The 115,785-nt window shown below is 41.0% G+C and overlaps 9 protein-coding genes and 5 non-coding genes across 20 annotated transcripts; 11 read left to right on the top strand and 3 right to left on the bottom strand.

Moving 5' to 3' along the window:
• Positions 1 to 16,548: 16,548 nt before the first annotated feature.
• On the bottom strand, positions 16,549 to 23,660 carry mtfr1l (mitochondrial fission regulator 1-like). 4 transcript variants are annotated; one of them, XM_069661627.1, is made up of 8 exons: positions 23,566 to 23,660; positions 22,443 to 22,605; positions 22,172 to 22,275; positions 21,948 to 22,057; positions 20,751 to 20,962; positions 19,636 to 20,023; positions 18,474 to 18,629; positions 16,549 to 18,343 (listed from the first exon to the last, which is right to left on the bottom strand). In XM_069661627.1, exons 2-7 carry the CDS (start codon positions 22,477 to 22,479, stop codon positions 18,512 to 18,514), a joined length of 969 nt encoding a protein of 322 aa, XP_069517728.1. In that variant the 5' UTR covers positions 22,480 to 22,605; positions 23,566 to 23,660; the 3' UTR covers positions 16,549 to 18,343; positions 18,474 to 18,511. The 4 variants fall into 4 exon arrangements, with proteins under 4 accessions (XP_069517728.1, XP_069517729.1, XP_069517726.1 ...); XM_069661628.1 differs by having other exon boundaries at positions 16,549 to 18,629; positions 22,172 to 22,279; XM_069661625.1 differs by having other exon boundaries at positions 16,549 to 18,629.
• A 955-nt stretch (positions 23,661 to 24,615) lies between these two features.
• On the top strand, positions 24,616 to 37,517 carry LOC138591062 (oxidation resistance protein 1). 4 transcript variants are annotated; one of them, XM_069661571.1, is made up of 16 exons: positions 24,616 to 24,683; positions 25,316 to 25,537; positions 27,363 to 27,562; positions 27,728 to 27,798; positions 29,413 to 29,550; positions 29,965 to 30,126; positions 31,729 to 31,860; positions 31,940 to 32,124; positions 32,228 to 32,613; positions 32,699 to 32,858; positions 33,911 to 34,121; positions 34,252 to 34,368; positions 35,759 to 35,911; positions 36,017 to 36,112; positions 36,335 to 36,408; positions 36,524 to 37,517. In XM_069661571.1, the coding sequence occupies exons 2-16, from the start codon at positions 25,437 to 25,439 to the stop codon at positions 36,657 to 36,659; spliced, it is 2,322 nt and encodes a 773-aa protein (XP_069517672.1). In that variant the 5' UTR covers positions 24,616 to 24,683; positions 25,316 to 25,436; the 3' UTR covers positions 36,660 to 37,517. The 4 variants fall into 4 exon arrangements, with proteins under 4 accessions (XP_069517672.1, XP_069517670.1, XP_069517671.1 ...); XM_069661569.1 differs by having other exon boundaries at positions 29,962 to 30,126; XM_069661570.1 differs by lacking the exon at positions 24,616 to 24,683 and adding an exon at positions 24,765 to 24,823 and having other exon boundaries at positions 29,962 to 30,126.
• A 37-nt stretch (positions 37,518 to 37,554) lies between these two features.
• selenon (selenoprotein N) lies at positions 37,555 to 43,650 on the bottom strand. Its single transcript, XM_069661573.1, has 12 exons — positions 43,252 to 43,650; positions 42,371 to 42,488; positions 42,129 to 42,259; positions 41,811 to 42,023; positions 41,610 to 41,734; positions 41,034 to 41,171; positions 40,872 to 40,953; positions 40,524 to 40,712; positions 40,335 to 40,440; positions 39,747 to 39,859; positions 39,553 to 39,654; positions 37,555 to 39,441 (listed from the first exon to the last, which is right to left on the bottom strand). Exons 1-12 carry the CDS (start codon positions 43,438 to 43,440, stop codon positions 39,274 to 39,276), a joined length of 1,674 nt encoding a protein of 557 aa, XP_069517674.1. The 5' UTR covers positions 43,441 to 43,650; the 3' UTR covers positions 37,555 to 39,273.
• Positions 43,651 to 44,805: 1,155 nt separating this feature from the next.
• znf593 (zinc finger protein 593) lies at positions 44,806 to 46,845 on the bottom strand. Its single transcript, XM_069662254.1, has 4 exons — positions 46,824 to 46,845; positions 46,367 to 46,574; positions 45,315 to 45,377; positions 44,806 to 45,169 (listed from the first exon to the last, which is right to left on the bottom strand). Exons 2-4 carry the CDS (start codon positions 46,564 to 46,566, stop codon positions 45,043 to 45,045), a joined length of 390 nt encoding a protein of 129 aa, XP_069518355.1. The 5' UTR covers positions 46,567 to 46,574; positions 46,824 to 46,845; the 3' UTR covers positions 44,806 to 45,042.
• Positions 46,846 to 48,057: 1,212 nt separating this feature from the next.
• rlf (RLF zinc finger) lies at positions 48,058 to 64,115 on the top strand. Its single transcript, XM_069662225.1, has 8 exons — positions 48,058 to 48,242; positions 50,740 to 50,894; positions 52,967 to 53,048; positions 54,717 to 54,852; positions 54,969 to 55,171; positions 57,249 to 57,385; positions 57,569 to 57,710; positions 58,756 to 64,115. The coding sequence occupies exons 1-8, from the start codon at positions 48,063 to 48,065 to the stop codon at positions 63,388 to 63,390; spliced, it is 5,670 nt and encodes a 1,889-aa protein (XP_069518326.1). The 5' UTR covers positions 48,058 to 48,062; the 3' UTR covers positions 63,391 to 64,115.
• A 1,104-nt stretch (positions 64,116 to 65,219) lies between these two features.
• zmpste24 (zinc metallopeptidase, STE24 homolog) lies at positions 65,220 to 70,213 on the top strand. Its single transcript, XM_069661675.1, has 9 exons — positions 65,220 to 65,611; positions 66,116 to 66,262; positions 66,497 to 66,700; positions 66,865 to 67,017; positions 67,118 to 67,259; positions 67,405 to 67,580; positions 68,088 to 68,192; positions 68,300 to 68,443; positions 68,529 to 70,213. Exons 1-9 carry the CDS (start codon positions 65,504 to 65,506, stop codon positions 68,751 to 68,753), a joined length of 1,404 nt encoding a protein of 467 aa, XP_069517776.1. The 5' UTR covers positions 65,220 to 65,503; the 3' UTR covers positions 68,754 to 70,213.
• Positions 70,214 to 70,756: 543 nt separating this feature from the next.
• atp5if1b (ATP synthase inhibitory factor subunit 1b) lies at positions 70,757 to 72,371 on the top strand. Its single transcript, XM_069661960.1, has 3 exons — positions 70,757 to 70,910; positions 71,560 to 71,672; positions 71,869 to 72,371. Exons 1-3 carry the CDS (start codon positions 70,842 to 70,844, stop codon positions 72,008 to 72,010), a joined length of 324 nt encoding a protein of 107 aa, XP_069518061.1. The 5' UTR covers positions 70,757 to 70,841; the 3' UTR covers positions 72,011 to 72,371.
• A 1,085-nt stretch (positions 72,372 to 73,456) lies between these two features.
• rpl13a (ribosomal protein L13a) lies at positions 73,457 to 76,460 on the top strand. Its single transcript, XM_069662078.1, has 7 exons — positions 73,457 to 73,505; positions 74,165 to 74,237; positions 74,494 to 74,559; positions 74,763 to 74,864; positions 75,448 to 75,533; positions 75,744 to 75,803; positions 76,206 to 76,460. The coding sequence occupies exons 1-7, from the start codon at positions 73,485 to 73,487 to the stop codon at positions 76,413 to 76,415; spliced, it is 618 nt and encodes a 205-aa protein (XP_069518179.1). The 5' UTR covers positions 73,457 to 73,484; the 3' UTR covers positions 76,416 to 76,460.
• LOC138591889 (small nucleolar RNA Z195/SNORD33/SNORD32 family) lies at positions 74,339 to 74,423 on the top strand. The gene has a single exon (XR_011308128.1). It is a non-coding gene; the product is annotated as a small nucleolar RNA Z195/SNORD33/SNORD32 family (small nucleolar RNA).
• Positions 74,603 to 74,683, top strand: LOC138591891 (small nucleolar RNA Z195/SNORD33/SNORD32 family). Its single transcript, XR_011308130.1, has one exon. It is a non-coding gene; the product is annotated as a small nucleolar RNA Z195/SNORD33/SNORD32 family (small nucleolar RNA).
• Positions 75,263 to 75,338, top strand: LOC138591894 (small nucleolar RNA SNORD50). Its single transcript, XR_011308133.1, has one exon. It is a non-coding gene; the product is annotated as a small nucleolar RNA SNORD50 (small nucleolar RNA).
• LOC138591893 (small nucleolar RNA SNORD34) lies at positions 75,599 to 75,679 on the top strand. The gene has a single exon (XR_011308132.1). It is a non-coding gene; the product is annotated as a small nucleolar RNA SNORD34 (small nucleolar RNA).
• LOC138591895 (small nucleolar RNA SNORD50) lies at positions 75,929 to 76,004 on the top strand. The gene has a single exon (XR_011308134.1). It is a non-coding gene; the product is annotated as a small nucleolar RNA SNORD50 (small nucleolar RNA).
• A 20,954-nt stretch (positions 76,461 to 97,414) lies between the features above and the next one.
• LOC138591210 (putative nuclease HARBI1) lies at positions 97,415 to 98,494 on the top strand. The gene has a single exon (XM_069661730.1). The coding sequence runs from the start codon at positions 97,415 to 97,417 to the stop codon at positions 98,492 to 98,494; it is 1,080 nt and encodes a 359-aa protein (XP_069517831.1).
• The last annotated feature ends 17,291 nt before the right edge of the window (positions 98,495 to 115,785 follow it).

Raw genomic sequence — 115,785 nt, 5'->3', positions numbered from 1 at the left:
AATGCTATCATTACTCTCCTCATGAAGTCCTCTTTACAGTGGCCCAAGTGGCACCAAACAAAAGCCCTTTAGGATGTCATTACACTGCTGAAGATGCTGAAGTGACCTCTGTGGTGCAGCTTTAGTGGGGAAAACGTGCCCTCTAGTTGAAGCCCTTAAAGTTGAGAAAACAATGCAGTGCCATGTAGGCTGCTCCAAAATGAGTTAGCCTGTATGTGATTCTACATGGTTAAAGAGTTGTAAGTTCCTTGTGTGTAACAGAAGTGTACTACTTCAAATCTGAGTCACACAATGAAATAATTTGAATCTTAGCCGGGTTTTTAACTGTTTCAACATAAATGCATCCCTATCTAGTAATAGCCAGTCCCCATGTTTAGTCTTCTCCCCTAAGAAAGTCCATCACTGTGAACAACTGAGATAACTCACTCAAGAGTCAACCAAGAAATCAATGACAGTATCATTGATAATTACACATCAATAAGCCATCTTTCGGGAAATAAACAACATTATGACACAAGTGAATAATTAGGCATCTCACCTGCCTCAGATGGGATGTGTGTGATGCTGGCTGTAGTGATACATCACCCTGCTTCCCTCCAGGCTCCCCTGCGATGTGATGTCCTTGAAGTGATATCGGTGGGACGAAGGAGGCAGGCACCAGACTGCAGCCTCCCTCACTCTGAGAGGAATGCAAACACCAGCACCGTCCCGCGCAGTCAGTCCACACATACAGCTCAGCTTAAAGAGAGCAGGCGGGAATCCCCTCCCCAAAAACTAGCCTACAACCTGAAATGAGATATAGAAATAGCTGGTTTAATGAGCGTTTCTATTATTTTGCCAGACTAGAGTTTGCAAAAACTGTGGAGGTGTCATTTTGACACTCCTCAGCCACTTGTGATAAACAAGCTCTCTACAATTGAAATGTTCAAAAAGCATCATCTGAATGACGAGTGTTCGGAGGCTGAGAATGCGTTTGGTTTTAAAGAGCCACACAAAAGAGAAAGCAGAATAACTGAAGTGCATTGATGCATGAACGTGTGGCTTAAATCTGTTACGGAGTTTAAGCTACAGGTTGTTTATCCTTGGCTCAAAAGATGTGAAAAGAGTGTTAGCAATCCACAGTAGTCACATTTTGGATTGTCGCTACCATGAAATGGAGATAGCAAAATACTCATGCATTGAAATTTATTTTTAAAGAGATAAACCACTTATGACAAAGTTGGTACCTCCCGTTCTTTCACTTTTGAACTAGGCCGGTTAAACAGGCTCTGGATCAGCTAAATTAGGCAATCAAAAGCAGAGAAAAGGGTGACCCAGAAGACGGATAAGCTGAATCTCTGACTTAGGAAATTATGCTTCTGATATCTATAAACACGTGGAACTGCAAATTGTTAAAAATATACTGTATAGCAATTTGACAACTCAAGTTCATCTTACTCTATTCTTCTGCTGCTCATACTGTAACTCTGTAGCTTTTGTCCAACTCCTGACTTGAATATTCATGCTTTTATTAAAGTTGTAATCTTGAAGATCTCAGTTTCTTCTCTTTGGCGGCACCTATGGCAATAAATGGTAATTACAGGAGCACACTTTCCAGATATCCAGACAGTGTTGCATGTGTGACGTCCACGGTTGGCTCCGGTTGTAACTCTTGATTTTCCTCCTTGTTTGCCTTCATCTGAGCGTCAAATTTGTTGACGCTTTGGATTTTCACTTATTTTTGAAGTTGTATCTGTAGTCATCCATCTTTTCTTTGTTTGTTCAGCCATAGTAGATTACTGTTTACTCGCTACGCTCACAGAGACTGGAAAAGCAGCCGCTTAGCTCCGCCTACCCTCTCTGGCAGACCAACCACTGCTGGGTGACGGAAAACGTGTCACTAACTGGGCGCCGCTTGTGATTTTTTCCATGAAAGTCGCCTCAGACACCCAGTCTGTAATACTGCAAATGCAAAGGCTTTCATTAGTGGGCCATCGGCTTAATCACCATTGTGTTACCTGATTCGGCGATAGATAGTGACTTAACAGACATTTATTTAAATGAAAATCTTATTCCATTTCGATTATTACTCTACTAGCTTGACATATTTTGAATAGAAGCTTATTCACATACCCCTATATCTCTGGCGTAAACATGTAGCTGGAGTCATTAGCCTGTTAGCACAAAAGCTAGAAACATGGGGAAACAGCTAACCCTATTCTGTCCGGTAACAACCACCTACCAACCCCTTTGAAGCTTATACATTAATATGTTATAATATTGTTTGAATATTGAAGTGTACAAATGGCATATTATGGTTTTACATTAGGCTCTGTACAACTCGCTAGCTGTGTCTGCCTGTTTCCAGTCTAATGCTAATCTAAGCTAGTAGGCTGCTAACTCTAACTTTATATTCCACAAATAGAAATTAAAGTGGTGTACATTTTTTCATCTAACTCTCAGCAAGAGACCAACCAAGTATATTTCTGAAACTGTCAAAATATGTCTTTCACTTATTAGCAATTAACATAGCCTAGCTTAAAACCTTTAATAGGGTGAAGGCTAACTTTTACCTTATGTCCTGTCCGTGGACTAGGCTAAGCTAACAGGCTTTGATAAGCAAAACAGCGTGGTCTCAAATCTTTTTTGTATAGTAAGGATGGAAGACTGGTAGTACGTTTTCATACGCAAGCCCAGCAGCTAGAGAGCAGTGCAAAAGACAATCTTTCGAGCTAGTCAGAAACCCAGACAACCAGAGCATGATTCGATGTTGCGCTTGTGCCTGTATGGCCATCATGTTGTGTGTGTTAGTGTGAATCATGTCAGCAGAAAAAGCATCACCAACATAAGACGAGAGAAACTCAATGATAGAGGAGGACAGTACAGAGGATCGGAGCAGAAGGGGTTAATTATTCCAAATGAAAGAGCAAAGTTGTACAATTTCATGGCTCAGTGTCCCCGCTTCTTTTTAAAGGCTCTCTTTCCTCATTTATTACAATTATTAGTTATTTATCAGCAATGTAAGAGCTCTCCTCTTAAATAAAATCTGCCTCTCCATGTTTTCTTACATTGAGTTATTCCCTCTCGTTTACCTGCCACCAGATACGACAGCCTGTAAAAATATATTGTTTGGCAGATCATGTTAAGACGTACATTCCTACTCGGCAGATATTTCCGTTTGGAGGCCTGTGGTCAGACTTTCCAGAAACAATTTTCAGATTTGTTTTTATAACCTGCTCCAGTCATTTTCACCCATTCCCTGTAAATAAATCATGTAATAGAAAATATGATTTAACACGTAAATAGGTGCAGAGCTGTTTTAAAGTCACAGGATTTGTTTCAGAATAATGTTCAGAGCCTATTGTGTCATCTGAATCTTGTTTTAGTTTAATGCAGCAGCTTAGATTGATCAAAACCACACAAACGGATGTTAAAATACAATTAAAACCCATTATCTCCTGCAATAGAAAAAAATTAACTTCGTCAGGATGTGATTTAATGCTTCTGGCAGACTCGTTAATGAGTCTGTTTATTTTAGGATGTGTTGAAATGTGTGTTTTGCTCTGAAATAACTGCGCTTCACTAGCTGTTCGCATGTTTCCACCACAGAGTTGTAAACGGTTGTTATGCTGTTTGAGTACCTGCCTCACTGCATACGTAATGATTTCACACTTTAATGTGTTAAAAAACATGTCAGTGCAGCTCATTTCTGCCTCTGGAAGATGAGCTAGATCTCCAGCTGTGTGAGATGTTGCTCATGGACCTAAATAAAATGGATTCAGCACAGCGTGCAACATCGAAGCAAGACTAACTTATTCTGTTACATTGCTACTTTTCTTTTTTCTTTTTTTTATTTTATTATAATTATTTTATTATTTTTTGGGCCTTTGTCTTTATTTATAGGACAGCTGAAGATAGACAGGAAATGCTGGGAGTAGAGAGTGGGGGGGATGACATGCACCAAATGATCAGCAGACCGGGAGTTGAACCTGTGATCAGTGCGACGAAGATTGCTGCCTCTGTACACGGGGCGCCTGCTCTACCAACTGAGCTAAACAGCACCTCTACATTGCTATTTTTTAAAAGTAGCATTAGCGCATTGTACAGGGCTAAAGCCAGGGTCTAAGAAATACATTACATTGTAGTCATTTGGCCCAAAAGGTTACTTATCTATGCCTACAGCTAACGTATAAAACCCTGGCACTTTTACCACAGCCATGCCAGCAGCTCTGTGAGGCTTTGAGCTAAATGCTAACGCTAGCATGCGTACATGCTCTCAACGTCAACGCTAACATACTGATGTTTAGCATTTTCCCCATATTAATTTAATGTTAAAGCATGCTAACATTAGCTCATTAGCCTTTCACATAGAGTTAGGCTGATTGTATTGTTGTTTTGAATGAATTAGTTTATAAATCAAAGTATCAGACAGATTAAAATGACCTGAAAATAATGATAATACTTTTATTTGTATAGCACTTTTCAATACAGGTAACAAAGTGCTTCACAACAGACAATAAAAGCAGACAGACAATTAATGATTGAAAAATGAAAATAAAATGAAATAACATCACAGAGTAAAAGCTTTTTTTGTCAGGTTGTTCCCAAGTCGGGTGGCTCTGACAGCAAAAGCCCTGTCACCTTTTGTTTTCAGCCTAGACCTTGTCAGTGGATCACCAAAGTCAATATTCATTCTCTGAGAGTCAGGCATGTCTGCAGAAAACACAATCAGAACCAGAATCAGGGTTTATTGTGAAGTAGGTAAACACATATAAGGTATTGTTCTTGGTGTTTTTGGTGCACAACAGAAAACAACTTCTGAAAGGGGACAGCAGTTCTAATACTGTCAAGAAACTTAAATAAGACTAACTAACTAAGTAAATATGAAAGAATATTATTTAAATATGTACAGTTGATCTATTTGGTGTATGGAAAGAGCTCTTGGCAACTCAGCCCCAAGGTGGTGGACTAACCAAAAGGACTAAAGGCCCCTTAAGGTGAATAACAAGGTTGAGTTACTTATGTATTGTTTACTAAGCATGATTTATGTGACCATTTTCATAATCACTGATCATATATATATAATAAAAATAGTTCACAGTATTCACCAAAACTAAAACTTACTGTCTGCATAACACGTCATAAAAACCCTTCATCACCTAAAATAAAGGTTATGACCTTTGTGGTAAAACCCAAACAGGAGTATAACTGATGACAGTGGCAGTACCGATGTTTTATTGTAAATTCACAATGATTTCTGTGAAATTCAAGACATATATTTCTCAAAGTTGAACTAAGATTCACGTTGCTGAATCTCCCTGTGAACAAATCACAACATGCGGGTTAGAAAACCTTCCTTCCAGAGCCCGATCCACCAGTGCTGATTCTCCTCATCGTGTCTCGAGCACCATGAGGTTATAAAATCCCCTCTCGAGCTTTCTCACACTTTCATGAGCCAAACTCAACATTTTGCATATTTCTGGAGGGTTCTCGGAGACGCCGGGAGACTCAACATGTCAGGGGGGCTATTCTTGGAGCGTAGTTTCCTGCTCATGCACACATGGTGTTTGCGTGGTGCCAAGAAGACGCGCTCAGTGCTGAACCCCGTCATCACAATTATCACATTCAGCGAAGGACTAACGTATGGTGTCGTTATCATAAATAATGATCCATACACTTTATCATTGTTGCTCTTTTAAGATCTATTACAGCGGTGCAGAAATGTGATGAGAAGGTGACTTTTGGAGGAAAGGTGATGTTTATTGTATCTGTGCAGCCTCTGTACCATGAATGCTTTCTAATTTAACACTGCAGCAGTTCTAAAATGTATATGGATCATAAGACAGTGCTAATTATTACAGCAGAGGTCTGTAAATTGAATAGTTTCAGAGCAAACAGCAAACATGTGAAGCATAATGATACAGTTTTTAATTTGATCACATTTGCCGCAAATGCATGGAGGCATAAAGAGAATAAAATGATATCAAACGGGTGAAGTGGCCTTTTAACGCCTGTCATCTAAGAGTGTGCACCATCAATTTATTCTCTTTGTCCTCGGCTCAAAGAAAAAGTGAAAATGTTAGCAATTATCAGTGACCAAGCCTGACATTATACACACACATGCACACACACACCTACAGATATGTCTCAGCATGTGTTACAGTAATGGGCAAATTGATTCCCTCAGAACCAAGCCTAATTAGCCCATCTTATTATGAGCCATCCCAGGAATAGTCGCTGCAGGTTCACCGCAAAGTAATGAGAGGCAGGAGAATATGAGTGAGGGAGAGATTTCACTTTAAAGAAATGTATCTGTCTGAGATAAAGAGTGATGATGTTAAAATAAATGACAATGAGAAATTATGGAGCGTCTATTAGCTGACATACCCATTTTCATTCCAGCTCGAGACCTTTGGAGGATGATGAACCCCTCTTCATGCCAATGTTTCATGTCCTCATCACCACCTGTCCAACAGAGACAAAACAGACAAAAATGATCCAGGAAATGGGAAATTAATCCTGACTGATTTTCTAATTAAGAAAAGACAGCGTGCCTTTGATTAAACTTTGACTGAATTAGTTCTATGATAGGTTTTATATTTTTAAAAAGGTATGGTTCAACATTTTCCAAAATACCTACCTAACGCCTAAATAATTTCTTTTTCTCGTGTTTTTCTTTCGTGTCTTTATTTTAGAAATAATTCTACAGCCAGTTAGCTTAGCTTAGCATAATGACGACAAGGGAAAACAACAGAGCAGTCACTGCATCGTCCAAGAAATAATCCAGATTGCATTATCCTTCATAACTTGCCGTTTCTACATTTCCATTTTATAAAGGATAAAAATTGATGTGAATATGGCCCAATGCCAATCTCCACCCTAAAGCCTAAGCACTGAACCCTCATGGACTTTAATGGCGTCAGGCGTGCAGTGCGTGAGTCCGTGTGGGTTTGAGAATGGCATAAAAATGAGGAAGGGGACATGGGATCATGGCATCACACGTTGCCCAGAAACCAGACAGGCCATTAAATCTAATGAGAAAAAAAGCCGACCTCCAGCATGTATGTGTGTGTCTTTCAGTGTTTACATATTTTAACAAACAAACAAAATCCCAGGCTGTGACGTTGCAAGACCAGCCGTGCTTTCCACATTATTTTCTCTTTCTGGCTGACCGCCGGATCTGTATGTGACTGAGTGAGTGACGGTACGTTCAGAGACCTAGAGAGAGAGAGTTGTGACATCGCAATGGCAGATCATGGAGCATATTGGACCTCCACTGATGCGACTCTCTGTCTATACGGCTCTGGATACTTTGAGTAGGCGGGGCTGCTCCCCGGCTGCTCGTCCGCTGTCCTCACCTACGTCCACAGCGCACACCTGCTTTCAAACTCGTTGTCATCAGCCTCATACGGACAGTGCCTCCACTTCACTCATCCCCTTTTAAAGGTTTTTCACGCCAAGAACAGATATCTAACGTTTTGTGGATAATACAGCTCAAGACCAGATATTTTGCTGCCTACAGCTGCAGAGTTTGTGACTGCTCAGCGACTCTCTGTCTATACGGCTCTGGATACTTTGTTCAGGGACTAGGCGAGGCTGCTCCTCGGCTGCTCGTCCGCTGTCTTCACCTACACCAACACATTGTCATTGGCCTCATAAGGACAGTCCTTGTAACACAGTGCCCACAAAAGAGCACATTGACCTGATGCGGTCTGCCACATACTAGGTTTTAACCTAGTCTTGTTACAGCAGTGCTAGCTACAGCTTCCTACTATACTACTTCATCATCACATTGGGCCTTGAACTTTGACCCTCTTGCTTATACATTTATTGGTGTCTGTAGCACTTCTGACTGTGCTAGATCTGCGGCTCAGTAGATATAACGTTACTTCTGCTCCTGTTTATTAATTAATTTTGCAGACGGCATTTAACATCCAAGTATTGTTACATGCTCTTTTTCTGGCGTACTAAAAAGTAAGGAAGTATTAACATCTTAACGGACCCCATCAGCCCTCACGCAAAAAGCCTCCCTTCAGATTAGCATAGGAGTTTTTAAGCACTTCACTCCCAGGCCAGGTGCAACTCATTGAGCAATCAGATATAGCACACCTGGGCAGAGCTGACGAGGGTCGTTAATTATGCGTTAATGAAAGAGCTTAAGAGGTGCTTAATGTCTGTACCTGTACGTCACAGGCCAGAGCAGCTACGATTAGCTTAGTTTAGCATGAAGACGGGAAACTGGAGAATTATTCCTTTAACCACCGACTCTGTGTGTGTTTGTGTGCTAACAAGCACGGATGCACACTTGCTAGCACATATTTTTGTGAGCATGGCAGGTTGATATGAACACGTTAAAATGCTAACTTCCTCTCAGTACGTGTCTACTGATTCATGGATGTTCAGCACCTCTCAGGATCTCACACTTCAAAGGTGTCAAACTGAGATGTTGAACATTTTGTCCGTTTCTTCTCTCTGGACTCGGATTGAAGTGAAAGTGCTGCTGATCAGATTTGAGAGTCTTTCTTTCACCACTGTATATGACCCAGTGACGCACCGCAGACCCCCCATGACCATGTACCTGGTCTCCAGCTGGTCATTTCTAAGTCTCTGTGTGTGCGCAGGCAGAGCAAATGAGACAGCGGAGGCTAAAAACAGCACGGAACAGCAGCTGATCCTCGCATCGCGTCTCTGAGAGGAAGTGCGAGGCAGGTTTGACCCACTGTCACAGAAGCAAAGGTTCTGCTTTCATTAGTATTTTGAACAGGCTGTATATTTCACATTTGCTGGGTATTATACAGAATAATTATATATTGGGTTAAAAACAGCTGTTGCAGTTTAAACATATTTCACTACTAGTCTGTAAAAGCAATTGTTCCTTAATCAACTGATAAATCAAATAATTAAGGGCAGAAGCATGACTAAAGGCCCCCGGACAAAACTGTCCATATTTTAATGTCGTCACAGATTGTTAACAAAACCCATCAAAGCACCAAAGCCAACAATGGGTCAGCCTGTCTCTCATTACTTCCTGAAGCCCATTGGTTTCTTCTGAGGACATAAACCTTTAAAAACAGCCAACAAATGCAAAGTTAAATTTATTAAATTGACTAAGACCGCTCCATTATTTTGAAAAGTTAAGGATTTTATGTTCTTGTAGCATTCAGTTAATCTTGCATGTCGCTTTTGCTGTTTTATTTTGAAGGCAAACATCTTATTTAATTTCAGTTCCTGCCCTCGTGTCTCTCTGGGTCCCTTGATTACCAGCACCTGTGCTCATTACACACCTGCCTCTGATTATGTCGTTAGCCGCCCGGTTCATTTACTCCTTTGTTCCCCCTCCTCATTGACCGGATTGTCTTTGTTCGTATTGTGACTACATCAGTTTACTGCTTCTTCATGGTTTCGTGTCAGATGGTTTTGACCACTTGGCTTTGTTTCTTCTGGAGATATATTATTATACGAAAAACATAAAGTAGGAAAAAGTAAATGTGTCCATTTTTGTGGTTAACACACTTGGATAAATGTAACTTTCCAACTGTCTTAAATTTCAAAAGTCTAAAACCGGACCAGTTTCATTTTCTGACTTCTTGAACGCCTCAAGAGCCTCTTGTGACTCTTGTGACTCTTGTGTTTAAACTAGAATTTAATCATGGGCTGTGAACTTCATCAAGCATGCATTAAATGTGGAATCACCAGTATTTTCTTCACACAGTTGGCCTGAAGTGAGATCTTTTATTTATGCCACGAGTCAGTTCAGCCAAGCAATCTGATTTATTAAAGACGGGTTCCAACCGTGCTGTTAATCCCCATAAAACATGGCTACATAAGCTTTCCCGCTCGCCATGCCAGTTCCCGTGCTAACAGGGGAGCTAGTTAGCAGTCTCTGTTTCTCTTCTGTCTTTGATTCATACGTATTTACAGTTTTCTGAAGATACTTAAAACATGCTTGAGGACACTCATTAGTTTATTTATAAGCACTCTGGCGCTGCCAGTTGAATGCAACAGTGATGCAATATATTTCTTAAAGTTAAATGCGCAAATGATGACGATATAGCCTTCTCTACATCCCCCAACACTTTTTATTTCTTAGTTTTATATTACATATTGTATCATCATAAAAGAAACATATTGTCATTGTACAAATTGTCATTGTGGTTATTTGATTAATCAGTTTATTTAGTAATTTGCACAATGAAATGAAATGGTTAATGGCTCCAGAGATGATCCTGATGTCCTGTTTGGTTGACACATCAAATATAGTAGAGAAATATGAACAGTGTTTTAAAATCTATCATGTAATTCCGCTACTATAAATATAAATACATAGTAAAACAAAGGCATGTTCAGTACTTGTAGAACACTTTCCCTTCTGTTTCCTAGAAAAACTGCATTATTTATGAACGACTGCAACATACGCCATGATACTAGGGTACCATCTGGGACTCACAAACAGCCTCTTATCAATTTCTTATCAAAACGAGACTCTGAGCTGAGGGAGAACAGAGTGAGGAGAAAAGAAAAATGTACATCTTTACTTCGCCTTGATATCTCGCCTGGAATTTCTTTAAAGATTCATGAAGATGGGGTCATTTTCCTTTCCTTGATTTACCATATATTCTTTTAAAGACCATTTTTTGAAGTCTTTTGAGATATTTTTCCTACTAAGGTAGCTAATGAAAGCCAGTTGGCAGAGCTAGCAGGCTAAAACAAGGCCATGATGACGACTTGCTCCAGTTAACGGTGTAAAATGATGGATATGAACACGCCACTGTGCTGTGCTGTCCTAATAAGGGTCCAATCAGCCTCGTCTCTAATCCCTTCTCATTATAATGTCTGCTTTCTGTCACCTCTTTATTCTAAGTAGCACTTCCTTTATCCTACTTGCACATTTTGAAAGTTACACTTGAAGGATTATATCGTCAATTTTGCAAATATGCCGGCTAGCCTAGCTAATGCACCATATTCACACAGCAGCCATTTTCTTCTGATGTCACGCTCAGTGTTGGAAGCTGTTATAATGTGGTAGTGTTGTGTGTAGAGAATCTTACAAGTCCTTATCATTTTACTGCTTCACGATTGAATAATGACTTAACAGACAATGGAAAGTGAAAATCAGGGAGGGACATCGGGCGATATTTCAAGGTAAAAAATATATCTTAGCTATATATTAGCTAACATTAGCCAACAGTTAATGTTGGCATTCAATCACTTCCTGGATAATATTCAAATGTTATCTATTACAAGAGTGTGGAAACAGGATTTAAGAATGAATTTGCCACTTTCCTATTATATCACGTAAAACTATCAAACAGCATTATCAGCTAGCAAGTGGCTGAATGCTAACGTTAGCTGCTTTCTAATGGGCGCACGTGTGTCGCACAATATAAACATGATTAAACGTCCTCAAGACGTCACATAAACGTCCCAATTATAATGTCATGGGGGGACCATAACGGGACGTCCTCAATATGTTTTGGATTGACCAAATGAGAATGTTATCCGGGGGAACTAATAGGAATGTCGCGCCTGGACCAAACGAGAACTCATTACCGACGTCCCCGTACCATCGCTGTTATAAAGTGTGCAAACCCGCAAAATGATTTGTTTTGATTAAGAGGAAGTTGTACATTCCTCTCAAACATAATTGTACATAATAATTGTTAAATATGTATGTTATTTTATTTTCTGTTTGAATTTATGATAAAATGGGGTGTTTTCATTATTTATTCCTTTAAAATGGCCGCTTGTGCTTTGAGTTCAGTATTTTTCCTTTGTTCACTTATGCTTAAGTGTAATCAACACCTGGAGAGGTGAGATTAAGTTCACCTGTGGTCAAGATGGCACTGATTACAGAGGTCACCTGTGATTGGCCTAAAAGCAAAGTATAAAAGGTGTGTGAAATCAACTGTTGGGTTGATGTGTGTCAGTTTGGAGGTGAGGGCTCTGAGGAGAGCCTGTGTTTTCTGTTTGAATAACCTCCATTTCTTTTGTCTCTACAGAGGACACTTAATGATGATGTTTGATATTTGATTGATAATGATTTTTTTTGCTTGTCTGGATGGCCTGAATAAATCTACACCTCAACTGTTAAATCGTCAACCTGGTTTTGAATCCTTTTTTTTGTCTCACTCACACTGCCTGTCATCCTGAAGCGTAACAATCACCTAGAGAACGTTGTGATGGGGACCAATGGGGGACGTTACAAACGTCCCCTAAAAGTCCGGGGAACGTCCCCTGTTTGTTGGATGATTGGGCTACCTTATCCCACTGGTGATTGTAACTCCACTGCATATATTAGAACATGCAGCCTATTATCGCATCATAAATGAAACAAACCTTAAAACATAAAAGTTGTGGATTTATTGCTACCTGTCAGCTGTAGCTTACTCTTTTCTGTAGGCTACGTTTGAGTTGTATCTTATTATCTATCTCAGGACGAGAAGGTGAATTAGTGTATTTCCACAGAAGTCAAATGAATATTTTTTTAAGCACATTGGTACAGAGGAATTTAGCAACAAATACAAATAGAATTACAGCTATTTAATATGTTTGGCAGCAGTTGTCAAGCTCTAACACACCACTGAAAAGGCAGCAACAGGCTCACCACAGTGTTACAGTGAGAGGCAGCACAACACCACACTTAAGTGCCGTCAACAGATCCACTTATGGACGCAATTTACTTTGCATCACAAAGCAATCATGCTTAGAGGGCAGACCCACTAATAAGGCAGAGACACTACAAAGGCCCAAAAATAGAAACAGTGCAGTAAATTCAATGGAGCTGCAGCCGCTCATGTAGCGCTGTTCCTGTTGTGAGTCATAAGTGTTAGTTTTGTGTCTTGATGACGCAGGCGGATGCGTGGGTGACACTGGGGGAGGGTGGGCGTGTGGGAGCAGCAGATGCAACGTTCGTGTTCCCCAGACCCTTGTCATCCACTCAGTCTCGGCTTCATTCAGCTGGTCGTTGCTACGATACAACATGGGAGATGACACTCGAACCCAACATGCAGACAAACGCACAAAAAGCTGTTACGTTCTTACACATTCTGGGAAATCTTTTCTATTTCTGAATCAATTGCCCACCAACAACAAGGTGGCTTGGAGTTAAACCAGGATCATTGAGCTGTGACCACTGAACATATTGCAGCAGCGGTAGACATAAATCACGCGTTAACTATGTTTGACATGTTTTAAACAGCGGCTTTTCCTGTCAAATGGAGAGGATCATGAGACGTTGACAGTATTTAGTTGATCAGGTTTACTTCTTCTGATGTGGAAAAAGAGGACAGAGTTTGGGAGCTGTTTTTATCATCATGAAGCTCAGTGCTCTCTACCTCTGGTATTTCCTCTGATATTTCCAAAGTTGAGGGCCATTCAGTCTACAAACTATACAAACAACTATGAAACAAACAACAATTACATAACCAGACCGAGGAAAGTGTTTTCTAAACTCACTTGTGTCTGATTGCTGTGAAAAATGTACTCTGAATAAACCATAGACATCGACAGTCACAGTTTGAAATGTTGGAATTAAAATCTATTGTATCTGACGTTCAAGGACAAACTAAACTAACCAACAATAAATCCACATCGTTTTAATACTGCCAACCTTCTCGCCATAGTAACCTTTAGCGTGAGTGATTACTGCCATAAACAAGTGTGGTTAGTTCAGTTGTTGCTCCTGCTGCAGCGGTACTCGACACATTTGACTGACACATTTATCAAAACCAAAAAGCCTGACTACTTTTCTGTCCAGGGTAAAATTTCATCTCTCTACAAGACAATTCTCTCTCAAGAAAGGAAACCAAAAAGCAATTCCTTCGATCGTACCGCTTCCAGCAACACAAGGAGACATTGATAAAAAGCTCTGGGACTCGGGGAGACTGAAGAGCCATTTGGACCAGTCAGTATGAGAGATCCTCTACCTGGTGGCGTGTTTCCTGCCTCACTGCCACTTATCACTGAGCAGGAACTTGGCTGAAGCTGCTGCCCCATGTGGTGGGATTAGCTTGCCAAACTTCGCAGGCCCTGCTGAAGAAGCACATCTGCAGACGGGACAAAGTTTTCGTCCTGATGTTCACAAAGAAAGTCTCAAATGTTGCTGAGTCACGGCCCAAGTCAAATCCAAGTCCTTAGGCTTATGTATGGAGTCCTTAACCACTTGTTATGTGCCCCTGACCAAATGTAATGCCATTTCAAACACAGTAAAAGTCATGGTTACTTTATACAGTAGAATTAATGGATTTTAGCTGTGCTAGCAGCATAGCTATATGAAGATTTGTCCCCATATTTGGACTCTTAATGACACTGGTGAACCTCCAGCCTCTCTTAGATCAAATATCATCATGTTGTGGGGATCACATTCTTGGATTTGAGTGAAATGTTCCAGCTACTATTAGATGTATTGCCATGAAACCTGGTTCAGAAATGCTTTTCTCCCTCTGGAAGCACATTCATAATATTTGTGTTCGTGTTAAGTTAAATCATCCAACACCATCGTGATACCAACACTTTTATTTTTGCCAATACTTTAAGACCAAATACCTGAAAGATAAGGACACCTCAGCTGCATCCTTGTGTAGATATTAACTTGCAAAACCAGGATAGGAAACACATTCAACACTATATCTGCTAACATATGGCTATCATCATTGTATGGGGCTCGTCCAAATGTTCCTAAGGTGCTCCCAGGTACAGGCTAGCTTTACAACAATTAACAAAAAAACATTGACCAAGGGAAACTCAAAATCCTTTCAAAGGTCTTTCTAATGTGCCATACCAAGAGGATATTGAGCTACAGAGCACACCCTGGGCCTGGGACATAAATGAGCTCCCATTGTGGGCATGTTAGCATGCTAATGTTTAGCTAACAGCTCTTCTGTTTATGCTAGCAAGACTGTTGGCTGGTAAACGTTGCAACAGATAATGTCATTTCTTAAAAATTAACTCTCTAATAAGCTTCATAATATGTGTGCCTTGATATTATAATTACACATATTTAGTAGTTTCTTAGGCTCCTAGCTAAATATTTGGCATGTTAGCTTTTGTTTTGTTTGTTTTTTGTCCCAGAAAAGATTTTCATTACAAACATTTGATCCCAAGTTATCATCTGTTTGGTTAGTGGCTTAATTTATTCAAAATACATTTGATATTTAAGGAGTTGATTCGTTGCACACAGGTGTGTATAAAATGATGTTTTGGCTCAGTCTTAGTCATTCAAAGTTAAAAGGCTAAGTTAAGTGAATGGTATTAAAGTAAAAGTGGAAGTCTGTTTTTTGATGGGTGTAAAATCATCTCATCAACTCAAATTCCCTCTTTAACACATCACACATTTTGCTCATATTTCACCACAACAATAAAATCACCTGGTTGTTTGAGGGCTTTCAACAGCTTCAGGGAACCTCTAGCAGCACCCATTCTTGAACCAGCTTCGAGCGTCTGTTCATAACCCTCACAGTGATGAAAATGTGTCAATGTCACTTTGAACTAAAGGCCTGTATTTATAGGTTTAACAGAGCCTCATTTTGACACTGAGCTCTATTAATTGAGCTCTCCACAGACATCTCCCTGTATCTAAAATAAGTAGGAAGTCCAACGTGGAGGTGAAGAGGGACTAAGTAGGCCAAGGACTCTCACAGAAAATAGACTGTGGCTCACTGAGGGGCCGGATCGTCTTGGGAGAGAACAGGAAATGGGTTAACAATCATCTTTGAAATTAAAGGCCCATGAGCACAGGCCTCTTGAGGTTTGATGAAGTAAAGAGGTACTACTTGTTATGACGGGTACGACTCAGGTTTCATGCACCTGAAAAAGAGGTGATGGGATTCTATTCCTGTAACATAAACTCTATTGATCTATATGGTGAAATGTATTGGTGGAAGTGTTTTATTTATAAAATTGGCACAATACTAAATGACTTCCATTTATGCTACTTCCTCTTCTAAACAATATTTCAGATACATTTTATTTCTCCTTTAATGTTTCTATGTTGATGTGGACTTCACATCACATGCTGAGTAATACATATATCTACAGATTAAATTACTCATTATTAAAGAGGTTTAAATTAGCCCCATCTAGACAGCTATTATGACTCAGCCTGAATGAATACATAATAATAGAGTAATAATACGCCAATTATAAATAATATGACAGTCTGAATGGTGCCATCCTAAATACAGAGAACTTTATTTTTGATACTTTGAATCTTTTCTTAATAATTTTTTAATATTTTTACTTGAATAACATTTTAAATGCATGATTTTAACTTTTTTTTTTTACTAGTGTTTCTACCTGTATTTCAATCCAAGATGTTAAGACTTCTTCAAACATTGAACATATAAGTACACCAGGTATAAACCATTTTGTATCTGTATAGTAATTGTGTTAAATCTGTGTGTTAAATTTAAGAGTTTTATTGTGAGAAATCTGTCCCTCAGTGCTCTATATAGCATAAATAAAACAATCATTAATTTCGTTTGCCTGCACTGCCCCCATCTGGTGAAAATTAGCACTGCACCATGATGTCTGAAACAAACTGAACTGTTCCCACATACAAAACACACTCGGTTTCAAAACATCAGCAAATCTTTATTTACAAGTCCTTACATGACAAAACATACAGAAGGTGGTGTTGGGCTCAAACATACACAGGGGTACACATGTGAGAAACGTTTGAACTAGAAGGAAAAAAAACAACATTGTGTTCTCCCGTTAACTCATTATCAGGACTAGTGATGCAGTTGGCAGACTTCGCTGTATTAGGGTCAACATCTCAAGTACAAACTCACATTGAATACATTTAAACTCGCATATAGTTATTTTCTCCGATATTCTGGTTCATCCCTTTGACCAATGAGGAAATTAACTATCCAGGAGATCTAGCAAGACAAAACATACTTTAACTGCACTGCAGACAGCGACACACACATGGGCACATTCTTGTTCAATCCAAACTTAGCAGTAACTTTTCACTCTGCAAAATGACAATAAAGGATTCCCAGTCATGTTGGCATAAGCACGACGAGGTGTAAAACAGAGCAGGAGTGATGAGGTAAGAGTGACACAACGGCAAGCCATTATTTCTAACAAACGTTCAGTTAAACCACACATAGACTAGACTCGCTCACTGTATGTTTGAGAGATGAAAACACAGGAAAGTAAAGATGAGGATGGAGCACATACTCAGGAAAGGACAGGCAGGAGGGGTTGAAAGAAAACATGGCACATGAACTAAAAAGGGAATAAAATCAGACATAGGACCAGGCATTAGATCTGTGGTAAGGCGTCAACAAGAATATGCACTGTTATCTTCATGACTCACATAAGCAAATTACCCATTACCAGTCAAAACACATAAAGCATTCTTACACATATCAAAGCTTTTTCTGCCCAAACTAACAACACATCTTTAACGTCATAAAGGTGGTGTCATCTGACAATATGCACTATCTGCACACTGGAAATTGACCTGTACATGCTTCTGTTGCATTTGCTGGAACAGCTGCAAACAACAAGGGATGCAGCTTTCACTAACACTTCATAAAAAAAAAATCCTTGGATTATTCCTTGGACAGTTCTTGTTCCAAAATCAGTGCCCTGTGGTTAAGTGATTATTGATCTATATGTAAATCACAAACAAGAGGACAGGCGTAAGAGGTGCAGTGGAGCAAGCAAAATATAGTGTAAGATGCTGTGCATATATGCAGATACTAACAGCAAAAGTTATTTTCTCCCAAAACACACCGCAATGAGGTACAGTACATCTCTGCATGTCCGCTTGATCTGTTTCATTTGTACACAAAATGTTTTCAAGTATGTTAGAAGAGTTCTTTACATATCTGGAAAAACAAAAGGTTTATTTGCATCCCTTCTGTGGCAAACTCAAAAGGAAAACTGACTCTTCATGCAAGATGGATAAATGGATTATTAAAGGGACATTCTTCAATTTAAGTCCAAAAACTGCTCTAATAGTTTGGATTTCTTAGCCGCTATAACAAACATAAAAAAATGCATCTAAAATCAAAAACAGCCCACACACATAGCAAGTGTCTGGAGAGCAGTGGAAACAGTCTGTTGACTCCTCAATCAACGTCAATGTCAAAATAAAAGCCTTTTAGCAGAGAGAGAAATCAAGTGGATGCAATATGTGATGCAGTGCTGAAACGTCACTGCAGCAACATGATCATATTATTGAGACTCGGCTGCCCCCTCCCCTCACACTGCACCAGCACTGTGAAGTTCACATTTGGTTCTGAATGTCTGGGACAAAGTGTTTCGTGTTCTAAGTCTGGCAGACGGCTATTGCCTCGGGTCTGAGGAGCAAGGTTGTGGATCCGTGGGTACATATTCCACAGGCTTAGGCCTAAAATAATGAGAAGGAGAAAATAAAACAGCTAAAACACACTGAATGCTGATAACCTCCTACATGCCTTCAATGGTTGATTATATAAAGTATAAAAACAAATACGATCTACCCTCCTGTCCTGACTTACATGGAGCAGCAGGATCATTATTGATGAGAAATATGATATCACTTCCGTTTCACAGCAGCAGAATCTTCTTCCTTCAAGACAAACTTTTTCCTCAGAGCTTCTGAAATCAGACTGGCTGAGTCCTCCTCTCTGAGGGACGTACAGCCTCTGTTGTACCTGCAATGACAGCAAACCAAAGAATGAAGCGACTGTAGCTGGTCTTTGAAATACTATAATTATCAAATGAAGTGTTCAATTGATATAGAAATGTTAGCATGTTAATTCTGAATCATATATAAAGGAGTAGAAGCTTGGGATGTAAACATGTATTCACTTCCTTGTTGTGTGTTAGACGAGAGCAGTCTCATGTCTGCACTGTAAATATTATAAAATAGACAGCAGCTGGTTAGCTTAAAGGAGACATTCTCCCCTGGAAAAGGAGCCACTGTCAGTCAAAGCTGGTGTTCTCCGTAATCGATTGAAGCAATAATATTTGAAATTGGCGCCATAGCTGCGGAGAAAGTTGTACAAACAGCTCGTGATTTCGCCCATTCTACATTCCTACAACACCCAGCGTGCATTGCGGCCCTCCCTCTGAAATGAACGGCCCAGCAAGAGATGGTGAAGTGACATACTACTGTTTTCCAGTCAAGGACATTGATCGCTGCAGGCAACGGCTCAGAGCGGTACAGAATCCGAAATACGACGAGAATATACCGGTGGATCGTCTAAAGAAATCATCAGGTCTGCAGTCTACATTTCAAACCTGACGATTTTGAGCGGATAGCGTCCTCCAAAGGCACAGAGCCAAAATGCTTTTTTTCCCTACCATAATGGCATTAGCTCCCCATAATAGCATGACAGGACTGAGGTTGAAAATCAGCTGACTGGCCCTTTAACATACAGACCAACACAGCCTTCCTGGCTCTGTCCAAAGGTTAAAAATGTTCACCTACTAGCACCTGTAAAACCAGTTATTCAACACGTTATATCTCAAGGAAAACAAAAGTGAGGAGTTTATGTGCTGGACTGTGTTACTTCCTGGAGTCAACAAAACAAAACCCCCTAATACCCAAGAAGCGCGAGTGAGCTGTAGAGGTGACTTTAATTGTTTCCCTATATATTTGAAAAACGTGAGAAACAAACTCATAATGAAGTTTGTGTTTGCCCACTGAAACCTCACCTGTCTTTGCTCATCTTCATGCGGTTCATGTCCTTCAGAATGTCCATCACATCAGCGAAGCTGGTCGACTTTGATAGCGACACCGTATCCTCCTCCGCCTCCCGGAAGTCCATGCTCGGTCTGTCCAGGTCAAAGGTCGCCGATGCAGTCATGGAAACAGGAGGCAGAGGGTCGGGGATGAGCTCTGACACTACAGAGACGACATCTTTTTCATCATCTTCCTCCTCCTGCTCCTCTTCTTCTTCCTCCTCCTCCGTGACATCGCTAATGACAAAGGAGGCAGCAGCTGTGGCTGCCGGCTGATAGGGGGCCGTCTCAAAGGGCGCCATGGAGAAGCTCATGCTTGTGTCGTCAGGGGAGAGAAGGTCAGGGGTCAGCGGGTTGGAGCCTGAAAGAAAGTAGGGAAGAGAAAGTTAAATACACTTTGAGCTGGACAGTGTTGAGGGAAACATACAGAGCAACTTGAATCATCCAAAGTTCAGAGTCTAAATGCCATTTCTATTTTCATCTGCTGTTTCTAATGAAGCTTGGGTAGGCAGGTATTCCATTGTGGTTGTTTTTAGGTCTCCTCCGTGACACAGTGAGGTCCTTCACCTGTTCACAGATCATCTTGCAGCACATAATTTACAGAATTTAGGGCACTGGCTAGCTTTAGAATAATGCATAAATCTTATCATAGTTTTTTTGTGCCTCTTTTATACATAATCAGAAAGTATGTTTCATAACACTGCAAAACATGTGAATACAGAACACTTTCTAAAGATATAACTGTTGAAATTTTAAGAGACAGACACCCAACAGCCACTGAACCGCACAGATTATCTTTTGTCACTGACCTACAAACTGATGCCAAGACATGTTAATACCAAAGAGCTTTAGGAGAATCAGGGCAGCTGACTTGGCCACAAAAGGATCACAGTCACATGAAGACAGTAACTCAAATGATAAAACATTGGCTCAATAAACCAATCTTAAAACTACAGAGCTCTAAGTGGCTTTATGATTCATAGTCTGAAGTATCAAAAGTGTAAAGGTCAATATTTCACCAATCTTTATCCCTATTCAAATCTACAGTTTACAATAGGTACCCTGCAGTTCTTGCTTTGGTTACCTACCAGAATCACTTGCCACAATCTTGGCGATCTGTGCGCGCAGTCTGCTGAGTTCATCCTGCAGGGCGGTGGTGCGGTTCAGCGCCGTCACCCCGGGCTTCCTGAGCCCCTCCACCCTTTTGCCCTCACGGCGGAAGTTGGGCACGGATGAGTTCCTGTGGAGCACCAGGAGAGGCGTGGGCCGCCACTCGTGTTTCAGAGGACGAGAGTCGCTCCTGAAAACAGAAGAGTGGGAGATCGGCGTTACCGAACAGCAATCTTAATTATATCAAGTCAAGCTTCAAAGTTGTGCTGTCATGTCATTTGATGGACTTTTTACCCTTACTTACCCATTAGAAAATGTCCTCGCACTAATCAATATTTTACCTGAAGTAACTTACAGGTGCAGACAAATCCAATAGCACTGCAATAAATTCCATCATTAATTTTTTAATGTTCTTTTCTACCATTACCTAAGGCTGCAATAATCAGCACAGAGCTAAAATCAAGGTCTCTGTGACAAAGATAGAAAACAGGACATTAAAAACTTTTAGCAACACAGTATTTGTAAGTTGGAATATCAAAGGCCTTGGTTAAACTTGCTGCCCAAATTAGTTTTTTGAGCATATCAAGATCCTATCCTAGGACTGATTTTTGAAGGTACAGACAGCAAAGAAACCCCACATGACATGCAATGTTTGCAAAGAGATTCAAGCAACTTCTGAACATGGTCTGAAATATGAATCCCATCGGGTTTCTAACGATGCGACTCGGATGCTTTGGCTGCTCACACTGGAAATCAAAGTGTCTGTTTAGTCCCTCGCAATGCACCAGACTTCTCGCAGCACAGTGAAGCCTACCGTGACAGTGGCAGGGAACATCACAATATATACCAGCCTTCTGCACCCGGACCTGACAGCGCAATTGTTGAAGGGTGAAATAATAGATCTCCTTTTCTTGTGCTTTCCACTGGAAAGACACATCTACAGAGTATGCAAAAAAACTGATGCTTATTTTGTTACCAAAGCATCCCGTGCAGGTGGGTTACTGACACCCACATAAATCAGACCTGATCATTTGCAAATAACCTCACAGAAAGGCTTTGATTTGCCTGCAGTCTGAACGAAGCCAGAGAATCTGGGATAATGCAGTTGTGGAGTTGAGACTTGGCACTACTCCACAACCTTAGTGGTCATCTGTTAGGGCTTGATGGATACTTACCGCACTCTGGCATATGTCTCCTCCTCATCTGCAACAATCCACGCTATGTCTGCCAAGGTAGGAACGATAGGACCATCCATAGGCCGAAGAGAGGGCAGGCCTGGTAGTTCCTAATACACAAGTACACAAATTAATGTTGTATATACGTTAATTTTATTGCAATGAGTGAAAATTATATATAGATAAAAAGGTAACTTGGAGGACTTATAGGATTTGATACATACCTGGAAACATGCCCTCTGTGGAGGTTTGAGAGGAAGAGTGGAGCCTATTCTTCTCACAACACTTCGGGTGGATCCATGAGGCTTATTCTGCCAGATAGGAATAACTTCCTGTGAAACACAGATTACAACATCTCCACATAAAAGTATTATTCTTTAACATAGGTGCTTAGCTTTTTCTTTTGCATTCCTCCACAGTTGCGATGGAGAAAGAAAGTGTTTAGTTAAACATTGTTAAGTTAAGACACCACTGACAGGCTGAAAACAAACTCACTGTTTCTGTCTCCATTGTGATATTGGGTCAGTCTCATTCGCTGGGGAGTTGCACACCAATGCTTGGTGCTAGCAGTGGCTGAGGACGAGCAGTTCAGTAACCAGATGTCATGTCAGCACGACTGCCAACTCTTAGGATATAAAGTAGTGATTAGTTAGAGCATCTGTTGAGAGAACAGGAGGGAGAACATGACATGATTTCTCCAAGGAACATAAAAACAAGTAGTCTAGAAATAATTTAAGTGGCACAAGAAAAATAATCACAAGTTTGATTATTAAATACCCACGCTTTTTAAAGTATTCTTTTAAGTAATGATTGTGCAGCTCTTGAGTTGGTAATGTGTTTAACTTTCAGTATTTTCACAAGAAATATGTAATGCTTCTTTGAGTGATCAAAGTGATTATCCGAGTAATACTATTGCTGTTTGCACAGCTAGATTGAATATAATGTTTCTATATTTGAAGATGTCACTGGTATTGATATCTCGCTTAAAGAAACCTGAGTGCTGAAGAAGAAATAGAAAGGCTTCACAACAAACAGCCTGACACACACGAGGCCTAAACTACAAACAAAAAGAAAAGATAATGCTGCAAAAGTATAACTTGAAAGAATAAGCAATCAGCGCTCCGGATTTTCGACTTAAAAGCTATATAATTTTAATATTAAAGTAAGAAATTTGGGAATAACTTATTCTAGCTCAACGATGAACGAAGACCTAACTCTGGCTAACGTTTAACTATAATCTCACCGTGAGCAGATCAAGACATAAAGGAGCTGGGTAAAAAAACACACATTAGGGCTATCACAGCTAGCGTAATACGGCTTAAATTCAAAACAGCCTTACATTTTAATGGTACCTTCACAGGCTGCTTCGTTTAACGACAGATCACTGAGAAGCGACATGATTAACATCAAAAAGATAGCATTGGTGCAGTGGTTTGTAAATAGCTTTGCTCAGCTAATCATTAGCCGGTAGCTACGGGTATAAAAACAGCCGTCAGTTAGCTTTAGCAGCACCAACGACCCCCTGGTTGACCCCCAACTGTACACCAACACCGCCGTTTTTTACTTTGTTTAACGTATCTTCATAAAATGCAATCACCTCTGCAGAAGCACAACTTACAGTAGATAACGGCCGTATCAGGGAGAGCTAACCCGTTATATTGTTATTGTGAAGCAGCTTCTTTTCTTCGTCTTTCAGACTGGAGTTCTGTTGTCGTTCATTAGGCCGGAAACCTGTGCCTCCCGTTCCTGTGATTTGATTGGCTGCTGGAACACCACGAGCTTCCTCTTTCAGAGCTGGCTCAAGAGCGCCCCTAGGAGGTGGAGGTGAACAGTGCTGAAAACAGGTTACCGAGCTAAAACATGATAAATACACTACAAAGCAACTGTGGAGTTAAATGTAAATGTGACCCATTGAATTTGACACGAATTCTTGTACTCAGTTCAACTTATTTTTGTTATTTAGACATAATGTCATTCCCATGGGTAACAATTTACAAGCTTAAAGACAAACTTTGCTGAGCTAAAAATTATGTAAAATTATATCATAATTATATTATAAGCTGGCCAACAGAGATAACACTTTCTTGAAGGTATGGCAAATGGATAAATGGTCGACCACCTCCAATACTACCACCACCTCATTATGCACTTGAATTTACTACTGTTTTGTAGTTATTGGTTCTTCAAATACACTTTCTGTAGGAATATAGCTGTCTTTAACCTCACCTTGCAATATGCTGATGTATACTATTTGATATTGTTATTATTATTATTATTGTTATTATAACAACTTCATATTAACTCTTTTGTCTCACTTGAATGACTCTTTTATATTTGCTGTCCTTGATACATCTGTTCTACTTTTCAGTATTGAATTATTCTCAGTTTTATTTTGTTTTTATCTATTTATTTATTTTATTTATCCTTATGTCACATGTCCATGATATTTATATGTCATGTTCTTTCTGTTTTGTTTAAAACTAGTAAAAAGAAAAGGAAGACAACTGAATACAGATGTATGAAAACACAAGCGTATCACAACCACCTACTTCCGCCTTCGCTGTGTTTTTGCCGGCTACAGGGAACTATCTTGACCGTGTCTCGGTGTCCATTTAGGCAGTGGGCGGAGCTTGAATATTGAACTTGTTACCGTTGTCTGCAGTGATATCATAACACTGCAATATGAAGACGCGCTCATATGACCGCCACCCGTCTCCATCCCTGGGATAGACACAGGTCAGTTAAGACCCTGCTCAGTTATCTGATACTGCTGTGACCTCTCCATCTCTCTTGGGCTGCTGATGTAATATTTTTTCTGCCATAGCAGCAGTCTCGATCATTCTGTAATGTCGTCTGAAATGCTTACTTCCTTCACGGTAATTGTTGCACCCTTAAGCAATTACAGGAAGCGAATTGTGATCATTCTTTAATCATATGACTGAATGATGTGACGAACTCTTCAGGAATGCATGACGAAGCTAGGCTAATCCTGTTGCTGCTGTTAATTCAGAGATGACAAGCTAATCACCACCCATTGGGAAGGGAAATTAGGTTTTTGCAGGATTTAGCCAGATGCATTCCTATGCTATGATAGAAACAAAGCTTTAGGTCATATTTAATCACAGCTTTGCACTGCTAGAGCAAGCAAATACAGCGTCTGATGCATGTTAGAACCACAATATTGATATATAATAATATGCTACTTTGCTTTTTAAAACCTTAAGATATGCAAAAGTGCAAACTGTACCTCAGAAAGTTTTTATTGTTATATGTCCTGCTCACTGCCTTATGGGGTCATGTGGATGCGGGTTGAACTCACACCCCTTTGTAAAATCAGCCCTCGTCTTACAACTTCCTGTTTTTTCCAGGTGCTGTGACCAGGGAAAAGGTTAAGCATGGGGAATAAACGCAGGAGGAAGGATGCCAGCTGAACCCGTCATCCCACTAATACCACTTCCAGAGTCAAACTAAAGATATAAAAGAAAGAAAATGGCTCAGTCTGTGAGGAGGCCGGAGACTCTGGGAGCTATGGACCACGAGCCCCAGAGGGACAAGACCAGGACCAGCTACTTTGGCAACGTCAAGACCAGGTCAGGCCTCTAAATACGTGGATTAGTGGAAATAAAACAAAGCTTTATCCGGACATGTGACGAGTTTGGCTGCAATTTGTCTATCAGATTTAAGCACACGCACAATTCAGTCTTTCATTATTAAAGGTAACATGTCCAGATTACCAGTAAGCATGTGTCAAACCAGACTACCATACAAACAGGAAGGGTATTTTAGCACAAAATGCACGTTTTCATCAGCCTGCGTCAGTGAAGGACTCCACGCTGCATCATGTGGGTGAAAGAGCTACAGGATGTTTCCAGGAACTCACACCCCCTGCCCATCACACAGACAACTCCCACTCCCCTATAAATAACTCGGATCAGACTGTGAAGGCTGATCAACACAGTTATTAATTCAAATGAAATTTGAACTGAATCCCTGCCTTTAAAGGAAAAAATCCACACTAAAGTAAGATTTATATTTGAGGCTTCATTCTTGACCTTAGGGAGCAGCAGTGTATGACCAGAAATAATCTAAGCCAACAGAATTAAGCTCGAATGAAGACCGAAAGAGCTAGAAAAGCTCATGAATTGACCCTCAAATTTAGTTGCATTTGTTATTATTTGGTTAAATTAAAAAATTAGTTGATTGCAGAAAGTTGTTTCTCCATAAAAATGCCCAGAATTCCCTTGTTCATAGTTTTAAAATGTGTGCATTTGCTGATTTCTCTGGATTCCCTGAATTTATATTTCAGTAATTAATATAGAATAAAATTATATTCATGATTTTTAAGTTATGTTCTTAATTAAAGTGAAATCAATCATCTTAAAAAAATCTTAGTCGTTAACTAAATCAATCTCAGTGAGCTATAACTACAAATTGTCACCTGATGATATTAAACGCATTAGCATTAGAATGGCTTTAAAAAATACGCAATAAAAACAGAGCAAACTCAAAAAGGATCATTGAAATGATAAAATTGAGAAAGAATAAAATACAAATACAAACGTTGCAGTAATAAGTTAAGATAGAGATAATTCTTTATTGATCCCCAGAGGGGAAATTTGAGTGTTGCAACAGCACAAGACAAAGTTGCAGGAAGGTAAATACAAATAGAAATAAGAATAGATAAAATAAATAAGAAATAAAATAAGAGGTATATACAACTGGTATACAAAACAGGACATGTATGGTTAATAGCAGCAGCATTTAGAGGTATGAAATGAGATATAAGATATAGTTCTTACATAGTTGTAACTTGCCCCAAATACAACAAAGGAAATCAAGGTGCTGGAGGGAAAACAAGACCAGCTGGGATGAAATAAAAGCGTGAATAATCATCTCCGTCTCAGTTTGAATACTGATGGCCTAAGTTTAGAAAAATTCAAAGAAAACAAGAACAAACAAACATTTTATTAAGGATACTTCCTGGTATGTCATGCCTAAACTTCTGAGTGTGAGCAGAAGGTACCAAGACCATCCTGCACCCCCAACATTTAGCTTAACAAATGAAAGGTTTGAGGGTTAAAACAGAAACATAGATTTAAATTTTCTGATTTCCAGCCTGGGGAGATGCTTGCTTCTGCTGGTGTCCACAATCATTGCTGTAACAGTTTAAATTGGTGCTGACACAATACTAACATGCAGCTGCTTTTATAAGCAATTAATAGAGTCATGTAATCTAGATTTTATATTTGGTATTTGAAGTTTCTTAAGTGTGCAGATGGGGTTCTGTTTTTGAGGATAAAACAAGAAATTAAAGAAATCAATTTTAACCAGTTAGACGATATCTGTGTGGAGATGTGAGTTAAATATAGCCGTATGGTGAAGAAATCATCTGTTGTGTTTCTCCCTCTCTTTCAGGCTGGGCTCTAAGCTCCCTCCTGGCGTCTCTCAGCCTCCACAGTTCACTAAGCGGCCCTGGGAGACTCAACCTCAGGCCCGGGCGATGCAGGAACCCGCAGCCAGCAGCAGTCAGCATCAGCACCAGCCTCTTGTGGGCCGGCCGCTCGACCACATCCCACACATCAGAAACCCCAGACTGCGGCAGTACTACCTGCAAGGTGCCACTGCAGCGCGTGCATTTCCATATGTTTGCATAAAGTTATTTTCATACGGAGAGGAGTGGCTGCAATGTGTTAATCCTGTCAGGAAGTGGTGATGCTTCCTTGTAGCTCTGCGGAGGATGTTGATGTTGTGAAAGAGCTGGATTTTTTTTCCCCTCACAGGGACTTCGCTGGATCTAAACAATGCTGCAGTGAAGCAGGAGCACATGGCTGGGCCGTCAGATGACAGCAGGGTGAGTCACATGTGTGTGACTTTTCAGACTTTCTGCTGCCTGTTGTTTGTATTTTGGAGCCCAGCTGTGGGAACAGAAGGTAAGAGAGAAATTGGGAAGTTGGGAGGACAGGGTATGGATTTATTGCTGCATCTTTATGAGATCTAATTAGTTATGTAATGACAAGCCAATTTATAGCTAGTGACTGGTTTCATAATTTATGATGTTGAAAGAGTTTGATAAAGAGCGACCAAGGTGCAGGATGAGCTGTCAGAGCTGTCAGAGCTGTTCTTTAACGCCATGGGAAAGCAGAGTCTGTTTCATAGCCTCTACAACAAATACAGCCAGAGGAATGTATTTTCAGATTCAAAGGTTTGTCAGCTTGTTTTTTGGTCCTGCTGCTGAGCTGTGAGACTCTCTGCATATTATGAATGTGGAAGGAGCGTTAGTGCTCATTTCTAGGAGCTTTAGTCTGATTTGTTTGACCTTTGTTTGGAAACTTTTAATTTATCGTTCTATGAGGAAAAAAGGTCACATTTATTTACATTGTTAGGCTGAGGAGGAAGCACATCTCTTCAGCTGCAGCACTAACATAACTGTCCTGCAATAAATCTTAATATCTTTTGTTGATGCTGTGACTTCATGTATATTTGAGTGCTTTTGAACTGTATTACTTTACACTGAGAGGTTCTCTTGCATTTTGAGGGTCGATTAAATATCGAAAACAAAGTGTAAGTGGGGATTTGTAGTTGTTTGTTGTCTCAGGAGTGCGTGTTTTACAAAAAAAAATGGTCATCCATCATCAGTATAATATACACATGGTGTGTAGTATACGAAACATAGACCAGCACACATGCCCACATACAGCTGCAGACAGGTCGACACACACAGACAGTTTTTCTGTGGTGACAGAATCTGTCAGGCGTCACGAATCCAAACGAGGTCAGTCAATCCGCCTGTCAGAGGATGACAGTCGTGGAACTACGTTTTCAATAACAAGTCTTCAACTGGGGAATCTTGTTCTATATATTTTATTCAAATGCAGTCGGATCTGATATTTCAAGTGTTGATGCTGATTAGGAATGGAAACATGTAGTTAGTTTTGCATGAATAGCAGATAGTAGTTAAGTCCGTAATTATATTAGTTAAGTGACACTAAAGTTAGTAGAGACATTTTTTTAAATTGAACCTTTATTTAACCAGGTTTGTCCCATTGACATTTTTTACAAGAGTGACCTGGACGAAACAGCAGCAACACATAGTTTTAACAATAAAATAGCAAACACATACAGTAGGTTAGTAGATTTCAACAAGATTTAGTGTAGATTGTTAAATGCAGTTGGAGCAGAAAACATAAAAGCTTTCTTTCCCAATTCCACTCCCACTTTGGGAACAACAAATTGCGCGATGTCGTTAAGACAAGTGTTGATTTCTGTCCTTTAAGATTGAGAGAGATGTTGCATTTAATGTCCTTTCATACACTTACAAAGATCTAATGTGCTAGAGTGCAGGAAAGGATGGATGCTAGATAGTTTTTTCACACCAAACTCAGTTATCTTGCATGCATAAAAAAGAAAATCTAATTGGGATCCGATTCAAACGTTTGCTGAGAATCCTCTCGTGTTTGTGTTTCAGGTTCCCCCCGGGGACACGGTGTTCAGCATCTCGTCTCAGTTCAACAGTAATGGTACATTGTCAACAGAAGAGGGCAAAATGGGTCATAGTTCCTCTTTAAATGTGCACTTCTCTTCTGCTACACTCATCCCTAGAGAGGTAAGAGCAAACTGTAGGCACATGTGTGTGGTTAAAAATGGAAATTGCCTGGATTGTTGCCTGCTCTTGTCTAGACTTGACATGCAAAACAGCTCCTGTCCCCTGCCTGTGCCATGACTGTGCTGCACACACTTGTGGTTGTGTTGCTTACTCCTACTCCTCTTCCAAAAAGCTCCTAGTGAGCAAACATAGATGACTAAAATGCAGTGCAATCAATTTGTATATTCTAGCTGTGAAATCGTGCCTCCAGCCCCTCAGTCACACCCCTCATGTGTCACATGGAGCTGAGCTGTGACTACAAACAAAGTGAAGTGGGGAAATGCAGGCTTGTTAAAAGAGGAAGTAGTCACACGGTCACCAGTGTCTATTTTCAATGTCAGAGCTAATCTTATCATGGCTTCCATTCTGAAGCAGCTGGTCGTGCCGAAGGGAAAAAACACTTCTATCGGAGGGGGATCGCCTCAGCCGGAGCCGGACTCTGATCCTCGCCCGAAGCCTGACGTAGAGGCTGATCCGGAGACGCTCGCTGCTCAACCTCAGTCCCCCTCACCGGAGGCAGAGTATGACAAACTACTGGTGAGCAGGAAAATAATTGCCTAACTGAAAGTTTAAAAATTTAGAAAGCACAAGCTTTGCATTATTTTTTAAACAAACATTAAGACAGTACAGTACTAAAACACAGTTCAGAGTTACTTTTATTCACTTTTTATTTTAGATTTATGCTACTTTATACTTTAAGTTCACTACATTCCAGAGGGAAATATTGCATTTTTTTTCTATATTTATTTGACCACTTTAGTCACTGGTTAATCTTTATATTAAGATCTTAAGATTTAGATTTTATAACAATGATAAGGACTAAATCCGTTGACTAAATATTGTGACTCATGAAAGTTGTTAGCAGTCGCCAAGGGCGTAGATTTGGGTATATACAGAAATATGCAATAAACAATATACAGAAATTTTGTCCAAAAATGAGTATATGATGCGTGTAACTGTTAGGCGTATCTGCACTTTCAGCCTGCGGAGGAGTTGTGCATGTGAGACAGCCATCACTCTGTCTGTCACTGTAAACAAGGACTCCCGTCTACAGTTCAGTTCATACACTTCACTAAACTGAAAATTATACAGCGGAACAACATGTCTCAGGTTACCATGCTCAAATGACCACTCCACTCAATGACCTTCGCCTTTATTATATAGGACAGTGGATAGAGTGGGAGATTAGGGAAGAGAGAGCGGGGATGACATGAAGCAAAGGGCTGAGGGTGCGTCGAGGGCTGTGCCTCTGTATATTAGCGAAACCGGTACCCCAGGAAAGGTTAAAACTAGCTCCATCTCCAATTGACAAAGCTTACATGTTGATAGTACAGCCACAGGCTACATTGTGTTGCATAATAAGTCATATAATGTTGATAGCTGAGGCAGTGGTAGTTTTAGGATTTTGAAATTGTGGTGTTAGTGCTTTTACTTGTGTACTTATTTCCCCATTGTTGTGGTTTTGAGTTCAATAACATATTGACTTTTTAAAGCAACAGGTCAAAGTACAAACAGCCATTATAAGACCTCATGTAACAAACTGCACAGAGAGAAGTTATGGTTACATTTAGGTTTCAGGTTTACATGAATTTTAACAGTGATATTTGAACTTTCTCCAGGATTAACTGTGAATGTATGACTATAGTATTTCCTGTCAATCTAAAAAAGCTGTAGTAGAGCATCCAGAGGTTGTGAAAGCCAATCACATTGTCTCACAGTAGTGTCTGTTCATCTTGAGATCACTGCAGTTCTTCCAGCTATTAGACAGTCATTAGTCGTAGTGGTGAAATATGATGTGGATGGTTTTATAATGGATCAAATGAGCAGAACATGTTGCCTTGGAAACAAGCACCAAAACAAGACGTAGTCATCAAAACATTGCAGTGTTGACTGCAGAATAAATTTATAAACTCATAGCTCTGTGGTTTTTGTGGGTGTACAGACATAAAATGAGCTTTACTTAAGTTTGACATACTTCTACATTATTATTGGAGTTTAATGGAAAAAGGTGTTGACAGAAAAATAAGGATTTGGTTGATTTGCTTTGAAAATTAATGAAACTGTTTGTCATTTGTCAAAACTGTTAATCGACGGATTGTTTCAGCTTTTATTTTGTTAACGCTGTTGTGGCACTGACAGGATGTGGAGGCGGTGCCGATGCCTGATGGACAGCTCTGCTTGTTGGCTCTGCCACCTGAGTGCTGTCAGGGGGAGGGACCGGAGCCCATGCAGTACCTCAAACTGGTCTGCCGCTACATCACAGACCGAAAGGTGGGTGTGAACAGCACTTTACGTCTACTCTCAGTTACCTTCACTGCTCGGAGGCTAACTTTTCCTGCCTGTGTGTCAGGGTGTGGTTTCGGGTATCCTGCTGGTGACGTCTAATAAGATCTTCTTTGACCCGTGTAAGACGCATCCTCTGGTGAAGGAACACGGCTGTGAGGAATACCTCCTCTCCTGCTCTGTCGACAATCTGGCGTCTGTCTCCTTCTTCTCTGACATCTCACATGTTCACTTCAGCAAGTCCCAGCAGAGGTCAGCAAAGACTCACTGTTCCCAAGCAACGCAAACACACACAATACACACACTCAGATTACATGAAAAGTCAATACAAGAGGCTTTTGTTCATTTTTTTTAGGAGAAAAGGAAAGAAAATTTTCCAGAAGTTGAAATCTGCCAGGAGGCGAGCAGGCGGCCTCCCAAACCAAAAGGGGGAGTCGACCCCGGCTCCGGTGTCTGTGGCTCTGTCAGATATGTCCAGTCTGGCTCTGAGCCTGACCAAGGAGGTTTCTGTGGAGGAGGAGGAGGAGGCAGAGAGCAGAGACATGGCAGAGGCTGAGGGGGAGTTGGATAGCAGCCCGTTGGAGGGGCTGTCAGAGGCGTCTGCAGGCGTCCTCGGAGTGGCTGTCCTGAGCAGTGCTGCCACCTTCTGCTGTGGAGGTCAAGAGGTGCCGAGTAAAGTGAAGACAGAGCAGCTGAGCACAGATGAAACACAGAAGTCATCTGTAAAGAGTCAGACTGCAGGTACCAATGTGGATTCTGATCTGCCTGAATGATGGTGTATTTTATTGTTTTTGTTTAACCATTTCTGTTCTCCGTTTACTTTCAGTTCCTCGCAGGTCGTCAGCAGGAAGTCCTGGGAGTCTGATGTTTGTGCGGCTGCGGGTTCAGCTGACTGCAGGGAAGAAGAAGGGCGTAGGAGGCCTTCAGCTGGGGGCGACTAAAACATTACCCAGAATGGAAGCCTGGCTCGCCCTTTCACAAGAAAGGTACAGTAACTGATGGCAGAGATTTAAAGAGAGTTGTGTTTCAAATCTGTAGGTTAAAGCATGTTGGAGGAATCCCCAGGCTTCTCAGCTCAGTCTGCAGGCTGCTGTGAACGCCAGGTTTCACACTGTTTTTTCAGCAGGCTTCGGAGAGCTGGCCAATCAGAAGAAAGCAGGCTTGTCGGGGCGGGGTTTCTTAAAGTGACAGAGCTGACTGAGTCATTTCAGGCAGAGGCTGTATGAGGGCCTCATAGAGTTTTTTTTTTAACTGTAAATTATGCTAAGCTACTTCACAGGTATCACAGAGTAAAATATGAAGCTTGAAATTAGCATAATACCCTCCCTTTAAAACATGTTTTAAAGGGGCGGGGCCAGAGGTGAGCTGACCAGAGACAGAAGTTGATGGATGGCTTTAGACTATAAATTAATGTTGAATATTCAGCACGACGAGAACTAGCCAAACTTGAGGCTGGACACAGAATCCTACAACTCCCATAATGCAACTCTGTACAAATAACTAGACTTTATACCTAAATGCCAAATTCATTCAAACCCTAAACAAAGGCTGTGAAGAACTGAGCTGAGCTGCCTGTTTACATGAGTCGAGGAGTAACACATTTCATCACCTTGTGATGCTCAAACAGGTCTCTCTGGTTGAATATTTACTATCTGTGTCTCCTTAACTCTCACAATTCAGTGACTATCAAAACAAAAACACAACATTGGCTGCAGTAAAAGTACAAAGGTGGCTCTTTTGGAAATAAATCCAAACAGTCAGTTATATTTAATCATTGTGAAAGAAGCTGGTATGAGCTTGAGGTTACCTAAATACAATTATATTTAAATAATACTTAATTAAAAATATAAAAAGAACCAAAACTTGACCAAAAACTCTCTCAGCTGAAGTAGAGCTACTAATGAGACAATAAATTAATTGAAAGCATGTGTTTGGTACGAAAGCTAATTGTCCTCCTCCTGTTATTGTCTCTATTGTCTCCTCTCCTCATGTTGACTCAGCTGTTGACTTTTGTTTGTCCTTTCTTCTCCCCCTGCAGCTCCGATGAGCTGTACGCCTACCTTACACACTGTCGACCAGACTTGTGTATACTCGAGGGGGGAGAGGACGCTGGGGAGGCGGACCGAGACGAAGAGGGGTTTGTGCTCGTCGAGGACAAAGAGGGAAAAGTGGAGGAGGAGGAGGAAGAGGAGGAGGAGGAGGAGGGAGAGGTGTTCCAGAGGCACCGCAGCTCAGGAGACGACTGGGAGGTGAGCCTCACACAACAGAAATTAGCTACTTTAACATTCATGCAGGTTCAGAGTGGACTAAAACTACTTTATGTTCTAGAACAAACTGTTTAAATGTGTTCTGATTTTAATGCAGAGTGTTTTCTTGCAGATGGTGTTGATGGAAGAGAGCGGGGACAAGCCGACCCTGGTCATCGACAGGGACCCTGAAGGACTCATCCATATTGTGGAGAGCAGCGATATTTTAGAGGCTTCACATGTCAGAGAGGTGAGCATACATACACAAACTGTGCACCAGCTTCCTGAGTTCATTGTAACTGCTAGCTAGTTTTAAATCAAGCATTTAAATATGGAATATGTGGAATAAATAAAGGTTGATCTACGTCCCAACCCTCACCTATGATCATGAGCTTTGAGTAGTGACCGAAAGAACGAAATCGCGGATACAAGTGGCCGAAATGAGTTTCCTCTGGAGGGCGTCTGGGCTCAGCCTTGGAGTTAGGGTAAGGAGCTCAGACATCCAGAGGGAGCTCGGAGTAGAGCCGCTACTCCTTTGCATCGAAAGGAGCCAGTTGAGGTGGTTCGGGTATCTGATTAGGATGCCTCCTGGGCGCCTCCCTTCGGAGGTTTTCCGGGGCATGTCCAACTGGGAGGAGACCCCGGGGCAGACCCAGAGCTTGCTGGAGGGATTATATATCCCGTCTGGCCTGGGGAAGCGGAAGATAATAGATGGATGGAGAAAAATGTTGACCGAATTTTTAATTGCAAAACAGATTGCTAATTGTGATTGCTGTATGGACTTTGAGACTTGAATAATGTATAAATCAGTTGCTAGGAAACGACTATAGCCATGAAGTCACTGTAACATCTGCTATAGCATAAATATAACAGTTGGGGATTAAGCCATATCTTAAAATTTACTACAAATTGTTTGTGTATGTAGGCCTGACTTTTTAAAATGTTAATTTGCCTTCATGGGGGCGATATTTGTGTTTCTGAAATATTTGTAAGTCTATTTACCAACTTTATTTTCTTCTAATTGTTAGATTTATTTGTGTTTCTTTTTAATAGATTCTAAGTAACGGTATAACTCAAACATTATTGTCAAATCTATGTTACAATCTGTGATGATGTTGTTTAATTAAGATTATTTTTGACACTATTTTATAAGAGAGTAATCAAGCAAAACTCACATGATCATTGGTGAGATCATTCATCTTATTACCATTACTGCTTTATTTATCAGAACAGAGGGTCTTAATATAAAGAGTATTTGCCGTAGAGATTATTAAACCCTTCAAGGGAAATTTCTATTATCTATATTTATAAAACTGACTTGCAAATGACCTGTTACAGTCTTCACTCTGTGCAGCTTAAAGGTTAGCAGGCTAGTTTTGTCTGTTAGTTCAGTCAGCTATTCACCAGTTAGCTGCACCTGCTGCTCAGGAGATGTAAATATTTAACTCATTTCAATATGAGAACTAGCTTGCGTTGATGCGGCCTTGCTGTAAACAATTGTTCTGAAGATACACTGAGTTACCCTCAGGGGAGCTGGTGTTAGCCTGAGGAGACCACAATGATTGGATTAGATCATCTCGCTCTGTTTGTATTTGTTTTCCTTTTTGCCTGCATCAATGTTCCTTTCCTCGGTCCCTCAGCTCTGTAAGGAGCTTCCCCCCAGGACGATTGGTCACACCTGGCAGCTGACTTACAGTACGTCCCGTCACGGCGCCAGCCTCAAATGCCTCTACAGAAAACTCAGCTCCACAGACTCCCCCGTGCTTATCGTCATCAAGGATGCGCTCGATGAGGTATAACTCACTTTGCATCGGCCCTTATATTAATTATAGCTGTTGTGATATCTTGAATTTGATTTAATTTTTTTGTTATTTGTCTTTGCGGCATTTCCTCATTAGATATTCGGAGCCTTCCTCTCTCACCCTCTGAGGCTCAGTGAGACATTCTACGGCACGGGAGAAACCTTCCTCTTCATGCTGCATCCTCGCTTCAAGGTAAACCACCAGACAACCGTCTCCAGAGTGTTACTGCGGTTCTGTTAGAGTAGCCGGTTTGTGAAATATCTGCTAAACATCATAAATTCAGCATTTTAAGAGGGCAAAAGTGCTTTAATTAAACCCCTGGGGTATTGAAGCTGCTTGTTTAGAATAAAAGTTTTAATTTTGTGAAGAGGCAATATCAGTTTTGTGGAGATTTAATTAACCTTTCTGCTGCAGTGCTTTAGGTGGACTGGAGAGAACTCCTTTTTTATTAAAGGAGACTTGGACTCCTTTGCTATCGGTGGGGGCAGGTAATGCTTTTTAAACACCTTTCTCTTTTGTTCATGTGCTCTATTCACCACATGTGTGAAAGCCCACATCCTTTCTGTGTTTCTCTTCAATGATCTGTTTCTCTCTGTCCCGCAGCGGTCACTTTGGTTTGTGGGTGGATGAGAATCTGTACCTTGGTCGCAGCAGCCCCTGCTACACCTTCAATAACTGCTGCCTGGCCGAGACCGACGACTTCCGAGTCATGGAGCTGGAGGTGTGGACGTTCGGCTGAAGGCGCCGAGTGATCGCTGTTCGACTCACCTAGTCTTTATCAAGACCGCATTTATCACTGAGCAAAATCCAACACAGCCGCTCATTCATTTCATGGTGACATCCATGTAAAAAAATAACACTACCTGATGGATTTATCTGTGTGACAGACTGCTGTGGATTTTAGTGAACTGAAATGAACTGAACATAGCTCACTGTCCCTGAGTGGTGGGGTTTAATGGTGGACCGTTTCATGGTTGACTCATTCCTGCGTGTTTGGCAGCCAAACGGAGGTCTGCTGAGCCGAGCGGAGCCGAACTGTTATGACACTGAATTCTTTCAATCCTGACTTTTGAATGAAGTAGGTTACAACTCTGTGAGACTGCACTTTGCTCTTAATGTGAATCAGTAACTCCATGATAACTCATCATTTATCATGTGAACACGATGGTACACCTTTCCTCCTGCATGTCCCCTCATTCACATAACTGTGTTCATTTGAATCTTTAAAGTTTGATACTTCTTATGAGTAGATTTCGCACATACACACCTACAAAAACAAGCTCCCCTCATCTTCAGATGGCAATCATTTTATGTGTTCTCATCGTGTAGCGTCACAGAAAGCAGAAATTAATCCTGTAATTGGTCATGTAAGAACACTCCGAGCTTCTCAGTTGAGTCGTATTCACTGCTATTAAGAACTCTTTCATTTCAAGTGCTGACTCATACACCACTGTGGTTTCTGAATATCTGTATCAAATTAACTCTACCAGTAACACGCTGTCGCTCTGAAAGCCTGATCTGCTTTGTGGAACAGTCTTGTAGATAAGTTAATAAAATCAGCACAATGTGACAATGTCAACTTTAAACTCTTTTGTGTGACTGATTGTTAAACTTGCAAAAACGAGACAGTTCAGTTAAAAAACAAAAAACACTTTTATTTCTTCTTTGTGGAAAAATGGCACTCAGGTTAAAGAATAACAGTGTTTCCCTCCTCGAGGCTCGAAACAGTCAGATACAAGCAGCTGACCTTGAAACGCTGTTTTACAAAGTCATTTTTTCCAGTTGCTATGGAAGTTCAGAGAGGGAGGTAAAAAAAGACATTCTGGTGATACATTTTCTAGGTCTGATTTAAAACAAAATGTCTTTTTATGACTTAAGAATAGACTTAAAAAGCCTTTGCCAGTCATTTTTCAAAGTTCCTTTATTTTTTTTAACTTGTGAAAACAGATGAAAAACCTTTCAGCTAGGGTATTATTTCTAAATTAGTTCTTTTAGTTAGTTCTTTCTTTTTTTTTTTTAATATGTGACAGCTCCTAAAGAAGAGGTTTTAAAGAATACTTTTTTTCCATCTGTGAAAACACTGTGTAACACTTTGATTTTTTCCTATTTTAACGGACAAAAAAAACTTAAACTTCTTACAGGTAAGAAAATGTTTTCCAGGGAATTATTAAGATAATCATGAAAATCATTTTTTTTTAACCCTGTTCTTAAGCAGAAGAAAACACACTTTAGATCAAACTTCTGAAACATCAGAATCCTTTTGTTCACTGACCTCTCTGGGCTTCCGTACATTTCACTGTCACTATCTAACAACTTGTGTTTGAGATACCTGTGTGCTTCCGTTTAACACTAAAAACAGAGACAGTGACGTGAAGAGCTAAACTATCTTTTTGTATGACTGGAAAATGTGAAAAAAAAGAAAGTAATGGTAGACCCAGATTTCCTCTCGTCTAGCTTAAAACACAAAGAGATGACCTTATACTGACTGGAGCCTAAAAGAGTATAACAACAGTACACAGTGCCTTTCAGTTCAACAATCAAACGTTGAACAAACAGAAAGCCATTTGGTTCTATTGAGTAAATATAAAGCAAGTGGTAAGCAACCTATTGGCTGTGCTCGCTGCACGCCAGCTACTGCACAGATTAAAAAATGATGTTCTTTGGTGTGGTCACGTAATCCTCTAAACAGAAACATCTGCAAAATATTCAACATTTGGTTTCAAACTCACAAAAACAAAATGATTCCTCTACTGTGCGACAGTCCACCCGAGTGTTCCCTGCTGCGTTTGTCCCCCCCGAGTCAGAGAGGGGTGTTCCCTCCAGCAGCCTCTGCAATGACATCAGACATCGCCCGGCCCTGAGGGAGCTTTCAGGCGACGTCTTCACAAACTGCTGAAGCACAACTGGAGGCAACAAATCCTCCAGCTCCGTCTCTGGGTACGCTCCGCAGCAGGAAAACTCACTCTGCTATTAAATATTGCACATGCAACACCAGGATGTTTACGATTTGTCTTAGGAAAAGCACTGTCTATATTTTAAATCAACATTAATCAGCAGCTACAAGCAGATCTACATGTGGCCTTTGTAACTGATTAAAAACACTATACTGACAGTACCACTTACATCAGGTTTGATTATTTCCCTGTACTGTTTGTCCCATTACAAATACTGTGTAGAAAACATTCTGATCAAGACAGACGCCTAAATAAATAGTAACAAAGAGGACAGAAGGCAAAAATGTTTTTTCAGCTGCCAACACTGATGAGAAAGTTTCCCTACACGATAGCTGGAGAGGTTTTCCTTATCTTGGATCAAAACCCAGAGGAATGATCGCCATTTCCTGCACACACAAATTACTGTGCCAGGTACTCCTTGGCTCTCTCCAGTCCCTCCTTCAGGAAGCTGATATAAGTGGATGTGGAGGGGTCCTCGAAGCCGCCAGAGAAGCTGAAAGTGGCTCCTTCCTCCTCTGGTTTCATGGCCGTCTGGTCCAGGAAGAAGTTGGCGTTGATGTGGTGGACCTTAAGACAAACACAGGAGGTGGATGAAAGCTTTTAGTCTGAGATTTTTGATGTGAGTGGAGCCGAATTTCCCAGCTCAACTATAGGCTGATAAAAGAGTAGAATATTTACAATAGTTCCATTTGGCAGTGCCACCATCATCTCTACGGGGAAGTTGTACTTCTCCAGGTGTAATTTGGCCTTTTCACTTAACACACCGTTCTGCTCATCTGCCTGTTTCAGAGGAGACACATTAACTACAGCACTCTTATGATTCAAAAAATGTAATACAACATTTTCTGCTGCTTTATATACTGACTGCTTACCTGCATGTTCTCCAGCTCTCTGACCAGAGACCAGCTGCTAATGAAGCTCTGGTTGAGCAGGGCCAGGACGGGCGAACTTTCCAGGACTGTCTCCCGGAGAGTTCGCCCCGAACCTACAGAGGTGTGAGAGAGGAGGCAGACATGTTCAAGACAGTTTTACAGGAAGACAAACACCAGAATATACCAATCAAATTGTTTATTAAAAGGGCTAAATGATGGGTTTCCTATTGTTAGTACCAGACCTAATAAGAATGTAGCTTCAAAAACAAGTGTTGGGATTCATAGCTAATGAGTTTGATTCTAAGAATATGTTACTTCTTTTAAAAGTTATGTTATCTAATTTTAGTACCTATGCTCTGATACAAACAAAGCCAGAGCACCAAAATGATACTATATTAAGTAGGGCTCAACTTTTTGAGATGCTGTGAGTGATATTAAGATGTTTTCGCTGAGTGAAAACAAAACTAAATCAATGTTTCTCCATCAGACTGAAAGCTTTCATAGCATCTGTTTTATACGCAGCCAAGTTTTAGCCTGTTTTTTTTCTCTCAGATATCAGTGAATTCATCCACATGGTTCTGATCTCACCTCAGCAGGACTGGTCGTCTAAAGCTCCCCAAAGCAGAATGGAATGCACCAGTTTCTTCTCTGCTTCAGCTCGCTCAAAGGCCTCTGAGAACGGCAGGTAGGACACCTGGGAAGATGCAAAAAGAGCTAAAAAAACCCAGTTGCGTTTAAGCTAACAGTGTGTCAAATAGACCTTTGGTGGATGTTTACCTTCTTGAAGGGGTAGAGGGTGACGTCCAGGCGTCGAGCGGCTTCCTGCCGATTGATCTCCGAGGTCCAGTGGATGTCTTCAAAGACGAACTGGATGGGATCGCTGGTGCCATCGCGCCTGTCGATGATGTTGCCCTGCTCGTCCATGATGACAGAGGGAGTGGACGGGCCTGTGGACTGCAGCTCTAGCTGTGGACACATTAATAGCTTTTTATTCAATGCAGAATCTCAGTAATTTAACTAAATTGATTAATACAAAGGAAACTCCACCCTAAGGTAAGAACAGGAAGTGCTTGGATACCATATGAATAAATATATGAGACACTACTGCTTTCACTGTAGCTGTACCTGCGGCAGGTATCCGATGTCCACCTCCATGTTGCTGCTCTCACTGGCGCCGTACAGCCACTCCATGTCCACGTTCAGAGACCTGGGACACAACAACACATATCAGGCTAATGCTACAGTGGCTGACAACATCATACTGAGTAGGGAGTATAACAGGACTACCTGTCACTGGGGACGTAGAGGTGAAAGTGGCGGACATGTGATGCATCTTTAGACAGAACGATGTTCCCGGTGAACTGTCCCGGGGTGAACCAGAAGGGAAAGTCTGGAACATCGTTGAGCTGGAACTCTGCATGAATCCTGCAGAGGTGAGCAGAATGTAAGATGTTGTTAAATGTGTTGCATTATATTACGACAGCATGATGACCGAAATATGAGCAGCCAGGTCAGTATTATTGCAGCATCCTCCGGAAGAAATACTTATTTGTCAAATTTCAGCCACATTTCTGTTTCCACTCCAACACATAGTTTTAAACACAGATACTATGGTACTTGTAACTGCATTAGAGCGCAATAATAAAGTAACATTGACAGAGTAGTTAAGTGGGCTCATGGGATTTATCCCTGCATGCTGAATTTCAGCTGAAACCAATGGCTGCCTGCCAGAGAGGACATTAGCATTAAAATTCATGGTATGTGCTGTATACTTGTCAGCACTAATGTAAAGTATGCATAATTTAGTAGTTAATGGGCCAAAAGGAGGAAAGGGCACCACGATGGTCTTTTATGTCTCCTTACCTGAAGACAATGTCATAATAAAAGTCGTTGCTGGCACGGATGCAGGCGACGGCGCCCTGAGGAGCGAAACGTGACTTAATGAAGGGCCGAGGGTGGAACATGCTCAGCAGGGAGTGGATGAGAACCTGCAGCAGGACGAGAACAGCCATTAAAACACGGCCTGATTATCACAATCAACTCAATCTGGAGTCTTTAGGTTACCTCTTTGCCCTTTGGTGAGGGAGGGTGGTAACGGTTGTTAGGCAGGTACCCGGTGAAGATGTTCAGCTCGCTAGGAATCACCCACCACGTGTCGCCCACTGCAGCTTTGTTCTTCGGGGGCAGGAAGACCCTGAACTGGCCAGCAGAGAAGGAGGAAGAAGGCACTGCTGGGCTCTTCCACGAGCGCAGCCCGCTCAGAGAGCTGTGAGACACCTGCAGGAGCAGAATGAAATGTTTTAATACATTTTCGTGGCAAAGCATGCTTCCTTTATGAAAGCGCTCCCCTATATTGCCTGCTGTTGTTTGGTCTGTCCTTACCCCAAGGAAACCATCCTTGCTTTTTGTCATTGAGTCGAGCAGCAGTGGCTGCATTTTTGCCTCCAGGGTCAAAATCTCTCCATTGGGGTCATGGGCCACTTCCTCCTCATAATCCGCTGGGGGTGTAATTCCTGCAAGGAAGCCACAGAGATCCCACTCAATGTTTGGTTATATGAAACAAGAAGGACAGAGGGGTTTATCAGTGCGAGAGGAGAAGACGATGATTAAATAAAGTGTTGTACCTGTGAGTTTCTCAGCGATAGGTTTAAACTCTTCCGGACTGAGATAGAGGTCGTGGTTTGTGTCTAAGGAGGAGAAGAGGAACAGCCCCTCGGCACCCAGCGTCCGGACACTCTCTTCCTGTTGGAGGGGCACGTGCGTTAGACTGATCCTTATTATCATTTGGCATGCCTCAGAGATTTCGAATGCAGCATCAGAACTGGGACACTGAGACGTCTCCTCACATAAAACACTTCAGAAAATGACTAACTGTGATGATAAACACACTCTCTTGCATTAAGGAATAATATGCATGTTGCAGTTTTTAGTCCCTGGTGTCAGAGCCTTCATTCAACCTCAGCAGTGCTGTTTGGATAAAGATCAGCCCAGAGGCCACAGATTCCTGGCATGTGTTAAAGTCAGACCACCCTTCCTCAGACAGATGCGTGCCTACTAGCGCCTGTACAATGGAGGGAGACGGGGGGGAGGGAGGTACTAAAGCAACTTGAGAGACCTTCTGTAGCTAAACAAGAGGGGATTTTAACAAGAGAGGTTGAGTTTTACCAGCTGTGGTACAGACCCACCCACCTAATAAAACACTAAGTGTTGGAAAAACTGCCGATGTGGTGTTTTGTGGCGACTAATGTCTGACAAATAATTAACTCTGAACACACCTTTTTTGGAGGAACAGTGTTGTGATGGAAAATAAAATGTACGTACAGTAATGTTACATTAATAACAGGTCCAGAGGGTCAATGCAAACTTTCTATTAACACAGACAGGCATTTTCTGTGTATGGATTTTCTTTAAAATGTGTCTTTCTTTGGTTGTTTTTCAAGATTAAAAAAGACCACCAAGTTTAGATCACTGCTAAATTATAAATGTGTACAGATGTGGATCTCACATGACGTCTGAGGAGCTGGGTGTCCTGGTAATACTTGATCCCAAAGGCGAAAACGGGGACAGCACCGACTAAGAGCAGAGTCCACAGCGCCCTGGAGATCCAGGACCCAGAGCCCGGACTCTGGTGCCCATTCTTCGGCGATTTTTTGCTCTCATCCTCCGGGATCGTTTTATCCACGTCTGCGGCCATCCTCGACCTCCACCTCAGCTATTTAGACGAGGACATGGTGGTCAGATAGCGTCACAAAATCGCTCAGCGTGAACCTTCTCCTTAAAAGTCTCCTTAAAGTGTTGATAATCTACTGACAGTCCTGTTTTCCTGTAGCCGGGTACCGCGCGCTCTTTTCGGCCGTCACCCTCGCTGGCAACAGCTGCAAGCTAGCAGCACAGATTTCTTATTTCCCACATCTAATCTAGAAACATAAGGATGTTGTTCAAATGCGTCAAGTGAGAAAGTGAAAGGAAGGATTAAACCGGATGTATGGCGGCTTTTGTTTCAAAATAAAAGCACTCGTATACCACATCCCAGCACTACCTTACATTTGTTATTGATGTCCAAATCACAAAACTTGGAAAAGGGCCGGTATTTCTTACCGGTTATCTGTGTCTTAAACGTATTTTTGATATCTCAGAGGCAAAAAGCACAATGTATCGCTCTGCTCAGCTCTTGGCATCACAGTACGTTGTTTGCTATAAAAAATATGTTTAGACGATGTTTTCCACCCACGAACTAGTTACATTTTCATTTACAGCCAATATTAAGGTTTTGTTGATCCCTAAGGTTCTCTTATGGGACGTGTTATGACCGAGCAACATTCAGCTTTTATGGATGTGGCTAATCGTTTAACCGCCGAATGCTTTATTTTGAAAGCGTACACCGGAAGTGTCATTGAATTCGCTCTAACTCGGCAGAAGTTATGTGCTGGCACAGAAGCGACATTTAAAGGGGCAGGGTCCTCTGCCTCTTCCCAGGAATGTCTGCTAACACGCTTCAATTATAGGTTCTTCTGCCAAGGCAGACTATCATTACATTTTTTATAACCTCAATTCAGCTCTGGAAGTCAATCTTTGGTTTCTGCTGAAATACCCTTTAGTTTAGACTACTTTAACATTTCTACAAGGTAGCTTTGTTGAAATATTTTGGTCACATTAATTTAACTTGGACATTTTTAAGATATTTTCTTTCTGCAAAGAGGCATAATCTGCAGAAATGAGTCCAAGTCAGTGTGGGCGTTTATATAATTGTTATTTCCTTTGGAGATTGTTTCATTTTAAAACTTTGTGCTGGGCACTCTCAAACTTCTTCAACATATTGAGTTTCCTCAAAAACATTAAAAACTGTGGAAAGGATTTGACAGTCCAGCCTTATCCTCATGAAAGGTGAAAGGGTACAGTATTTCAAATGGATAAACCCAAACAACACAACAACTGAGGAAGAGACAGGGGAAAAAACGAATGATGTCTGTTCCCCAGATTTATCTCAGGTTGATGAATGTTGTTTTAACCCCACCATGTAGCCTATAATAAAAACTATCTGGCTAAATCTATTCTGCGTTATAGTTTATTAGCATTCCACAAAGTTCTACACATACTCAATATTTACATAGGTACATGTTGCATAACACTTGCTATAAGGAAAGGCCTTTCCTGACAGGCTTAAACAGTTTCACCAAAAAAAGCATTTGACAAAGCACTGAACACTTGTGACAGCACAGAACAACAGAAGCATTATCTGTTTTGTGAATTCTTCTGTTATTGAGTTTATCAGTCCATGAGTAAAACTGTTCAGCTCTCAGTCCATGTCCTCTTCCACAGACTGTGTCTTCACTTCGACCACTTTTGGAGGGATGTAGGAGCCCATTCCTGCTGCTCTCTCTGCCTCTGCCTGGGTGTAGGGCTCCTCTCTGAGCTGCTTCAACCTGGGTGGGGAAAGGAGAGATTAACTTAAAAGGCATACTTGGCAATTGCACAGTTATGGGGACAAATAGTCCACTTGGGTTTACTTTTTCAGTCATGAAATGTGATTGAAAACATATTCTATATAGGTGGGATATGAAGCCTTACCGCTTTTTGTGCACTTTGGTTTTGAAATGCTCTTTCAACGATCTCAAGTCCACAAAATATCTCCTGAAAGACACAACGTGACACAATGTTAAAAGCTAACTGCAAAAAACTGTTTTGTTATTATATTATTATATCCTTTCTTTAATCAGGAAGTTATGGTGAGATCAAAATATCGTACGAAAGACAGGCTTGAACATGGAAGAAGACAACAAAACATAACAAGTCACACAAAAGCAAATACAAAATGAACCATGACAGACATCTCATATGAACAGTTTGAATTTATCCAAATAATGAGACTTTCAGGGTCTGCATAGATCGTTGTATTTCTTTCAACACATGCCTCTGTCAAACGGCACTAAAGAATTTACAAACATGTCATGACAACTAGCCTTTAGTCACATATCTCCCCTGTTTTTGCATCCCAACACTGGTTTTCTTTAAAATTCATAATGAACTACAAGATCCTGTTGATTAAATATGAGTCACTGCAGGGCCTTGGCCCCCAGTTTCATTTCCAATCTTCTTGTTCCTTATTCCATCAGATCTGCTGAAACCATCTTTATGGACAAGCCTTCTTATAAATCTCTATCCCCGTCTTATTTTTTTAGTTTGTTCTGTCTCTTATAAAGCTGTTTTTTAGATTGTGATTATTTTTTGTTTATCTATTGTTCATATATTTGTGTGTGAGAAGCAATAAAGAAGAAGAAGAAGAAGAAATAAAATTCTACTAAGCCTACTTAATTACCTACTATACATTTGTGCCCTTTTCTTGAAACTGTACTGCTTGTACTGCACTTGTTCAGTTTTCATAATAAAGCGACCTTAACTTCGCCAAGTGCATGAGGAGGAAAGCTCCCCAAAAATTGTATGATGCAGCCAGTTCAGCCCATCCATAATATGTAATAATTACAATTGCCAACATAAAGACACATGATGGTCATTTGTTGTTGCTTCTCGTCCAGACAACAACTGCATTTATAAACGATGTTAAACCTAACTTCAGTTAAGAAACAACCCTCTGGTCCTTCAGCTCTTTAAAGACAACTCACGCGCAGTGTAAGCAGTAGTGTTGTGCACATCCCGTCACATCGTAGTCCACCTCCTGATGCAGCAGCTTGGCAGCTGTCTCAGGCTTCATGTCTGAGTGGATCTGGTCCAGGTCCTTGGTCTTGCGCTTTGTCTTCCATGTTTTTGAAATGTTCTTTTTCTTGTCACTCTTGTGGTTTCCTGTTTGTTTGGACTTTCCCATGGTGGATCCTACAGTTATGGATGAAAATAAACCTGTCAGAGAGCAAGCACTGATCAAAGCGGCTGACTACTTTTTACTTGACTATCGAGTTGAAAACAGAAAATCAAAATATCAGCCGACGTTTCAGCTTTAAAACGGAAGCATCTATTTTGAGCCATCAAACCTGGTCTTATGTAGTAATTTTCAGCTAATGACGATCATTGATATAACAGATTTGCTTCTTACAAAACTCGCGTATCAATTCTAGCTTTGCTTACCTTTTACACGTGTGGCTGAACGGGATGAATTTTACTTCCGGGTCAAGAAAAGTTAATGACATACCAATACACCTCTAGAGGGCGCCAAATACCACCATTGGACAAAAAACAGGACAAAATGATAAGAAAATGATGTCATGCTTTAATAACGATTAAAAAAAAAAAAGTTATTAGATTTGTGTTTATTTCCCTCATACAACATTAAGACACAGATTTCACCATAGAATCGTTGCAAAAACTGCTTCAGTGACTGTTATTGTTACACTACCCGGTGAAGGAAGTGAAGGAAGCTGGTAAATTATCAATCTAGGTGTCTTTATAGCTTCCTCTCTCTTCTTCACTTTCCTAAGTCAATGTCACCTCGATGGACTTCTTTTGATTACAATTAATAATGGTTCCTTGAGGAAATAACTAAACGAAACGTCTAACGATAGAGAGAAGGGAGAAAAAAAGAATAAGCATGCAATTCATAAATCTTCAGAAGTTTCATTTAATTGATGTTCAAACCAGAGTTTTTATAGTTTTGAAAATTTTTATTTTTATTTAGTCTTTCATATCGTGTTTTGATTTCAGTTTAGTTGTAGTTCTTTTTACGAGTTCATAAGTCGTTTTATTTTTATTTTGAGGAATTGACTAGTCTTAGTTTAGTTTTTATTTAGTTTTCATGTTAGTTTTTGTTTGTCAGGTATTAAGAGGAAAGCCTTTATTTAAAGAAGCTAAAAAGGGTAGGATGAAAGAATGCATGACATCAAATTTGATTTTCATTAGGGATTTTCATGAGGCCAGTGTCACTCGAGAAGTCAAACAGAGCAGGACAAAGTGGTAGCTACAGTGTGAATCGAGGGGGGAAACGAAAACTAAGTTGATTTTACCTGCAATTCTATTTAGTTTTAGTCCGTGTTGCATTGTTTATTGTAGTTATTAATTAAGTGTTTTTTGGTTGTTTTTTTTTAGTTAATTATTTTTTATTATCACTGCTAGTTTTAGTTTTAGTCTTAATTTTCGTTAACTATAATAACCCAGGTTCACATTAATTTGTGGGACTTGTTTTGCGTTAAATAAAGAATAGATTTATTAAACTAATGTCCCAATATCCTAACATGACAGTCCTAGCAGCCGCCCCCTTTGCCACACAGCTCTCGGGTTAAGAAAAAGTTCAACTGACATATTTAAATATTCCAACGGCACCTGAAGGCAGCGTCAGACTGCACTGCATACGCGCCGTGGCGGTGAGGGAAGATGGCGGAGAATAATGTCGAACCAGAGCACCAGTGGAGCGACCGGGCCCTGGACACGGCTGAGGACACTCTGGTTGCAATGGAAACCTTGCTGGCCACGCTGAGAGCTTTTGAAGACGTACTCAGGCAACAAGATATATCCACAGCATCCTCCACGGAGTACTGCGACAACTTCTGTCAGGTAATGTGTACATGCAACATCAGAGCTAATCTTAGCCTAGCGTTAGCATTAGCTCACCCAGGAATGTTTTTCTCGCAGCCCGCAAGCTAGCTTATCTTTGACGGCTGCTGGCCCGCGAGTTTAGGGCTCGTGCGTAGCCAGGGAGCAATTGCACAGGGTGTAATTTCGATCCTATTTGCTCATGCACATTTTTTCATGCTTAAACAATTTAGCGGACTATTATTGGCTAATGGTGATATAACGTTATATTGGTAGATGAGTGATGTGTAGCTTGCCTTCTTGACACTGAAATAACTCATTTGCTGCGTCTTATTTCAAAGCATACCTGCAAAAAAGAAAACCTAACATATATTTGCATGCACATGACATTGCCACAATTTGCACATAATGCATTCTTGCATGTGTGTGGGGCGGGGCAGCATCGCTATTTGTTTATCCAAATTATCTACCCTTTAAGGGGCGTTTAAAGACTGCAAAATGGCATTTTGTTTCAAATCAGACTGTCCTGCACCAGTCTTACATTTTATTTTCTTTAGCTTTAGTTTTTGTATCATACGCACTTATATTGTTTATGAGTTCAAATGGACTGACATTGCAGTGTATCTGCCATGTTGTATTTTTTTCTCTCATCCATGATTGAGACACACTTGTCTGAATTTCCCCGTTCCCAGTATCATATATGCAGTGGTGGACAAAGTCCACAACTTCATTATTTGAGTCATAGATACTCCAGGTGAAATATGACTCCAATACAAGTGAAAGTTGCTCAGTCAAGTTATTACTTGAGTTAAAGAACTGGAGTAAATGCTAAAAGTATTCAAATTACTTATTAACAAAATCTCAAAACGTTGTATTTTCATGATGCATGAGGGCAGTCAAGAATACATGGATGTATATTCTGCTGTGTTATGCTTATTTAGAAAACATTATTTACATTTTTAAACTCACATGCTACAGATTTCCTGATTTGCAGCCCCAAAATAATAGAACCATAATATGAATAACCAAAAATACCTGATGACCAGGGGAAATGTCAGCCATAGCCATCATTACCACCACTAAATGATCTGCCTGGTCTGAGTGCCGTTTGCTCTGCGTTTTGCTCTACGTTCAACCATGGAACAAGGTACAGGTACGGCAACACCACTGAGACAATCCACACGCAGAACTACACGAACACAGTTTATTGTCTTTTGGATTTTAGAAAAGAAAATTCATCAGATAACTTCGGAGCAAAAGTAGCGAGTAACAAGAACATTCATAGAAATCTGGTGGAGTCAAAAGTATGATATTTGTCTTTCAAATGTAGTGGAGTAAAAGTAATACGTTTCCCCCAAAAATAATACTCAAGTAAATTTACTTTGTTACTGTCCACCCCTGCATGTGTGAGTACATTTTAAAAGACAAACGCGTAGATGTGTTTGCATTAGGGAAACGACATGGGAAACTACCCTGAGATTCTCATTGAAAGACCTGAAACCAAATATCACTTTCCTTTTGACAGCTTAAGCCAAAACTCGAAATGAAATGTCTTTCAACCGGAGAGGAGCTTCAAGTGAAACTTACTTAATATCCTTAAAACGACAGGAGAAATGAGTAATTCATTAGCCAGCTAACTGATAGTTGTTTAAATAGTGTTGTTTAAGTTTATGTTCACATTCTCTAAAGAGTTTTCTATGAAGCAACAGACCTGCCCATGTGTAAATTGACTAGAAACAATGTAATATCCTTAATTTCTTTAAATGAGTTTATTGGGACATTTAGAAACGATAAAAATCAACAATAAAAAACGTGAACTTGTTTATATTTCTTCTGAAGTCGGAAGCATTTTGGATGTAATTAGCACACGGAAATAGGTCTCTGGAGGTTGAGACCGTTTTCTTTTCTCCCTTTGAGAGGGTGGAGTATATTTAGACTGAGGGGAATTAATTTGGTGTCTCTAGAGACACAAGCACCAACCAGCGAGGTTCCTGGCAAATGGGCCTCCTGGGAGCATGATAGTGATGATGTTTTAATGTGTGTAGCTAAATGCAGGTGACACACTAGAGTTGAGCCCTCTGTGATTGTTAAGACAATATTTACCCAAAGCGACAATGTGCTCTCTGTTTAAAGAGGTTAGAGAAGAAAACAGATACATTTTCTGTATCCCTATTTTTTATTTAATGTTATAATTCAGGAAAAACATGTCAGAGAATTTGTTTCTTTCCTTAAAGTCAATTTTTTTCTGGTGCCAGTTGGCTCACTTTTGAAGGGTTGTCATATGCTGTACAGGTAAGTCCCCTCAGACCCAATCAGGAGTGTCTCACTACAGACAGAGTGTCAGCTGGGATCAATCAGGTACAGACACGGATCTCCCCCAGGTGGAAAACCCCTTTTCATCCAAACAAAAGTGTCGCTCAAAAGATCTCTTATTCTGATAACTTTTTTTTAAAGCTTTTACAGTCATTTTAAATCATGTTTGTCCTCAGTAATCGTTTACATTTCTGTGTGTTAACAGGCACTGATGCACTATGCTGGGAGCAGGAACTCCATGGAGCATGGTCTACCTCTTCTCGAGGTCTACTGTCTGTCCATAAACTGTTTTGCTGCGGCCCGATCCCACCTCACGGCAGAGTCCGACAGAGTGGCCCTTGTTTTGAAGAGACTAGCTTTGTGAGTACAGAGAAAAAGCATTTGCTCCATACAGCACACTCTTATCATCTGCAAACAGAAGCAGGAGAGCAGAGGGGAAAAAAAGGAGCAATTTGAATGTTCCTGTGCTCAGTGCTTTAGTTTGAGCTCTTGTGTATCTTCTGTGCACATCTAGCAGTTTGTGTTACGGAGCACTTTTCTTGGTCACTACTTAGATTTAGGTTGAAACGGTCGACTTGTTCAATTATGTATTAAGAACGTAAAAGCCTGGCAACAATAGCCCACAATTCCTGGTTTGCCTTATGTAGTCATAATTTAGTGACTTGCTACATGTCAGTCAGCCTGTATATTAGAAAACTGTGTCAATATGCATTCAACCTCACTGGATGAATGCTCCACTGTGTCTTAGTATTATTTCCTTTTAAGTGCCAGGCATCTCCCAAACTATCTCCCCCTAACTATGCCATACATTTGCAAAATCAGACCTCATTATTTATTAAAAAGAAATGGTTGACATGGTTGTTATGAAAGGTTTGAGAGGATGTGACCTTTGTGGTTTCTTTGCTGGTATTTTTTTATGTAGGAGGTCGTGCTTAATTGCTTCTCCGTGGATGTTTTGCAGGCTTGAATCTGAACAAAAACGTAACTTAAAGAATGCATTAAGGTTTTGTGAGGAAATTCCAGTAATGGTGTCATATTGCATTTCACATTAAAGATACTTTCATAATTGTCATTTATGTTTGTTTTAAGTTTTTTTTCTATGGTCGGCTCTATTTTCCGTTAAAAGTCCTCACTTGATAGTGGTGATTAATTACGGTAATATCATGCTTACCTCAAACTTAGATCCATGATTCATAAAAGCCTCTTAGAATAAATTCAATTTTCAAGAACACTTATCGACGGATGTTCACTAAAAATAAAGGTGTCAACAGTCTTTCGCATGTAGGTAGATTTTGTTTACAGTGAGAGAAACGGCCTCCTTTTACACACACACACACACACACACACACACACGCACACGCACACGCGCACGCACACACACACACACACACACACACAATAGACAGCACTTGTAAAACAAAACAGACTTGTAAAACATGATACATAAAGTGACAACAGTGCAGACTAGAAGTGAAAACAAGATACAAAATAAAAAGATGCCATCAGTAAAAACAAGGTAAATAAAACCAGATAAAAGATAAAACTGAAATTTCCCATCGGTACAAACAAGATCAATGACAACAAGATAAAATATGCAGATATCCACACAGTGGATCAATAATACAGGATTTAGCTAAAACTTGTTGATCTCACTGATGGCTGCTGGGACAAAGCTCTTTCTGTGCTGCTTGGTTTTACAGGCTGGTACCATATACCTTCGTCCATGTGCAAAATAAGCAGTATTTTAAAGAAAAACTTTGACCGTTTGAAAGGACCCAAAAAGTAAAACCTTATTACAAGAAACAACCTCAGTCAGGTGTATACTTTTCTGTCCCTGCTTTTCTGTCTTGGCCAAGCACATAACTGAGATGTGTAAAACCCATTGCTTGCATTTCCTCTCAAAGCTGTAACTTCAGTGTTTTAACAGTAACAATACCAGTAACAATTCCACCCAAACCAAACCTGATCACAGACATTTACCCACACGAAGGACACCAGCTCACACTGACTGACAGAGATTGGATGTTACTTTGGATTACACGGGATTCATGGCGTGCTTTAAGATGCATTAAAAGGTTCATGCTGCAAATGACAGCCCGTCTTAGGGAATTTACTGAACACTTACTGATGCAACTTAAATTAGGTCGGGTAGAGAGCCCACGTGAGGGATGGGGGATGTTTCAACTGAATAAAAAGTCTTACATGAAGGATCTTTTAATAGATATCGTGTAATAGTTAAATTTAACCACTTGTACGTTTAAGAAGTCTTTGTGGTAAAAACATCTCTTCAAACAAGCCTCTCTGACATGTTTAATGTACGAAGATGCGAGACTATTCTGAAACGGTAATGCAGAGCTAGACTTCAGACTTGCAGCCGTCCAGAATCATCATCATATACAAAAATCTTTGATCTTTTTTCACTTTGTTTTCAGGAGCTGTTTTGAACTGTTGCTGTCAGTGCCTGAGAATGAAATCCCGTATGAAGCCTGGGTTCAATTCCACCACTCGGTTCAGGTAGAGGGTCTTGTTTCAATATATTGTTTGCTGATAGGAGACTATTAAAGTGTCTACTATCAGAAATGTTCCATTAAACTGTTTCATTTACAGCACTCGGGCTGAGGTTCACATGGTTAAAGGTTACATTGCATTAGTATCAGAATAATCGGACATAATGAAAGTTGAACCTTATTACATATGCTGTGACATACGTATAATAAACATAGACATTCAAACTGTATTACCTATTTGGTTTTGCTTACAATTAGGGATGCACGATATTATCGGCGCGTTATCGGTATCGGCCGATATTGGCTTAAAAATGAAATATCGGATATCGGCCAACACGCCGATACTGCATACTTGCCCGACCTCGGCGCAATGTCCCTGGCGCGAAGAAGACCTGCACGGCGCAGCGTGTTGACGTCACGTGTGTCTACCTGCAGCATGAGAGAGTTAGAAGCCAAAGTGTCCGTGGTGTGGAAGTTTTTCAAAGTGTCCGAAATAGATGGCAAAACTGCTATTTGCATTGACTGCTCAGCTTCGGTGATGCGAGGAGGAGCCAAGGCAAAGTCTTTCAACACTACAAACTTGATTAACCATCTCAACACCCGTCACCCCGACCGTTGTAACAAATGTGATAAGAGTATCACCATTATACTGTACGCTAATTCCAATACAGAAGAGAGTGGATGATCTCTGCAATTAGGTGTGCGGGAAAGAAATATCGGTATCGGTGTGTGTAATCGGCTAAATGAGTTGTAAAATATCGGCATATCGGATATCAGCAAAAAATCCAATATCGTGCATCCCTACTTACAATCCACCCTTTTGATTTTTCTCAATAAACAAAAATTGTGAACACTCAAAGATCCAGGGAACCTCGATCTGTCAGGGGTTTGACTAAGCAAGGTCACTTCAGCACAGAGGCCTGAGAAAAAATGCTCCAGATGTCCGAGTTGAGTCTAAACGTAGCTGTTTATTAGCTGTGCTGTTGCTCTTTACCAGTTTTATAGCTAAAATTTACACAAATGTCTTATGAATGCTTGAAATTGTCTTTTAAAGTTTTCACCCTTTTTGTTAACTTTGTTTCGAGGTAATGAGCGTTTCGTTCTCCTCTGGGGGCTTGGTAGACTTTGGTTTTTGGGACTTGTGCTAATTTTGAACTGAAGGGTTTGCAGCACACTGTTACATTAGTTCAACATGTCAGAGCTGAACAAAACTGATAAAGAGTCGAGGTAAGTCATTATCGCAGTAACATGAAGCTGGTCAGCAATCTCAAAGCCAAGGAAAAAAACGGCTTTTTCTTGAGTCACTGTATCTATTTAAGCAATGTGCATAATATTTGACTGGTTTCTTCATAAGACTGACATTGTTTGATGTTATTTCAAGTATAAAAATGTCACATTTAGTCAGCATCACTGACAACAAAGGAAAAGTCATTTTAAAAGCGGGCAGCTTTAATTGTGGCTGATGAGATATGAATTAGTTTCATTTAATCCAGACATGAACGTTGGTGTTTAAAAGACAAGTTTCTTTGTTTAAAGCAAATTAATTCTTTAGGCCTCTTTTGTAAATGTCACCAAACTACAGTACTGGACGGGCCCTGCTGCCGACTTTGTGTCAGAGTTGGTTCTTTATAATTCTTGTTCTCCAAATGTAACTTTTTGTGTGTGTTTATTGCAGATTGCCCATGACAACTTGTTACAGTATGGCAGCACCGACCTTCAAGCTTTACTGCAGATTACAGGAGAAGGAGGAGCGTGGAGCAACCCTGTCCTCACCTCCCTCCTCACCGGCCAGCCCACCATCACAGAAGAAGGTTTGAATCAAGTTAACGTATCTAGAGTCTAGATGTCAACCTTTTTGGTGCTTTCAGTCAGATCGCACTTGTTGTGATAGTTTGATAATCATGTTTTCTTGCACTTCTGTCACTAGTTGATGCGTACATAAGCTTGGAAGGCGAGGGCTTCATGGAGATGCGCGTGAAGCACCTGGAGAAGATGGGTGAAGTGGCCAAAGCAGTGGTGCTGGCCAAAGCTTGTACGGAATGCAGCTTCATCTCCAACCAAGCTACCTTCCGTCAAACTTACGTCTCCCTGCTGTGTCACCTGCTGCCCAATGAAGAAGCCATTATGGAGGTAATACAACACTTTAAATGTTTGGTGGGTAAATCATCCAAACACCCAGCTGTAGCTCAACATGCTGTCGCTGTATTATAGAAGATGTGGCAGACGTGTCGAGGGGCCACAGCAGGCTGATGAAACTGCTTCTATCATCCACATTCAGCCACGCAAAAACGCTCGCAGAGGAACAGCAATTCCCTCGCTTCTGTTGCTATAAATCAATGTTTTTAAAATGATGAATAAAAATGTGGACACATTTGCAAATCAAACGTTTTTCATAATAAATATGAGAAGGTCTATTTTTAGAGACGTTCAAGATAAACTTAGAAATAGAGCTCCAAATTCATGCAAATTTAGCATCCTGGTGTCAGTTTGAAGAACCCTCAGGGATTCAGACACTTTGAATTAATTGATTTTTTTATTATTGATTTCAGCAGTTTGAAAAGGCAGCATGTCTTTAGATCGAGGCACTGAGTAGTTTCAGTTTCTCTACAGTCTTTCCGTTGCGGGACGACTTTTTTAGCAGGACTGCCTTTGTAGTGCAGCTGGCTCCCCTTCACAACCTTTCCTTAGTATGCTGTTGAAAACCTTGTGTGTCCAGTTGTCTTGCACTAAGAACAGATTCATACACCCTGCTTTAGTTTTGCACCCTTTTCTAACACACTGACCTTAAAGTTGTAATCTTGAAGATTTCAGTTTTATTCTGTTTGGCGGCACCTATGACGATAAACGGTAATTGCAGGAGCACACTTCCCAGATATCCAGACAGTGTTGCATGTGTGACGTCCACGGTTAGCTCTGGTTGTTGTTACTCTTGATTTTCCTTGCTGACGGTCGCTTTCCTTTTTAGACTGTTTGCTTCATCTGAGCGTCAAATTTGTTTCTTTTTCTTTGGATTTTCACTTATTTTTGAAGTTGTATCTGTAGTCATCGATCTTTTCTTTGTTTGTTCAGCCATAGTAGATTACTGTTTACTCGCAACACTTGCAGAGACCGTAAAAGCAGCCACTTAGCTCCGCCTACCCTCTCTGGAAGACCAACCACTGCTGGGTGATGGAAAACGCGTCACTAACTGGTCACCGCTCGTGATTTTTTCCTGCGAAAGTCACCACAGACACCCAGTCTGTAATACTGCAAATGCAAAGGCTTTCATCAGTGGGCCATAGGCTCAATCACCATTGTGATACCTCATTCGGCGATAGATAGTAACTTAACAGACATGGTTATGACAGGCCTGACGAGTAAATATTACTATATAATAGAGCTGTCAATCGATTAAAATATTTAATCACAATTAATCGCATGGTTGTCCATATTAACTTGCAATTAATCACACATTTTTACCTGTTGTAAATGTACCTTAAAGATATATTTTTCAAGTTTTTAATACTCACATCAACATGTGAATGGACAAATATGCTTCCTTTATGCAAATGATGTTTATTATTGTTGCAACATTACAAAACAATGACTGAAACCCAACAAGCAACAACAGACGGCATATTGACCTGAATGTAACATTTCTAAGTAATAAGTAATTGAGTCTGCAGAGGAGATAAAAATCACTTGATTTTAGTCAAAGTTTAACCACTTAAAGACATTTTCACAACCGGGGGCTCTCTGCATCAGCTGTGTGCTTGGCCAGCAAGTGGTATTTAAGACTTGATGTGCTCCGGTGGTAACTCCGTTCACATCGACGGTAAATACAAATAACTATTGTCTTGTCGGGGGAACCATCTAGCGGGGCTTTGAGGCTGAACTTGCCATTTAAAAGACCCTTTTCTTTATCCATTTCTGCTCACAGAAGTTTGTTTCTGCTTGCTGTCCACAACATTATGGCTGCAACGCTTCCTGATTTCCCAAACTACGGGGCGGGTGGAGGGTCATAAAAGAGCGCTTGTATGTTAATTGCGCGTCAAAATAGTGGCGTTAAAGGAGAATGTATGTTAACATGTTACTATCACGTTAACTTTGACGGCCCTAATATATACACATATTTGATTTCTAACCGAAAATTAAATACAGCCTGGAGTTGTGCTGTCTGTCATGTGGTTTTCAAAGCACTCAGCATTGTATTTACTCCCTAAAACAGATATCAAGACTTGACTGTAAGGACGTGCTGGAGATCACGTGTAATCTGGAGACGGAGGGGGAGGAGAACACAGCCTTCATCTTGTGCACAACTTTCCTGACACAGCAGCTCCAGCAGCAGAGCCTTTACTGCTCGTGGTGAGTAGCCCAAGTTTGGACTGTAATGTGCATTATGTATTTATGACTACAATCAGATGAGTCTGCATGTCTCCATCATTGTGGTCATGTTAGAGTTACAATGGTACAATTTCATTTAGTTGATCAAGTGTGTCTATATTTTCAGAAATCACTGATTTTTTTGTCTTTATTTTTCATCCAAAGGGAGTTGACTCTGTTGTGGAGTAAACTTCAGAGGAGGATCGACCCCTCGTTGACGTCTCTTCTTGAACGATGCCTTCAGCTAGGTGCCATTGCCAAAACCGTCTCACATTTGCTTTACCTGGTCCGCGTCATCCAGACAGAGGTAAGCCCAACAGTTTAACATACGGTCTGTTTTTACTACAACTTGGTCGGTGCCCTGGTTCTACAAGAACCTTCCTTTAAAGGAGACACAGAAACTAAACTGAAAAACTAAAAGCGTTCTTACCTTGTGTTTGCTTTTCTACCACATCAGGTAAACCCTGGAAATAAAGACAAATAATAATAATAAATATAATGACACAGGAAGAAAGAGAACAGAGTCCTTGTGATTTGTGACTTTGATGTTTGAATGATAGATAGAGGAACTCAAACCTAAGAGGCCCTGTCTTCAAAAGAGACCATCTGCTTTAGAGGCGTTACAATGTTTGAAACTGCATATAACTTTGTTTCACCATCAGTAAGCATTCATGAAATATACACCTCTTGTGCTGTTTCTGATATTTAAGATGCAGATTCTTTCTCTGCTTACTGTGTGAATGAATATTAACGTTGTAGAAGCCTGAGGTTTGAGTTTGCTGCAGTTTCTGCTTCTCTGGTAATCACAGAGCCCTGCCCTCTCAAGAATGTAACAAAGAAAAGAAAAGCAACATTACTTGGTTTTTTTTGTCCTGCAATGAACTAAAATTAGGATATATAATATGGAGCAGCAGATGGCTTGAAAATGCAGACAATATGGTCCATCTGTTCTGCTGGGGGGTTCAGCTTTACATCAAAGCAGGCTCAGGGCTCCAGTTTTAGCCTTATAATGTAAAAAACGAATCTTATATTAGAAATAAACTCACTACAGTTCATAGCTGATAATTTGACAGCCGCTGGAAAATCAGACCATAAAACTGCTCAAATTAAAGATTTGTGGTGTGACAGAAAGTTTGGTCAGATGTCTGAGCGCTACATGGTTGCTCTTTCAGGCATAGTGACTCTTCTCAAACTGCGTGTGGAACGACAACTGATCCGGCAGAAATCACTAAACATCCATACTGTGTCTCCTCGGACTTTAACATTTGTTACAGTTACGAGTTGTTATACGTTTATTTATTTTTTGTCAAGGACAGGTCAGAGTTACAGAACTTTTCTCATTCTCTTTTCAGGCGGAGGACGTGGGCGTTCCTGCCTCGGTTGAACTGTGCGTCAAAGCGCTTCAGCTTCCAAAGCAGGACGACTCAGAAACGAGGATCTCCATCTGTAAGATGGTGTCCAGCCTACTTTCGGGTGACCTTGAAGTGTTGCGTGCCTGCCAACTCACAGAATTCCTACTCGGCCCCAACCAGGAGGCCTTTGGGTGCCTTGAGGAGCTTTACCTACGCCCAGACCAAAAGTATGACGAGGAAAGCGAGGTTATTCCGAACTCTCTACGTTGCGAGCTACTACTAGCACTTAAAGCATACTGGCCTTTTGACCCTGAATTCTGGGACTGGAAAACTCTTAAGTATCACTGCAGCTCCCTTCTGGGGTTGACGCCGGAGTCGGAAGGGGAAGAGGAGGAGGCTGTGGACAAACCAGAGCAAGGGAAACAACAGGAGCCACAAGCACCTGCTGTGAAAGTTGAATCTTGTTATGAAAAGATCAATGGAAGTCTCGATGGTCATGAGCAGAGTGATAAAAAGCAGGCTTCTACCTTACCAGAAAGAAAAGGAGAATCAGAGACTAAGAAACTCAAGTTCCGCTGTCAGATTTGTCGGAGGTCTGTCACTGACACCCAAATCATTCACCACTCCAAAAGACATGCAGCAGACCACTGCCACCCCTGCCCGGTGTGCTTGGAAAAGTTTAAGAGCAGAAAGGAGCTCGTTCCTCACCTTAAACAACATGTGCAGAGCAAAACACATCCAAACAAAAGCAATGTAAAGAAGGAGGACGTGCAGAAAAAGATGGAAGAGGATGATGATGTCGAACCAGGGGAGATCACTATTGACCCCTCTTTAATGATGTACTACAAATCCACACATGATCCGGACGTGCTGCATCACATCGTTGAACAAGCAAAAACTGTGAAAGAAAAGCAAGTGGACGATGATGAGCACGTAACGTTCGAATACATTGAGCAGCACTTCAATCTGCAGAACCGGGATGAGTACCAGTGTCCAGGAAGCGGCTGTACTCGGGTTTTTAAGCATTCCAAGTACTTATATGTTCATTTAAAGTCGGAGCACAAAGGTGATGACAATGTGAAATACTTTCATCAGACGAGGGACAAGAGGGAGAAGTGTGTCTTTTGTAGGCGCCATTTTGTCTCCGCTTTCCATCACCGCAAACATCGAAGAGTTCACTACGGTGATCAGCCTTACACGTGTGTGGTCATAGGCTGCGGTGCTAAGTTTGGTACTTCCAATGAACTCGTCATGCACAAACAGACTCACGGCTATCACCTCAACTACCAGTGTGAGCTCAAAGGCTGTTATGTGACGTACTCCGACTTGGGACAAATCTATCACCATGAAGCGCAGCATTTCAGGGATGCTGCGTTTACTTGCGTTAACGCTGAATGTAAAAAATACTATTTGTCCAAAAAGGACTTCATAAAGCATTTGTCCACGCACAACATCACCTTCTCTGAGGACGACTTCGAGGCGCAGAGGAAGGCAAGGCGGAAACTTCTAAAGAGGGCTACCGAAGCAGCAGCCCAAGTCAATAAGTCAGTCACTAAAGAAGAGGTTGTAAATGGAGATGTCCAGAACTCCTCATCAGTAAGTTGTGCCTCCTCTTTGCCGGCACCTGAGACCAAGGAGCCCAAAGCAACAATGACTTTGGTGGCAGTGTGTTTCGATGGCAGTAAGTTTACGTGTGGTTTTGAGAAGTGTGGCATGACTTTCTCCAGAGCCAGAGACGTCCAGAGGCATCTGAAATGTGCCCACCCAGAACACCTTAAACTAGAGAACAAAGAACACAAGCATGACAAAGAGCGGGGCTCAAAGTCCAAAGGGATAAAGACTGAAACTGAACCAGTCAGTGAGGAAAGGGACAAAACTGAGCTCCCAGCCCCGGTACAACATGTGGAGGGTGGCCAAGGAAGAAAAGCATCCACTCACAAAAAAAGCAACGACACAAACTCTTCAAGCCCTCAAACAAAAAGTGATGCTCTGAAAGAAGTTCTGATTGGGCTCACGAAACTTGACCTAAACGCTACATCACCTCACAGTGACCAAAGTGAACCCCCTCAGTTCACCCCCGAGCCTAACGCAGCACAAATATCTCTTCATGAGGCGATCATGGCCAAACCTCCTGTTGAATGGCTTCAGAGAGGAGCCTCGACCCTGTCTGAGGAGAAGGTACAAGTGAAAACTGAACCGTTATCAGCTGATGAACAAGGCATAGTTGAATCATTAGCCACTGCTAAGCCGTATATCTGTGAGGTGAAGAGTTGTGGCTTCAGGACGGCTCAGAGTTACAGCTTACTACGACACTATAACACCAGACATGGCCGTACAGTCGAACAGGCCAAACGGTTGACTTCTTTGAAAACAACATCTTTTAAGCCTTACGTGTGCCATCTTTGTTCCAAGAGTCACAGAGAAAAACAAGTGTTGAGGGCCCACTATATTCAGGCGCATTCCCTGAGTGAGACTTTTGTTAACAAAATAAGCTGTGCCGCTTCACGGAATGAAGCAAACAAAGACACTTCAAAGCAAACATCTCAGCACTTGACGAATTCAGCACTTGTAAAAGACAGGAAGAAAGAGATGCCTAAGTTGCAACGCCAACAAGAGCCAAAAAACTCCACCATGATGAGGGAAAATGGACAAAATGACAATCATTCTCCATCTGAAGAGGAAGGAGAGGATGAAGCGGAGAGTAGAGAGGAGGGCGGTGAACAGAAGGAGGAAAGTGGGGACAGGAACAAACAAGTCAGATCTACAAGACGATTGGTGGCCAAAAGTAATCTCTGCTACATATTGGATAAATTCAGCAAACCTTTTCATTGTGTAGCAAAAAACTGTGATGCAGCTTTTTCCACGCAGGGAGGCCTCGTGCGCCACCTTCAGTTGATACATCATTACAATCGCTCTCAGCTCTTGTTGGAGAAAGATTTCGATGTGCAGCAGAGTCCAGAAGTCAGAAAAGAGCCGGCCAAGAAAAGGTCTCTCTCAAACTTGGATGAACCTCAACCCCAGTACAAATGTCACTTTGCCAACTGTAGCGCTTCCTACCACCTTAAAAGCAGCTTGGTGCGCCACACCCGGGACTGCCACTCGCAACCATCAGAGCTAATACGGTGCAAGTATGAGGGCTGTACGAAAGTGTTCAGCCATGACAATGCCCTTAAAAAACACACACTTTATAGCCACTATGAGTACTACGATTCCCTGGTGGTACGTCTACAGAGCACTCACAAAAAGTCAATAACTGGATGTCAAAAGAAGCTTATTGTCGCGCCCCAGAGTCCTCAGAAAGAAGAGTCTGCTTCAACCACCGGACAGGCCGAGACGTCAAGTCCCAAGCCTGAAGTGACAAACCAATCAGAGGACACAGCAGAGGAGGATGTGAAGGAGAAGGAACTTCTGAAAGAAAGAAAGCCGAGAAGATATTCTTACCACCACTTTGTCTACAGATCTCATGAAGAAGCACTTCAGATGTGCCAAGACCGATGTTTGCGGGTGGCCTACCCATGCATGATTCAGGACTGTGACTCTGTCGTCACCTACATGGGAAGCTTGCACCGTCACTACCGGAGGGTTCACCGCATGCGTCAAATTGATTATGTGACGAATGAAGAGAAACTTGTTTTTAATGCTGAGCAGCTCGAGGAACTGATTCAGAGGAAGTCTGCAAGGCCGACAGGGGCAGCAGAATGTGCCCCTAATGGGGTTCACAAAATGGAGTATGAGGCGGAGCCAGAAAACGAGGTGCAGCCTGCACCCATGAACTTACACTCCATCAAGCCAGACGACCAGGAGGAGGATAATCATGATCCGCTGGGATTGCCAGAGGAGGAAAGTGAGGAGCCACCACCTGCTGAGAGAAATGACATCCTTGTTAGTGCAGATGAGGTGCTTCCCGTTGAGCTGAGCACCGAGGAGCGTGACGAAGACTCTGCTGCAGCAATGCCAAAAGGTCAGAAAGAAGAAGAGAGATTAAGCTTGGATCAAATCAAACCTCTCCTTCGTCCTGTAACTGTGGACCTCTCGCCACCATGCTCACTGCGCTTTACCACCGAGAAGGGGTTCCAAGACGTGTCGAGCGCCAAGGATGGTGGTAAAATGTTGAACGGGTCGGCTCCGTCACCCACTCCTCCTGTCCGCCAGCCTCTCAAAAGGAAAAACGAACTGTCTGAACAGCCTGCAAACTTGAAAGATACCCTGCCTCTTGGCCCCTCTCCACGCCCTTTTGACATCGCCGCCTATAAGCCTATGGGCTTTGAGTCCTCTTTCCTGAGGTTCATACAAGAGACAACTCCAACAGACAAAAACGAGGGGGCAGTGAAACGGCGGGAGTCTTTCAAACGCAGTTGTTCTGTGAAGGAGAACAACCAGCTGGGAATTTCTCACAGCCGCAGCAGACGCTCTCATTCCCCACTGCTGAAGGCCCACAGTATGACTGGAGACTTCACATCGATCCAAAACTTGAAGTCCATCTTGGACAAAGCTCTGGCAGGGTGTGGGGACCTGGCCATTAAGCAGCTTCAGTACCTCAGACCTGTGGTGGTCCTGGGGAGACCTGTGTGCACCACCACCCTGCCGGACCTCTTCCCATCAGAGACTAACAGCAAACTGCTTCTTGGGAGTTAGTTTACCTGAGCACCTTTTTAACATAGCTATGACAAGTTACTTTGTTTTTCACAAGCTGTGTATCAGTATTTTCCTTTTCTTCCAAAATTATAGTATTATGTTTTTTGGATGTTTGTTTTTAAGTTGCCAAACTAAACAATAAAATTAATTAGCATTAAGAGAAAAAACAAGCTTCAACAGTGCACATGAAATCAGAAAGGATTGGGGTTTTTTTTAGACTTGTTATGAAACCATTCAGATGACATTTGTTGTGTTAACTCATGATTACAAGTGTAAATAATGTAGTTCTCAAAGATAAATGTACAGATTTCCAGATTGTTAGAAATGGTCAGTAGCTTATTGCAAGGCCTTTACAGTACAGTGAAAATGTGACTGAAACACGTTTCCTTGCTTAAAAAATTGTCGAGGAATATGTTTGGTTATTTTTCACCTCGGTTTATAATCAGTGTTGGGATGCAGTGGACAGATGTTGGCAGACATGTATGTAACACTTTCTAAAAAAAATAAATGTGGAAACGAAAAATATAAAGCGCTCTACTTTCCAAATTGTGTATGGGACTTCTTTTTGTACCATGTTTGTTAAAATCACATTGAAGGAGCTGAAGTTGATAGTACACATTATTTACTAGTTTAATCGCAAGGGGTTGTGTTTATAGAATCACAAGCCAGAAATATGGTATTGAAGATTAATGGTACAGAAAAAAATACTTCTATCAAAAGCCAAATTCTGCAAAATGTTACGTTGGTGTATGAGTTAGATACCATCCTTATAAGTTTTTATTAAATGTATTATTCCTGGTGTGGTTTTATTGTCTTGGATTTCAGTCTTATATCTCAGAAGTAGGATTTTCCTTTTAGGGATCTTGTAATTTGAAGATAATGCTGGTTTACCTACCTAGGAATTTGAATGTATTTATTTTAGAATATGTGCACTTCAGAGGATAATCATAAATTGACATGTTTCTGGCCTTTATGTAGGTTGCTAGTTAAAAGTCTTAAGATAATATCTTATGGTTTCATCTGATACGTTCACTGCATTGTGCTTTTTATTTTAACAAATGTGTTGAATTTCATTAGCACAAAGAACCATAATCAGTGCAGTATTCTAGGATAAGAATACTGTACCCATTGCACAGGGATTTAATCCAACAGTGGGCTAACATGGAGTAGTGACTGTAACTGCTATTGCATATGTAGTGCTTTATAAACTGGATAATGTTTGCACATATGGTGAATATGAACATACTTGAAAGGTATTCTGCATGAATTGGGTGTGGCACAGTTTCTCGAGAGCTGTCACGTCCCTAGTGCACCTTAAAGGCTTACATTTTTTGTAGAAATTGCAACTTTGGGTTTTCTATATTTTTGCAAAAGGATGATGAGGTGTAACAAATGTACGAGTTAAAGCTCCTGTAAGGAACTTTCAGTTTGTGTTGATTTTGGTGACCCCTGTGGACATAGCCATGAATCTCATCCTTCTTTCTCTTAACAGTTATATGTATCACTCACTTTATATTTCTGCCCTGTAATATGTAAACCAAGGCAGCGTACAGTAGACCACTATGTCTGACACCTACCCCCACCAGCAGTTTCAGGCATTAAAAATATATTATACTATATAGAAATAATAAATCTTGTCACTGTTTGCTTTTGTAGGTCATATAGAGTAATCAGAATCAATTTCAGTCTGTTTCATAACCAGATAGAAACTCATAGGAGCTTTAAATGAGTTGCTAGGGACGAAAATAAATGAGCTCCGGAACCATTATTGGAAGTTGTCGTTTCAACAGGGGCAGAATTTGTTGCCACACTTGGCCGCTGCACTCGCATCTCGCATGAATGGAATGATATTAGCTTTGTAGCCTTGACTTAGGAATGGAAACTGGAAGCAAAGATTTCCGAGTTCACGTTTTTAGTCAGTAACTGACGATTTACCGTGGGGACAGTTTCCCCTTTAATTCAACTTTAAAGTGTCTGTTTGTTTGTGTTTAGGGCGGAAGCTAAGCAGCTGCTAGCCTAAAACTACTAGCAAGGCTACATAGCGGTAACATCATCGTTAGCCTGCTAGCTAGTCATCCCTGCTCCAAGAACATAGACCAACAACAGAGCAAAGATGGTTGAAAGTATATTTGACCTCCCGGTGGAAAAGCAGATATTTTATGCTGTTTTGGGATTTTCATGGACAGTGTATCTGTGGGAGGCATACCTTTCTTACAGACAAGTAAGTTATCATTTCTCAGTATCAGACTCAAAGTTTCTGCTAAGTAGCTAATTGGGCTTATCCAGAGAAAAGACTCAAAAATAATCATATTAATTACAGAAGCAAATGTTAGACAACTTAAAACGTGTGACTGTTTTAACAAGCAAGAAAGACAGGTCTTTAAAACTTTTCAACTATGGAAGTCCCTTTAAGAGTAATATGTTAGTAAAATTAAATGTATTTGTTTTACATTTCTGGTTTTACAGCGTTTAATCAACAGTTTATTAATGAACCTGTAACAGTATTTTTTATTATTTTATTTGTATTGTGTTAAGATTAGTGAATTAATCAAATATAAATAGGTAACTCAGAATATGTGTGTTTATATGATAAATCAAACCAGAACAGATGTGTCTTTTCAGAATATATTAGATATACTTGATATTAGAGAATGTTTCAACCAAACTAACTAAATGATCTGAGATATAATATTAGTGCTGATATCTTTTTTTTTTTCCTCCACAGAGGAGAATATACAGACAAACAACACATGTGCCTCAGGAACTGGGGAAGATCATGGACTCTGAAACATTTGAGAAGTCACGTCTGTATCAGCTGGATAAGAGCAACTTCGGCTTTTGGTCTGGGCTCTATTCTGAGACTGAAGGGACGGTAAGACAACCTGGATACTTCAAGACATAGATTGCATTACCTAAAAAAGACCCTGTGCTTTCACAATTAGATTAATATAAGTATATGGACATAAAATGGGACAGACCTGTGTCAGAGTATGACTCCAAGATTGTTTTAAGTTACAATTCAAATGCAGTTCAACATTTCATAATTTATGGTTAAGCCACATTTAATTTTATATTAAAGGGATCATATTTTTCTAAAACCTTTCAGTTGATCCTGCTCCTGGGTGGAATCCCGTTTCTGTGGGGCGTCGCTGGTTCTGTGAATACTCGCCTTGGATTTGGTTCAGAGTACGAGATCACCCAGTCACTCGTGTTCCTGACGCTTGCCACTATGTTCAGTGCCTTGACTGGACTTCCCTGGAGTTTGTACAACACATTTGTTATTGAGGAGAAGCACGGGTTTAATCAGCAGGTACACTGACCTAACAACACGTCTCTTATAGTCCTGAACTATGTCAATTTTCAACATAGCAAGGAAGCAGAAGGACATGTAACATGCAAATGAAAACACATCCTCTCTAATATTTTATCTTCTTATCTTCTCTTTTTTATATTAATGTCTTGTCTTCACCTCAGACGATAGGCTTCTTCCTCAAGGATGCTGTGAAGAAGTTTGTTGTGACCCAGTGTATCCTGCTGCCTGTGACCTCCCTGCTCCTGTACATCATCAAGATTGGTGGAGACTACTTTTTCATCTACGCCTGGCTCTTTACCCTGGGTGTTTCTCTGGTTAGTTCTGCATTTACAGCACCCAGCTGTTGAATAACCTTTTGTCTGTAGTGGCACATTACAGTCAGTCATGATGTGTCTCCTCTCCTCCTGTTCTCAGGTTCTTGTGACAATCTATGCTGACTACATAGCTCCCCTGTTTGACAAGTTCACCCCTCTGCCAGAAGGAGAGCTGAAGACAGATATTGAGTCTATGGCCAAGAGTATAAGCTTCCCCCTCACTAAGGTTTATGTAGTTGAAGGTAAAGTAGTTCAATGAAATCCAGTTTGAAGCCACATGTTAATCAAATTATCAAAGTATGTCATTGTTTCAGTTTGATGAGATTTTTTCAGGCTGGTTATAACGCATCACTCTGTAATTGTCTTGATCGTTTTCCATCTTTCCAGGCTCCAAGCGTTCGTCACACAGCAATGCGTACTTCTACGGGTTCTTCAAGAACAAACGCATTGTGCTGTTCGACACTCTGCTGGAAGATTATTCGCCTCTTAACAAGGCTGGAGAGCCACAGCCCGAGCAGCCGGAGAATGATGACGCATCCAGTGAATCAAAAGCCAAGCCCAAGGTCGCATAGCTATGAATGTCTTTTTGCATCAATACAAACCAAACTATGCACTTTTAGCATCGAAAGGTTTTCCTTGTCAGTACTCAATTGTCAAAGAGCACCAAATGTATTAACACACATCCTCCATTTTGGCTTCTCTATCCAAAAATCATCATATAATGTCTTGACTTGATATCATTGTTAGTTAACCTTCTATTCAACATTATTTACCACATTTCCACCCAAATTTCACACATTTTTACATCTTGAATTTGACCAAACAATGTCTTGAATCTGAAGTGTCAGTGTTGGGAATGCAGAAGCATTAAATTATGTGTATCAATAGAAACAACACTATAATGTGTTCACATTTACATCAGAAAACAGGGAAGGCAAAAGGGCCTTAATTTATTACATAACTACCTTCTATAAATGGGCTGTAGGTAACCTTGTGACCTGGCTGCTATATAATAAAGATGTTTGTCTATGTAATCTAACAGCGGTTTACTCTTACAAATACTGTTACAGAACAAGAAACAAGGATGCAACAACCCAGAGATCCTTGCAGTCCTCGGCCATGAGCTCGGCCACTGGAAGCTCGGCCACACTGTCAAAAACATCGTCATCAGTCAGGTGAGGAATCTTTTCAGTGTCTCAGCGTGATACCACATGATCGAGTGCAAACATTCCAATGTAAGTTGATATGCACATAACATCTGCTGACTCTGTTCTTCCTGCAGATGAATTCCTTCTTGTGCTTCTCCCTGTTTGCTGTCCTAATTGGACGTAAAGAACTGTTTGTCGCTTTTGGCTTCAATGACAGCCAACCCACATTAATAGGCTTGATGATTATCTTCCAGTTCATCTTCTCCCCATACAATGAGGTGAGTGAGATTGCTGTCAGAATTTTTTTTTGATGTCATTATTATAAGCAGGTCTCCTCACAAACGTCATATTTTGTCCTTGCAGCTCCTGTCCTTCTGTCTGACCGTCCTGAGTCGCAGGTTTGAGTTCCAGGCAGATGCCTTTGCACGCGCCATGGGCAAAGCCTCCGAGCTCTACTCTGCTCTCATCAAGCTCAACAAAGACAACCTGGGCTTCCCCGTGGCCGACTGGTTGTTCTCCATGTGGCACTATTCCCACCCTCCCCTCCTGGAGCGCCTGAGAGCGCTGGGCAGCATCAAGCAGGACTGACGGGGCTTGAAGGAGGAGGAGCGACTGCTGCCTCCTCCAAAGGGCCTCCGCAGACCGCTCCTGGCCCTGTGATGCACCCTGGTCTTTTTCTACCCCGTTTTGTTTTATCTTGTTTTATTAATTTCTGCACTTGCCTTGCTTTCTGTACTTTCTTCATTGTTCCCCTTTGAAACTTTGTTTTAAACAAAACCAAAACATATCAGCACAAGCCAGCCTGAAAAAACCTTGAATTAGTCTCCGCTTTCTCTAGAGACACCTAGTACGCACTTGCTGAGAGCAATACTTCTGGGCAATGTGTGTTTAGTAAAAGCCTTTGTCAGAGCACATTTTACAAATTGACCTTAGGTATTTTGAAGTTATATTAATTTATGTGTAATGTGATCATAAGTTTATTCTAAGTATTAAAATGATCAAATTTGTCATTTGAAAACCTTAAATTTTATTTGCAGAACTTAGTTTCTGTTGTGATGTGTTCACGACATCCAAATGTTAAAGGGGTAGGGGCATTATTTTTTAAGTTTATGAAGTGGTTAATCCCACAGTATAATGAATTTTACTTATAGCTCAAAAAACGGACATGATAGGTGGGCAGACAGACGACTTCATACATGCTCATGACAAGGCTTTTTGCAGACACACAGGCCAGGATTATGTATGTCCCTCAGGTGCAACTGTTGCTTCTTTAGAAATATCTCCAGGCAATCTCAAGAGTAAAAACATACATCAACTCAATTCAGTAAGAGAAAAAATTACTGCGAGGGCCTCTTATTATTTCTGTTTTTGTTCAGATAATGGATGCATGATGAACAGAGCAGTGCAGACAATTTTATTTGAATTTAGGTTAAACTTCATTTTTTACCTACAATGGGGGGATCTTGTTTTACTTTTTCAAAAGCACTTGCTTGACGACAAGGTTCCAACCATACCTGTACATATGTAACTTTAATGAATAGAGTAATGCCGTATGATGTGAATTGTGAATACTGTTGAATGTGGTTTGCAATTTTAAGTTGAACAATGTTTCTTAGTTTCTTCTCTTGGTTTTGGGCTGAGTGAGCCCTGAATTGCCTGGCAAGCAAAATATTTATAGGGGACTTGGGGAAGGGGGTCTGCAAGGTTCCTTTCACCACAAAAGCCAGTGCTTGGTTTGTTCAACGAGGGAACTGTGTACCTTCTTTGCAGCATTGAATAAAATCCTTCAAAGCATTCCTGGTTTCACTTGTTAAATATGTTTGTATAAAATTAAAGCACAAACAATGTGTTTTACAGCTTGATGGAGTATATCTAGATTTTTGATATATGACATGCTGTGACAACATTCAAAAATAAATGAGCCAACAATAATTCTGCAATATGACATATTACGTTTACCAACATGTATATATCACCAGTGTGTTTACCTGTTGTAAAACTCATTTTACAAATATTAACTGAATTTCCTGACTTTATTGTTTCTCTTTGACATCTAACTGTTAATGCATAGTAAAAAAAAAAGATAATAAAAAAGGTTATTTTATTAACAGTAAAATTGAAAAAATGAAATTGAAAAGCAATGGCTGTTTATAAGCAATAAAGTAAAGGAAGAAAAAATAATGTTACAATTTTTTCTAACTGGTAAATCATCAAATCAACGTTTTTAATGTACATTTGACTTATTGCCAGAAAAACAAAATCTTTCAACTATTTATACGGGCGTGAAATGTACTTGGGAGCACTAACGAATCAAATTAATTAAACGATTATTATCAACGTGTGGCCAGCAGCTACGTAAAAAAACGAGCGTCGTCACCACTTTCGCCTTTATTTAGACCATACCATTATAAAAGAGGGACACGGGATTTTTTCTTACATTATATACCGTTTTTCTTTTTCGTTTATGAAGCATATGAGGTAGAATACTATTGTTATATATCAATATATTACATATTATTTATTTTTCCTACGTTTCTCATTAGACCAGCGTGATGCTCGTCATGTCGTCACCCCCGTCTGACTCATAATGGCGCCGTCCTGTGGTGTATTTTTGAGGACAAGGGCACGTTCCTCCGTCACTGTCAGTAGTGTTGTTTTCACATGTGAGATACAAACATGGCGAGGTTTTTGAGGCCTAACATCAGGACTTTTATCACCTCACAGCTGAGAATGTCATCTGACCAGGTAAAATACGTGCTGGAAACACATCAGCTGATTGAACCACTGCTTTATGTAACCGTTAGACTGTTGTGTATGAATCATATCACATGAATTAGCCTAACTATTATGCCTTATTGCCTTTTTTACTTGTGTCGACTCGATTGTTGATGACATGATTTAGGCCTGGGGATTTTTGTTCTTAGTCATTTTAGCTAATTTATTAGTGCGACAGGTTAGCCACAATATGTTCAGGGCGAATTAGCAAGGTTTTATTTTAATCTTACCAATTAAAAAGATAGAACTTACTGCCTGTCTGACACAATTCAGAGAATAATTCAGCTCTTTGAACTGGTTTGACCTCTGAGCTTTTGTTGCATTGTTCTTAAACAAACAGTTTTCTGGTGTGTTCAAGATACATCTGTTAACACCTTGAAAACAAAGAATCCACTTTACCTTCTTTGTAAAAGAAACTGAATCTTGACCTTCAGAATAGATTTCATAGGGAACAACTGACTATACTTTAATACCAGATAGTCAAATAAAACCAGAGAAATAGATTGACTCTGAAGTTATATAATCTTAAGTATGTTGAGGAAATGTGTACGAAGACAAGCCTTAATGCTCTAATTTGTCTCTGAATGTAAAAACTAAACATTTCCCCGCCCTCTCTCAGCTGGGTGAGCTGGGTAAAGGTGCAGGAAAAGGTGGTGGCGGAGGAGGGTCCATCAGAGAAGCAGGTGGAGCCATGGGAAAGAAGCAGGCTGCTGAGGAGGAGATGTATTTCAAGTATGCATTTCTTTATTTTACATTTCTACTATTTCTTTAACAATCATGGACCCCAAACTTCTAAATTGCAGTATTTTCATTAGTATGATCTCCTCTTACCTTATTCTCCTTGTTTGTCTCTTTGTGCTTTCTTTTCTGCCTCTTCATACTTTCTCCTAATGTCACCCAACACCTTATCTGTCCATCTGCACATAAGGCGCAAGGAGCAGGAGCAGCTGGCTGCATTGAAGCAGCATCACCAGGAGGAAATTGACCACCACAAAAAAGAGATTGAACGTCTGCAGCGTGAGATTGACCGCCACAAGGGAAAGATCAGGAAGCTGAAGCACGATGACTGAGAGGAGACTTCCTATTTAAATGTTCTGGTGGTTTAACCGTCCTAGCCAGACAACCTTGAGTAATAACTCTGATTGCTGCATGCACTGTGTCACCAAGACAGTCATGAATGTGTGGGTGATTGATCTGTAAATGCTTGAAGGTTATTAAAACCATTAAAAAATTAATTTTGGTTTCTATGGCATGCTGTGACACAAGTTGGAAAAATGTTTCAACACTTTCCTTTTTTTTTTTTTTTTTTTGTAGTTAGGAAGTTTGCTGAACGTTGCAGCCAAAGTGGAAAAACTATCTTTTATGCTTCATATAGTGACAGCAACTTATCTTCTTGTGTGATGTATAAATAAATTTGTAATGTAAATATCATTGGTAGCTTTTAGTGCTGTCTTTTTCTTACATTTTCTTAACAAATAATCATTCCTTGTAATTTTATGAAAACGTAAAAGTATTAACGCAGAAGGTAATTGGTCCTCAAAGCTACACCTTCTGCATAAAAATACTGACATTGGGAATATTTAGGAATATACAAAATGTAATTTTTTTAGCAGCCCTGGTTTTAACCCTCCTATAGTATTCAAAAAGGTTCCACATACATTTCACAAGTTGCTCTTTAAGACCCTCATCAATTCAGTTGATATTCTATGTAAGTGGTGCAAAGTAAATCAATTGGACACAAACCAAATGACATACACTGATACATACAGTATCCACAGTTCACCACGTCTGGGAGCCCTGGGGTCGTTGCTCATTTTCCCATGTTGGTAAGGCACAGAGGTTCACTCACTGGATTTACAAGCTAAATAAATGAGACAAATATACAACTGCAATGTTCATTATCTATAGATATATGAGCAAACAAAAGTATGGAAGTAATAGATGGTACACAGTAACAGCTTCCCCAGTTTTCTCTAAACCCAGTTCAGTTTAAATCACCTAAAATGACAAGTGAATAACGGAAGCATACAGCAGGATGGGGCAATAAGTTTGATATAAGTAACAATAAATATCCCCAAAATTATGAAGCAGGAGACTGTGCTTTCAATCAAGTTCCAGGTATAAATCTCACAACAAAAATTGCAAAGGAGAAAAAATGACAACTAATTTATAATGTGAGATCAAGGTAGCATCCATTTAGGAATCAATATCTATCCAATGTTTATTTTTTATCTTTTTGTAACGTTCTTTATCATTTAAAACTCAGGTGCAGAGAACATTCGGGTGACATCAGTCAATCATAATAAAGTTCATAAAATATACAGAACAAAACAAAATGCCAGGGGACAGTGTACATTTGTAAAGCCAGAGATCATAAGACTATACAATGTTTATCGTCGATGATCTTATTCCTCCACAACACAGCGGCGCTGCAACGGATGTTTGCAAACATATCCCACGAGTAAGACATTAAATTCGTCGTCACTTCCGCTCGCCCCTGCCTTTTAGCACGGGCAGCCCCGTGTGTCTTTCTTTTCGCTCATCATGGCGGACCGGTTCAATAAGGTGGGTAACTGCTGCGGAATTACAATCTTTCTTTTTTGCATTTAAGTGCCAGTTAAATCCTTTCTTTTACAATTAACATGCGGGCTTTTGCTTCGGGACTACATGTTGTAGTCGTTGTTTGTTTTAATGTCTCTGTAAAGGCTTAAAATTCAATCATGTTTGAGCAGCTAGCCATAGCTGAGTAGACATGCCTTCATCATGGCAGCTTCCCTTGCCAGTCAATGCCGTTAGCTTGCTAGCTTGAAATTTTGTCATGATGATGTGTAAGTGTTGGTTATGGGCGCACATATTTGCATGTATTCTATTAATAACCTGACTTTTTCAAACTTAGGGTTCATGCTTTTCGTTCTCTTCTGCGATTTCTGATTGTATATTAGTTAACGTGTCAAAATGCTTTGACGTTGTTGCTAAGCTAACGTTATCGGCAAGTTTAGTGTCCCATGTGCCAGGTATTGCAAGGCTCGTGGAGCAATGTGTTTTTTAAATGGGATGTTTTAACATTGTATTTCTGCCGTAGTAACTTTTTAAAATCAGTTTTGGTCAGAATACGTCACGCTATAGACAGCAGTGTGAAACGTTACCATGTGCGTTTATATGAAAGCAACGTTATTTTTAAGAAAGTTAACAGTTGTGTCCCTTTCTGTCTTTTTAACCTGCAGGTTCTGCTACTTGATGGCAGGGGCCATCTACTCGGCCGGCTCGCTGCCCTTGTGGCTAAACAGGTTCTGCTGGGTAAGTTATCGTATAAGTATATGGGTGAAACTTTTGCGATATACCTAATGGCCACAAACTAGTTGAATCGCATTTAGTGAGAAGGTGCCTAATGGCCCCAGTCTGTCAATGATGATGACCTTTTACCTCCCTTGCTTGAGTTTAACGACCATGAGAAAACTCACATGCACTACCATCTGAGACAGTATACAGACGATGATTAACATGGATGGTTATTCAGTTGACCATATGCTTAATAGCTTTTTTATTCTTATAGGACACAAAGTGGTGGTGGTGAGATGTGAAGGAATCAACATCTCTGGCAACTTCTACCGCAACAAGCGTAAGTAGGTTATTTGTTTCTTCAGTTGTGGCCTTTTGAAATGCCTGTCGATGATGATTCACCACTGTTGTTCGAGTTTCAATGACCATGAGATTAGCTTACATGCACTACCATCTGAGACACCTGCTTTAAATATTAAATTAGTCACTGCATAGTGTCCTGCAGCTTAGTTTAACGACTTCTTCATAATTTGTGCTCTACAGTGAAGTACCTGGCTTTCCTGCGTAAGAGGATGAACACCAACCCCTCTCGTGGGCCGTATCACTTCAGAGCTCCCAGCAGGATTTTCTGGAGGACGGTCAGAGGTGAGACTGGCACCACTCCTGGCTTGACAACTTCCCGAGCACAACATTAAATCATCTCAATGCTGATTAACTATTTGGAAATGTGATGCATGTAGAATGCGAAAAGCAATTGTGTTGCTCAATTCAAGTGGACAAAAGTGTAGATTTTAAGTTTATGCAGCATGTGGAACTCGATAGGTCAAATTTAAAACATGCATAGTTATATTTCACTTAAATAAGGGTTTTGCTCAGATGCCCTTTTTGGGTCTAGATTTGGCTCAAAACATGAATCTTAAGAACATAACCAATGAATTGTTTGAAATATCTGTGCTGTGAATAATTTGCAGGTCTGACGTAGAGATTACCTCTTTAAATTGTAATGTTTTTGTTCATTTGGCCCAGCGCATGTTCTTCTTGCTTGACAATGATGAGCTCTTTATCCCGAAACTGATCATCCATTGATGAGACAAACCTAACGGATCTGATTGCTGAGTTGAGTAGGAATGAATATTTGTGCTGGGACAAATAAACACATGCAGCAGCTGCAGTGGTTGCTATTTTTAAAAAAATGTATGAAACTGACATGACTCCTCTGCTAAACCAGGCATGCTGCCCCACAAAACCAAGAGAGGCCAGGCTGCGCTGGAGAGGCTGAAGGTGTTCGATGGTATCCCTCCACCCTATGACAAGGTGATGTTTCCCTTATACAACAAAGGGCTGAATTATGTTTGGCCTATACACTTGGCTTTAACTCTGCTGTCTGTGATGTCACACTTAAATCCTTACCTACCTTGTTTGAGTAGTAACCATGAAAATACACAATATCTGAGACATGCTTATCCTGTCAATGTAGAGACCTGGTGATTTCTCCTTTGTCTGATTTTGGCCTTTATTCCACAGAGGAAGCGCATGGTTGTCCCAGCTGCCCTTAAGATTGTGCGTCTGAAGCCCACTCGCAAGGTGAGCCCCGAACATGAGATTTGAGAGAAACTTTTGATTTGAAGTGTTGAACCCGTTAGCTTTCCAAATGGTGGGAAAACTTAGAATCAAAATGCTTCAATTTCCCTGCCAAAGCAGTTCTGACTCGACAGTGATGAGCACTTTATCCCGAAGCTGATCATCTATTGATGAGACAAACCTTTCGGATCTGATTGCTGAGTTGAGTCAGGGACCAGTTGTGCCTCACATTGAAGCTTTAAACAAAAACTTAAATGTTTAATACAGTAACAAAGAACTTGTTAAAGAATTTTCTTAAATCACTGCTCATGTAAAATGTATCAGTAATTTAGACTATTTTAATGGCGTTTTGTGTAAACATTTAGCCTGGCCTGGCACTTAACCATTGATTTCCCTCCCCATCAGTTCGCTCTCCTCGGGCGTCTCGCACACGAGGTCGGCTGGAAGTACCAGGCCATCACAGCCACCCTGGAGGAGAAGAGAAAGGAGAAGGCCAAGCTCCGCTACACCAAGAAAAAGACAGTGAACAAGCTGACCAAGCTGGCAGAAAAGAACGTTGAGGCTAAAATTGCAAAGTACACAGACGTTCTTAAACAATATGGAGTCCTTGTCTGAGCTGGTTGTCTCTGGCCAATAAAGATAAATAACTGTTTATAGAAAGTGTATCGACTTGTTCATTCCTCCTTACTGAAAGCACTCGAGCTGTAATAAAGAGAATTTTACAGTGTTGCGCATGCTAGTTTTTGCATTTCATGTATGAATATTCTTCTAGTGTGGAGCAGGGACATTAAAGTAGAAGCAGCTGCAGTCTACATCACGAGAATTATCTGGAACTTTTAACAATATGATTGTAGACAAGGTAAATTAAAGTAGGATTTAACGTATGCCCTTAAATAATCTGTACCACATTTATGACAATGAAATCTTGTGCACTGTTTTTAATGTCTCCCTAATGTGAACATTTACTTCTCAGACCCTGCAGCACTTTGGTTGCTGCATCTTCCTTTAGAACCTCTCTTGCATGTAATTAAAAAACAAAACATTTTCATTATAGAAGGACAAATGTGAAGTTGCAGAAATGCTGAATAGCATCTTTTATTTCTCTACTGGCAAAAATAAAATGTTCAATATTGTGTAAGCCGGAGGCATTTATTAGCAGCCTGATTGCAATACAACATGAGAGGAAGCTCAGTTTTACACTGATCTTATTTTAGTTTTCAGTGCCACCAGGTTTTCCATTTCTTCATTTGCTACACCTGTGGTCAAATGAGTAGTTTTAGGGCAATACATTATATTTAACTTTTGAGGTCGCTGCAGCATTTTGTCCATTTTACATTGTGTCCCCTCGTGTGACCTGTAAAGGTATATACAAGACAGTTGAGAAGATTATAAAGTCGCACTGCATTCACTAGTTTCCCAGTTCAATTATTTGCGCAGTTTAAAGGAAAATCACGTGCAGGGTTTAACTGTCCATTTTTTCTACTGCAGTTACAAATGTCCACCAGCAGAGTGCAGTGTTATACTTAATTTAATGAGGGCTCAGTCGTGTAAAAAAACAAAACAAATATCCCGAACTCATTGACAAAATTGAAAAATAATTAGAAATCAGGTTTTAAAAGTCAAATTAAAGAAAATTAATGAAGCTATTTTAATTCTATTTAGTGAGTTATATCGTACAGGTTATTACATTTTTTAAAGATCACTTTTAAACCTGGTCACCTCAAAGTATTCACAGCAGTTTAGCTGCACTTTTTCTACTGACTCTCCTGGGGAAGGAATGGAGCGCTTCAGTGCCCTGTCCAGATTTCTCATTCCCTCTTTCTATCACTGCTACTTGTGCTTGTTTTTTAAACCTAGCCGATGCTTACTTGTCACTTTGCCATTTGGTGTGTCTACTGGAGCTGCTTAGAAATAATACACAATGTAAATGGCTCTCTAAGTTACATGGATCCACTAAACTGTATCTGCCATGACAAGAATGCTCTTCTCTTACATGACAGCGTTTGCTAACGTGTAAATAGGTAAAGTATAGGTAAAGCACACTGCAGAGGCCCCGCCCACCCTGCTGGATGTAGCTGCAGGGTTGCTAGAAGTGTGTAGGGCACTGCTTCCCGACCTTTCTGTCTTGTGATACCAGTGATTTTTCTTTGTCTGTTGTTTCATTTAAAAGGTTTTTAGATCCTTAGAGGTGAGATAATCCATTTTTGAATGAATTGATTATCTAATTATATAAGGCAATAACTAATAAAATGAGTGAAAACTCCAATTTTGAAAGGAACAGTTTCCCCGATTTTTCTGTAATTTCTTTTTCCGTGCTTTCAGGCAGTGCAGGCCTCCTGTGGTCCAAAACTTTGATCCAGGCTGAAATGACTCAACATCTACTGGATGGATATTTTGCATCCTTAGGAGTTCTGATCTGATCCATTCTGTCCGTATTTTTCTCTCATTTCAGCACAATCTAACATGTGCAGGGAATCTTTTTTTCTAAATACACCAGACGATAACAGCCTCAAAACCACCATGCAGCTCCTGTTTATTTGCTGTACTTGGATTCTGATACTGAGACGAATGCTGAAGAACATCCTTCAACAAAATCTCTCCACGCTTTTGTCTCGGTGCCTCCTCAAGCACCTTGCGATATCTTATAGCGATTAGTTGCGCGTGTGCGTGCATTATCTGTGTCATTTGGCATCGCTCATTTTGAGTGACTCTAACTGAGGTGAAAAATGTTTCCTGATTAAAGCATGCAGTGTTTGAAAATGTTCTTCTGTTTCTAAAAGCTGGCAAGATATCTAATACTTTCCATGCTTGTCTCTTCTCTATCTGTCTCATAGATACATATATTCCATAAACCTGCATGCCCTCCCTAAAAGCAGGCCCACCGAGGATCAGACAGGAGGCCAATCTGATGCCTGTCTACCTGTGTTAAGGAGCGACGTCGAATCTCCAGCAAACAGATGGAGAAATCACTGTGACTGCTCTAAAAATGAGATTTTTGGATGCTGCTGCCTGCTGTAGATCGCTCTCTAATCACACCATCTGAGACCGATTGAAAAGACCGTGATTGTCTCAAACTGCTCCTGCAGCCCTGCAGCCTATTGTGGGCTAAAACAATTATAGTCATCCTCCTCCTCCTCTTCCTCCTCCTCCTTTGGCTGGCTCCTGTTTGATGTTCATTTCAGAATGGGAATGCTCATCTGTGTGGGAGACACAACACTCAGTCTTGTAAATGGATGAGATTTAAAGCCAAACTGAAATTTCAATTCTCTTTGCTTTTTGTACGCGCGGCGAAGTGTGGCAAAGGCAATAAGCGGAGAATGGTGAAAAAACAGACAACACCACCTGGGGAATTTCCCCCCAGCACATACCGTCTCAGGAACCTTGATAAGGTAAGCACACAGAGATGCGCTTTGACAATGAATCAAATGTTTTATTGAAAAAAGTCTAAATAATGAAGTAGAGAACAGAGCTGCTGGGCATGAATGAATATTAATGGAAAAATGAAATGTACTTAAACTATTAAGGGGAATACACATAACTCTTTAATAAAAATTGTAGCTAAAAACGCCTTATTACAAAATATAAAAGTTTCTTCAAGTGTCCAGCTTAACTAAACAAACTTTTAGATGTAACTTCACTGAAGTGTTTCCAGAGGTGCTACTGCTTACTCACCTCAGATCTAACAGCAATTCTCGCACAGCACAGGTTGTGAAATCATTCGTGTCTAAATGCAGTTTCTCGAATGCAAGTGAAGGGATTTACCTTGGCTGCCCTGCCTCCCCAGAACAAGGCCCCCCGATTAACTGATAGAAAGAGAACTAATACAACAAGACTAGGTCAAAACCTAGTATGTGGCTGACCGCATCAGGTCAATGTGCGCTTTTGTGGGCAATGTGTTACAAGGACTGTTCTTATGAGGCCCGATGACAACTGGTTTGAAAGCAGGTGCTCGCTGCGGGCGTAGGTGAGGACAGCGGACGAGCAGCGGAGGAGCAGCCCCGCCTACTCCCCGAACAAAGTATCAAGAGCCGTATAGACAGAGAGTCACGTCAGTGGAGGTTCAACATGCTCTATGATCCGCCATTGCGATGTCGCAACTCTCTCTCTCTATGGCTGTGAAAGTACTGTCCCTCACTCACTAACTCAGTCAGTCACATACAGACCCATGTGTAGGGCTGACCCCGGCGGTCAGCCAAAAAGAATAAAAAAACAAAACACAATAGGATTGACAATACAGTTCAAAATGAGGCTTAGGCAAAATAAAGACTGACTCCTGACTGTAAGCAAGGCAAACAAATGTTTATCAGGTTAGAAGAGGTAACCTTTGACATGTCAAACCAAAGTCTGAAGATATAGAAACTTATTTCCAATCAAAAATGAACATATTTTTATGTAACCAGACCACGTTTTAAATTCCTAGTCTTGTTGAAAAGACACACCTGAATGATTACACCACAGTCGGATGCAGCGGATGTTTTACCACGGTGTGCATTCAAACGACACAGCGTGTTAGTAATGAGAATGATAAAAAGGCTTTCCCAAATGCCAGCATGAGCTGATTAGTTTTTAAAGCTTTTATTTGATGTTTCATTTCTACTGACATTGTTTCAGGCTTATGGTGTTGAGTCATTATTAAACCAAAGATAGCTTTTAAATCAGACGTGCAAATAGGAGCATGTCAAAGTGCACTATTATAATAACATCCCATTTATTCCTGATGAATAATTGCAACATTTTTGCTGTGTGGGTGTTTGCAGAGGCATCACAGAGAGGCTGACTCCCTCTTTGAACAGTCACAGTGAGATTTTTCCACTCTCTCTCGATGTCACCCTTGAATGGGAACAAATTTGTTTTAAGTCTCAAAGGCTGGTTTTGAGCAAGTATAAGAAAAGATAAAGAGCTAGAGAAAAAGATAGAGATGGAATTTTTATCAAACGAATAATTCCTAAGAGGAAAAATTGGGGGAAAAAATGAATCTGACTAAGAAGCAATATGCAGGCATCCATAAATCACTAGGTTTCATTCAGCAAAACTGCCACAGGAATTGAATGTCAAGTCATACAGTTTGTCCACAGACAGGCTGCAACATTTAAATTAATAGTTTCCATTCTTTTTATGTGATGATGTATCACTTCTACTATGAACAGACTAATGCAATTATAAGAGTAGATACTGTATTACAGCTTTACAGTTAGCTAGCTATTTCACCCATCTATCCTTCACTCTTAGCTAACTATTTCACCCATCTATTCTGTACAGTTAGCTAGCTGTTTCACCCATCTATCCGTCACTCTTAGCTAGCTTTTTCACTCATCTATCCGTCACTCTTAGCTAGGTATTTCACCCATCTTTTCTGTACAGGTAGCTAGCTGTTTCACCCATCTATCCTTTTCAGCTAGCTAGCTATGTCACCCATTTATCCGTCACTCTTAGCTAGCTTTTTCACTCATCTATCCGTCACTCTTAGCTAGCTATTTCACCCATCTATTCTGTACAGGTAGCTAGCTGTTTCACCCATCTATCCTTTTCAGCTAGCTAGCTATGTCACCCATTTATCCTTCACTCTTAGCTAGCTATTTCACCCATCTATTCTGTACAGTTAGCTAGATGTTTCACCCATCTATCCGTCACTCTTAGCTAGCTATTTCACCCATCTATTCTGTACAGCTAGCTAGCTGTATCACCCATCTATAGAGTGACCATATTTTCAAACCTCCAAATAGGGGCACTTTGATTTTACCGCAAACCCACATGTATGAGCTCATGGTACAATTGGATATTTCATCAGTGCACCTTTCAACACCACGGAAAGTGCCTCAGCAAATGAAAAATCATGTCTCCCAAGATCAACCAAAACTTTAGGCCTATTTGAAAAATGCAATTAACTCCAGTAAACACAAAACATATTAATTTATTTATAACCAGATTGGTAATTTCTATTTACAGATTCTAGCAATGTAGAATCTGTAGAAAGGGAATTGGATTTTAGGGATGGCAAGTGTTCTGTTCTAGAGATATTTGTCTGGACACATCTATCCTTCACTCTTAGCTAGCTATTTCAACCATTTATTCTTAGCAGTTAGCTGGTCATTTTAATCATCTATCCTTTATGGTTAGTTAGCTATTTGAACTGTGAATAGTTCACTTTTAGCCTACCTTTAGCTATTTGTTTCATCTGTTTATACTGTCATCTAGCTATTTCAACTTTCAACACTGTTAGCTATCTATTTCAAATCGTTATGATAACCTTGTAGCTAGCTATTTCGATAGTTTAGTTACTTTATTTTTATCTAATTGTCTAAATTGCTAAACGCTGTTTCTCCTTTACTTTGGGAACTATTTCAGTCTTTATTTATCAATTTGAACGATTCATGACTTTTACCAAACTATTAGGCTAATAGTTTGGATCTCTCCACTAACTTGCTAACGTTGGCTGCAACATACAACCTTACTGTTCAGTTGTTATAAATGAGGATTCTAAATATTTCATATATTTTAATCAAATTATAGTTTCAATGTAGTTGAGTTCTACAATCTTTTATACGCCCTGACACCTGCATGTATGAAGAGTTGAAACTGTTTGATAATATATACACACCAAAATATGCAGAAACAAATGCACATGAAATTGGAGATTGCTGTTCACTGACATATGCACAAGCACACATATTTCAGCCTACACATAACTGTTGATGACATATCATAAGCACCTTTCAAAAAACCTTTTACATGATGTATGAGACGTGCGGCACTGTGATGCATTTTGATAAACATGAGATGGAGAAGGGTATGTCTGGGCCATATTTATATTCACTGACCTCTGAGTGTAATTGAAATGATCTAGAATGACAGTGGTGCTACTCGATTTATTCAGGCATGCCGAAGTCATTATGTCCATTTAGAGCCACAGCAGCTGTAAAATTCCGACAAGCGGGCCTGCAGCGGTGAGAGAATGCTGTTGGGCTGGAGAGTAACAAATTGGATTCAGAAATTGAGATCCAGGAAAAGAGAACAACCAATCACAGAAACCTTTATCGACTTCATTGTAATGAAGCACCTTGTACGCAAGAACGCACACTACACACGTTCACATAAGCTCAAAGTCAAGAGTTGGTGAAAGGTTGCATTACTTTTCTCTGTGACAGTAATGTGCGTGTGCACCAAATTGTCCTTGAACACCCTTCAGTAGCTGCAGATGGTCGAACCACTACAAGAGAAAGTGTCTCAAAGGAAAGCAAGAAGGAAAATATACCTAATTACACCACCTGTAAGACAAACACAATTAGTTTCTCTATCTTTTAAAAAAAAGACACGTTGAAATAAGACAGACAGTGTTGACAGTCTGGCTCTGATTGGTCCATGTAGCTTTATATATTGCAACATTATATATACTGCCACTAAATGTAAAAACATGTTTGGATGAAGTAAAGGACAAAATATGAGCTCAACGGGAACTGGGGTGTCTCTGCTTAACATTTGCAAAAGGTGCTTGTGAAAGAAGATATAAGATTTTTTAAAGACATTTTTTTGGGGGGGGTTACAACCAATGACTGTATATATAGATGGACAACGCGTCTCCATCTGCTCCCATTGTACGAAATTGATGCCAAAATAGCCCCTGTGATAGGCGCTGGTGACGTCATATGGAGCCAGAGACTGCGCAGTAGAGATCGGCGAGTGAAGCGGCCGTAGCCACTTCCGCTAACCCAAACACACACTTAACTTACCGAAAAAAAACAGCAAGGATCCCGCACATCGGCATGTTTAACAGCAGAACAGCTTCTCTGTGTTGGTCTGAGGTTAACGTTCACAGGTATGGAAACTTCAATGACTGTAGTGATTGTTTTAGTTACGTTTCCACTCGCGGATCGTCCTCCACTCTGCTCACCCGGAACTGATTGGCTGCAGGAGCCAAATTTGTCAACAGAGCTGTCAATCATCATTTTGACAGCATCAAATAACTAATTAAAAATAAACTTGAAAAAACTAAAAATGAACACTCGGACATAAATCAGCATGATAATAACTAGCTATAATGACAAAAACCATGTTTGAGATACATTTATTTGGTGTGTATTTTGATTTTATAGTTTGACTCATGTCCCATCTGTTAACATGGAGGAGGTGGGCTTTATGACCTATACTGCAGCCAGTCAGCAGGGGGCGATAGAGATGTTTTGGCTTCACTTTTAGGGATCTGTCATGTCATCCATCTTTTTATACAGTCTATGGTTACAAACTTCTGTATGTGCAACCTAAATATTATTGAGACCTACATACTTAATTTCAAATTAGTCAAGATGCTAAGTTTCAAAATATATTAAATAAGGTGGGCTGAATTTTGGGGAAATGTGTGCCATTTGACTAAAAGTTCATACGTAATAACTTGGATAAACACATACATGCATTACATACTTTAATATGTATGTTATACAGTACTCCAATACAGAAAGAAATATGCAGATTTTAACAGCCATGAACGTAACAGCTGCAGGAGTGGGGGGTGTGCAGGGATGGAGGCTAGCATGCTCTGGTCCAGTTTCAGTTTCTTTGCATGTACAACTCATAATGATTGTAGAAAAGATGGAAATATAACTTATTAGCCTCCACTACATTACTTTTTTTCTATTGCACAGGGCTCCAGGTTTAATGCTGCTTGTTTCAGGCTGTGGGACTGTTTGCCTCGCTCCAATAAACGGGAGCTTTGTGGGCAGGTTTTTAGTGCGACTCTCATCAGGGATAGCACAACAGATATTTGTGAGGTCTTTAGTCGTATCAGTGTGCTTTACTTAAACAGTATTTTTCTGCACTTTAAATACAGTCCTTCAAAAGGCAGCTCTTTGAGTTTTGCAATGGGTAATACTACAGTAATGTTGACTGTGCTACACACAACTTCAACATTGTTTCTTTATTATTTCTGCATCTCTAAAGCTGTAGTATTAACTAGATAACAGCCATTTAATTTTTAGGTTCCTTGCTCTTGATCATCTTATCTTATGGGTCTCTAAACATTTAAATATTGTATTTAAGTTAGAATAAATATGAGGCCTGTTTTGGGAATGATTTCTTTTTTTTCTTGCATTGAGCATGCATTCTTGCAAAATTTGAACTATTGGTAACATGATTTATAATGCCCACACTAACTTGAATAGATTTTTCACTTAACCTTTTATTCCTAGTCAATAGGGGTTACACTCCAGAAGAGAATGTAGATCACAAGAAGCCATGTTGACAGCTTTAACCTTCTCTACCTATGAATGAAAGAGTTGCAACAAAGAGACATGCAAACAATAATATATGTGGCAAAGAAGCTAGAGATAAATCTGCTTAGAGGGGAAAAATGCAAGTTCACTTTGTAGTGAGCCATTCAGCAAACATGGGATCATACCAAATCACTATCACTGTGCAAAAAGTCAAACACACTGTAAAGCAAAACTCTCAGCTGTGCATCTAGAACAGAGTAAATAAAAATACTCAATGCCTTGAAAGGCCTTTGTCAGTTCAGCAATATCATTGCAGCAAAAAAGCAGAAAGAGTCCTAAATTGTTTCTGCGCTCTTCCCTCATCATTTGACATCATTGATTTTTTTCGTACTTACGCGTTGCTCTGCAGCTCTATTGATTATGCAACCTGACTTCACACGGGAGGGTAAAAAGCAGTAACTGCGCATGATTATCAAAGTTGATGGGCTGAAGCTATTTTAAATATTGGCCTCTGTGGAACAATAAACAATTGCCTCATATTGATTTTTGGATGGACATTTACAGAGCACTGTGTATGACTCCAAACGCAGAGGCAATATACACTTTGTGATATTACATCTAAAGGGCACACATTCAATTGGCTTCCTCAGATAAATATCCTGTTATATGCTGTAAAACAGCGCTTTAAATGGCTGATCGTCCAATGAGAAAGCATTCGCCCCGGAGCTCTATGAAACAAATGTATTTCACATGGAGTTAATGCTTTTTCCAGAGGCCCCTGGAAGGCTTTCCTGCTGCCTTTTTCAGTGTCCATCAGCATGAACGAAGCTCTAAAACCGGCATTTGAACAAGTACTTAGGTATGTGTCTGTCCTCCTGCACAGCGGACCTCTCAGCAGCACAGCACGTAGGCCATTAAGGCTTCTGATGCAGCCATCCACCTTCTGAGCGCGCACACACACACGCACACACGCACAGGAACCCTTGCGACTGATGGAGCTCATCCAGAACAAATTCACTCTCTAATGAATCAATCTGAACCCTGCAGTGGGAACTGTAAAATTCTAAATTATTTTTCTGTTGTCACAGCTTTGAGGAGGCCGTTTTGCTCGAGTGAAATGACCTTTAATGAGACAGATAGTGAGCGAGGCTGTAGACGTCAATGACAAATTTCAAACTGTCTTCACTCACTGAAAAAAACTTCCTACCTCAACTTTTGCAGAGGAAAGTTAGAAACGCGCAAAAGTCATACGCATGTATTTTCAGTTGGCACCCACTGAATATGGGTCATGTATCAACACTGTTGAGAGATTCTAGGATAAACAACAAGCACAAATATGCATTCAAATCCTCCCTCTCCCCAGCTACTCGTCACACATGCACACACATGGGAATTAAATGCTACGTGTAAGATAAGGAACTGCTCGAAATAAATCTTTCAGTGCAAGAATCCCCCCGAGTGTGCCGGGTATCCACCGCTGCAAGTGCACACAATCCCTGTGCCAGCTCTTTTTACAAACTCCCTGTTCACCGAGGTCATGATAAGCCACAGAAAATATAATGATCATCTCCATAACTTCCAGCCATCTGTTTTCTGCCCAGGCAGACTCATATCTGTGTCCGCTGGATGGAGGCTTCAGATGTTTCTGTGCTGACGTCAATACCGTCCTTATGCTGAGTGTGAAGAGACTGTGAGACTTTTACTCTTTAAGCTGGAGTTGAAAGAAACGTTGTCCCTGAAAAAGTTATAAGTAATTGGAAGCATGTAATCTGCATAATATCGTGCATGCATTCTGGCTGCAGATTGTTGCTTAATTTGTTGCAGCACTTGGTGTAGGTGCTGATGTTGAATATACTGTATGTGGCTTATTATATTATACATATTGAATAACCATATAGTTCCTTATAAATCCTGTGTCCATGTATTAATCTCTTGCTACATGCTACATGCTAAATGCGTGGTTTGAGTATTTTAATATATTAACCTTCCTTCTCTTCATGTCAAAAGTTAAGTATTTTTAATTACAAATCTTGAACTTGGAGGAGGTAACATGAATTTATCTAATGCAGGCTATTTGGTGGTGAAGGCTAAACTTGCCCATGACACAGCACAAACAAGCTAAACTAACTATTAGCTAGTTCCTGTAGCTAGCAGATACTAGCAAGAGATATCTTCAGCTAGCAAAAACTTTGTTTACATTTCCAAAGAATGTGGCTCAGGTTAAATTATTCATTAATCTTTATCCTGCTCTTTCTTACCCAACAACACTCTGTATCACACTTTAGAAAGCTTAAGTGAAACTGGCTTTTATACCAGAAAAAGAAAAGTAATTCAAAATCCAATTAGCATTTGTAACAACGCTAAAGCATCCAGCCTTGGATTTGGCTAACTTTATATCTCTAGATCAGGACAGCAACTTAATAAATGATGTAATAATGTTGTGTCTTTACTAGTGATGTTGTTAAAGGGACATTTTAATGTTTCTCATAAACTCTAGAACTCGCAGGCTAAATGAAACGTCTTTAAAAGTAAGCGCTGGCAAATTTTATGAGAATAGCGTGCTGACGAAAAGAGTCATAAAACCCGGAAAGGTATTAGCATTGCGTGAAACATGCTCAAGTTGAAAGCTTGTATGGTGACAGTGGTGTAGCTCCTCCATAGCTTTACATCAGCATCTTGCTACTGGCCATTGTATTTCTCTTCTCTCTTCATTTGTGAATGCTACCTTTTATGCTAGCTAGCTAGCTAAGCTGGCCTCTGACGTTGAAGTTTCTGTCTGTGCTCATAAAATTAAGTTTGTTTCACATTGTTAAATGAAAAGGGTTTTGATGACTGATGGCAGCCACTGTAGTCGATGCTTATGACATTTAAAGTCCTGGTACATATTTTGTTTTTTACGGAAAGAGCAGAGAAAGAAATGCTAAAGTTACAGAAGTTTCAAAGTTACAGAAGCCAGCAGAACGGAGCGAGTCTAGACAAGACACCATGACTCGATCTCTCTTTACCACTTCAATCAGCAAAACATCCCATTACTGAAGCTAAAGATCCTCTAACCGCTGTTTACTGTGACTTTAAAGTTTTAAAAAAAATCCCATCAGACAGTCCAATGTATCTGTATTCAAAACCAGTTTTGGCTTTCAATTAGATTAGATGCAAGGCACCAGAGGAGGAGAGGCACATTTCATTAACAAACCAAATAAAGCAGTAAGAGGTTTCACAATGCTTTTGTAGTTAATGAGAAGAGTTTAACTGACTTCTAGCTGCACAGAAACTGAGTTTCATTTCTATTCACTGGATAAAGCTTGTCAGGAGGCACAGAGAGAGACGTTTGCATACAGAAACCCACACAGTGATGAACATCTCTAATGAGGCTTTCAGAGCGCTGCGTTCGAAGCAGCGGTGTATCCTTGTAGCACGATTCTGTACACCTGCAAGGCAGAAAAAACGTATTTTCCAGTATAATTTTCCTCATTTATCAAGTAGGAACATGATATCCATGAGAACAGAGAAGGAAGAGCGAAGCAGCACTGGCAGAATGGTAAATAGATCATGATAAGCAGTAATGAAACTCACTGAGTTGAACATTCAGTATTGATTTTCTCTCCTGTAACACGGTGTACGTAGTCGTCTACAGATATATTTAAGCCTCTCCTTGACAATCACTGATGGTTATATGGGAGAGTAAGAAGTGTCTCTACCTCAGTGTGTAGAGCTGCGCGGCCACAGGGGACCCTCTGCTTTTCCATGTTCCCTCTATAGCTCCATTAATCAATTCTCCAATAAGCACAGGGCTCGTCTCAAAACCACCTTGAAGACCTACTACTTCTCCCCTCAGCTCGGCTCTCCTTGTACCTTTTTATCTTCTTTTTCAGCTGCTTTCTTTTTTCATGTCCTTTTCCACACTTTTACTTCTTTTTAATGATTCAACTTTTAGAAAAAAGTGTGCAGCGTCGAACCATTTGACACAGGGGTGTGATTTCTCATTCGCTGTACAACTTTTAAAAATCCACATAGTACATCTGCTCTTTTGATCATTTACTGTTATCGCAAGGACAGCCTGAGCATTTACATTGGACTGAGAACGATCAACTACGGAGAAGAAATGTACTTGTGTTCATATTTTGGTGGGTTAACACAACGAGCACCGCAGGCTGTCGTTTAATGAATGATTCTCTGGCTCATAACAAGACTCTGCCGAGCGCCTGTCACTGCCCAGCTGAGGGCTTGTTTTCTCAAAACAAAAGTTACATCGGTCGAATTCTTAAATTTAATCAAAGTTTTGTAGTGTGTAACAAATTGCTTTATTAGTGATTAATAAAATATTCTTTATTACCTTATAGATTAATTATCAGGTTGTAATTAGAACATTTGTGTTGCCAGATTGTGAAACATATTTCTTTAATGATGTGTATTCGATGCAGTTCAAAGCTATTTTTCATGGAGGATGAACCCTTATGACTTTGGTGATCCACTGATTTTTTCAAGTGCCACTTTAGCAGCTTTCCAACTGATCAAAACCAAAAAAGGTTACAATCGGCATTCAGACCCGGGTCAAATGACTCTGCAGTAGAACCGGGTAATTATTGCCTCGGCTCCGATCGGCAATGATGGGAACACAAAACCCAAGTCGACACGCCAATCTCCACCCCCTTTCCGACGCCATGCTATGACGCGCATTGAAGTTCCGGCCGCTGTGACTCCTTGTCATCTCGGCTATAAATTCAGCCCGTCTCCTTCCAGTCAGGGCTCGAACATCGTTCCAAATTTGTCAGCGCTGCAATAGACTGAACTACATACAATAAAGACCTAACCACTGTGAGATCTTTACTGGTTCCATGCTGCTTACCAAAGAGTATAATGTAAGCTCTTTGTGCGTACTGTTGTTTACTAACCCTGCTTCCAGCGCGTTTGTGACATCAGGCGGTGACGCGGCAGAAAAGAGACCGACAGGAGTATACTCCACTGGCAATGGGAAAAGAGACAATCGGCATTTATTAGCGGGTCTTTCTGGGTCTGAGAAACCTGCATCAATGCGTTTATTTTGGTGGGAAAAGAGTATCTGAGGTTGACATTTGTGGCCTCAAAGAGCCTTTTGTCATGGCCTCCACTCCTACCTAGCCTGCAGTTTCTCTTCCCCTCCCCCTCCTTTCTGTGTGTGTGTGTGTGTGTTTAATTGCAGAAGTGGAGACAGGTGTGCCGGAGCCAGGCTGTCAGCTGCCAAGCATCACAATCAGCACTACTATAAAGTTCCAGTCCTGACTCCTCCAAATCGCCAGATCGCATTCTCTGTTCATCCAGTTAGTCACCTTCAAGCCAATTGAGATTTGACTGTTCTGTTACCTAACTCCTGTTTCCTGTTCCTGCAACCATCTCCAGACCTCCTCCTACCCTCGCCTTCGGCTCCTTTTCCCTGGCTCTCTCTCTCTGCGCTGGACCCCTGCTTCTACGACTCAACCTCTGGTTAAATAAAGAAAACATCCTCGCCCTAGTCTCTGCCTCCAGTCTGCCTCTGCGCTTGGCTTCTCTAGTCAGTCGTAACACATTTAGCATGGCTGTAGACTCTTAGCCTTGTTGTTTAATACAGTGGTGGGCTTTCGCTCCTGGAGCCAGAAGTCTTTATCAAAGCTTCAGTTATTCAAGGATCGTTTTGTTCTTTCTATCGACACAATTTTGCAAAAGAACAAAAAAGTGTCAGATTGTGTAGCTGACGGTAATGTCTACTCAGTGGGTGGTGTTACGGCTGCAGTGAACACCCTAACAGCTTACCAAACCATAAACAGCCTAAGGGACGCCGCACTGAAGACCATCCAGAGCTCATTAAACCGATGTGCACTTAATGTGTCGAGGGCAGCGAGGGCAGCTGTTCATTTTTAAAACTTTTATTTTGAAACTTTCTGACATGGTAAAATGTAGCAGTGCAGCATTTGACCACTCTGACAGGATCTGTAGAGTAAAAATAGAGAGAGATTCAAAATCCTCATTGTGACATCTCCATACAGGATGTCTGGATTGTTCCAGTGGTCACTTTAAATCTCATTTTTCTATATTTACAGAGCAGCAACACTCCGGTAGCGGTGTCCCTTTCCTTTTTCTCACTCACTCATTTAGAGTTTGAGCAAAAGGCAAAGACAAAGAGATATGTGAAGTGTTCCTTCAGAGGTAATAGGGACTTCTTGAGTGAGGAATAAGTGAGTGAATTATTGAGGAAGCCAATTACCTTCCTACTTCAAACCTTTTCGCAGCATGTGCCTTTCCCTGAGTGGAAATGCAGATTTTCCCTTTAACTACCGAGAGAAAATGTGGATTTTGCGAGAATAAGGATTTACTCTGTGTCTTATATCTGTGCTGATTCGGTGTAACTTACATAGCCTACATTTACAAACCAAGACAGCTCTGTATGTTTCCAGCTATCCTTTTGTCATGAGTCAATCTAGTTTATGATGTTTTGTATTTTGGTGTTTTGATATTATTTCCGGTTTTCTTTAGTCACTTTGTCTCTTGTTGTCATGAGTTCTTGTTGTTTAGTTTGTATATTGTGTTCCTGTCTTTGTATTAGTCTGGTTTAGTTGTGCTTTTCATTTAGAGAATTTCCTGTTTTACTTTGCAGTCCTCTCAGTCCTGAGTTTGGTTCCAAGTGTTTCCTGTTTTATTTTGTAGTTCTTGCCCCTTGTATGTCATGTCTTGTTTTACTTCCTTCCTTTGTTCTGTTTCCCGCCTTTTAGATTGTGTGCCCTGCCCTCGTTGTGTTCACCTGTGTTAATTAGTCTCACCTGTCCCTGATTACCCTGTGTGTATTTAATCTCTGTGTTCCTACCCTTCTGTGCCAGTTCATTGTCGTCCATCCTGTGGAGTTGAGTCTATGTCTTTGACCTTCCTGCTGTGATTTTGTTTCCTTCTGTCTACTTTGGATTATCTTCGTGCCTCCCGTGATTTCCTGGTGGCTCCTTGTGTTCCCTTGGACTACCTGTTTCCTGGTTTTGTTTGTAAGTTTTTTGCTGTCTTTTATTGTAGTTTAGATTTTGTTTGTGCATTTTTGCCTTTTATTAAATTAAGCCTTATATCTAAGTCTGCTTCTGGGTCCTAAACTTTTGGTTTAATCTGAAACCGTAACACCTATAGACTGTATACTCATTATACATCTTACTTTATGCAACAGTTAGTTCCAACCAAGTAATCTGATTGGACAAGAGGCATTCCATGAGTGCTGATATAGAGTAGAATCACTTTTCACTGTGAGTATCACTCGGCCTCAGCCAGGTGTTCTGAATACTGTTAATTAACATTACAGCAGGCTGTGTGTGTATACATAAGTGAAGCTGCTACCTCTGAATCACACAGCAGACTCTTATTTCACTGGCTGGTGATAAATGAAAACAGATAAATGTACATGATAAAAAACAGCTGATCTGTGGTAACATGTGGAAAGAGTGCAGGAGAATGTTTGTGTTGCTTGGCAACAAAAGTCCAGTTTCAGTTGTGGATCTAGTTGGGCTGGTGGAGCAAAAATAATCTGTTGTTGATTGTTAGTGTTGACTACTATTTATATAACTGTTGTATAAAAGCAATATCACACTCAAGGTCATGATGTTAGACTGAGTATCTGCGGCACTCGCAGCAGTGCTACTAGCTATGGCCCATTGTATTCTTTTATTTTCAGTCGGTTCTTATCAACCAAAACAAATCCAAGAAACGTACTGAGAGCTCAACACACCACAGCTTAAACACACATAGATAAAACCAAGTAAATTACTAAAATAATTTAACATGTACATTATGCAGCATAAGGACACATGTTGTATATAAAGGAGCGTGCTGCAATAAAAATACAGTTACATCATTACAGCTCTTTTTACATAAAAAATAAAGAGTATTCAGCATTTTTTACTTGTCTTTAGTATCCACATTATTTAGTGTTTTCATCTCCCAGGTCACTGTACAAGGTCAAAGGAAGTTCAGGGCAACTGTGAGGCCATAAAGCTCAAAGTTTCAGAGAAAAGAAGTTAATGTCTTATAAATCAGAGTCAAGGCTTTTGATGTCTACGAATCTTGGACTTCTTTTTGACTCAACCACAATATTCAAGCTTGTGTTCTATTGAAGCTTGAGAGGCTTTTACAAAAGCAAACCAGTTTCTAGTATAACCATGACCTCAGGAAACCCCTTTCACTGCAAAGTGTGAGAATTCATTTCCATGTTGTAATTGAGCAAAAAAAAGTTTGAATAGATGAATAACGACTTTAATTTAAATTGGATTGAGGACAGTGAAGTTAGAGTTGAGTTGTTCAATCTGATAAAAAATATGTGTGAATTTGTTTTCTGTTCAGTTTGAGGACTGTAATAGTGATGGTCATATATTAAAGAGTCCACCTCCAGCTGGCATCTTACATTTGACTTAAACTGGATCTATAAAAGAAGGGCACTCTTTTTTTTTTTTTTTTTTTTTTTTTAAGTGCTGGAGTTGACGAAATTTAGTTTCTAGGCTGAAACTATGGTACACAGCTCTTTTGGCAGAGTCTGGAAAGAAACATGCACCCTCGTCTCCGAGTTGCGCTGGAAGATGCACCTGGAAGTGTTGGGAATTTTGGCTCTTTGAAGGAAGCCGGATCTTATGGCTCTGTTCTTTTCAAAAGCAGCCTTTGGTAATTCGGCATAAAGGGGAGTGGATGTAGGGCAGGTAGTGAAATTTGGGCACACTTACAAAAAGAACGGCTCTCATTTATGACTCAGTTCCCGTCATTCGCACCAAAGAGCCGTTCAAAAGAATCAGATCGTTCGCGAACGTCACAACACTGGTCCCCATCCCACTCAGATTTTCATCTGACCTGATTCAGGGCGGGCCAGTCAGTCGTTTTCGTAATGCAGGATTGATTGCGTTTGATGACGGCAGGTCGTTGAGGCATCATTTGGAACTTTCTGAATCCCATATGGTGTCAGTATTAAATGTAGTGGGCAGTAGTACAGGTAATGCACAAATAGTAAGTGTTGGCCTGAAAACCATACCATTTAAATGTCTGTGTACTGTCTGTACTCTCCACTTCCTCTTTCATTGTTACACAGCTCTTCTTTAACTCGAGGGAAATTGTACAAGGTAATTCTGTATGCAGACGACTTTCTGTTGTTCCAATATATACACTTCCTTCTGTTTTGGCAAAACCTGATCAGTCCGTGTAATTGTCTGGTAGAAGAAAGCCAATTATATCCTGTCAACCCAAAAGATTTGTCTTGCTGGAGACTGGAGTTTGTATTTTGGTGTATTGTTTGCATTATTCTTAGACTTCTTTGTTCAATCTCATCTAAACGCTTTGATACATAAATGGAGGACAGATTGGGAATGAATCCCCCCTGCTTCAACCTCATTTAGATAATCAAAGAACAGTTATAATCAGTACACAATATCCATTTTGTAGTACAATACAAGCTAAATTATCACCTTCAAAGTCTTCGACAATACAACATACACACACATCGAACAGAAACAACCCTCCTCTCCTTTCTCCACAGGGACAGGAGGAGACAATCGGAGAGCCACGTATGACTGCTTATACCTAACTCCGGATTTATTCATGATGCTCCCCTGGAAATGCCTGGGAATAAATCACTTCTTTCCCAGAAACCTCTGGCCCCTATCCCCTGCCCCCCTTCATGTCTCTGGAGTTTTCCCTCAGAGCAGGAGGAGCTAACGGAGACAGAGAGAGATGGACGGAGAAAGGGCAAGAGAGAGAAGAGGAGAGAACTCATCGCACCCGGAGGTGGAATTAATTATCAAACTCAGAAGTACAGTGTGTTTGCTCTGTGCTGTTTTAGCAGGTAGATGCTGGGTAACTACTCATTGAGTTATGGAAATATATTAACAGAGACCAAGAGCATTCTGGTGGTATTAAAAGAGAACAAATAGTAGTGTGAAATACGAGACGCAGAGGCTGTTTTATTTTGACTGGACATGTCAGGTCATTTCTGATGAAGATGGAAAAAATATTCAGCTGTTCGAGTCGGACTATTTTTTTGTCCCCACTGGCTTCCTGGTTCCCAGTCAGTAATCATGATAGATAAAATAAAATATATAAAGATCATGGTAAATTTAATATACTGGATATACATGCTATGCCAGTGTAGCAGTGTCCAACAGTTTGTAGTCTTTCTGACAAGCTAAGCTAACCAGCTAATCCAGCTACATATTTACCTTAGTCTTCATCCCATACTTAGTGAGAAGGAAAATATTTCTACAATCCTGGCTAGGGAAATTGACTTTCATGCATGTAGCATTTTACTGTTGCTGTTGATCAAGATGGCACTCACAAGTATAGCATACAAGCCAAGTAAGTATTGTAAAAAGTACAGTATTTCCCTTTGAATTGTTTTGGAAAAGTACAGTGGAATGTGAATAAATTTGCTTCGAATCCTCCACTATGCCGTTTTGTCACACTGCTGCTAACTCTTTCTCATTAGGTTGTGTAAAGCCTGTGGGAACGAGGGAACCTTTTAATGCTGACAACCTCTCATTGACTCCAACTGGGGAGGTGCAGGGTTCATAGGGTGTCTAGTTGACTCGGGCTAAGCCTGCTCCCCTCGACCCATGGGTGTCCTACATTATCATATAACTCCGCTTGCCAATTATGAGTAATCCGCAATGCATGATTAAGTCTGTGAAAAGCCATTTGTATGACCGCCTTGTCTGTCCTGTCCTGTCCTGTGTTGGATCCAATTACCTCAATGGGACCAGGATTTGGACGGTTATTTGAACACAGATTGCAGGTGACAGGGCGACAGAAATGAAGAGACATTGCAGGTTTTCAAGATAATGGTAGCAGCATATAATCAGATGAGTGTCAATGTGTGACTTGTAACCTGTCTGATTCTTCAAATTCCCAGTGTCGTTTCCATTACCATGTCTCAAATCCTCTCTACTCTGTGGCCTCGTCTACTCACTGTAAGAATAGAGTCTGAGTATTGACAGTTTAATGACATGAGATGTTGATATTTAAAAACGTGGAGCATCCCTGGGACAACAAGAACGGCAACATTTGCATTCTCACAACCCCCTTTGGACACACAGCAGGCTATTAATGCAAGCTCACAATTAAATCTCATATCTTTCAGCTCTCATTATTCAGATTTACTTCCTTTTTACATCCATTTCTGATCTGCATCATGCATATATCATTTGGCTTCTCCTATACTGTTTTGCCATTCTTTTCATATACTGTAGATATCCTCTGAGACCCACATACTGGAATAAGCACAAAGGCCGGAGCAGTATGCAATGCCAGCCCGAAGCTCCCTGTAGGCCAACGTCGCCTGAGGTCAGAACAAGGAAAACATCAGAGTTTTTGCAGCATCCAAAATGAGGTGCCGGAGCACAATATGAGAATAGGCAAACAAAATTCAACACGTGAGATTTTCTCTCCAACATTTCTCCCCTGAGTTGCAATTGTCCATTCATACACTGGCCTGGAGCACTTTTGAATTTTCCCCATGTTGAAGTGATGTAAATGAAGCAGTAGTGGAGAGAGATGTAACTGCACAAAGAGTTAGGAGAGTGAGCTTCAACTGTTAGCAGGCTAAGCTACCTAGCTTGCTAACTATAGCGCATTATTTCCAAGGCCAAGGAGCTCATCATGAATTAAAGTTAAATTATTTTGTTGTGTTACCAGTGAAGTTTGAGAAAGCCAGTAGTAAATATGTCAAAGTTTATGCTAATTTTAGCAGCTCTGTCATCCTATTTAATGAGTTATGTACAATATACACTCCAGCAAACCTAGCTAAATCTGTTAGCCTAACATCTTCAAAGCCTTTTCTCGTCTTAAAAAATATAAACACTAAAGCAAATGGCCGCGTTTCCCAGATTCGTTAAGAAGCTCTTAAGCGCTAAGAGCTTCTTAGGAGCGCTCTTAAGAGCGCTGTGAAAGAAGGACGTGTTTCCCAGAGTCGTTCTTAGCTTAAGAAGATCTTTCACTAAGAAGGAAATGTAAGATCAGCCTGACCCACTCTTAACAGCCTTCTTAGCGACCAAACGCTCACTGCAGCCGCGTCAGGGAAAGTTATATCTGACACTCAAAGGAATACTAAAACCATGCGTAATGATGAATGTGCGCCCACAGCTGCAGAACACTGACGCAAGAAAAACAATAGCATAAGAAGAAAAATAACGATATAAAAATAAAGAATTGCCCATGTGTTCCTGTAGCTACATAAATAAAATGAATCATCATTACTATCACTCATTACGTTTTCACACACATTCGGCATCTGCATATGAGTTTACATTAGCTATAAAACATCAACAACCCTGTGGTATTTCACAGATATCAGGGAAACCGACAGGTGTAATTGAACTCGGCTGGAACCTCATCAAGAGAGGCTCCACCTGCTAGTCTATATAAAGGCGTTGCTGAAGTCCACGCGTGTGAGACACCATGGCTGCAATACAGCATATTCTCGCTGCTAACCAACAGCGTCGCCGTGCGCGAAGCCAGATGGTTTACATAAATGCCTATGTGCGTCAGCACTTCTCCCCACTTAATGTGCTGTCGGACCGGGCTGTCCAGTCCAAGTACCGGCTTCCCCGTGTGGAGATCCAACGCCTCGTCACGTTAGTGTCACCACACATCCAGAGGGCAACCCGCTGCAATTTTGCCCTCAGCCCGGAGGTGCAGCTCCTGGCCGCGCTGCGTTTTTACGCAGTAGGGAGCTTCCTGGAGGTGGTGGGGGACGGCACCGGCCTCAGCAAGGCATCGGTTTCACGGAGTGTGGCAGCCGTGACACCGATCCTCCTGCGCCATGCCCGGACACACATCAGAATGCCCACCACACGGGACGAGGTCCGCCAGGTCCACCGTGGATTTCATGCCATGGCTGGGATCCCCCGGGTGATTGGTGTCGTGGATGGCACACTGATCCCAATCCACAATCCCTCTCTGGTGGATCCGTGCTGGATTGGGAGGAAACATTACGCTGCCATCAACACTCAGGTGGCGGTGGACCACGATGGCCTCATCACAGACATCGTTGCCAGGTGGACAGGAGGCACACACGACAGCTTCGCGTGGGCCAACTCAGCTGTGGGGCAGAAGGCTGGCCGAGGAGAGTTCGGCAGGAGCATCTTCCTCGGGGACAGTGGCTACCCTCTCAGGAGTTACCTCGTGACACCGATAACCAACCCAGCAACACCACAGGAGGAGAGGTTCAATGAGGCCCACACACACACCAGGACCCACATTGAACGGGTGTTTGGCAGGTGGAAGTCTCGTTACCGATGTATCCATCGTTCGTCGGGGGGGCTGCGCTTGTCACCTGTGAAATGTTGCCGCGTGATTGTTGTCACAGCCATGCTGCACAACATAGCAGTGTGCGTTGGAGCAGATGAGCCGCCTCCTGTGGATGAAGATGGGGAAACATCAGAAGACGAAGCCCCCAACCCCGCCCCCCGCGAATCCCGAGCAGCACTCCACCAAGCTGGTGTCCAGACCAGAGAGGAGCTTGTGAATCTCTTTTGATGTCTATCAGCCCCTACCCCGTCACCACCAGTCACCAAGCACTGATATCAGCACCACCCTACTCCCAACATTAAACCCACTACCATCACACAACCCATATCAACTATCATGTATAGGGCTTGAAAGCTAGGAAATGACGCAAAATGATCCACACAACACATGGTTGAAAAGGAAAAGTAGTTTATTAAAAAAAACAAAGACAAACAAAAAGCAGTGGCACCGCTGTCGTTACTGGGCGTCTGCATCTGCATCACCTGCAATGAAGGGAGATTGATTAGTGAAATTGAACGGGATACATTGTGCAATGCGGAGACCACTTCTTTCTTACAGCACCCCAGTCTCGCAGGCCACAGGGACTAGAGGGGGACATCTTTTGGGCTATGGCCTGCCAAATTCGGTTCTTTAATGCGATGTTTTTTTTGCCCTTTGTTCCCCCAAATAACACATCACGGTTCTGCCAGACCTCGTCCACTAATACGGCCATCTCCTCTGCGGTAAACGAGGGTGACCTCTTGTTTCGTTTGCTGGCTGCTTTTTCCATTCTCACATGTGTGTGCCTAGCCACAGGGGGGTATATATGCGTTAATGGGCTTGATTACTACTTGGATACACCTGTTAGCTGTGATCACACACACATGCGCGCGTAGCCTAATTGCACCTGTGTGTGGGGACCACAGGGTCTTGTGTGTGATTTATGCGCTGATAAAGTGGTGGGTGATCGATTTGCCTGGCATCGATTGATTTAGTTTCAGCACCACGGCGGTGGACAGCTCCCACTAAGAGCTTCTTAAGAAGCTTCTTTGGCGGGATCTTAAGAAGGCAGTTAAGAACGCGTCTGGGAAACACCCCTATCTTAGTGCTCCTTCTTAGCCGAACCCTTCTTAAGAGCCTTCTTAAGTCCTTAAGAACGATCGAATCTGGGAAACGCGGCCAATGTCTGTTGCTTGTAACATTATATATTTTTTAGCATAGTAGGACCTAGCATGCAACCAAACATTGAACTATTTTTATCGTTATCCATACTCTGACTAACCGACACGACCATCCAAAATGATGCAACCTTATATCCAGGTCCTCTACTTGTACCATTTACTGGATGCTAAAATGTTTCCAGAGACTTAGCTTTAGCTTAAGCCTGATATACGGTGCTTAGCTCTTAATTGCACCTTTCGAGAAGCGATGGTTTTAACTAACTCACTGAGTTAGCGTTGACTAGTGTTAGCTGATTTAGCGTTAGCTTGCTGGCTATAGCTGATAAAGTCTGACAGTTACTGCAAAATTCGGTGCATTAGAAACACTTTTAATATTTTTTTTTCCATTTAAAAAGTAGGCTGCGTCCTATACTGTATACCGGTGCGACCAATATACCAGCATAAAATGCAGAGAGAGGTATTTTATCGTGTTACAGTATTTTCAACCGCACCAGTAGCTAGCAGGATTGCAAACTTGACATAGCGAAAACAGAAGTAAACAAGCCGTTTTTTGGCAAATCTGCCACTTTTATCACTGTGAACTACAAAAACTAAAGTTTTTCTCTGGTTGAGAGGACAGGGAGGAAATGTGGACTGAAATCTCCTCCCTATATGGCAGAGAAGTCTCTTTTAGAGCTGTATGGTTTGTATGTTTTTCTGTTAAGTCACCTCTCAAACATTCAATACTCTGCAGTGCAGAAAATGCTGACTTGCACCCAAATCATGCAAACTGAGAACTAGACAACCTTACAGTAGAGTTCAGTGCTATGAGTTACTTGCAAGTCAAGATCTCATCTTGGAAAAAAAAACTTTCCACAAATAACCCTCGACAGCAGCAGCAGCAGCAGCAGCCTTTGCATGAATAAATCCCATCCTAAAACTTCTCTCTTTCTTTAAGTCTGGGTGAATTTTGGAGTCACGTCCTGTAACTTCAAACTGTACTTTCCCTATTTGGCTTCATCCACAGACCCTATTGATGTTTATCTTTCCGTCTTCTTCAGGTCTGTAGGAAAGGCCCCCGAAGACATCAAATGCTCCGGTGAAAGACGCAGAAAAAGAAGTGGGAGATAAGGTAAATCTGTGGTGATATTGTGCTTATGTGTGTGTGTGTGTGTGTGTGTGAAGTGGGAGAGTTAAGAGGAGGGTGCTCAGGGCAGCAGAGGAGACTTTAATCATCAGCCGCGAGGTGAGGAATTCAGGGAAGGCCTTGAATGGATCTATTGTTCATCTCTGCGGGTCCGACATAAACAAACAGGATGATGACGACAGGTGCAGGTAATCATGCTTCTTTCACTCCATGTCTCCATCTCTCTACCTCTATCTGCCCTCTGAATATCAATGACTGCACACACAGGAGCACTAACGACTGACACTACAAACCCCACACACTGCACGCTAAGTGAACTTGCAGAAAAGATGACATTTTGCTCAGCTTACTTGTTGAAGTAAATTCCCTGTGAGGTCTTTATCATTTTCTCTTGAATAAATCCTTAAATATAAAATACATCCAGTTTGGAGCTCATGTGTAGTCCCTCTCCCTCGGCTGTGTTAATGCGCAGCACTTGCAGGAGATGAGCTCCATTTAAAGCTGTAATTCATTGACAGTGTCAAGAGGAAGAATCCCTCATGGTGAGAAAATAACTACATTCTTTTCTTCTGTCTAACAAAGAGACAACTGGAAGTTGTAGTGAGGGAGAAACTGATGAAGGGTTCCCAAGTTTGGCTTTTTTGGATATGGTCTCACCCCGGGCCTAAAGAGACAGCAGTGAGGTAGAAGTGATGTTGGTTTGTTAAGGCAGGGACTTCTCATTGATTTCAGGCTGTTGCTGAAGGTGATACATTGATTCCTGTTTGAAAGAGTTGTAGTATGGTGAATAGATTAATTCTGAGTATGCTGGGACAGTCTTTAGGACCACAAAAAGCCCAAAAACATGCATCGTGTTGGAATGCAGAGGTTGATACTATTTCATGAATATGGAAGAATATAGAAAACAAATATGTAAGAAACCTCTCTACCCACTTAAAAAATATATACAGTATATCTTGCCAAATTTCCCCTCACTCCAACATGATGGAAGTGGAAGGGGCAGCAATATTTCTTTCTAGAATTGGTATTTTTCTTTCACTGGACAATAGACAGACCGCACTATCAATCCACTCTTTTCTGGCACATTTTCAACGTGGAGATAAAAATAACCTGATCGGAAATGCTGCAATTGTGAAAAAAAAAGAGAAATATAAATAAGTGTTGGCATTCAGATAAAAGCTTAATGCATCAAAGAGCAATGGAAGCAGATTTATAATAATGACATGAAGCATGTGAATTTAATATCCACTTAAGCCTCGCTTTCCCAATCCACCTAGTAAAACACCACCCTGTGATGACGAGGCTGAAAGCTTCCTCAAATAAACGCATAAAAAAACACATAAATGACATTTGTTTCCCACTTTGCCGTCTCCTTTTGCGATTGTTAAAGACCCCCTCTAGTGAAAATCAAGTGTTTAGCCTTGTAAACATCTCCATGTGGTGTTTTCCATGTGCTACAAGGCATATCAGGGACAACATAAGCAGTCATCTCCGTGGCCGGGCCTGTCTGCTTTTAAACTGCAGTGTACCAAGGACAGGCTGAACAACATGATTGGCAAGTTTGTGACGTCACAAACCTAAAGAGCCAATCCCGTTAATGGACGGGGTGATGCTATGCATATCATTATGTGCAACCTATGGCAACCACTTCAGCGATGCGCGAGCCAGCTGTAACCTTTATCCTAATTTTAGCAAACACACTACTGACTTCTAATGTTAACAACGTTAAAATTGTAACATTTCAAGCTAGCTAAGCTTCAACAAGTCGCCACTAAACGATGACAGAGACGTGTTTTGTTTTCATAGTGGGCGGGGCTTATGCAGACTCAGGAATTTTTAATGAGGGAGAAGGAGTCAGGTGGAGTCAGAAGGTGTCAGCCAAAGATGGGTACATTGGCGTTTTACCACTTTTGCCATCGAAGAAAAAAAATGACTTTTAAATATGCAGACAGTATTTGGGTGTGGGTGATCTTAGAGGCCATTACCTCTAAATACTTACAAATAAATAAAGCCCACACTTTGTGCAAAGTTAGGAACACAGAGGAGTAATAAAACATTTTATATAACTTTTCCCCCCTAAGAACTGACCTCTCATCTTACGATTGTAAAGCTGTGCAGAGATACTCTAATGGTTTGTTCCTTTAAACAACATAATGCTGAAATCAAAGTTGCAGTTGTTAAAGTATGCAAGTACGAGGACTTCTACAGTCATAATTTGAAACGGAGTTCTTGAGAGATTGCTGGTTATAAAAACATCGACTCTTGCACGCCCACTGCACATTTATGCACACAGGTGGAGGACAGCATGCAGGTGTAACAAAGCAAGTGGGCAAATACGGTAACACACTGCTCAACCTGTCCCTAATATCACCCAGCATTAATGAGTGCAACAGAGGCTGAGTTAAAGTCTTGCTCGGGGCAGAAGAGCTAATTTGTGTCCGTGCCCTTGTGATGAAACTTTTTTATTTAAGCTGCAGACAAAAGAGAGGAGTTAAGAGAGCGGCGCAATGAGGTGAGATAGACAAATTCAGACCATTAATCATGACGGCTGATTGTGGTCTGCAATGCAAACATCTCAAATTGCCCCTCTTCCCTTCCGGCTTCTGTGTGTGACTTGGTTTGAAAAGCAGCAGTGACAGAATGCTACATTATCTCCGGTCTTCCAGTAGGAAAACCACTTCCCCCAAAATACGATAAATCTCTGTCGATAACGCAGTAGTTAAGAGGTAATTGCACTCGTTTGGCAGGACTTTGGATGTCTTCCACATCGACGTTAACGATAGAGACCGGAGCCCTGAAACTACAGTTTGTGTTAACATGAAAAGGCTTTGATAGTTTTGAACCACACACGGCGTAGCCTGCAGCAAGACGAGGCCGGCTGTGGGGTTAAACATGCAATTTACAAGCAGGGAAAAATCATGTGAATTGATTTACTTATATGAAAACTAAAGCGACAACACTAACTCTGAAAGCAGATTACCTAGGTGCCAGTGATCGTATGTAACAGATTATTGCAGTTGGTTACCAAAGACGGAAGTGCAATCTGCATGCAGCACGGCGCGAAATGGAAAACCATCTGAAGCAGAGTAAAAACAGTATACGCCTGTGGGTGTCCACATGTGGGTGACCTTGGATAATGACAAATCACATTAGCTCCTCTCGCATATCACAGCCATTTAACGGGCCAAGACGAAACTCCAGAGGCCTTCACAGAGGCTACATGCAAGCTCTGCAGAACGCACATGGTTGCAGCAACATGCTTCCACACAAGTTGTTAAATTTATGCTCTTATGACCAAGTATGGTCACTGTTTTGATGAGGCAAACTTGTGAAAATTAGAGCTGGGGTGTTGCAGATTTGGTGAAACAGTCTCTGAGGAGGAAGAACAACAGGAGAAGAGCAGGCGTTGCAACACTCTGGAGAGACGCTCGATGCAAGCTTCGTGTAATCTGTGCAACTTGTGCCAAACAGCACGTTCAGCTCTGTTTAGTGATGCCTCGGCTTCCTGGTAGTGTCCTGTCAGGAGAATAGACTGTACAAATAGATGGACGACATGACAGCTCCCTAAAAGTGAAGCCAAAACATTTCGAGCGCCCCCTGCTGACTGGCTGCAGTATAGGTCATAAATCTCGCCTCCTCCATGTTAACAGATGGGACTGAGTCAAACTATAAAATCAAAATACAGGGCAAATACATTTTTCTCAAACATGGTTTCTGTCATTATAATTCTTATCAAGCTGATTTACGTCCAAGTGTCCATTTTTCTGACAAGTTCAGTTTTAATTTGATGCTGTAAAAAGGATGATTGACAGCTCTGTTGACCAATCGGGCTCCTGCAGCCGATCTGTTCCAGATTAGCAGAGTACAGGAGGACGATGAGAGGAGACGTGACTAAAACAATCACTACAGTCACTGAAGTTTACATATCTGTGAACGACTGCTTCAGACCAACACAAGAAGCTGTTCTGCTGTTAAATACTGTTAAATACCTTTGCATTTTTTTCCCCAGAAAGTTGAGTGTGTGTTTTGGTTAGCGAAAGTGGCTATGGCGGCTCCACTCCAACTCTGGCTCCAAATGACATCACCAACGCAAGATAGCAACGCCGTCATGGGGGGTATTTTGGCTGCAATTCTGTACAATAAGAGTACATGGAGACTTGTTGTCCATCTTTATATACGATCATTGGTCAGGAGCTTGAATCCTGGCCTACCTGTTTGCACGTTTAGTTTTGTTTAAATGTGAGATCTTGAAGACATAAAAACATGAAAACTACAACAGTTATCTTCTGCTTCACAGACATTTGTGCACACATGGTAAAGACTCACTTCCTCCCCAAGCATTGCATTAAAGGAGCAGTTTGCCCCTGGAAAAAGCCACTGTCAGTCAAAGCTGGTGTTCTCTGTAATCGATAGAAGCAATTATATTTGAAATTGGCGCCATAGCTGTGGAGAAAGTTGTACAAACAGCTTCTGATTTCGCCCATTCTACATTCCTACAAAACCCAGCGTGCGTTGCGCCAATCCCTCTGAAAGGGGGGAGGGTACAGAATCTGAAATACAGCAGAATATACCAGTAGATCATCTAAACAATCTTCAGGTCTGCAGTCTACATTTCAAACCTGACGATTTTGAACGAGACATGACATCAGAGGCGGGCGTCCCAGATTGAGGAAGTGTAGTTTAGCGAGCTCCCTGGCCTCCGCCAGATGACGTGTTTTACGTTGTCTAGCGGAGGTTTTTCCAGGGCCCATTGGAGAAGTGGATAGCGTCCTCCAAAGGCACAGAATGAAGTTGCATTTTTTCCCTACCATAATGGCATTAGCTCCCCATAATAGCATGATAGGACTGAGGTTGAAAATCGGCGAACTGGCCCTTTAAGTTTTCTCTGCAAATCACTACCAGATGAATTTCTTTATTAGTTTCCTTATTAGCATACATTTAAAGGTTTTTATTACGTCACCAAACTTGTGTTGCACTGCGTTCAATGATCCTCATTCTCATAATGTTCCTGTTTGATTGGAGTTTAGATTTCCCCAGGATGCTGTAATAGATATAAATATGAGATCTTATTTTAGATGATATCTTTGTGATTACTGCAGGCTACTTATAATGTTATTAGGAAGTGAAAGAAAATGTTATTGTGTAAAGTATATTGGATATAGTGGCAACAATAGTCGACGCAGTTATGTGTGCGCGTAAGTCATCCCTGCAGTCATCTCGCAGTCGTGACAGAAAATAGGAAATTGATTATCTAGAGGAAATGTGTTTTTAAGTTACAACTACATCAGGAGAAAAAAGTTTTTTATCTAAACTTAACTGTGGCTGTGAGACAGAAACATAAAGCTGCACAAACTGTGACATCGTTTCCTCACAGATTCATTACACCCCGCCGTTGACAGATGACACACAGGATTGCTTGTCGTGTATATAAGAGCATGCCTGAAACACACGAACCGCTGTGAATCACTTAACTTTTACATTTACCCTCCTGTGCAGCAGCGTGTCTTACAGGGAATACATCCACAGGAAATGTGTTCTCATATAGCGTCTGACAACTCAAATGACGGCAGCGGTGACAGATGGAGGGCGGAAAGAGAAGGGAAAAAGTCATTCAGCTTTCTGTGACACGGCTGCCTGAGGAAAATGTGTGATGGAGGTTGAATTATAACCAAATGTCTGCATCCGATCCCTAAATATACTTTCTCTGTTTGATGGTCGGAAATCAGAAATATGAGAGCATAAAGAATAAAAGCTAAAAAATGTAGCAATAAAAAAGTAAAGATCACTATATGCCTGATTCTGTAACAGCGGGCTGAAAGGTCAACTCACTTTCTGTCCGCTACATTTGGCTGCCAAACTTTATAACTTACTTTAAATAAAAGAGAAAAAGTAAGAGCCTAAAGGGGAATTTCCCAAAATGACTGCCGCTCCGCCCAATTAGCCTGCTCGGCTTCCTCTTCCTCTTTGTGAAGCTCCTGACAGCCTGCAGGCTCATGAAATCTCATGAAATGAGCATGTCTTAAAATGCAAATCATGTTTCCCGCGTATAAAAGGCAGAGAAATGTGTGTTTCCGCACCATGAAAGAGGAGGCATGGCTACAGACGGGCAGCACACTGACACTGGAATACAGAGGGAGGATGGATAGATGAGCTTTTTCTTTCAGAGTGACCTTTCCCCTGAGTTCCTCTCTGTGAGGTTCATAATCAGTGTGTAGAAGGACAAACTGAGTAGATGGAGGCATTGGTGACATGTACATGTTTGTCATGTGATGGGCTCAGTCATGCAGCTCAGGTATTTTCCTTCCAGCAGCGACAGTCCTGAGAGAGAGAGCAGGATGTACGTTTTATGACCTCATGCATGATTTTCAGCCAGGAGAGACTTCATTCAAGTTTGGGAAGATGAGAAATGTGCAAAGTCTTTGGCGATTTGACCCCATCTTGATGTTTTCATCGTTGTCGAAAGGGTAGTGTGGCCGAGAGCAGGATAGGATGCCCCTGATGGAGTCTAGACACTAGTGGTGGTGAAGAAAGGATGAGCTGAGGAGCTGGGCTTGGACACTGATGAGATGGATTGGCGGTGACTGAGGTGGTGGAGGGTCGCCCTTAATCAGCTGATCACTAGACAGGTAGGACAGAAAGAGAGAGAATGAGACATGATTGAATGATGACTGAAACAGTCTTCCTGCTTGAACGTACGCTGAGCTACATTTGTGAACTTCATAATACTAAACTCACATGAAGAGAACAAAAAGACTTGTCATGAACATAATCAGCACAATACATCAAAAGCTGGGGCAATCCAGAGATAAGTAAGGACTTGTTGGCGAACTGTGAATGAGTGTAAAAGTACCGCTGCTCTTGGGTGCTCTAAAAATGGGACTAATTAAACAGCCATTTTTATCTTCATGTTTGCGTTTGTGAAAAGTCAACCATCTGTTTTGCTGCTGCTCTAAAGTTGAGGATTGAATCTGCAAATCCACGAGTTTTTGTGAACATCAGAAAAGTTGATTCAGTGTCGCAGTAATGGGACCACAAACGCCTTGAGCCAAAAGATTATATTCAACATTAGAATAGTACAGTCTGTTGCACTGGCCATGCTTGTACTTATATTGCAATGTCTTATAATAACAACCAAAGTTGGTATCCTTTAATACACAATTTGCTGTCTTGATGTCTTGAGGTTGATGCTGTAAATGATCTAGTCAGCTCAGTCACACAAGGTCTTTCAGCTGTCCTGAAAACTTCATGTTTAAAGTGATAATCTCGAAGATCTCAGTTTCGTTCTCTTTGACGGCACCTGTGGCGATAAACGGTAATTGCAGGAGCACACTTCCAAGATATCCAGACAGTTTTACATGTGTGACGTCCACGGTTGGCTCCGGCTGTAACTCTTGATTTTCCTCGCTGACGGTCGCTTTCCTTTTCAGACTGTTTGCCTTCATCTGAGCGTCGAATTTGTTTCTTTTTCTTTGGATTTTCACTTCTTGTTGAAGTTGTATCTGTAGTCATCGATCTTTTCTTTGTTTGTTCAGCCATAGTAGATTACTGTTTACTCGCAACACTTGCAGAGACCGGAAAAGCAGCTGCTTAGCTCCGCCTACCCTCTCTGGCAGACCACCCACTGCTGGGTGATGGAAAATGCGTCACTAACTGGGCGCTGCTTGGGATTTTCTCCGTTAAAATCGCCACCGACACCCAGTCTGTAATACTGTAAATGCAAAGGCTTTCATCAGTGGGCCATAGGCTCAATCACCATTCTGTTACCTGTGATAGATAGTGAATGAACAGACATTTATTTACATGAAAATCTTCGAGATTATCACTTATACTTGATGTCTGATTGCAAAGATTGCATATTGGCCAATGTATCTCACCTCTTCTGGTCTCCCTGGGACTGTTTTCCTGCAAGCGTCCAAAGCACACTCATATTTCATCGGTCAACATCGCCCTGACTACAAACGGACTGCAAACACAAACCAGAACCTTTCTAAAACAGGTTCTTTACAACAACCCAAGTCAAAACATTTTTTAAGTAGGAATTTATTATTAGTATACCCTGATTTCTTTGTTTTACCATATTTGGTGGTACAGAGTAAAGAAGCTACAGATACACTTGAGAATGTTTCACCGAGCTCTCCAGCACCCTCGGGACATTTTCCGTTCTTTCCTGCATGTACAAGAAATAAGAGCTCATGTGGAGGCTCCAGCAGACTATCCTGCAGCGTTCTTATTATGTTTGTTTAAACCATTTCTGGAGCTGTTATTTAATCTGAACCCTGTGGTAATTATGAGAGCAGATCCATTGATTCTCCACGGTGTATTTTCTCTGTTTGTAATCCCATTTTGGTCTGAGCGAGACCAATCAATCCATGATTTGGTTTCTTTTTCTGTCAGCGTACACAAACCGTTATAGATGAGGCTTTAACAAGCCCTTTGAAACACAACCCATGTCTGTATTTGGGTGTACAGTGCTTTTTTAGTAGCATCGGTACGTCACAGTTAAATCTCTAAAGCAAATACTGATTGGATGCACATTAGCAGATCATCACTCGGGTATGCAGCTGTTTTCTTTGACCCTTGTCTTTGTTCTTGTCGCAATCCTCAGGGTTGGTCAGCTCTTAAAGGTCAATTCAGACCAGAGATTCCCAACGATGACTCGCCGGTCTGCAATGTTATAAATCCTGCCAATTTACTCTAACTACATGAAACTGCAACAACTTTCTCTCTGTGCTTCTCTTCTAACTGCTTTTTTCAGGCCTTTATTTGTAGCTGCATATAATCTGTCAGCATCTTAAAATATGAAAAAGAATAGTGATAGTGATTTACTTGCTACTGTTGCAATCTTACTATCGATGAAAGACGGTAACCTTAAAAAACAAGGGACGTGTATGGAAATTGTATGCTCTTATTTTGAAACAGGAAGTCCCTTCTTTTGTCCGTCCTCTGTTGTCTTTACCAGAGTTTTTCTGTTATTAAGAAGAGTCAGTTTGACCCGGTGATTTTGCTGGCTGTTGAAACTGGCCAAACACACAAATAAGCCACCGGTATAATGACAAGCTGAGCCGCAGAAGACGCCCACCGTTAGAGAGACGGGCTAGTTTACACCGCTGCAATCTTCGACAAGTTTTCATCTTGTTGGAAATCTTTGGTCTGAACTGGCCTTGACTCCTAATGGCCGCTGTCACTGTAAATAATGGCTTCCTTAAAAACTAGAGCTTCTACCCACACAAACAAACACACACAGAGGGATGCATCCACACATCCTCGGCTGTGTTAACACTTTAGCTATGTTGGTTCAGACCCAAGCAGGGGGGAGTCTTTGTTGGCCTTTAGTTTCAGTCTGTTAACAGTCCAGACCACAGACAAAATAAGTGAAGCAGACAGGGGAGATAACTGATTAATTGGGAAGTTTTGGTGACATGTCATTCTGTGCTGAGCAAACCCACAGAGGGGGAAAATCAAAACAAAGTTTGACTGACACTTATAATGAATTTATCTGAGCTGGGAGGATTTATGCATCTTCTCTGACCAGCAGAGAGCTGAAGGAGGGACAGCAGAGCATTAGTACAAATTGACAGCATCCAACGTAACGAAGAGTAACAGAGACGCTAAAAGTGAACAAAAACGGAAGCGGCTTTGGTGCTGACATCTTTTATTGATTTAGAAATATAAAACAAAACCACATGAGTGACAGATATTTGGAGATTAATTGGTGAAAAACTTTAGACGGGACCTAAACTCCGGTCTCCTGGGTCAAAGTCCTTTGTGTTTGTTTGATCCACCCATTGTCCCACCTGTCACCCCTTGTGGACGTCTTTGCTCTTTGTACCACGTCACCTGACTTTCTAAGGGATTTGTGTGTTCGCCGTGACAAAGGATCCGTAGTGGCTCAGCCCTTTGAAATGGTTTCACGTATTTCTCATAGACCAGTCTGTTAAAATCCTGGTTTAAGTCCTGCGTTGATTGACAAGAACACTTGCAAACCCTCTTCTTTAGGTTTGATTTGATTGCATTCAGCCAACATCATCCATCAATTAACACATTTTAAAACAATAAGCTCCAAGCACAGATGGTTTTCTTAAAATCAGAACAATAATCTCATGCTTACTAAGATATAATCAATGTAAGCATTCTTTATCACAGCCTCTGCACATCCAAACTGTGAAACACAACAGCTGCTTCTGCTGGTGCCAGTAAATTTAACCAAGAAAACGTCTGCTCTGCTTTAAAAATACACAAATATAGTAAATGGAGACAGTATATTTTTTGCTCTTATTGCACCAAATATTGAGAAACCTGGCCTGATCCCTGGCCTGATGAATCTGATTGATCCACGTGAAGGGTTTAAGGTTCCATCTTTTTCCTAAAGCTCTGCGCCTCAAGAGATAACTCTGGCATCATGGTATTTCTAGAAGCCAGCCGTTCATCGTGGTGCCTGCTCTTTAAGATTTTAATAAGGCGAATGTAACAAGGCCTCATGATCGGACGTGTGCAGGAAGCAGAGAGGCAAACAGTGTCTCGCAGGTTGCATCAGCCTCACGTTGGCCACCAGAGCGCCGAGGTCCGGCCTCAAAAAAAAGCTCATCCCTGTTGTAGGCAATCGGACTGAAACGAGGCAGATTCTCAGCTTTTCCAAATTCCCTCAGAAGTTTACAGTTTAAAAACAGAGGACAAAGCTTTCATCTGACAGCGGCGTGGGCGGGACAGCGGGCCAAGTCGCCATACAACAAGCTTTGAGTCATCGCGATGGCCGAATAATCAGGTGGAAGAGAAAATGTGGGAAGCAGAAGCAGCCTACATTCACCTCTGTGGCGACCAGAACCAGTTGTTGCGTAACTGTCTTCTTCTCCCACTGAAATGTCTTGCGGTTCCTTGATTGGCAGGAACCTGCTGGATGAAGGAGTGGGCAGTTTTCCATTAAATTTGATTAAATATCTTGTTGATGTTTGATGTAAAACGATCGTGTTGGATTCACAGTTTGAGTCATTGCACCGAGAGTCCCCGGGGTGTTTATTAATGCAGAATGTGCTCCTTTGGCTTGTTTATTAAGTCATTAAGTAGAGAACAGCTGAAAGTGGTGACTGAGGTTATCATTGTTGTTCCTTTTTGAAGCATCACATCACACAAGAAATAATATGCTGTGGTGAATCATCTGCTGTGAGAGGCCAAAGGAAAGTAATAAAAGAGGAGCGCTGGGTGCAACGTTGTGCAGACTCATTCTTCATATTTACCTCCTCTTCAAACCAACATTTTAATCTTCAAATTTCATTTTTCCAGGTAATGACAGTCATTTTTTTACACCAGGTGAGAGGGTAAGCATTAAAATTCTCCAACATTTCCACATCCTCTCTGTGCTCGCTTTTTATAATGCACAAGGTTAACTATACCGAGTGATATCTTACTATCAAATGCACACGATCAAAGGCTCAGGCCAGGGGCAGCTTTGAACAGCACACAACACATGAATGATCTCTGGCTATAATTGCTGCGCAGCAAAGTCTTTTAGAGGTATTTACCATGTATTTCTCTGCCGTTTTTATAATGCAAAGTAGATCTTTAATCTTTACAAACGTGGCTTTTATGCCTTACAAAGGCAGACATCAGAAAACAACACACTTTGAAGCTGAAAAAAAGGGTTGGAAGTTTTTAAAGTTACTATTTCAAAGTGAGAGACAAAACTTTACTTCAATGCTTTTATGGACCGATAATTTAGAAGAAATAAAGTTAGAGTCTGTACTCAGTTTATTCAATATGAAGTGAATGTAAGCTAGGCTAGTTAGCTGTAAGCAGTACTAGATTACATGTGTTCAATGTTCACATTCTTAGCTAAGCCCAAAACTGACATGCTATTATGTTGTACTAATGTGTTCCAGGTTGTAAGTGTGAAAATCTGAAGAGACATCAAGACATATTTCAAGATAAAACAACATATTTGATTGAAGTTAGTTAGCTACCGTTCGCTAATGGTAATGTTATGAACTTACCTTTAGCTAGGATTTTTTGCCTTTTCTAGAATATCATGTAACAATATGGTAATGTTAGCATTCAGCCTTTACCTAGCTAATATTAGCTAGGAAAATGAGAGGAAAATGGCCGACATGTAAATATGGTCGATTTGTTTCTTCTTCTGTCAGATAGACCAGTGGTTTTCAAAGTGGGGGCCGCGGCCACCTGGGGGCCGCCGGGGGCACTAGGGGGGCCTCAGAAAATAGGAGGGAAAAAAAAAATATATATATATATTTTTTTTTAAACTTTTTTTTTTTTTAATAACCATTTGTCCTGAACCTAACAACACGTAAACTGCCGTAATCTCAGATTCTCAAATTCAGCAATACAGAAAAATGGCCATGATTGCCCGAAAATGCGTCCTCTGTCTGGAGACCCACTCAAACGAGTGTTTAAAGCCTTCGAAACTTCAGCGTCACTTGATGCAAAAACATCCAGCAGAGGCCGATAAAACAGACTTCTTCAGACGTAAAGAAGAGCATTTGGTCAGGCAGTCTGCTGCATTCACACAGCACAAGCGGGCCCTGAAGGCATAATTTTTAGCCTCATACCACATTGCTCGTGCTAAAAAACCTCACACAATTGGAGAGGATTTGATTCTAACAGCTACCAAAGACATAGTCCGAGAATTGCTTGGTGAGGATGCTGCCAAAAAAATCGACGCTGTCCCACTCTCTGTTGTCTGTGGGTTTGGGGGTCCCCGGCCAGAAGCTAATGCTGTTTGGGGGGCCTTGGCATGGAAAAGTTTGGGAACCCCTGATTTAGACAAAGGCACTTCACTATTGATACGACCTCGTTTACTAAGACATTGTAGCATTAATTAGATTTTTCCTGTTTTAAATTAAGGAAACAGTTCAGAAAAAGTGTGTAAGTAAGCTAATGCTAAAGCTAACTGTGACTGTGGTTTCTGTCTCTGTTTAATATCCTAAATTTGCTTTGGCATGCCATATGGGAAATTCAGATGCTGTTTTCCTACTTAATATTTTTGTTATGTTTTCAAAGACAGACCAACGTAATTAATAACAAACCAATGGGGTAAGGCATCCCTTATAAACACATTAAGCTAATGGCTAAACATTCTTATGAACTTGTCTCTGTCACAACTACAGCATATCCTTCCATTTTCTGTCCCTTATGCAGGTTACATTTGCAGCATGCTAAGCGAGTCAGACATAATGTCCTTCACTTCAGTCACGTCCTGCAGCTCCTCTGGGGGAGATCCTGAGGCGTTCCCAGGCCTGACGGGATATGTAATCCCTCAGTGTGTGCTGGGCCTGCCCTGGGGTCTTCTTTCTGCAGGGCATGCCCTGAATACTTCAACAGGGAGGCTTTGGCTGCGCCGAACTAACTGAACTGTCAGATTTTACCACGAAGAAAAAAAAAGGTAAGACATCCTTCCCATGTCTGAGCTCATTCCTGGGGTAAGCCTTCAAAATAAATGTAATCTCTGCATAATAAATTCATTATCTCAGTATTTGTGACACTGCTTAGACCTTATGACTGTAGGTGGAGGTTGGTGAAGGAGAAACTGGTCAGTTATAAGGCTTCTTTTTCACAATGTCTGCTGCTTTTTATCCAAAGACTTCTTGTTAGCTACACACACACCGAAATAACCAGTTAGTCATCGTCCTTTATGACTTTTCTCATGTAAAGTCAAAATATGCAGTTTAAAAGAATTGGCTCATTGTTGCCCCTTGTGGCCGTTTTGGGGAAAAACAGCCAATACAATCGTAGTTCTCAGTAGTCGCCAAGAACCAGTATTTGGTCCTGGCCTCAGGGGGCAGTGGTGAGTCCATTATGGCAAATAGATGCTGCATTAAAGAAGAGTTATTATGCTGTTTCACATTTGAAGACATATACTGTATATAATGTTACAATGTTGGATGTCCAGACTAAACGTGTGTAAAGTTTCAAATCTGTAAGTAAAAGTGTGTTGGAGTAATCCCCTGGCTTCTCAGCGCAGTCTGCTGTGAACGCCAGGTTTCACACAGTTTGTTCTACACGCTGCACTTTGTGACGTCACAAAGTGCGGCTCAGCAGGCTTTGGAGAGCTGGCAAATCTGAAGAAAGTGGGCTTGTAGGGGCGGGGTTTCTTAAAGGGACAGAGCTGACTGAGTGGTTTGAGGCAGAGGCTGTATGAGGGCCTGCACAGAGCACCAGTGTGAGAAAAATGAGGTGAGAGTGAAATATGAAGCTTAAATTAGCATAATACCCCCCCCCCCCCCCCTTTAAGAGCAGACTCAGACACAAAAGTGACATTAAAGATTTTTTTAAAAACTCATTTCACTTTACAGGAGAGAAGACTTAAAGCACGAGGAGTAAACGGTTGGTTTTCCAAATATACGTCTGGATAAAAGCAGTCCACAGCAGCTTCCCTCTGCCTTCTGGGAAAGTCTCCCATGGGGCTAATTTACAACATAGTAACAGTACAGGGAGTCAACTCTCTGTAATAGAGTTAGATAAAAAAGAACTGCTGGAGGAATGTTTGAGTCCAGTAAGATAGTCATTATAGATTCGGTAGAGCTGTAGGTGCTGCAAAGCTGCTTCCAGGCTGCATTTATTCCTGCTGTATGATTTTCAGAGGAGTTTGCTGTGGGGGGAAAAAAACAAACAAACACTACAAAGAAATTTCGGAGCTGCTGATTTAAAGACAAGACGTGCTGTTTTTTTTAACTTGCCGACAGAAGCCTCTGACAGAAAGGAGCAGTGAAGTGAGGCTGCAGAGCTCGTGTTTTACGGCACAGCTGACATCATTCCTGCTCTGGTGAGTAATCAGATCTAATGAGCAGTTTCATGTGCAAATGTGCACAAACAGAACAGCATAAAATGTGTCTTTCACATTTCACACCTAAAAGGAATGACGGCTTAAACCGTGGTGTCGATTCAGTTCAGTGTGACGTGTTTGTGACACATTTTTAATAAGACAGTCTTCTTTCCCTTTCCTGGATGTCCACTGATCAGCAGTCAGTTAATTTCCTGTTGGGTGTGGGGCGTACAGAGCACACACTAACACAAACTTGGGAACAGAAACGCACACTGGAAATGAATGAACGGATGGCTTTCAGTGACAACATCTAAACACAAAGGAGAGAGTGAATTCTGTTGCACTTCTGACGTACATAAAGACTGTAAAGGTAAGAGGCAAAGGTGGAACACAGTTGAGTGTTTTTACGCCTTCAGATTGGAGTATTGCTGAAGATGCCTGTGAATACAGTATGTATGCCCTG

The sequence above is a fragment of the Semicossyphus pulcher genome, unplaced genomic scaffold, assembly GCF_022749685.1.
Source record: "Semicossyphus pulcher isolate SPU_LCO1_2020_fin unplaced genomic scaffold, fSemPul1.0.p SCAF_14, whole genome shotgun sequence".
Lineage (NCBI taxonomy): Eukaryota > Metazoa > Chordata > Actinopteri > Labriformes > Labridae > Semicossyphus > Semicossyphus pulcher.
Note: the sequence above shows the minus strand (reverse complement) of the source record. Positions and strands in the feature narration are given on the sequence as shown.

Coding starts and splice junctions, on each gene's coding strand:
- mtfr1l (XM_069661625.1), bottom strand. CDS start 22,479: ATGAGACTGACCCAATATCACAATGGAGACAGAAACA. Junction 22,058..22,171: donor CACAGAGGGCATGTTTCCAG/GTATGTATCAAA, acceptor CTTGTGTATTAG/GAACTACCAGGCCTGCCCTC. Junction 20,024..20,750: donor GATTGTGGCAAGTGATTCTG/GTAGGTAACCAA, acceptor ACTTTCTTTCAG/GCTCCAACCCGCTGACCCCT.
- LOC138591062 (XM_069661569.1), top strand. CDS start 25,437: ATGGCTCAGTCTGTGAGGAGGCCGGAGACTCTGGGAGCTATGGACCAC. Junction 32,125..32,227: donor TTCAGCAAGTCCCAGCAGAG/GTCAGCAAAGAC, acceptor CATTTTTTTTAG/GAGAAAAGGAAAGAAAATTT. Junction 36,113..36,334: donor TGCTGCATCCTCGCTTCAAG/GTAAACCACCAG, acceptor TTTCTGCTGCAG/TGCTTTAGGTGGACTGGAGA.
- znf593 (XM_069662254.1), bottom strand. CDS start 46,566: ATGGGAAAGTCCAAACAAACAGGAAACCACAAGAGTGACAAGAAAAAG. Junction 45,378..46,366: donor CACTACTGCTTACACTGCGC/GTGAGTTGTCTT, acceptor TGTGTCTTTCAG/GAGATATTTTGTGGACTTGA. Junction 45,170..45,314: donor ACCAAAGTGCACAAAAAGCG/GTAAGGCTTCAT, acceptor TTCCCCACCCAG/GTTGAAGCAGCTCAGAGAGG.
- rlf (XM_069662225.1), top strand. CDS start 48,063: ATGGCGGAGAATAATGTCGAACCAGAGCACCAGTGGAGCGACCGGGCC. Junction 54,853..54,968: donor GCCCACCATCACAGAAGAAG/GTTTGAATCAAG, acceptor TTCTGTCACTAG/TTGATGCGTACATAAGCTTG. Junction 57,386..57,568: donor CAGAGCCTTTACTGCTCGTG/GTGAGTAGCCCA, acceptor TTTCATCCAAAG/GGAGTTGACTCTGTTGTGGA.
- zmpste24 (XM_069661675.1), top strand. CDS start 65,504: ATGGTTGAAAGTATATTTGACCTCCCGGTGGAAAAGCAGATATTTTAT. Junction 66,701..66,864: donor AGCACGGGTTTAATCAGCAG/GTACACTGACCT, acceptor TCTTCACCTCAG/ACGATAGGCTTCTTCCTCAA. Junction 68,193..68,299: donor AAAACATCGTCATCAGTCAG/GTGAGGAATCTT, acceptor TTCTTCCTGCAG/ATGAATTCCTTCTTGTGCTT.
- atp5if1b (XM_069661960.1), top strand. CDS start 70,842: ATGGCGAGGTTTTTGAGGCCTAACATCAGGACTTTTATCACCTCACAG. Junction 70,911..71,559: donor TGAGAATGTCATCTGACCAG/GTAAAATACGTG, acceptor GCCCTCTCTCAG/CTGGGTGAGCTGGGTAAAGG. Junction 71,673..71,868: donor GAGGAGGAGATGTATTTCAA/GTATGCATTTCT, acceptor TCTGCACATAAG/GCGCAAGGAGCAGGAGCAGC.
- rpl13a (XM_069662078.1), top strand. CDS start 73,485: ATGGCGGACCGGTTCAATAAG. Junction 74,238..74,493: donor GGCTAAACAGGTTCTGCTGG/GTAAGTTATCGT, acceptor TTATTCTTATAG/GACACAAAGTGGTGGTGGTG. Junction 75,534..75,743: donor TCCCTCCACCCTATGACAAG/GTGATGTTTCCC, acceptor TTTATTCCACAG/AGGAAGCGCATGGTTGTCCC.
- LOC138591210 (XM_069661730.1), top strand. CDS start 97,415: ATGGCTGCAATACAGCATATTCTCGCTGCTAACCAACAGCGTCGCCGT.